The sequence below is a fragment of the Schistocerca americana genome, chromosome 11 (assembly GCF_021461395.2).
Source record: "Schistocerca americana isolate TAMUIC-IGC-003095 chromosome 11, iqSchAmer2.1, whole genome shotgun sequence".
NCBI classification, from domain to species: domain Eukaryota; kingdom Metazoa; phylum Arthropoda; class Insecta; order Orthoptera; family Acrididae; genus Schistocerca; species Schistocerca americana.
This window is the reverse complement of record NC_060129.1, coordinates 15,006,582-15,150,760: the sequence shown is the minus strand read 5'-3', so window position 1 is coordinate 15,150,760 and position 144,179 is coordinate 15,006,582. Positions and strand designations below refer to the sequence as shown.

General features: G+C 45.3%; 1 non-coding gene across 1 annotated transcript; it reads right to left on the bottom strand.

The window, feature by feature from the left end:
- Positions 1 to 36,602: 36,602 nt before the first annotated feature.
- Positions 36,603 to 36,676, bottom strand: Trnat-ugu. Its single transcript has one exon. It is a non-coding gene; the product is annotated as a tRNA-Thr (tRNA).
- Between the last annotated feature and the right edge of the window lie 107,503 nt (positions 36,677 to 144,179).

Sequence of the window (144,179 nt, the reverse complement as noted above, 5' to 3'; positions counted from 1 at the left end):
GGAGCAAGCAGTAAAGGAAACCAAAGAAAGGTTTGGAGTACGAATTAAAGTTCAGGGAGAACAAAAAAAATATTCGAGGTTTCTCGACGACATTGTAATCTGGCAGAGTAGGCATAAAATGTACGCTGGCAACGGCAAGAAAAACATTTATGAAGAGAAATTTGTTAACATGGAACGTAGCCTTAAGTGTTAGGCAGTCTTTTATGAAAGCGTTGATATGAAATGTAGCCACGTATGACAGTGAAAAATGGATGACAAACAGTTCAGACAAGAAGAAAACAGAAGGATGCTTAAGATAAGAGCAGTGGATCAGATAACTAATAAATAGGTACTGATTAGAATTGCGGAGAAGACAAATTTGTGGCACAATCTGACTAGAAGAAGGGATCGGTTGATAGGAGGTGTTCTGAGACATCAACGGATTCGGTATTGTATGGAACCGTGGGTGCTAAAAATCCTAGAGGGAGACAAAGAGATGAATACAGTAAGCAGATTAAGAAGCACGTAAGTTGCAGTAGTTATTCGGAGGTGAAGGGGCTTGCACAGGACAGAGTGGCACGGAGAGCCGCATCAGACCAGTCTCTGGACTCAAGACCACCACAGCAACAACCCACAGTCGGCAGCTCTCATCAGAGGGGCAAACTGGACGCACCACACACGTCTAGCTTCAGACGATTGCTGTGTGGTTTCCAGAATTGAAGGCTGTCTGGTGGCCCCCGCTGGAAAGCGTGATCACTGTCCCCCTCTCCAGAGCGCAGTTCCCGGAAAGACTCCAGGGAGGTCCAGGGGGTCGCGTCCGCCAAACCAGTCTGAGACGCTCCGTTAGTCCGTTCTCAGCTCCCACGGAACTCACAGCTCGCTGCCAGAAGGAAAAGTTACCACCACCAAGTTATTTGCGGTATTAACTGGAAACTGAAAATCGGTTTGATCAACCACTGTAATAAAAACAAATGTTTGTAATAGTTAATCTCATATCCGCGCCTATGTAATCTATGATTTCTGATCACATTATGCAACTGCATAATTACACTGAAGAGGCAAAGAAACTGTTACACTTTCCGAATATCGTGTAGGGCTCCTTGAGCTCGCAGGAGTGCCGCAACACGACGTGGCGCGCACTCGACTAATGTCTGAAGCAGTGCTGGAGGGAACTGACTCCATGAATCCCGCAGGGCTGTCCATAAATCCGTAAGAGGGGGTGGAGATCTCTTCTGAACGGCACGTTGTCAGACGTCCCAGATGTGCTCAATAATATCTGGGGAGTTTGATGGTCAGCGGAAGTGTTTAAACTCAGAAGAGTGTTCTCGGAGACACTCTGTAGCAATTCTGGACGTGTGCGGTGTCGCATTGTCCTGCTGGAATTGTACAAGTCCGGCAGAGTGCACAATGGACATGACAGGTTGCTTACGTACGTGTAACCGACAGAGTCGTATCTAGACGTATGATGGGTCACATATCACTCCACCTGCACACGACCCGCTCCATAACAGGGTCCCCTGCTGACATGCATGGTCCATGGATTCGTGAGGTTGTCTTCATACCCGTACACGTGCATCCGCTCGATACAATTTCAAACGAGACTCGTCCGACCAGGCAACATGTTTCCAGTCATCTACAGTACAATGTCGGTGTTGATGGGCCTTGGCGAAGCGTAAAGCTTTGTGTCGTGCAGTCGTCAAGGGTACACGAGTGGACCTTCGGCTCCGAAAGCCCACATCGATGATGTTTCGACGAATGGCTCGGACGCTGACATTTGTTCATGGCCCAGCACTGAAATCTGCAGCAATCTGTGGAAGCGATGCATTTCTGACACGTTGGACGATTCTGTCCAGTCGTTGGTTCCATCCTTGCAGGACCGCTTTCCGGCCGCATTGATGTCGGAGATTTGATATTTTACCGGATTCCCGATATTCACGGTACGTGAAATGGTCGTACAAGAGAATCCCCACTTCATCGCCACCCCGAGATGCTGTGTCCCATCTCTTGTGCGCCGGCTGTAACACCATTTTCAAACTCACATAAATCTTGATTACCTACCATTGTAGCAGCAGTAACCGATTTAATAAGTGGGCCAGACACTTGATTTCCTATATAGGCGTTGCCGACCGCAGCGCAATATTCTTCCCGTTTACATATCTCCGTATCTGAATACGCGTGCCTATACCACTTTCTTTTTCGCTTCAGTGTATAAAAAGTAAATAATTACGGAAAGAGACAGCTGAAGTGGCTTACCGCTTTCCTATGGCATGCATGAGTGGTGCTTTCTGAATCTCTTCTGCCGGCCGGAGTGGCCGAGCGGTTCTAGGCGCTACAGTCTGGAAACGCGCGACCGCTACGATCGCAGGTTCGAATCCTGCCTCGGGCATGGATGTGTGTGATGTCCTTAGGTTAGTTAGGTTTAAGTAGTTCTAAGTTCTAGGGGACTGATGACCTCAGCAGTTAAGTCCCATAGTGCTCAGAGCCATTTGAACCATTTGAATCTCTTCTAACATGTGGGCAGGCGCTTTTCTGCCTCAAGGAAGACGAATAGTCAGAAAAGTGAATGCTTCCTGCGAAACTGATAATTCGATATCGGTATGTTGGTAATTTTTATTTTCGGTCTGCCTAATTACAAGTGAATGAGGCACAGTTGTTTTACTGTATCCGTTTCGCCTTCATGCTTTCCAAGGTGCATCGTGATTTCATATTATCGATTGCCTGCAGAGTCTTGGAGCTTGTGGGTTCTTCTGTCTGGTGTAGTGTCTCTCTCTGTTTATCAGCAAGTGCGTGTTTAATGTTGTTCAGTGCTTTTTCAGATTTGGCTGAAACCGTGTGGTTGGGTCTGATTTCAGTGTTCGTGTGGTGTTGGGAGCATTTATTTATTCCTTGGTTGTTGTGGTGTGTTGTTCTTCTCCCTAAGTACTGTTTCATTTTCCTTCTTCGGTCTCGTTATTATAATGTTATCGGTTACAAACATTTGCTTGGACGTTTTGATACCAGATACAAAATATCTTTTTCCCATATGAACATAGACTGCATTGATCATTCAGCAAAAGCGTATGAAACGAACAACAGTGGATGGAAACATAAAATGACAGTTGTAGTGAGTAGATAAAAATTAGGTTATAAATCTGCTGTACCTGTATGTAAGAAATGAAGCCCCTTCTTTCCGCGTGTCTTGGTTAGTCAGAGAAACTACTGTAGAGATTTTGACACGGTGTTGGATTTCCGAGGACCGATGTCTTGACGGTATCTGTATCGATAACAGGCAGAAATTGATGAGATTATCGATTCCCTGGATGGATGTACACACAAATAGGTTTGCGCAGAACTCTTTAAGTGCGCGGGTCCTACTTGCATTTGACTATGTTTTAATCACCAGTTTCAATATTTTGTGTTCCTGTTTGTCCCTTATTCGTTTCAGTGCTGTGTAAACGCTGTGTTGAGTTTCTTTTCTATTGCTGGCACGACGATTGCGGGGTTTCCTATGTGCTGTTCTAACGTTAAATCAGTTTCGTTCATTATCACGTTTAGGTAGTGTTTTTTTTCGAATACAGCATGTTAATTTCATTTAGTAACCTATACCGTTCTGCATATAATTTCGACTCCTGTGCCTACGCAGAACTGATTCTAGCCTTTATACACTCCTGGAAATGGAAAAAAGAACACATTGATACCGGTGTGTCAGACCCACCATACTTGTTCCGGACACTGCGAGAGGGCTGTACAAGCAATGATCACACGCACGGCATAGCGGACACACCAGGAACCGCGGTGTTGGCCGTCGAATGGCGCTAGCTGCGCAGCATTTGTGCACCGCCGCCGTCAGTGGCAGCCAGTTTGCCGTGGCATACGGAGCTCCATCGCAGTCTTTAACACTGGTAGCATGCCGCGACAGCGTGGACGTGAACCGTATGTGCAGTTGACGGACTTTGAGCGAGGGCGTATAGTGGGCATGCGGGAGGCCGGATGGACGTACCGCCGAATTGCTCAACACGTGGGGCGTGAGGTCTCCACAGTACATCGATGTTGTCGCCAGTGCTCGGCGGAAGGTGCACGTGCCCGTCGACCTGGGACCGGACCGCAGCGACGCACGGATGCACGCCAAGACCGTAGGATCCTACGCAGTGCCGTAGGAGACCGCACCGCCACTTCCCAGCAAATTAGGGACACTGTTGCTCCTGGGGTATCGGCGAGGACCATTCGCAACCGTCTCCATGAAGCTGGGCTACGGTCCCGCACACCGCTAGGCCGTCTTCCGCTCACGCCCCAACATCGTGCAGCCCGCCTCCAGTGGTGTCGCGACAGGCGTGAATGGAGGGACGAATGGAGACGTGTCGTCTTCAGCGATGAGAGTCGCTTCTGCCTTGGTGCCAATGACGGTCGTATGCGTGTTTGGCGCCGTGCAGGTGAGCGCCACAATCAGGACTGCATACGACCGAGGCACACAGGGCCAACACCCGGCATCATGGTGTGGGGAGCGATCTCCTACACTGGCCGTACACCACTGGTGATCGTCGAGGGGACACTGAATAGTGCACGGTACATCCAAACCGTCATCGAACCCATCGTTCTACCATTCCTGGACCGGCAAGGGAACTTGCTGTTCCAACAGGACAATGCACGTCCGCATGTATCCCGTGCCACCCAACGTGCTCTAGAAGGTGTAAGTCAACTACCCTGGCCAGCAAGATCTCCGGATCTGTCCCCCATTGAGCATGTTTGGGACTGGATGAAGCGTCGTCTCACGCGGTCTGCACGTCCAGCACGAACGCTGGTCCAACTGAGGCGGCAGGTGGAAATGGCATGGCAAGCCGTTCCACAGGACTACATCCAGCATCTCTACGATCGTCTCCATGGGAGAATAGCAGCCTGCATTGCTGCGAAAGGTGGATATACACTGTACTAGTGCCGACATTGTGCATGCTCTGTTGCCTGTGTCTATGTGCCTGTGGTTCTGTCAGTGTGATCATGTGATGTATCTGACCCCAGGAATGTGTCAATAAAGTTTCCCCTTCCTGGGACAATGAATTCACGGTGTTGTTATATTTCCAGGAGTGTATTAAAGTGAATTGGGTTTTGGTCCTTCTTTTGGCTAGTTTTCTTGAATTTTGTGTGATGTATCTTGTTACGGAGTCACGGATGTATTTTTTTGAACTTGTGCCTGTTGACAGGGAAAACTTGACATCGCTGTAGTAACGTGTCCAGCTTTTGGATTCCTGTAGACTTCGTTTGTGTGGGACTGTCTAATTACAACTGAATGAAATACAGTTTTTACTGTCATACACGTTTCGCATTTATTCTTTTTGCAAGGGATCTTCAGCGGCATTTATATATGAACATATTTTTGTTTATGCTGCTATTTTGATTACATTTCAGACGTTGTATTTTGTCTTCTACTCCTGTACAAGCGGTGACACAAATGACTCGCGGTGCAACAAATACAGTAGATCTCTGAAGAAATGTAATTGTGTCGTTTGTGAAAAGAAAGAACTGCCAGTGCAATGTTTCAAACTGTTCGTTACCGTTTCACCTCGCCAAATGAAAAAAAAAACGATAAGCGGCATACTGATCTGCTAATTCTGGAGAAATCACGGTAACAGCATAAGTGTGTGTCTCATGCTAGTACAACAAGTCGTTCAGATGTTAAAATCAACGCTACGAACGAGAAAAACTGCAACTGTCGGATCCAGTTTGAATGGTGCATAATGGCGGAGACTGTTCTCGGCCCTCCGAGACGTCACAAAGACGTCGGTTTGAGACTTCAACACGACACAGAGGGACGCAAGCGCGGGCTGTGTGTGCGCCTCTATGGCCTACGTCCGAGGCGAACACTCGAGTAGTTGGGCAGACCGCTAAATGTGCAGTCGTTTTGAAATTCAGTCCTTCCGCGAGGCAAACGTTTTCCCATTTCTTCAGTCCGTTTCGTTTCGCGAAGTCCAGTGATATCCTCACCCCCGCTTCTTTAAAGAATCGCAACTTCAAACGCTTGATTACAAGTCTTACTTCAGGAAGGATTTAATGTGCTACGTATTTTACGTTATGCGTATGAGACAGAAAAAGTTTAGAAAAGTTTTTACGTTACGTTAAGCGTTAGTCCGAAGCCGCCAACTGCTGTCATTATCAAATGCTACATCAATGCACACTACTGGCCATTAAAATTGCTACACCAAGAAGAAATACACATGATAAGCGGGTATTCATTGGACAAATATATTATACTAGAACAGACATGTGATTACATTTTCACGCGGTTTGGGTGCATAGATCCTGAGAAATCAGTACCCAGAACACCCACCTCTGGCCGTAATAACGGCCTTGATACGCCTGGGCATTGAGTCAAACAGAGCTCGGATGGGGTGTACAGGTACAGCTGCCCATGCAGCTTCAACACGATACCACAGTTCATCAAGAGTAGTGACTGGCTTATTGTGACGAGCCAGTTGCTCGGCCTCCATTCACCGGACGTTTTCAATTGGTGAGAGATCTGGAGAATGTGCTGGCCAGGGCAGCAGTCGAACATTTTCTGTGTCCAGAAAGGCCCGTACAGGACCTGCAACATGCGGTCGTGCATTATCCTGCTGAAATGTAGGGTTTCGCAGGGATCGAATGAAGGCTAGAGCAACGGGTGGTAACACATCTGAAATGTAACGTCGACTGTTCAAAGTGCCGTCAGTGCGAACAGGTGACCGGGACGTGTAACCAGTGGCACCCCGTACCATCACGCCGGATGATACGCCAGTATGGCGATGACCAATACACGCTTCCAATGTGCGTTCACCGCGATGTCGCCAAACACGGATGCGACCACCACGGTGCTGTAAACAGAACCCGGATTCATCCGAAAAAATGAGGTTTTGGCATTGCTGCACCCAGGTTCGTCGTCGAGTACACCATCGAGACGGTCCTGTCTGTGATGCAGCTTCAAGGGTAACCGCAGCCATGCTCTCTGAGCTGATAGTCCATGCTGCTGCAAACGCCGTCGAATTGTTCGTGCAGATGGCTGTTGTCTTGCAAACGTCCCCATCTGTTGACGCAGGGATCGAGACGTGGCTGCACGATCCGTTACAGCCATGGTGATAAGATGCCCGTCATCTCGACTGCTAGTGACACGACGCCGTTGGTATCCAGCACGGCGTTCCGTATTACCCTCCTGAACCCACCGATTCCATATTCTGCTAACAGTCATGGGATCTCGACCAACGCGAGCAGCATTGTCGCGATACGATAAACCGCAATCGTGATAGGCTACAATCCGACCTTTATCAAAGTCGGAAACGTGATGGTACGCATTTCTCCTCCTTACACGAGACATCACAACAACGTTTCACCAGACAACGCTGGTCAACTGCTGTTTGTGTATGAGAAATCGGTTGGAAACTTTCCTCGTGTCAGCACGTTGTAGGTGTCGCCACCGGCGCCAACCTTGTGTGAATGCTCTGAAAAGCTAATCATTTCCATATCACAGCATGTTCTTCCTGTCGGTTAAATTTCGCGTCTGTAGCACGTCATCTTCGTGGTGTACATTAGTTACAGGTAACTGTAGGTACCATCATTCACACAATGAACGTATGATTCGTACTGTATCTTACAATACGCGCTGAAACTGCCAGCCGTCAACCTCAATGCAAGCATGACATTGGGGAACAAATTGTGACGTACCCTCAAAAATATCCCTGGCGTCTTTCGAATCACATCGCAGGCAGCTGCAGTTCTGGCGACTAGTTCCACCTCCGTATCCACTTTAGATATTCCCATAGGATATAATCGAGCGGATTCAGGTCAGGTGACCTCGCAGGCGATGGCATAGGACCTCTCCTTCGAGTCTAGGAAATACAGTACTGAGATGGTCGCAGACGTCCACACCGTCATGTTGTATCCACACCCTCTCACGAACAGCCGTTTTGCAACAGCTCGGGTGGAGCACTTTCCACGAACCTCAAATAGTGGTGGCCATTCAAACAGGTAGAAGATACGCCACAGCGAGATTGTCGCCTACAGTGCCGGTCCAGATATTCGCAGCAAGACGTACTTGATGGTGTGACTCTGCTACAGCGTCAGGGTTTCCCTCTCCCACACATGGCTGTTCCTGCTGTTCGAAATACAATCACGATGAAATGAGGCTTCTTCAGTACACAGCTCTACTCGGAGGGAATCTGGACGATGAATCCACTGTTGGAGCAACCACTGACACAGTGTGACCCTTGGTGCAAAGTCAGTCGCAAGCATCGCATGTACTCGCTGTCAGTGATACGGGTGTAACTGCTGTTCGAGTAGTACTCGCCACACGCCGGTACGTGCGGCGCCCCTTTCACGTACAGTACGACGAGTGCTTGCGGTGGGGTCCGCTGCAACACGTTGCAGCACCTTCAGAACCGGGTGTGGGAGTGGTCCTCACATTGCCGGGTCCCACGTGTCTCCCGCATTCGTCGGTCGAGAGAAATAGAGGCTCGTCGTGACGCATGATGCCTGTTAGGAAATCGTCCCCCGTACAGCCTTCAGGAGCTAGAGCACTACAACGGACTTCTCCATACAGGAGGCGCGTGTCACTGAGCTCTACGATACTGTCCCGGTACTGCTGCATCGTACTGCGCTGTACGTCTCCGAACAGCACTGAGTAATCAATGGGTCTGTCGTCGATTCACAGCACGTTCTGTCGAGGGACACTGTAAACACAGCACAAGAGCGCCACCTTATGGACAAGTAAAGTAAACAAAACCTGCATCATGACTCCCTACTGATCAGGCTCGTCCTCCGTGTCTCCTTGCAGTAAATAAAGAAAGCCCATGTAAATGAACAGCACAGTACGTGTATGCTTGTACACATGTTAATTGTAAATAAGCTGGAGAACAGTAATGCTAGAGAAAGCTGAGCGGACGATTTGGATGGGATTCGGTTAATGAAAAGGGGACATACAATTAAAGGGTTATTTCCCCAAAACAATTAATTAATTGTAATAAATTAGACTGTGGCTTGCAAATTACAGTGACACAAACAAATCAAGCTGCTTACAATATGAGGTAATGAAAATGTTATATAGCACAGGTAAACAGAAAAACTTCAAAACTGTTTAGAATTTGATACATTAAGAAATAATTATTGTGCATTAAACTACATACTTTCACCTAATACAGTTAAATTTTCAAATGTGAAGCGCAAATGTATAATTTACAATTAAATTTTCACTTCAAGTTACTCCTTGCTATACCTTCTTTAAAAGAGTGACAAAATTTTCAACAGGTATCTCAGTTAAAAATGCCCTAAAATCCTTAACACAACAACACGTACATGACTAAATATATGTACGGCAAGGCCAAACACCAACAGCGCAAAACACATTCAAACTTTCGCCAACATGGGCCGCTCTCCGGTCATAACATGTTACGACTACAGCAGCGGGCAAACTTACGTAGGTAATAACACAGGCCACCTACCAATCTTGCCAAAATCAGTTTACACGAAGAAGGAAGCAGGGGACACACACACACACACACACACACACACACACACACACACAATAAATTCCATACGCAAGTGCACTTGCCAAACCTACTACTAAAAATACAGTATAAAAGGGTCTCAATTAATGACAAATCTGGGATAGGCCCAACAATATTGCACCTGAGTGCTAGTAGCCAAAATAAGGTTGACAGATACCAACGTCTGACATCATCTTAGGGCTAACTGGCACATCAAATAAATAAGAGTGAAAGAACAAGCAAACGCTAATGTCCAAGAATTTATATAGGATTAAGTACACACGATGCTAAAATCAATTGCTAGCACCTCGGACATCGTGTTAGGCTTAATTGACACTACAAATAAATAAAGGTAAAAGAACAGACAAATGACAATGCCTAGCAATTTAAATAAAATTAAATAAGCACAAGGCTAAAAGCAATTGCTGGCAACTTAACAAGCACACATAAAAATATCAGACTGCTGCCACATCACAAAACGGAACAGGCGCGCGCGCAGTCCCCAGCAAGCCAGAAAACCAATAACACGCACTCCAGCAACCGAGCCAGCCTGACCACACTAATCTCAACTCAGAATCAGGGCGCGTGAGCACACCGGGTCCACGCAAAACGCACACTGCCAAGTAATTCCCACCAACAGATACGGCCGCCCCCCGGGCGGGAAAACGGGGGCGACGACCGGGTACACACCAGCAGAAAACTCGACACCTAGACTCCGGCCAAAACGGAATCACGCAGAAAATATAAACAACAGCTGAAGTAAGGTGAAACGAACCCCGCCACGCAGGCCGGACAGAGCAAACACGCAGAAAGCCTACCCTGTAGTCCTTACAACTCCCGGGTGCGGAAACCCTGGCGATATCGTGGCACCCTTTTCAGAGGCGGAGAACCTCGAGCGACCGCGTGCGGGGATCCGTCAGTTGTCCACTGCAGCACGTCACGCCCACACCGCCCAGCGGCCAAATCAGCGGGGCCCGCCATCAACGAGACCACACCTCCGTGAGGGGCGGAAGGCGAAGTCCCGCCAGCTCGGTGCGAATCCCGCTGCGGGGTCTAGCGCGCGCGGCCCCCCGCGATAAACGCTCCGGAGGGCAACAGCCGCCTCAGCGCCTGCGCAGGCCGAACCACACGGAAACAGAAATACAAGCCGCTATCGATAGTGCCAGATACGCAACGCGCCAGAGAAATGGCACAAAAGTTTACTTCCATATCTCCGTAAACTGGTTTCTCCGACCCCAGGTTTCCTACCTAAAATTGTTGAGTGGAGCATTCTCTATGACCTGTCACCTTTTTGCAGGCTCTTACGGAAACACCATTTATGTACAAACCTTTCATCGTGAAACACATATCTTTTACTGCAAGTTATTCAAAGCGCAATGGGAAATCCAGTACGTTCGTCAACTCGTCCCCCCGATCTTAAATCTTTCGATTTTTCTTTCTTTCCTTTTTCTTTTTTTTTTTTTTTTTACACTGCAAACCTTTGGTGTATACGAGCCCCATTAATGAGCTAAAAGTAGTAGAGTAACGCGTCATCGATGGCTGCCAGTGCATCCGTGATGAAACTGGAGTTTCTCAGAGAGAGCGTGGTTGCGTAATGCGTAAGCCGTTCGACAGAAGAAAGCATCACTATGGAACGACACCATACTGAGCCCTGCTTGTAAACTAACAGGGGATGATATGGTGCTCTTTCAAGTAGTTCGTAATTTAAATTTAAAGCACAGGAGCAGAGATAATATGTTGGGCAAAATAGACCGGAAAATACTTGCTTTGTGTTTTGATGGGAGTTGTAGTTCCGTTGCATAGTGTTTTGGTGTTCTTTTAATTGCAACGAATTATAAAATTGTGGTGATAAATGTGTAAAATTATATAACGTATTTAGATTTAAGTGTTTAAATCTTATAAAAAATTGTAAACCAATTGTGGTCATGTTTAGGGTTTATTTTGACTAATGTAGTGTCACGTGACCCGACTCAGGACTGTGGATATGGGGGGGAAAATCGGGTATTTGGTGGTTGTCCGTTGTGGTGGCAAGTCGGCAGCAGCAAAGTGCCGCTAGTGTAAGCATGGACGCCAGTGTGTGTGAAGGAACAACGTGGAAGTGTGTAGGTGCGAGACAATAAACAGTGTACGAATTGCACCGATTATTGTTTGTACAGATAGGATTTATTTGTGAACTTAAAAATGCATGGCCACAAAGTTAAAGCGTTTCTTTTGAATAAATAAGTTTCAATCTGAACGTGTATAACTCAATACACTGCTGCTCAAAAGCTAGCCAATTATGACTCAATAGTAGGGGCTCTAACAATACCACCACTTGCAAAGTAGGTTAGAAATCAGATTAATAATGCTGCTCACGCAGCTTTATCGCTTTGTCGGGCAACAACAAAGTTATTGACTGTGGATGGCATCGTCAGAATGGAAATAATTAAGTCACTCAAAAAAGTCATTAATTTTGGCACTTATCTTGAATGGATTCCCACGTAGATTTCGTCGAAGTTGTTATGGCTCATCTTGTTGATTCTAGGGTGGTTCCACTTTGACTGCTAGATGGTCCAGATTTGTATTTTAGCAATATTTGAAGACATAACCAATGCGTTTTTCAGGAAATTCTTAATGATCAAACAATCCGAGATCAGAACAATGGTATGGTAGAAATAATTTTTTACATGGTGTTCACGATCCACATCTTTATGAAACTTCTTTAATTGTCACATCATCAAGAAAACAGTATTGTATCAATCTTCATATATTTAATTTCCACTTTAACCAAACACAAGACTTGACTGTTCTTTTATAAAGCGAAATAACAACTTAACTTCTGCAAAGTCAAACAAAGACTGCCTGTGCACATTCGCGCCAAAACGGTTACAAGTAAGTCAAAGATTATGACAGTCTCACAGAAATGAATACACACAAGAACCATATTGGTGTGATATATCGATACATCGGAGTACATATACATTAATAAAACCAAGTGTGAATATTGTCACAGAAATATGTCCGTTACTTCGCACGAAAGTAGTACGATATTAGTGGTACCGAGAACTGGGGTTGGAGTGCCGCAGTGGTCTCGTAAATAAAGAACCATTACAGGGTGCAAATGCAACCGTTCACTACCCACCCCCTTCGCAGATGAGCCACGTGAAAAATAGGTAGTGAACCAGCCCGAGTACAGTTCCATGGTTCAGCGATGGCTCGCAAGGGCAGGTCGCATGTAACAGCAAGCACATTACATTTGGAGCTCATCTCTTTCACAGTGACAGAACTACGTGTTCTCATTGGTTCACTGCAGTCTGTAGGTCCTTCGTAATAGCAAAGAGCCTGCAGTAGAAGAAGATGAGTATTGCTCAACAGCGAAGATGAACAAGCGGTCGGAGATCTTAAGGTTACGTTTATTGCCCTTTTTTGCTGGCTTCAGTCCATACTAGCACCCCTCAAAATACAGAATTCTTCTTAACACACTCACAGTGACTTCTGGAGCTGTAATAATTCTCATAGCGGTCGCCACTGTTATATGTACAGTTTAGAGCAGTCGCAGACAATGATAGGTGAAAATTCGTGGGGAATTCTGGTGTGAGTAAAGAGGCTGTACCCAGATTCCTCCCCGCACCTTGTGGACGCCTATCCAAGTGCTCTGTATTTTGAATTATTTTTAAGACAAAGACTTCTTTCCTTTTTTTATTTAAAAAAAAGCTCTTGGCTTCACGACTAACGCTGTATCACACTATATACAATCCGTCTACTTGCACGTCGAATTGACGATTAGTATCGATGATATTTATTTTCGTTTTGTCAGTTGTAACTCTGGTAATTAATTGCGAAGACCATCAATTCGACTAACGATTACCGTACCACTCGTAATAAGCATCACTCAGAAACAAGAAGCACACGAGAGGTTAATTTCTTAATGAAAACAATAATCATATTTCAAGACATTAGTTCCCAGTGGTGTTGATTCGAATCAATGGAGAAATTTGAAAATCTGTGATGCACGGGGATTCGCTCACTGCGCCATCCACACACAGCGTTCATCGCAGACTCACCGACTACCCTACCCCTACGGCTGTTGATAAAATATCAATACGCTGATAATGACGTTTTTTGCAAAATATATCGAGATAAATTGGCGATGATTCCTTAACCGATATATCAGTATATCGATACTGAAATAGCAATGTCGAGTGTCGATATTTATATTTTATATTATATTTTTTAACAATTTCCTCTTTTTTGTTTTTCTGAAAACGTTGTAGACCGTAACTTTACTTTTTGGGCTTTCATCACGTCGAATCTTTCTCTCTGACTGTGTGAAGCAAGTGTGGAAGAAGTTTAATTGCACTGAGGAGTGCCGATGCGAACGACGAGAAATGGTTCACTTCTGAGGTCATCAGTCTCCCCTAGAACTTAGAACTGCTTAAACCTAACTAACCTGGCGACATCACACACATCCATGCCCGAGGCAGGATTCGAACCCGCGACCGTACCGATCGCGCGGTTCCAGACTGTAGCGCCTAGAACCGCTCGGCCACTAAGGCCGGCTTTTTTTAGAGAATATAGTTGTATCGAGATAAACAGCTATCAATTATACAAAATGACAGTTATCGCATATTTATTTTGCCGGTTGGTAACTATCAACCGTGCACAGGCAGGGTGACGACTCCAGCGAGCGACCAAAAGTAAATTGCCCTTAGAATGACCCCATCGCGGGTTGAAACCCGTTGGCGGCAAAATGAATAGTGCGACTGCGACTGTCATCATGAATAATTGGCGATGTGAACGGATCATAACATTTCCGATGTGAAGAGAGAGAACACCATTTGCGTTAAAAAAAGAATTTTGGAGTCAGCTAATGTGCTATTTCTGTACATCGACATGCCTCAAAAGCAGTTACAAAAATCTAAATGACAGGATTGGTCTTCGCGGTTGACGTGTGAGGGGGAAATGCTGACGCAATCCGGGCTCGACGCTGCCAACAGAAACTGCAACGTTTAGCATCACAACGCAACTTTGACACTATGGCTGCTAGGTCTACATCTACATCCATACTCCGGAAGTCACTTGACGGTGTGTGGCGGAGGGTATCCTGAGTACCTCTATCGGTTCTCCCTTCTATTCCAGTCTCGTATTGTTCGTGGAAAGAACGATTGTCGGTATGCTTCTGTGTGGGCTCTAATCTCTCTGATTTTATCCTCACGGTCTCTTCGCGAGATATACGTAGGAGGGAGCAATATACTGCATGACTCTTCGGTGAAGGTATGTTCTCGAAACTTCAACAAAAGCCCGTACCGAGCTACTGAGCGTCTCTCCTGCAGAGTCTTCCACTGGAGTTTATCTATCATCTCCGTAACGCTTTCGCGATTACTAAATGATCCTGTAACGAAGCGCGCTGCTCTTCCTTGGATCTTCTCTATCTCTTCTATCGACCCTGTCTGGTACGGATCCCACACTGCTGAGCAGTATTCGAGCAGTGGGCGAACAAGCGTACTGTAACCTACTTCCTTTGTTTTCGGATTTTTATTTCTTTAGGATTCTTCCAATGAATCTCAGTCTGGCATCTGCTTTACCGACGATCAACTTTATATGATCATTTCATTTTAAATCACTCCTAATGCGTATTCCCAGATAATTTATGGAATTAACTGCTTCCAGTTACTGGCCTGCTATGTTGTTTCTAAATGATAAGGGATCTTTCTTTCTATGTATTCGCAGCACATTACACTTGTCTACATTGAGATTCAATTGTCATTCCCTGCACCATGCGTCAATTCGCTGCAGATCCTCCTGCATTTCAGTACAATTTTCCATTGTTACAACCTCTCGATACACCACAGCATCATCTGCAAAAAGCCTCAGTGAACTTCCGATGTCATCGACAAGGTGATTTATGTGTATTGTGAATAGCAACGGTCCTATGACACTCCCATGCGGCACACCTGAAATCACTCTTACTTCGGAAGACTTCTCTCCATTGAGAATGACATGCTGCGTTCTGTCATCTAGGAATTCTTCAATCCAATCACACAATTAGTCTGATAGTCCATATGCTCTCACTTCGTTCATTAAACGACTGTGGGGAACTGTATCGAACGCCTTGCGGAAGTCGAGAAACACGGCATCTACCTGTGAACCCGTGTCTATGGCCATCTGAGTCTCGTGGACGAATAGAGCGAGCTGGGTTTCACACGATTGTCTTTTTCGAAACCCATGCTGATTCCTACAGGGTAGATTTCTAGTCTCCAGAAAAGTCACTATCCTCGAACATAATACGTGTTCCAAAATTCTGCAACTGATCGACGTTAGAGATATAGGTTCTGCACATCTGTTCGACGTCCCTTCTTGAAAACGGCGATGACCTGTGCCCTTTTCCAATCCTTTCCAGTTTACGGAAGTGAAGCAAGAGGGAAGTCGACATGAAGTGTTCCGGACACAACCGCAAGGCGGACCCATCGGACACCTTTTGTTGTGCCACTTGCTTGCCGTTACCATTGTTAGCAAAGTGGTTATCGCCAACCCGGAACGTGCATCTCTTGCCTTTCAGTTCTTCCTCTAATGGGGATAGACAAAAAAAAATGGTTCAAATGGCTCTGAGCACTATGGGACTTAACGTCTTAAGTCATCAGTCCCCTAGAACTTAGAACGACTCAAACCCAACCAACCCAAGGACATCACACACATCCATGCCCGAGGCAGGATTCGAACCTGCGAACGTAGCAGTCGCGCGGTTCCGGGGATGAACAGGGTGCTAGTTTCTTGATGTACACAATATATCATAACAAATCAATACCTAAATCCACAGCTCTGAAACTGGCAGTAAATTTGTAATTTGGAGCCGATATTTTGTACATCGCTTCTTTTTCCCTTGATATATCAATACTTCTTTCCGGTATATCGATGGCCGGTAACGATACTTTTTTAAATATCGATGTATCGGACTCCCGATATTTTTACAAATATCAACAGTCCTACCTAGAACGCCTCCGGTCAGAGCCAAATTCTGAGCTTACGGCACGCGGCACTGACGCAGTGCCCCTGGTCATCAGCCTCATTACTCGCCGCAAATCGCCGATTGGCGTAAGCGTTCGAGCCTGGTGCGCATCTACACCGAAGGCTTCACCGAGCGTCACCGCCTTAAGTGTACTGTACATTAGGGGCGTCTATTCTTTCGGATATATCCAAAACTTAAAATGGTTCAGTTGGCTCTGAGCACTATGTGACTTAACATCTGAGATCACCAGTCCCCTAGAACTGAGAACTACTTAAACCTAACTAACACACACATCCATGCCCGAGGCAGGATTCGAACAAGCGACCGTAGCGGTAGCGCGATTCCAGACTGAAGCGCCTAGAACCGCTCGGCCACAACGGCCGGCTCCAAAACTACAGACACCACAAATATAAATAATGACATTTGCTTAAATTCTGACCAATAAATGGTTTGTTGACTTCAGAGAATGAAATGAATAGCAACACCCGTGGTTACAATTGTTGTTGTGGTCTTCAGTCCTGAGACTTGTTTGATGCAGCGCTCCATGCTACTCTATCCTGAGCAAGTTTCTTCATCTCCCAGTACCTACTGCAGCCTACATCCTTCTGAATCTGCTTAGTGTATTCATCTCTTGCTCTCCCTCTGCGAGTTTTACCGCCCCCCTCACCCCTCCATGCTCCCTTCCAGTGCTAAATTGGTGATCTCTTGATGCTTCAGGCTTTGTCCTTTGGTCTAGTTGTGCCACAAATTCCTCTGGCCCCCCAAACCTATTGAGTACTTCCTCATTAGTTACGTGATCCACCCATTTAATCTTCAACACTCTTCTGTAGTGCCACATTTCGAAAGCTTCTTGTCTAGACCGTTTATCGTCCATGTATCACATGCATACATGTCTACACTCCACACAAATACTTTCAGAAAATACTTCCTAACACTTGAATCTATACTCGATGTTAACAAATCTCTCTTCTTCAGAAACTCTTTCCTCGCCAAGGCCACTCAGCATCTTATATCGTCTCTACTTCGACCGTCATCAGTTATTTTGCTCCCCAAATAGCAAAACTCATCTACTGTCTTAATCGTCTCATTCTCTAATCTAATTCCCTCAATATCACCTCACTTAATTCGACTACATTCCATTATCCTCATTTTGCTTCTGATGATATTCACGATGTTCATCTCATGTCTTCCTTTCAAGACACTGTCCATTCCGTTCAACCGCTGTTCCAGGTCCTTTGCTGTCTCTGATAGAATTACAATATCGTCGGCAAACCTCAAAGTTTTTATTTCTTCTCCCTGGATTTAATTTCTACTCCAAATTTTTCTTTTATTTCCTTTACTGCTTGCTCAGTATAGGGAATGAATAACGTCGGGATAGGCTACAACCCTGTCTCACTCCCTTCTCAACCACTGCTTCCCTTTCATACAACTCGACTCCTATAACTTAAAAAATCCTTCCATCTAAAATACGTAACAATAGATCGGCAAGAAAAGTAATAATGAGAATCTCTTCTGATGCGATAGGCAACGACAGTATCGGTATAACCGTGATTAAGAATGTTTCCAGTGTCTTAGTACCTGTCTTAACTGACATATTTAATTGTTCCCTCGTGAATGAAATGTACCCCACTGCATGGAAAAGACGCATAATTCGACCCATCCCTAAGATCGAAAACCCTCAACTGGCTAATGATTACTGACCAGCTAGCATACTGCCTGCTGTTTCCAAAGCGCTTGAATATATTGTTCATCATCAAATCACTCAACACTTGCATGAATTCAACCCATATGACAAATTTCAAAGCCGCACGTAGTGGCCGCGCGGTTTGAGGCGCCATGTCACGGACTGCTCGGGCCCCCCCCGCCGGAGGTTCGGGTACGCTCTCGGGCTTTGGTGTGTGTGTTGTTCTTAGCGCAAGTTCGTTTTAGTAGTGTGTAAGCCGAGGGACCGATGACGTCAACAGATTGGTCCCTCAGCAATTCACACACATTTGAACGTTTGAACAAATTTCAATCCGGTTTCCTTAAACACCACAGCACGAACACTGATGTAATTAAAGTTAATGATGACCTGAAATATTCCATCGACAGCCGGAAGGCAACAATATTGACGGTATTAGACTTCAGCAAAGCTTTTGACACTGCTAACTTTGACATATTACTCAGAAAAGTGCTACAGCTTAATTTCTCAGATAGTGTAATGAGGTGGTTTGAACGCTACTTAAAAACAGACAGCATTGTGTGTCGGTGTAAACGAAAAATCTTCCTGGAAACATGTCTCCCGAGGAGTACCACAAGGATCAGTCTTAGGGCCACTTTTGTTTTCCTTATATGCCAACGCCATGTCGTCCGTTCTGGCTTCCTGTAAATATCATTTCTATGCCGATGACCTCCAGCCTTACCTAAGCGTCAGACCTGAAGATATAAACACTGCAATCGTTGATATGAATTATAGTCTGTCTTCAGTAGTAATATGGGCGAAAAACCTGCGGCTTAAACTAAATGCAAGAAAGACACAAGTAATCTTAACAGCTCATCAGAAAGCTCAGATTTCCGCGAACGGCTGTCTCCTGTTCTGCTCGACGGCATTCCAATACCATATCAGAAAAAAGTTAAGAACATGAATGTAGCTTTGGATGAGCATCTCAGCTGGGCAGAGAATACAGTCGCAGTGTGCCGGAAGACTTCCGCTTGTCTCCACGCTCTCAAAAAGTTTAGGAACGTATTTCCATAGGACTTGAAACGCCAACTTGTGCAAGCACTCATTCTGCCGAACGTCCACAATTGTGATCTAGTTCAACACGGTATGAGTACTGAAAAGAAAAGACTGTCAGAACTAAACACGAATGCCTGTGTGCGTTTCGCCTGCAACATTCGCCGTTACGATCGTGTTAGTGAGTGCTTCATGCTCCCAGCTAGGGTGGCTGCGGCCGGACAAATTGCGTGACTACCGCACTCTGTGTCTACTTCACCGACTCCTCGTCGCGCAAGCACCCCAGGACCTTGCTTCAGAGATTAAACACATTTCATGCCATCATAATCGAAACACGAGGTCACTTTGATTTGGTGTTCTAACTATGCCCACTCACAAAACAAAAACATTTGCAAACTCCTTCTCAGTTGCCGCTGTGAGCTTCTGCAACAAACTGCCTCTTAGTTTCCGCAACATTAAATCCCTTGCACCTTTTAAGAAAAAGCTGAAGCATTTCCTGCTATCATCGTCTGACGTTTTCTACAAAATTAATGTATAAGGCCAATCATCCCCTCTGTCTAATAGCAAAGCTAGCGTCTCCTATCTTGCTCCTTTCTCTTCTTCCTCTTCATCTATCTCCATTAGCCACGCAATCTTGTTTTACTTCTTATTTCCTTAACTGTTTTTCGTCACTTCCCTGTTCTTCCCTTGCCTTCACCAAGTTTCGCTCATACCCACTGCCTGTACCTCTCCTATCTAAACCCTGTATGTATCATAATGTCTAATTATTGCATTAGTTATCGTGTATAAACTGTATAAAATGAATGTTTATGTATTTTCCCAAGTATTCCTTTGTAATTGTTTATTTCACTTTTTTTACAAGATGTAGTTTAATATGTCCAATAAAACATACACTACTGGCCATTAAGTCATTTGTATCACCGCTTCTACAGGAGTAGAAGATAAAATACAACGACTGCAAACTACACTACTGGCCATTAAAATTGGCTACACCAAGAAGAAATGCAAATGATAAACGGGTATCCATTGAACAAATATATTATACTAGAACTGACATGTGATTACGTTTTCACCCAATTTGGGTGCACAGATCCTGAGACATCAATACCCAGAACAACCACCTCTAGCCGTAATAACGGCCTTAATACGCCTGGGCATTGAGTCAAACAGAGCTCGGATGGCGTGTACAGGTACAGCTGCCCATGCAGCTTCAACACGATACCACAGTTCATCAAGAGTAGTGACTGGCGTATTGTGACGAGCCAGTTGCTCGGCCACCATTGACCAGACATTTTCAATTGGTGAGAGATCTGGAGAGTGTGCTGGCCAGGGCAGCAGTCGAACATTTTCTGTATCCAGAAAGGCCTGTACAGCACCTGCAACATGCGGTCGTGCATTATCCTGCTGAAATATAGGGTTTCGCAGGGATCGTATGAAGGGTAGAGCCACGGGTCGTAACACATCTGAAATGTAACGTCCACTGTTCAAAGTCCCGTCAATGCGAACAAGAGGTGACCGAGACGTGTAACCAATGGCACCCCACAGCATCACGCGGGGTGATACGCCAGTATGGCGATGACGATTACACGCTTCCATTGTGCGTTCACCACGATGTCGCCAAACGGATGCGACCATCTTGATGCTGTAAACAGAACCTGGATACATCCGGAAAAATGACGTTTTGCCATTCGTGCACCCAGGTTCGTCGTCGAGTACACCATCGCAGACCCTCCTGTCTGTGAAGCAGAGCCAAGGATTACCGCAGCCACGGTCTCCGAGCTGATAGTCCATGCTGCTGCAAACGTCGTGGAACTTTTCGTGCAGATGGTTGTCGTCTTGCAAACGTCCCCATCTGTTGACTCAGGGATCGAGACGTGGCTGCACGATCCGTTACAGCGGATAAGATGCCTGTCATCTCGACTGCTAGTGATACGAGGCCATTGGGATCCAGCACGGCGTTCCGTATTACCCTCCTGAACCCACCGATTCCGTATTCTGCTAACAGTCATTGGATCTCGCAGCAATGTCGCGATACGATAAACCGCATTCGCGATAGACTACAATTCGACGTTCATCAAAGTCGGAAACGTGATGGTACGCATTTGTCCTCCTTACACGAGGCATCACAACAACGTTTCACCAGGCAACGCCGGTCAACTGCTGTTTGTGTATGAGAAATCTGTTGGAAACTTTCCTCATGTCAGCACGTTGTAGGTGTCGTCACCGGCGCCAACCTTGTGTGAATGCTCTGAAAAGCTAATCATTTGCATATCACAGCATGTTCTTCCTGTCGGTTAAATTTCGCGTCTGTAGCACGTCATCTTCGTGGTGCAGTAATTGTAATGGCCACTAGTGTATAAAAGCAAAATATGTAGACCGCCTGGTTAGAGGTAAGAGAGGGCCAGATGGACGTAATCATGGCAGGTTAAATAAATAAACAACAAATAAAATATATATTTCCCCGTGCAAAACGCGTGCAGACGCACTTGGGACTAGGGTTCAGTGAGGAAGTACCCCCTGCCACCCACTCTACAGCAGTCCACAGGGCTCTTGCACAGAGGAGCGTACGGGGAAACACAGATGGGCCAGCAGGGTCGGCGGATGTACGGCAGGAGCCTCGTGAGGGAAGCGTCGGCCGGGGGCGGGAGGCTGTGTGCGTGTGTGTGTGTGTGTGTGTGCGTGGCGCCATCTTGTTGTGTGGGCTGGCGGCGGGGGCGGGGGTGGCAGGGGCGGCCCAAGGTCAGCCGGAGACGGGGGCCGCCGTTCCGACCGGGCCAAACCGGCCAAACAGACCGGCCACGGGCGTCCCAGGTCAGTACGCCACTCTACAGCGTGGAAGCTCAGCTTACTGCAGCCACATTATGCGGTAACGAGTCTCCGCAGTAGCGGTGCCTTCGGCGATGCGATGCTGCCGCTGGCAAAGACGGCAACACTGCTCTGTGTGTTCTTGACGGAGAGCTACAGTATCAAGTGTGGAGAATACTGCGTGTTGCCGGGCCACGCCTGCCCCTGACGCTGTTGTTGCTTCCCGTGTCTCTTGTCGACGGGGCTATTGTGCCACTCCTCGCAATCAGGGCACCGTTTCACTTCGGTTGGAATAATACTGCACATCTGGTTTGCTTGACACCCAGATGTCAGGCGTAGAGGCAGGCGAACGGGACAGCCACGTCCTTCATAAATGTGGTACGTACATCTAGGTCAGAGCCGTGGGGCACACAGAGTAACACAAGGGGCGATCAAAACGTCTCAGTTTGACGACATTGCTGCATCTTATATGCAACAGAAAATGCTATATTTGGTTTCAATGATCACATATTAAATGCTCTGAATAACAAAACACCACCCATTCCGAAATTTTGTGATCTTTCAAAGGCTTTTGATTGTGTGAATTATTAAATTCTTATTTATTTATGCCACGTTCCGTACGACCAAATGGAGGAGCAAGTCTCCAAGATCACGGAACACGTCAGTACATGAAATTACAACATAAAAGTAATAACAGATAAAAAATAAAATGTTTATGAACCCGAAAAAGTCAATCATAAGTTTAAGTAAACCCAATGAACAATAGAATAAGAATCAGCTTAATTTTTCAAGGAACTGCTCGGCAGAATAGAATGAGTGACCCATGGGGATATCTTCAGTTTCCGTTTGAAAGCGCGTGGATTACTGCTAAGAATTTTGAATTGTTGTGGTAGCTTATTGAAAATGAATGCAACAATTACAATGTCATCAGCAAACTTCATAGTTTTTATTTCTTCTCCTTGAATTTTAATTCTACTCCACATTTTTGTTTTGTTTTTTTTTGTTTCCTTTACTGCGTTCTCAACATACAGACTCAATAACATCGGGGATAGACTACAACACTGTCTCACTCCCTCCCCAACCAGTGATTCCCTTTCGTTCCCCTCGACTCTTATAAATGCCATCTGGTTTCTGTACAAAATGTAAACAACCTTTCGCTCCCTGTTCAAAAATGGTTCAAATGGCTCTGAGCACTATGGGACTTAACTTCTGAGGTCATCAGTCCCCTAGAACTTAGTACTTAAACCTAACTAACCTAAGGACATCATACACATCCATGCCCGAGGCAGGATTCAAACCTGCGACCGTAGCGGTCGGGCGGTTCCAGACTGTAGCGCCTAGAACCGCTCGGCCCCTCCGGCCGGCTCGCTCCCTATATTTGACTCCTGCCACCTCATCCAAAATATATTGAGAATAATACGGTCGTGGTGCACACGCTTCCCAATAGAACTGGACATCGATAAAGGGAAAGTTCACGAGAGGGACTGAAATTCAGGCCGGAGGGATACCAGCGATAAAATTCTCTAACGACACTGCGATTCATAATCCTCGTTAGGAAGCTGCTCTGTGTGTTCACGAGTTCACCGTGTCGGAGCTGCTAGATGGGTTCGAATGGTTGGAAATTGCTGGTGCGGGCGTGGGGGGTTCTTCTCGAAACTAGGTGGCCCGAGTGTGTGATGTTTCAAGTGGCACAGTGTCGAAATCTTTAGCTCACATAGGGAAAGCGGAGAAACATCATCCGCTAAGCCAGGAAGCAGAGGAATGTGACGACAAATAGGAGGACGACAGCTGCCCAAAACCTCTGCAGGGCTGAACGCCGCACTCGGGGCTCCTGCCACCACCATTAGCAGGAATCTGAAGGCCGAAGAGCAGCACCAGAACCAGCCGTCAGCGATGGAAATGCCCGTGGAGCCGGTGGGTTTCTGGCGCCGGGCGATATCGATTCTAACTTCCATTTTTGATCGTTCTCCCTGTGCGTTGTTCTCCTTGCGTCTTTGAGGCAGGCTATTTGTGTTGGCGCGCGTGCGCGAGCCCGGGAGAGCGGGTCCGCGCGTGAGGCGAGTCAGTCGGTGACGTGACATGCTTTCGGTGTGGTGGCTGTGGGGAGCTGGCGACGCCGTGTGCCGTGAGGACCAGCAGAGTGGGAGCAGCGGAGAAGCGTGGCCCGCTGCCGGGAGGTATTGCAGTTGCGTTGACACGGCTGGCCAGTGGCGGCCAGCATTTGCCAATACCTCGAGGGCTATGTGGAAGGACGGCGTGTGAGTTTCACACGAAGAAGAAAAAATCAACCGCCAAGCTTTCGTGGTGGGTTCCTCCTTCTATATACAGGGTGATTCATTGATCGTGACCGGGCTAAATATCTCACGAAATAAGCGTGAAACGAAAAAACTACAAAGAACAAAACTACTATAGCTTGAAGGGGGAAACCAGATGGCGCCATGGTTGGCCCGCTAGATGGCGCTGCCACAGGTCAAACGGATACCAACTGCGTTTTTTTTAAATAGGAACCACCATTTTTTATTACATATTCGTGTAGAACGTAAAGAAATATGAATGTTTTACTTGGACCAATTTTTCGCTTTGTGATAGATGGCGCTGTAATAGTCACAAACATATGGCTCACAATTTTAGACGAACAGCTGGTAACAGGTAGGTTTTTGATATTGAAATAAAGAACGTAAGTACGTTTGAACATTTTATTTCAGTTGCTCCATTGTGATACATGTACCTTTGAGAACGCATGCTGTTACACCGTGATTACCCGTAAATAGTACATTAATGCAAAAAGTGCTCAAAATGATGTCCGTCAACCTCAGTGCATTTGGCAATACGTGTAACTACATTCCTCTGAACAGGGATTAGTTCGCCTTCCGTAATGTTCACACATGCATTGAAAATGCGCTGACGCATGTTGTCGGTGGATCGCGATAGCAAATATCCTTCAACTTTCCGCACAGAAAGAAATCCGGGGACGTCACATTCGGTGACGTCGTGTAGTACTTCGACGACCAATCCACCTCTCAAGAAATATGCTATTCAGTACCGCTTCAGCCCCACGCGAGCTATGTGCCGGACATCCATCATTTTATTTACCTTAATATCATCATATATATATATATATATATATATATATACATATATATATATAGAGCAGTTCATGACAAATTTCAAAACTCCGCCATCTCTCTCCCCACATCCACCACTGCTGGCGGCTCACCTCCAACTGCGCAACGCTACGCGCTGTTCACATCCAGCTGCCCAACACTACAATGGCAGACAACAATGCAAACTAGCCACAGAATGCACACAGCACAGCCAGTGATTATCCTACAGAGCGCTACGTAACGTTGCCAATAAGAAAACATAAACAGCCTACTTACAGTGTATGACGCTTCGTCGCTAAATAGAACGCGTGCAAAAAATCTGTAACCGTCCAGTAGTTTCTCTTGTGCACAGTGGCAGAACTGTACACGATGTTCAAAGTCGTCGCCACGCAATTCCTGGTGCATAGAAATACGGTACGGGTGCAATCGATGTTGATGTAGCATTCTCAACACCGACGTTTTTGAGATTCCCGATTCTCGAGCAATTTGTCTGCTACTGATGTGCGGATTAGACTCGACAGCAGCTAAAACACCTACTTGGGCATCATCATTTGTTGCAGGTCGTGGTTGACGTTTCACATGTGGCAGAACACTTCCCGTTTCATTAAAAAACGTAACTATCCGGCGAACGGTCCGGACACTTGGATGATGTCGTCCAGGATACCGAGCAGCATACATAGCACACGTCCGTTGGGCATTTTGATCACAATAGCCATACATCAACACGATATCGACCTTTTCCACAATTGGTAAGCTGTCCATTTTAACACGGATAATGTAGCAGGAAGCAAATACAGTCCGCACTGGCGGAATGTTACGTTTTACCATGTACTTATAGGTTTGTGAGTATTACAGCGCCATCTGTCACAAAGCGGAAAAAGTGTTCCAACTAAAACATTCATATTTCTTTACGTACTACACGAATTAGTAATAAAAATGGGGGTTCCTGTTTAAAAAAACGCAGTTGATATCCGTTTGGCCTATGGCAGCGCAATCTAGCGGGCCAATCATAGCGCCATCTGGTTTCCCCCTTCAAGCTAGACGAGTTTCGTTCTTTGTAGTTTTTTCGTTTGATGCTTATTTCGTGAGATATTTGGCCCGGTCACGATCAGTGGACCATCCTGTATAGTGAATTTTGCGTACCAAAGGACTGTTGACTGTTGCAGTTGCTCGTGCTAGTGGGCAGCGAAACATTCACTACAGTGGTGGCGAGGCGAGTTATGTTCTGGAACGGCTATGAAATTATGTTACTGAAGTGGCTAGAAATAGCGTCTCGCATTTGTAAGTTTGGATTTGGTGTTTAGTGCGACGCTGGAGGTGGCTGGTTCACTTGAACGTTATTTCTTAATTTAGTTACAGATTTAGAATTTTCTGGTTTTACGAATTAGTGGTAGTTGTTGTTTCTTAATAATTTCTTGTGTGTATGGAAGGCAAGTGGCCATGATAGATATGGGTAACGTTGTTTTTTACGGTCGGATAGAGGCCGTGTGTATTTTGCTCTGTAGCCGTAGGGGCCGTGCTTATTGGTTGGTTGGGTTCGGTTGGTTTGGGGAAGGAGACCAGACAGCGTGGTCATCGGTCTCATCGGATTAGGGAAGGATGGGGAAGGAAGTCGGCCGTGCCCTTTCAGAGGAACCATCCCGGCATTTGCCTGGAGTGATTAAGGGAAATCACGGAAAACCTATATCAGATTGGCCGGACGCGGGACTGACACCCTCGTCCTCCCGAATGCGAGTCCAGTGTCTAACCACTGCGCCACCTCGCTTGGTCGTGCTTATTGCATTAGCGACCTATTGAAGTGACATTAGTTTTCTATTGCAATTTCAAATACCTATCTGAAGGCTGATTGTGTACGTTAGGTACTGCACGTTTGATTTATGTGGTATCGGCCATTCAGCAAAGACGGATTATCTTGTAACGTGGACCTTAAGTCATTGGGTGTGCACATCTTTCCACGTAGTAACCAAATTTTTTTTTTTTTTGGGTCAAAGGAAACTAAGCTCCTTTATTCTGTTCATTGGAGAACTTGTAATATGTTTATATTTAGGTATTGCTTTTCTGTATATATACAGGGTGAGTCACCTAACGTTACCGCTGGATATATTTCGTAAACCACATAAAATACTGACGAATCGATTCCACAGACCGAACGTGAGGAGAGGGGCTAGTGTAATTGGTTAATACAAACCATACAAAAATGCACAGAAGTATGTTTTTTAACACAAACCTACGTTTTTTTTAAATGGAACCACGTTAGTTTTGTTAGCACATCTGAACATATAAACAAATACGTAATCAGTGCCGTTTTTTGCATTGTAAAATGTTAATTACGTCCGGAGATATTGTAACCTAAAGTTGACACTTGAGTACCACTCCTCCGCTGTTCGATCGTGTGTATCGGAGAGCACCGAATTACGTAGGGATCCAAAGGGAACGGTGATGGACCGTAGGCCGGTATTACACTATCAAATTTCTTTGTCCAATATTTTTGTCCAATATCTTTGTCAAAGATATTTGATAGTGTAATAGGGACTTTGTCAAATGTCGTCCAATATTTGATCAAATCTAGGGCCTCGCTGTATATTTGATCAAAGAAATCGCTTGTCTTCTGTTCACTGCAATGTGACATGGTACCACATGGAGCGCTAGCATCGCTGCAGCGTTCTGTCGTCTGTAGTGTTTTTATAACCATTGCCGGCAAATACAATTGGTGTGTGCCGACAACTACAAAATTAATACAGATGTCTGAAGCTGATGAGGCGCTTTACAACGTGAGGCACCCTGAATACAAAAATAGATTACGAAGATTGGAGACCCGACCTAACCTAACCTAACCTAACATAACCCTCTCCTGTAGCAAGGAATCGGAGTGTTACAGTGAGCCTGTCTTCTGAAGATGTAGCAGTTCTTAAGTGAATATTGTGCTTTGTGATATGAGGATATACTTCATTGAGCACATACAGAAGTGTATGCTCATCCATTCTTAAGTAATTGATGTACGACTTGACGTCTTCCACTGTAAGCTCACGTAACAAGTTTTGTTTAATGCTTTTATCGTGTCGTCGTAAAACCCACGGCTTCACCGAGATTAGATTAGTTTTTCGTTCCATAGATCCGTGCGAGGAGATCCTCGTGGATGTGGAACATGTCGATTTTTCAAGCTGAAATAACAATACTAATAGTATGAATAAATACAATACATCATTTGTTTCTATTAAAAATTTCGCCAATGGAGTAGAAGGAGTTGGCCAGTAGTAAGTCTTTCAGGCTCCTTTTCAACTGATCTTTATTTCTAACTAAATTTTTTATGCTTCCTGGCAAATTATTGAAGATGAGTGTTCCTGAGTAGTGGACCCCTTTTTAAACTAAAGTAAGTGCTTTGAAGTCCTTGTGCAGATCATTTTTGTTCCTGGTATTGTATGTATGAACTGAGTTTGTTGGAAAAAGAGATATATTATTTACGACAAATTTCATTAAGAAGTAAATATACTGAGAGGCAGTAGTTTGTATTCCCAGTTCTTTGAAGAGGTTTCTGCAGGAGGTCCGTGAATTTACTCCACAAATAATACGTATTAGACGCTTTTGGACCTTGAAAACTTTTGTTTGACTTCAAGATTTACCCCAAAATATTATCCCATATGACATTATGGAATGAAAGTATGCAAGCTTTTTCATTTTTATGTTGCCTATGTTTGCTAACACTCGAATTGCAAATAGAGATTTGTTAAGGCCTTTCTGCAGTTCTGTGGTGTGCTCCTCCCAACTGAATTTATTATCAAGTTGTAATCCCAGGACTTTTAAGACTGTCAACCTCGTATGTATGGTTCCATTTTTTCCCCACTTCTTTTCCGCATGTGCACACAATGCAATTGGAGTACGTAGAACTGCTGTGGTTAATAACAAGTTGTTGTCAGCCATCTTGAACTTTGACGAAAAATTTGATGACAGTGTAATACCCCTTCTAGCGCTACGTCAAAGATCTTTGTCAAATATATTGGACGAAATATTGGATCATATCTTTGATCAAATCTTTGACAAAGAAATTTGATAGTGTAATACCAGCCTTAGGTACATAAGAGACTGGAACAGCACATTACGTCCACATGCTAACACCTTTTTATTGGTCTTTTTCACTGACGCACACGCCGCAGTACATCTGGTGTAATGTCGCCGCAGGCTGCCACAATACGTTGTTTCATATCCTCTGGGTATGTAGGCACATCACGGTACACATTCTCCTTTAACGTACCACACAGAAAGAAGTCCAGAGGTGTAAGATCAGGAGAACGGGCTGGCCAATTTATGCCTCCTCCACGTCCTATGAAACGCCCGTCGAACGTGTACCTCACCCCTCATGGTAATGAACATGTGCGTCAGTGAAAAAGACCATGAGGTGTGAGGTACACGTACACACGTGGTTTCCGTTTCGAATTACGAAGTGGAATAGAGTGTGTCCCGACATGTCAGGCCAATAGGTGTTCAATGTGGTGGCCATGATTTGCTGCACTCAATTGAAATCTCTGGCGTAATGAATGTCGTACACGCCGCAGTACATCTGGTGTAATGTCGCCGCAGGCTGCCACAATACGGTGTTTCATATCCTCTGGGGATGTAGGCACATCACGGTACACATTCTCCTTTAACGTACCACACAGAAAGAAGTCCAGAGGTGTAAGATCAGGAGAACGGGCTGGCCAATTTATGCCTCCTCCACGTCCTATAAACGCCCGTCGAACGTGTACCTCACCCCTCATGGTAATGAACATGTCCGTCAGTGAAAAAGACCAATAAAAAGGTGTTAGCATGTGGACGTAATGTGCTGTTCTAGTCTCTTCTGTACCTAAGGTCCATCACCGTTCCCTTTGGATCCCTACGTAATTCGGTGCTCTCCGATACGCACGATCGAACAGCGGAGGAGTGGTACTCAAGCGTCAACTTTAGGTTAGAATATCTCCGGATGTAATTAACATTTTACAATGCAACAAACGGCACTGATTACGTATTTGTTTATATGTTCCGATGTGCTAACAAAACTATCGGGGTTCCATTTTAAAAAACGTAGGTTTGTGTTAAAAAACATACTTCCGTGCATTTTTGTATGGTTTGTATTAACCAATTACACTAGCCCCTCCCCTCACGTTCGGTCTGTGGAATCGATTCGTCAGTAATTGATGTGGTTTACGAAGTATATCCAGCGGTAATGTTAGGTGACTCACCCTGTATATCTCCTTAGTAGGTCTGTTACATGTTCTGAGTGTCCTGCCAATAAAACGCAGTCTTTGATCAGCCTTCCCCACAACATTTTCTATGCGTTCTTTCCAATTTAAGTTGTTCGTAATTGTAATACCCAGGTATTTAGTTGAATTTACGGCTTTTAAATTAGACTGACTTATCGTGTAACCGAAATTTAACGAGTTCCTTTTAGTACTCATGTGGATGACCTCACACGTTTCATTATTTAGGGTCAACTTTCACTTTACGCACCACTCACATATTTTGTTCAAAATCGTTTTCAGTTTGTTTTGATCTTCTGATGACTTTACTAGTCGATAAACGACAGCGTCATCTGCAAGCAACTGAAGACGGCTGCTCAGATTGTCTCACATATCGTTCATATCGATAACGAGCAGCAAAGGGCCTATAACACTACCTTGGGGAACGCCTGAAATCACTTCTGTTTTACTCGACGACTTTCCGCCAATTACTACGAACTGTTTCGCAGCATGATTGCGTTAACCACATACAGGAGGGAATACGCCTGCAAGATCGCATACACTTAGTTTTGGCAGAAGGGCCAGGTTGTTGTTGTTGTTCTGGTCTTCAGTCCTGAGACTGGTTTGATGCAGCTCTCCATGCTACTGTACCCTGTGCAAGCTCCTTCATCTCCCAGTACCTACTGCAACCTACATCCTTCTGAATCTGCTTAGTGTATTCATCTCTTTGTCTCCCTCTACGATTTTTACCCTCCACGCTGTCCTCCAATGCTAAATTTGTGATCCCTTGATCCCTCAGGACATGTCCTACCAACCGATCCCTTCTTCTAGTCAAGTTGTGCCACAAACCTCTCCCCAATCATATTCAATACCTCCTCATTAGTTATGTGATCTACCCATCTAATCTTCAGCATTCTTCTGTAGCACCACAGTTCGTAAGCTTCTATTCTCTTCTTGTCCAAACTATTTATTGTCCATGTTTCACTTCCATACATGGCTACACTCCGTACAAACACTTTCAGAAACGACTTCCTGACACTTAAATCTATACCCGATGTTAACAAATTTCTTCAGAAACGCTTTCCTTGCCATTGCCAGTTTACATTTTATATCCTCTCTACTTCGACCATCATCAATTATTTTGCTCCCCAAATAGCAAAACTCCTTTACTACTTTAAGTGTCTCATTTTCTAATCTAATTCCCTCAGCATCACCCGACTTAATTCGACTACATTCCATTATCCTCCTTTTGCTTTTGTTGATCTTCATCTTATATCCTCCTTTCAAGACACTGTCCATTCCGTTCAACTGTTCTTCCAAATTCTTTGCTGTCTCTGACAGAATTACAATGTCCTCGGCGAACCTCCAAGTTTTTATTTCTTCTCCCTGGATTTTAATACCTACTCCGAATTTTTCTTTTGTTTCCTTCACTGCTTGCTCAATATACAGATTGAATAACATCGGGGAGAGGCTACAACCCTGTCTCACTCCTTTCCCAACCACTGCTTCCCTTTCATGCCCCTCGACTCTTATAACTGCCATCTGGTTTCTGTACAAATTGTAAATAGCCTTTCGCTCCCTGTATTTTACCCCTGCCACCTTTAGAATTTGAAGGAGAGAATTCCAGTCAACATTGTCAAAAGTTTTCTCTAAGTCTACAAATGCTAGAAACGTAGGTTTGCCTTTCCTTAATCTTTCTTCTAAGATAAGTTGTAAGGTCAGTATTGCCTCACGTGTTCCAACATTTCTACGGAATCCAAACTGATCTTCCCCGAGGTCGGCTTCTACCAGTTTTTCCATTCGTCTGTAAATAATTCGTGTTAGTATTTTGCAGCTGTGACTTATTAAACTGATAGTTCGGTAATTTTCACATCTGTCAACACCTGCTTTCTTTGGGATTGGAATTATTATATTTTTCCTGAAGACTGAGGGTATTTCGCCTGTCTCATACATCTTGCTCACCAGATGGTAGAGTTTTGTCAGGACTGGGTCTCCCAAGGCCGCCAGTAGTTCTAATGGAATGTTGTCTACTCCCGGGGCTTTGTTTCGACTCAGGTCTTTCAGTGCTCTGTCAAACTCTTCACGCAGTATCGTATCTCCCATTTCATCTTCTCCTACATCCACTTCCATTTCCATAATATTGTCCTCAAGTACATCGCCCTTGTATAGACCCTCTATATACTCCCTCCACCTTTCTGCTTTTTCCTCTTTGCTTAGGACTGGGTTTCCATCTGAGCTCTTGATATTCATACAAGTGGCTCTCTTTTGTCCAAAGGTCTCTTTAATTTTCCTGTAGGCTGTATCTATCTTACCCCTAGTGAGATAAGCCTCTACATCCTTACATTTGTCGTCTAGCCATGCCTGCTTACCAATTTTGCACTTCCTGTCGATATCATTTTTGAGACGTTTGTACTTCTTTTTGCCTGCTTCATTTACTGCATTTTTATATTTTCTCCTTTCATCAATTAAATTCAATATTTCTTCTGTTACCCAAGGATTTCTACTAGCCCTCGTCTTTTTACCTACTTGATCCTCTGCTGCCTTCACTACTTCATCGCTCAGAGCTACCCATTCTTCTTCTACAGTATTTCTTTCCCGCATTCCTGTCAATTGTTCCCTTATACTGTCCCTGAAACTTTGTACAACCTCTGGTTCTGTCAGTTTATCCAGGTCCCATCTCCTTAAATTCCGACCCTTTTGCAATTTCTTCAGTTGTAATCTACAGTTCATAAGCAACAGATTGTGGTCAGAGTTCACATCTCCCACTGGAAATGTTTTACAGTTTAAAACCCGGTTCCTAAATCTCTGTCTTACCATTATATAATCTATCTGACACCTTTCAGTATCTCCAGGATTCTTCCATGTATACTACCTTCATTTATGATTCTTGAACCAAGTGTTAGCTATGATTAAGTTATGATCTGTGCAAAATTCTACAAGGCGGCTTCCTTTTTCATTTCCTACCCCCAATCCATATTCACCTACTATGTTTCCTTCTCTCCCTTTTCCTACTGTCGAATTCCAGTCACCCATGACTATTAAATTTTCGTTTGCCTTCACTACCTGAATAATTTCTTTTATCTCATCATACATTTCTTCAATTTCTTTGTCATCTGCAGAGCTAGTTGGCATATAAACTTGTACTACTGTAGTAGGAGTGGGCTTCGTGTATATCTTGGCCACTATAATACGTTCGGTATGCTGTTTGTAGTAGCTTATCCGCACTTCTATTTTTTTATTCATTATGAAACCTACTCCGGCATTACCCCTATTTGATTTTGTATTTATAACCCTGTATTCACCTGACCAGAAGTCTTGTTCCTCCTGCCACCGAACTTCACTAATTCCCACTATATCCAACTTTAACCTATCCATTTCCCTTTTTAAATTTTCTAACCTACCTGCCCGATTAAGGGATCTGACATTCCACGCTCCGATCCGTAGAACGCCAGTTTTCTTTCTTTCTCCTGATAACGACGTCCTCTTGAGTAGTCCCCGCTCGGAGATCCGAATGGGGGACTATTTTACCTCCGGAATATTTTACCCAAGAAGACGCCATCATCATTTAACCATACAGTAAAGCTGCATGCCCTCGGAAAAAATTACGGCTGTACTTTCCCTTTGCGTTCAGCCGTTCGCAGTGCCACAACAGCAAGTCCGTTTTGGTTAGTGTTACAGGGCCAGATCAGTCAATCGTCCAGACTGTTGCCCCTGCACCTACTGAAAAGGCTGCTGCCCCTCTTCAGGAACCACACGTTTGTCTGGCCTCTCAACAGATACCCCTCCGTTGTGGTTGCACCTACAGTACGACCATCTGTATCGTTGAGGCACGCAAGCCTCCCCACCAACGGCAAGGTCCATGGTTCATGGGGGGAGGCCAGGTAGTTTCCAACAAGGTCTGATTATTACGGTGGATGCCTTAAGATTCGCCGATGAGCAGAGGCCAAACTTAGTCTCCGAAACGCGCTCCCCGCGAATCGCCGAGCCACAGGTGCCGACGAACCTTACGCAGAAGGTGTCTGACGCCCGACGCTGTTTCCGCTGTCAAGCTGCAGACCACCTCGTCCGACAGTGCCCGGTGCAGCGTCGTGAGCGTGCGTCCAAGTGACGCCAGAGTAGGGGAGGCGTGAGGCGGCGGCCGACTAGCCAAGGGCCGGGTGACGGCCAGTTCGTGGGTTAACGTCCGCTTCCCGCCTCCCCTACGTGCGTCTCTGGGAAGTGAGCCGGTCTGTGGCCTGCTCGATTCCGGGAGTTCCCGTCTTTGGTACATAAGCAGTGGTACCTGGAGTGTCGGCGTTTGTGCAGATTCTCTAACCTTCGTCCTGCCAAGTACAGATGTCGTGTGGTCACTTCGTTCTTCGTCGTCCACTCTTATTATTTCCTTTTGGTTCTTGTACATATAAAATATTACCCGTCTCTCCCTATAGCGTACCGCTACTTTTCTCACAATTTGGAACATCATGCACCATTTTACAATCCCAAACGCTGTTTCTAGGTGGAGAGAGCCTTTGAAAGTGTCTCGGTTCTTCTTCAGTTTTCCTTCCATTATCGACCGTAACGTTAGAATTCCCCCTCTGGTGCTTCTACCTTGCCTAAAGCCAAACTGATCGTGATCTGACACATCCTCAATTTTCTTTTCCATTCTTCTGTATATTATTCTTGTCAGCAACCTGGATGCATTAGCTGTCAAGCTGACAGTGCGATATTCTCGCACTCGTGAGCTCTTGCAGTCTTGGGAATTGTGTGGATGATATTTTTCCGAAAGTCAGACGGTATATTGCCAGAGTCATACATTGCACACATCAGCGTCAATAGTCGTTTTCTTGCCACTTCCCCTAATGTTTTTAGAAATTCTGATGGAATTTTTATCGATCCCTTATGCCTTATTTCATGTTAAGTCCTCCAAAGCTCTCTTAAATTTTGATTCTAATACTGGGTCTCCTATCTCTTCTAAAACGACTCCTGCTTCTTCCCCTGTAACATCAGACAAATCTTGCCCTCAGAAAGGTTTTCAATGTACTCTTTCCACCTATCTCCTATCTCCTCTGGGTTTAACAATAGAATTGCGGTTGCACTCTTAATGTTACCACTCTTCCTTTTAATTTCACCGAAGGTTAACTTGAATTTCTTACTATTATTTCTTTTTCGATTTCTTCATATTTTTCTTGCAACCGTTTCGTCTTAACTTCCCTGGACTTCCTATTTATTTCATTCCTCAGCGACTTGTGTTTCTGTGTTCCTGAGCTTCCCGGAACATTTTTTACTTCCTTCTTTCATCAATCAGCTGAAGTATTTCTTCTGTTACCCATGGTTTCTTTGCAGTTACTTTCTTTGTACCTATGTTTTTCCATCCAGCTTCCGTGATTCGCTTTTTAGTGAGTTACTGTTGCTACAAAGGCAGGTATAAAGATTTAAGTGGGTTGAACGTGGTGTTGTGAATGTCAGGAATTCGGTAAAACATCGAATGGCCGACATCGCTGCGGCCGGAAAGCGATCCTGCAAGAACGGGAGCAAGACTGGACAGAATCGTTGAATTGCTGTAGATTTCAATGCTGGGCCATCAACACGTGTCAGCGTCCGAACCGTTCAACGAAACATCGTCGGTATAGGGCTTGGAAGCCGGAGGCCCGTCATGATGACTGCATGACACAAAGCGTTACGAGTCGCCTGGGCCCGTGAACGAAATGGTTCAAATGGCTCTGAGCACTATGGGAGTTAACTTCTGAGGTCATCAGTCCCCTAGAACTTAGAACTACTTACACCTAACTAACCTAAGGACACCACACACATCCATGCCCGAGGGAGGATTCGAACCTGCGACCGTAGCGGTCGCGGGGTTCCAGACTGAAGCGCCTAGAACCGCTCGGTCACTCCGGCCGGCGGGACCGTAAACATCGACATTGGACTGTAGACTACGGGAAACATGTTACCTGGTCGGAAGTGTCTCGTTTAAAAGTGTATCGAGCGGGTGCGGAGACAACCTCATGAATCTGTGGACCCTACATGTGGGCAGGGGACTGTTCAAGCTGGTGGAGGCTCTGTAATGGTGTGGGGCGTCTGCAGTTGAAGTCATATGCGACTCCTGAGACGTCTAAATACGACTCTTAACAACTGATACGTTCGTAAGTATCCTCTCTGATGACCTGCATCCATTCATGTCCATTGCGGATTTCGAGTAATATACGAAGATAGTAAGTGTTCTCGAAAGAACAGTTACTATTGATGACCGTGCAGCTTTTTCCTGGAATAAATGTTGACTAACTGAAACCCTCAGCTGCCGACAGGTGTTGTTGGTATACCTCGATGTGGACAGCTGAAAATGTGTGCCCCGACCGGGACTCGAACCCGGGATCTCCTGCTTACATGGCAGACGCTCTATCCATCTGAGCCACCGAGGACACAGATGAATAGCGCGACTACAGGGACTTATCCCTTGCACGCTGCTCGTGAGATGCACATTCCGAACTGTCCGCAATTCTACATATGTATTGTACTTTATAGACATTTGCCCGGTCGGGGCACACATTTTCAGCTGTCCACATCGAGGTATATCAACAACACCTGTCGGCAGCTGAGGGTTTCAGTTAGTCAACACTGATTTCGAATAACTTGAGCAATATCAGCAGGACAGTGCGACAGTGCACACGTGCAGAATTGCTACAGACTGAAGCCAGGAACACCCTTTTGAGTTTAAACACTTCCGCTGGCCACCAAAGTCCCCAGACATGAACATTATCGAGCGTATCTGGAATGCCTTGCAACGTGAGTTCTTAAGAGATCTCCATCCCTCGTACTCTTGAGGATTTATGCACAGCCCGGCAGCAGGATCCGTGGTGTGACATTTCCCTCCAGCACCACTACAGACATTAGCCGAGTCCGTGTCACGTCGTGTTGCGACACTTCCGCGTGCTCGCGGGGAGCTGTACACGATATCAGGCAGGTGTAGCATGTTCTTTGGCTCTTCAGTGTATTTCATAATGTCATGTTGTCAGAGCCAGAACTAAACGGACTGTACAGGTTATGTAGACTATCACAGCACCTGAAGATGAGCCCCGAAGGGCTCGAAACGCACCGTGCATTTTAATAAAACCACGATTTGTTGGTGAAGGCGGTTGTTCTTTATTTTTTCGAAAGTAATACAGCCGCAGAAGAAACACTGCAGACAATGGATAAAATTAGGCGGCATACATTGTTCGGAGGTGTACGGGCTCGGTTGGCAAAGCCGTGCGATTTTGCCAGACACGTAGAGATGGGCAAACTGAAACATGTAACTGTTTCGAAACAAATGAAACAGTACAGTGTAATGTTCCGATACGCTGTTTCGAAACAGTGAAACAGTTTGTGTTTTGTAATCTAATAAACCTACACATTTTATCATCTTGAATGTCTACTGTATAAGTATGTCCATATAAACACAAATGAGGTGCGAGAGCGCTAATCATGTCGCAGAAAGTGTGAAACTATCACTTAGGCGTCTTGGCAGTTTCGTATTTCCTGCAGCAAATGCGCTGCTTTCGTGTCGTGTGACTTTCATACTTTTTCAATTGGCTGAGGACAGCCATAGCTGAAGACAGAAGAACGACCACGGACGGAACTGGAGGTGGGAGCAAACTGCATTCCGTTAATATGGGTAATATACCCATCCTGCTAATTTCCATCTACACATAGGGAATCATTGTGGATAATAGGCACAGTGACTATAGACTCACAAATAACGCGAAATAATTCGAATAAATAACAAAATATAACAGAAAAAATTTTTGTCTTTCAAGGTGTTTCGAATCGCTACTATAAATTCGCCATGCTTCCCAGCCCTTCCCATTCACCATTACACTACCAGTCATATGTCAAACAGATTACTTGGAATTATACCTACATCAGATTTATGTATATTTTTTATTCAAAATATTGTAGGCTTACTTGCGTTTCTTAATGTGATTACTGTACATGAACACAGAAGCGTATGTTATAAAAAAGTGTAACTTAACTGAATGATTTTCACATATTTATTATTTTGAATGTGAATAGTATGCGTTGTTTTATTGTTTGGTTAGTGTTTATAAAGCAGATGTTGCGCCATTTCGGAATAGGACAGTCAGCTAGAAACGAAGCTTTATTTTCGGATATCTTAAGCTTCATGCTATTGCTTGTCAAAAAGATTTCGACACTCTTGAAAGAGTTTCACGAAGTGGTATGTTGTGTTTCAGTACCTGTGCCGAGCCCGAATCTCGTCCGACACAGAGCGGAATGAAACATCACTGTTTCGATACAATTAGTCCGTTCCGAGCACAGGTGGACTGAAACAGCCTTATTTTGAAACAACGATACAGTTTTTGTGTCTGGCTCGAGATCGAATCTGGTCCGGTTATCCGAGACAGGGGTGGAATGAAACACCACTGTTTCGAAACAGTGAACCACAGCCGTTCCGGAACACTGAAACAGTTGCACGTATCGATACACTGTATCGAAACATAGAAACAGTGGCCAAGTCTACAGAGACGTTTGATCGTGTACGTGGACGTTTGCCGCGTGCCGTGTCCCGCACCCAGGCGGCGGCCCGCCTTCCTCGCTGTGCGCCGTCCCTGACCTGGGGCAAGCGGCGTCCGCTTGCGGTGCGCTGCGCTGTGCTGTGCTGGGGACGGGCTGGGCTTTCACTGCGCGCGGCCGGCGCGCCGGTGCGGCTTTTTTTGTCGCGGCGCGCGCACCACTGGGTCAGCCAGCGGCCGCTTATAACGCGACCGGCTCTCAGGGGTAGCAAAAGCGAGGGCGCAGGAGGCGGCGGCGGCGCGTAATTGGGACGGCCACCCCGAGAGAGGCTATTTTTAGTCGGCGGCGGCAGCGAGCAGCGAGTGAGCAGTCGCGGCGGCGGGGCGAGAGCAGAGAGAGGGAGGGGTGGGCAGGGAAAGAAGAAAAAGAAGAAGGAAGGGCGAGGCGAGTAGGGGCGGCGGAGGCGGAGAAGAGCGCGCTGGGAAGGCGCCTCCAACTCCGCAGAGAAGAGGCGCCTGCCTGCAGCGTCGCAGGGACCCGGACACCCCTGGCTGACCACTGGGCGTCAAGGGACGCGGAAATGCCAGCATGAAAGGACCAGCAGGGTACCTCGTGACACAGACAGGATGGTTCAAATGGCTCGGAGCACTATGCGACTTAAAATCTGAGGTCATCAGTCCCCTGGAACTTACAAGGGAACCTCCCCATCATACCCCCCTCAGATTTAGTTATAAGTTGGTACAGTGGATAGGCCTTGAAAAACTGATCAATCGACAAAACAGGAAGAAGTTGTGTGGAACTATGAAAAAAATAAGCAAAATATACAAACTGAGTAGTCCATGTGCAACATAGGCAACATCAAGGACAGCGTCAGCCCAGGAGCGCCGTGGTCCCGTGGTTATCGTGAGCAGCTGCGAATCGAGAGGTCCTTGGTTCAAGTCTTAACTGCGCCATAGTATCGGGCAACGTAGAAGAATCTTTTTACCCATTCGCCAAGTGTACAAGTTAGGTGGGTCGACAACATATTCCTGTCATGTGATGCATATGCCGTCACCAGTGTCGTATAGAATATATCAGACGTGTTTTCTTGTGGAGGAATCGGTTGACCTATGACCTTGAGATCAAATGTTTTCGGTTCCCGTTGGAGAGGCACGTCCTTTCGTCTACTAATCGCACGGTTTTGCGCTGCGGTCGCAAAACACAGACACTAAACTTATTACAGTGAACAGAGACGCCAATGAACGAACGGACAGATCATAAATAAAAAAAATTAAACATTTCACTCGAGGGAAGACTTGAACCGCGGACCTCTCGTTCCGGAACTGCTCACGCTACCCACGGGACCACGGCGCCCCTACGCATTCACTATCCTAGATGTTGCATATCTTGCACATGGACAACTCAGTTTGTATATTTTGCTTATTTTTTTCATAGTTCCACACAACTTCTTCCTGTTTTCTCGATTGATCTGTGTTCAGCTTTTCAAGGCCTATCCATTCTGCCAACTTATAACTAAATCTGAAGGGGGTGCGAGGGGCAGGTTCCCTTGTTAGAACTACTTATATCTAACTAACCTAAGGACAGCACACACATCCATGCCCGAGGCAGGATTCGCACCTGCGACCGTAGCGGTCGCGCCGTTCCAGACTGAAGCGCCTAGAACCGCTCGGCCACACCGGCCGGCCACAGAGAGGAACTCAGAAGGATTCCACTCTCATCTCATTCATTAGTTGGGACCACATTAGCCCGACACTTCAAATAAGACGCCTCTACCCATACTGAACTGACAATTTATGCTCCAACAGATTGCAAGCAAAAGCCATAGGTCCACACAATCATTGAGATACGTAAACATCGCCATTTTTAGATTTCTCTCTAGGAATTTGAGTCTCACCTTCAGCTTCGAAGCTGAAGAAATGAATTAAAATTTTTGCCACAGCCACGACTTGAACCGAGGTCTACCTACTAAGCAGGTACGCCACCCACTACACCACACAGCAGAACAACTACCACAGTTGCGCGGACTAGTCTAGTGTAGAGCCCTACCTAACACAAACCAGTTCACATCATCTTATTTTCCCCCTTTTAGTTCGTTACTCGCTTAATTTGTTCACGAGACCCAGAAAATGTTAGCTACAGGCTCCCAGGTAGATGCCACTTTCCTTGACTTCCGGAAGGCGTTGGATACAGTTCCGCACTGTCGCCTGATAAACAAAGTAACAGCCTACGGAATATCAGACCAGCTGTGTGGCTGGATTGAAGAGTTTTTAGAAAACAGAACACAGCATGTTTTTCTCAATGGAGAGACGTCTACAGACGTTAAAGTAACCTCTGGCGTGCCACAGGGGAGTGTTATGGGACCATTGCTTTTCACAAAAATGGCTGTGAGAACTATGGGACTTAACATCTGAGGTCCTCAGTTCCCTAGTAGTTAGAACTACTTTAACCTAACTAACCTAAAGACATCACACACATCCATGCCCGAAGCAGGATTCGAACCTGCGACCGTAGCAGTCGCGCGGTTCCGGACTGAAGCGCCTAGAACCTCTCGGCCACAACGGCCGGCTTTGCTTTTCACAATATATATAAATGACCTAATAGATACTGTCGGAAGTTCCATGCGGCTTTTCGCCTATGATGCTGTAGTATATAGAGAAGTTGCAGCATTAGAAAATTGCAGCGAAATGCAGGAAGATCTGCAGCGGATAGGCACTTGGTGCAGGGAGTGCCAACTGACCCTTAATATTGATAAATTTAATGTATTGCGAATACATGGAAAGAAGGATCCTTTATTGTACGATTATTTGATAGCGGAAGAAACAATGGTAGCAGTTACTTCTGTAAAATATCTGGGAGTACGCGTACGGAACGATTTGAAGTGGAATGATCATATAAAATTAATTGTTGGTAAGGTGGGTGCCAGGTTGAGATTCATTGGGAGAGTCCTTAGAAAATGTTGTCCATCAACAAAGGAGGTGGCTTACAAAACACTCGTTCGACCTATACTCGAGTATTGCTCATCAGTGTGGGATCCGTACCAGATCTGTCTGACGGAGGAGATAGAGAAGATCCAAAGAAGAGCGCCGCGTTTCGTCACAGGGTTATTTGGTAGGCGTGATAGCGTCACGGAGATGTTTAGCAAACTCAAGGGACAGACTCTACAAGAGAGGCGCTATGCATCGTCGTGTAGCTTGCTGTCCAGGTTTCGAGAGGGTGCGTTTGTGGATCAGGTAACGAATATATTGCTTCCCCCTACTTATACCTTCCGAGGAGATCACGAATGTAAAATTAGAGAGGTTCGAACGCGCACGGAGGCTTTCCGGCAGTCGTTCTTCCCGCGAACCATACGCGACTGGAACAGGAAAGGGGGGTAACGACATTGGCACGTAAGGTGCCCTCCGCCACACACTGTTGGATGACTTGCGGAGTATAAATGTAAATGTACATGTACCACTGTCGTGGGTCTGCGGTACTGGAATAGCAGGACAGCGTCGGATCTACATCTGGGCCTCAGATATGGACAGGATTTGCCCGTTATGTCCGACACTGTGGTGCTGTTCCAGTACCGGAAAACCTTGGCAACAGTGACGATCTAATGAGGGGAAAATAAGGTGAAGATGCGAATTGAAGTCTGTCCTAGGAAGGGCATTGGACTAGGGTATTCCATGCAGCCATTTTAGCTGTAGTGCTATGTGGTGTAATGTCTAGTATAGCTACCTAGTGTAGCCAAGTATGGAAGTAAAACATGGACAGTAAACAGTTTAGACAAAACGGAATAGAAGCCTTTGAACTGTGGTGCTACAGAAGATTGGTCAAGATCAGATGGGTAGATCACGTAACTAATGAGTAGGTACTGAATAGAATTGGGAATTAAGAAATTTGTGGCACAGCCTGACTAGAAGAAGGGATAGGTTGGTAGGACATGTCCTGAAGCACCAAGGATCACCAATTTAGAGCTGTAGGGATGCATAGGGGGTCAAAACTGTAGAGGAACGTCAAGAGATGAATACAGTAACGAGATTCAGAAGGATGTCGGCTGCAGTAATTGTACAGAGGTGAAGAGGCTCGCTCAGGGTACAGTAGCGTGGAGAGCTGCATCAAACCAGTCTCTGGGCTGAACAAGAACAACAACAACAATAACAACCTGGCTAGTAAGCAAGCAGACCCAGGCCCAACTACCAGCAGCGGCACAGCGATTTTCAACTTTGTAGATAAACCTTCATTTTCTATTAATCAAGTCATACTGGAAATGAGAGGGGCACAGCCCTGTGGTTCTTCTGTGAGACAGACACCGAGACGTTCTGTTGTCACCGGAGAAGCAGTAACGCCACAGCGGCTGAGTCACGAGAGATGAGTGACTTTGCAGCTGGACTGCTCACTGGATGCCACACGACAAACAGATACATTGGGGTCATTTCAACTGTTCTAAAGCTCCCCAAGTCAGTAGTTGGTGATGTGACTGTTAAGCCGAAACGCTAGGAACGAGCACAGCTCAAACAAAACCAGCCAGGCCTCATGTAATGTCAGACACGAACCGTCGTGCATTAAGGGGAGGGGTTAAAAAAATCGCATCAAATCAGAGGACGGAATCACCCGGGAGTTCAAAAGTGACACCAGCACCTCACATAATACTCTGACTTCGCGTGGGCACTTCAAGAGAATGGCTACAGTGGAGTCATAAGCCACACAGTTTTGAGGTACTGGATGATGGGGTGTCTGACACGAGGGCATTAGTTTGTGCATAATACCTGTGTGGGTAGTTGTGCGAGACCGTGCCAGTACAAGATTGTATGCAGAAGAAGATGTCTGCTGTGGATGCCCAGGCTGTCAGGGACAGAGCATTTGATGTTGATGTGGTGATATCTTTTGAAGTGTAGGTGTTCTTACTTGTCATTCGGCTTTATGGGGAATAGATTTGGACATGGGCTTGAGTGAGATGGCGGCTGCGGGGATCTTCTGTTGTCACACGTCAAGGTATTTGCCATTCTTCGTAGAATCTGTTCATCAATTTATCGATCTGTTTGATCGGACACTGTGTGTTGTTGCCACCTCGCAAGTTATCGACTGGGGTGGTGTAGAGGGCGACACATCTGGACAATCGATGGCTGGAAATGAGTGATTCGGAGAAATGAATCCCGCTTTACGCTGTCCTAACCAAATGGAAGGGTGTGGGCTTGACGAACGCCCAGAGAACCTTACCTGGCATCGGCTGCAGCGTCACCATTGGAGTATCTGTCAGGTGTGGGGCTGTCAGTTAGGGTGTCCATCCCTTATCGTGCATAAGAAACCTCTCAATGGGGAAGGATGTCAACACATTTTATAGCATTGCGGACTCCATACAGTAGAGTAACAGTTGAGAGGCGACTGCATCACCATTACGATGTGCCCTGCCTTCGCGCAGCAATGGTTTGTGGAGCCCAATGGAAAACCTCTGCAATGATGTACACCGCCGACTTCCCTCTCGTCTAGACAGTGGTTTCGGCTCTTCAGGAGGAACGGGCTGCCATTCCCCCTCAGGTGTTCCCGTACATCTTTGAAAGTGTCTCACGAATGCGAAGGGTGGAACACACATCATATAAGTGTCCACTAAGACCACTAAGACAAAATTCGGAGTAAGTATTAAAATCCAGGGAGAAGAAATAAAAACGTTGAGGTTCGCCGATGACATTGTAATTCTGTCAGAGACAGCAAAGGACTTGGAAGAGCAGTTGAACGGAATGGACAGTGTCTTGAAAGGAGGATATAAGATGAACATCAACAAAAGCGAAACGAGGATAATGGAATGTAGTCGAATTAAGTCGGGTGATGCTGAGGGAATTAGATTAGGAAATGAGACACTTAAAGTAGTAAAGGAGTTTTGCTATTTGGGGAGCAACATAACTGATGATGGTCGAAGTGGAGAGGATATAAAATGTAGACTGGCAATGGCAAGGAAAGCGTTTCTGAAGAAGAGAAATTTGTTAACATCGAGCATAGATTTGTGTGAGGAAGTCGTTTCTGAAAGTATTTGTAAGGAGTGTAGCCATGTATGGAAGTGATACATGGGCGATAAATAGTTTGGACAAAAAGAGAATAGAAGCTTTCGAAATGTGGCGCTACAGAAGAATGCTGAAGATTAGATGGGTACATCACATAACTAATGAGGAGGCACTGAATAGAATTGTGGAGGAGTTTGTGGCACAACTTGACAAGAAGAAGGGACCGGTTGCTAGGAGATGTTCTGAGGCATCAAGGGATTACAAATTTAGCATTGGAGGACAGCGTGGAGGGTAAAAATCGTAGAGGGAGACCAAGAGATGAATACACTAAGCAGATTCAGAAGGATGTAGGTTGCAGTAAGTACTGGGAAATGAAGAAGCTTGCACAGGATAGAGTAGCATGGAGAGCTGCATAAAACCAGTCTCAGGACTGAAGACCACAACAACAACAAGACGTGTACGAATCCTTTTGGACCAGACGACGTATGTCGGCCCGAACAGCCAGTGCTGTAGTGACGGTAGGTGCAGTGCTGATATCAGCAAGGACTAGAGATTCGGGCGTGGCGATCTGGTTGGTCTCCACAGTTGTACACTCATCCTGTTTTCGTCCTACCGGCGGCTGCCTTACGAGTGAGTCGCTGTTGTTTCGACAGCAGTGACAGCCGCGACTGACGCGACTACCTGGTGCGCTCCACCCCCTCGAATCTTCTCTCCATGCTTCCTGTTTATCACATTCAGCAGAAACATTGTCCCATATAAAATCTGTCAACCTTCCTTATAAGTATATTCACAGGCTCACAATTTAATGGTCATTAAACAGAGAAGTTAACCACATTAGGACAATTTAACACTATGGTGCACGAACGCTCATTTTATGAGCGAGCTCCACTGACGGAAAAAAAAATCACAACAGCAACAAGGAGTTGTGCGGCATGAACCAAAGTTGGTAGGCGGCCTTCTGTATCTGGAACATGATGTCAATTCAGATTTCGCGCCAGCCGCATATGAGTGGTTCTAGTAGCGCATATCAGATTTGCTTCAACCACACGTCGTACCGGTGTGAGCGTTAGTTATCTTTGAAATTGCCTCTAAGGCGGCAAAGGTGCCACTATCACTGACTTGGAGCACGGTCGTGTGATAGCGACACGTGAAGCCGAATGTTCCTCCTGCGGTACTGCGGACAGACTTGGCAGGAATGTAGCCGGTGTACACGACTGCAGGTAGAGGTGGTCACCAGAATGTACGGCCGCAAGAAGACGGGGCTCTTGATGGCCACGTAGCACCAGCGAGAGCCGAGACCTTCGTGTTCGGCGTACGGCTCTGGCGCAACGTTCTGCATCTGCAGCGGCGACCCGAGCAGCAGTTGGCACCGCAGTGGCGCAACCAACTGCTGCAAATCGGTTACTTCCAGGATAGCTCGGGCACAGACGCGCTGTAGCACGCATTCCACTGACCCCAAAACCGACGCCATTTGTAGCTTCAGTGCCGTCAAGCGACTGCTCATTGGATGGCAGGGTGGAGGTGTGCTGTGGTTTCTGATCAGATCTGGTGCTGCCTCGGTGATATCCTTTGGTTAGAAGTAGAGCAGTTGAGAGCCTGCAACCAACCCGACAGCGTGCCAAACACACCTGGAGTCGTGGTCTGGAGTGCGGCTTCGTATGACGGCAGGAACACTCTCGCGGTTATCCCACGCTACCTGACTACAGATCTGTACGTCAGTCGGGCGATTCGGCTTGTTGTGCTGCCATTCATGAAGAGCATTCCAAGGGGTGTTTTCCAACAGGATAGCGCTCGCCCACATACCGCTGCTGTAGCCCCACGTGCTCTACAGAGTGTCGACATGTTGCCTTGGCCTGCTCGATCCCCAGATCTGGTTCAAAATGGTTCAAATGGCTCTGAGCACTATGGGACTTAACTTCTGAGGTCATCAGTCCCCTAAGAACTACTTAAGCCTGACTAACCTAAGCACATCACACACATCCATGCCAGAGGCAGGATTCGAACCTGCGACCGTAGCGGGCCCAGATGTGTCTCCAGTCGAGCACACAGGGGCCGTCACCTTGCGACAACTCGTGCGTCACCCACAGCCAGTGTTGCCGCCCCTGTATTGAGCGACCAAGGGCAACAGGCGTGGAACTGCCCCCCACAAACTGGCATCCGGTACCGCTGCAACACAATGCACGCATGATTCCTTGCTTGCATTCAACTTTCTGCCGATTACACTGCTCATTAGTGTTTCAGCAATTCACTTTTCCAATGGCCTACATTAATCTGTGATGTTCTAATGCTAATCACTTAAACATGTTACCTAGACAACTGCAATCTCGAAATTACTTTACATTACATTATTTTTTTGGTGTTGCGACTTTTTTTCCGTCAGTCTACATGGCTATATTTAACAGTATGCAAGATGTTACAAGAACTGGTAGCGAGTTTCCATGGGATTCCCAATATTATGGAAATATTTTGCAGAAAATTTCGCAGAATCCGTTTCACTAATTAAGACAGAAAGTTTTAACTTCAGGTAAGTGTAAAGAATAGGACAGGTTGTGTCTTATGAAAATGTGTCACGATAACTTTCTAACTTCGGACAGTCTATGGAATGTAAATTCAAGCGCCGACTTCAGCAGATGAAAATTCAGGCTAGGCGCCCTGGAGGTATTAATACGGTTCACAGTATTTTTAGGTCGTCGGATGCGCACAAAATACTTGCAGATAAATAACTTGCGGATGCCCTGTAGGGAGCGTTTCTCTTATTCGCACATACTTCCGCTTGGGGAATATGGAATTGAGACCTACATACATGCTCTGCAAAGCACTGTGAAGTGCATGGGAGAGGGTACTTCGCACTGCACCAGTTATTAGGGCTGTCGCAGTCACGCAGGGAGCGAGGGATTAACGACTCGTTAAACGCCTCTGTGTTGTGCTGTAATTAACTTAGTCTTACCTACGCAATCCCTACGGCACGAATACGTAGTGGATTGCAGAATGTTCTTAGATTCATCACTTAGAGTTCGTTTTGTTTCCTGCAACGCCTTTTTCTTGCCGCAGTACGTTTACGTTGTATCAAAACGTGTCTCTTTTCCGATTTGTTCTTGACATCAGAACATTAAAGGAAGTTCGTATGAACACGGGTCTAGAACTGCTTCATTAGCGAAGTGTGAAAGTGTAGTGCCTACTAGAAGTGCAGTTTACCAAAACGTCGGTTTTTACCTACTTTCTTGGTCATGACACTTTCTTTTTTTCTGATTGTCGTCTCTTTTGTTTTGGAGGAACTTCTGTCACCTCACAATGATGTATTCACTGTTTGTCATTTCCTGGGTCACATACCCCTAGACATAATCCAACAAATGCTTTTTACCCACGATGGAGCTCCGCACCTCACTTTATGTGGATAGTTTGGCAGTACCTGGATAAGAAGTTCCGAACAGGTGGATTAGTCGAGAGGCATCCGTTGCATGGCCTGCCCGATGACCAGATCTGAATCCAGTCTTTGCAGTATGAAACGTCCCCTTAGAAAAATTAAGAATGACAGTGCTGGTAAACCTCTTACGTTATTTGATTTTCAAACAGCTGACCAAAACTGAACATCCTCAGACATTTCTCTCTTTACTTATTCTGATCAACACTAAACTGACACACAATATTTTTAGCGCAACGCAATCTGACTTTCAATAATCCCTACAAAAGAATGGCCCTGACTAACAATAACCTATACCTTTTATGAATCACTTACCTCACAAAAATCTTCGTCATTCAAACTACTGCAATACAGCGAGCGCCAATATTGCCAGCTAAATAAAGGATTCTAACTACGGAAGGCACTAACTACTGATAGGCATAGTTAGCAAATGAAAGATTTTGATACAGAACAAATAATGTATCTACCTTAATAGTGTTCGAAAGTCATAATATATATATCAGTTCATGACATCCGGTCTTACAAATTTGGTTTTTCTGACGGACACACGTCCAGATCGTCCTCTCTCAAAACTCCGCCATGTCTCTCCCCACATCCACCACTGCTGGCGGCTCACCTCCAACTGCGCAACGCTACGCGCTGTTCACATCCGACTCCCCAACACTAGAATAGTGAGTATTCCAACAATGCAAACCAACCACAGACTGCACACAGCACAGCCAGTGATTTTGATACAGAGCGCTACGTGGCGTTACCAATATAAAAACCTAAACAGGCTACTTACAACTACTGAACACCCGTACCTGGTCGTTGAGACATTTGAGTCTCATCTTCATCTGCAATAATGATGAAAGTTGAAGAAAAGAATTACTGGACTGGAATGGCAGCCACTACACCACCACAGTATTCCAGCCAACAGTCCCGCACAGACCACCATTTCGCAATGCCCTCCCCAACACAAATTCAGTTCACATCTTCAGCTCTTGCAGCACTCTTTACTATACTACAATGATGGTGTAATAGCTAGCACCCCCCCCCCTCCCCCACCTTTCTAGTGAGGAAGAAGACTGGGTTCAAGTACTGGCCATAGCACGAATTTTAATTTATTTCTTCAGCTTCCCTCATTACCACAAATTTGTCAAGTATCTGACTCATGTTTTCATACACCCTGTATTTATTTACGTGGCAGACGCGTTTCACCTTTTACGTTAGTCCATCTGGAGTGGATATCATCTGTAATAATACAGTTCTGTGTTTATATGCGATACTTACATAAGGGGCAGTCAAATGAAAACGAGGCAGATAGAAAAGAATTGGCCAGGTTTGAGTAGGACTGAGGGTTCCGTAGTAACTTAATTATGTATTCACATTGTTTGTCGATCCAAGGAGTTGAGAATCTTGACGATTTTTGCCTGTTATCAATAGTAATATTGGCAAGACATTGGTTCAGGGAATTCCAAGACTTTCGAGAATGTTTTCAGTTTAAAGTCGGATAACAAATGGCAGAAGAAATATCTTTCTCGTCTTCTATAGTTACAAACTAACAATTTGTTGGTTATTTCCTTTAATTGTGCTATCAAAGCTTCCTTCTTGCCAAATTTCTTGACTCTACTTCAACGGAAAGTTCCGTGTACGTTTTAATGCGAGAGTTAACGGGTATCAAAATATGTGACACAAACCGTCATATATTAACATTGCAATGACTTAGAAGCTTAACGTATTTCAGCCACCAAGGGACCATGGACGTTGATGTGTGACATTAATCTGAACTTCGTAAGTCTGCTCGCTCCTGAGATAATGGGTCTTAACAGACGAACAGACAGACAGATGTATAACAAATGGCAGTAAGCGTTTTTCGTGTGATATAATTATAAATTCACAGTTTTCGGATTATTTTCTTCCGATCTACTGTAAAACCTTGATTTTTACCAGATTTCATGATTATAGACCAACGAGAGGTACCCTATAGGTTTTCATGAGTGACTTTGCGAGTATCAAAACACGTGACGTAAACGCCCGTATGTTTTGACTGCACCGACGTAGCAGCTAGCGTTTATTCCATCAGCGAGGGACCATAGATGTGTGACGTAAATTTCAACTTGATACATCTAGCCATTGTTGGGAAATGTAGTTCTTGATAGTCGGGTGGACAGAGAGACAGACCTGCGGATTGAGAAAGAGATTACGGAAGGTTCCGGTTTTGCCGACTGCACTACGGAACCCCAAAAAGTAAGTAAACTGTTTAGCATTACAAAAGCAATCTGCATAATAGTAAATACATACATCTCACTGTGAGAGAAGACGACCAGTGCAGTGCGGAAAAACGTTTGTAGTTGCCTACGCAACCCTGATAGTACCCAGGTGTGCATCTCCTCGTCTGAAGCAAAGGACGGTCACGAATGTCTCTCTTCAGGGCTCCTAAAATATGGAAAAAATACGGAAATCGTATGGAGGATGTGTAATTGCTACCCAGGGAAATTTCTGCAACGTAGTCGGAACAATCTTGGCGAGATGTGGGCCGGCACCCCATGACGGCTTTGACCGTCTTCCCTCGCAGTGGGATACACGTATTTAGAGTTACGATGATAATTTTTTGAAATAATGAACAGGTTACTTACTTCCTTTCCTGTCTCTTACAGACAGCACTCGATAAGAGCGTGTAGCACTCGATAAGTGCCTGTAAGGCCAAAACCAACCAATCGCACGAAAAGTAAAAGAGAAAATACAGGGTGTTTCTGTAAGAGTGTGTAAAAATGTAACAGAACGCAGAGAATGCTCCACTGAACAATTCGAGGTAGCGAGCCTGGTGCCGGAGAAGCCAGCTTAAGGAGATGTGGAAGTAAACTTGTCTACCTCTTTGGGTAGCACTACTGTTTTCCGGCGTATTTACGACTGAAAAGCGTACAAGTTTACACGTAGTGTGCTCTTTATTTACATGTACATCCTTTATTTCCTGCAAGGAAACATGGAGGACTAGCCTGATTACTAGTAAGTCATGGTGAATTAGGCCGTCTGAATGGCCACTTGTACTTAAGTTTCCTACAGAGAGCCCTACCTCAGTTGTTGACAGAACGTACCGTTGGCTGTACGTGAGAGGACGTGTCTGCAACACGACGTTGCACCGGCTCCCTTCACTATGGATGTCTGCTGGATTTCCTGCACTGGAAAGGGATGTATTATTGCACGGCCTGCGATGTCACCTGACCTGAATTCCCTTGATTATTTGCTGTGGGGATATCGAAGGTCACTTGTGTATGAGACCCCAGTGGATAAGGAGATGGAATTAGTTGCCAGAATTGTAGCTCCCTGTGATGCGATTCGAAATACACTGGGGTATTTGTCAGGGTGCGTCAGAATCCAATTCGCCGACGCCATGCTTGCATTGAGGTTGATGGCCGTCAGTTTCAGCACATTTTGTAAGACACTCTACAAATGGTACGTTCATTGTGTCAGTGATGTTATCTGCAGTTAACTGTAACTAATATACAACAGTGAATCAAATGAAAACCTTAAATATTTTTTTACATATTATTTATTGTGCAGAAGTGGTACAAAGCTGTATCACTTTTCAACATAATCTCCCACACGCTCAATGCAAGTCCTCCGGCGCTTAACAAAGTGCATAATTGCCTTTAGAAAAAAATTCTTTTGGTAGTCCGGGCAACCACTCATGCACCGCGTGGCGTACCTCTTCATCAGAACAGAACCTCTTTCCTCCCATTGCGTCTTTGATTGGTCCAAACATATGGAAATTGCTTGGGGCAAGGTCTGGTGAGTATAGTAGATGTGGAAGACACTCAAAATGCAAGTCTGTGATCGTTGCAAGTGTTGTACGGGCAGTGTGGGACCTTGCATTGCCATCTTGCAAAAGGACACCTGCTGACAACAATCCACGACACTTCGATTTGATTGCAGACCGCAGATGATTTTTTAGGAGATTTGTGTATGATGCCCTGGTGACAGTGGTTCCTGTAGGCATGTAATGCTCCAAAATGACGCCTTTTTCGTCCCAAAAGAGAGAGCATAACCTTCCCTGCTGATGGTTCTGTTCGAAACTTCTTCGGTTTTGGTGCTCAGGAATGGCGCCATTCTTGCTCGCTCCCTTCGTTTCCGGTTGGAGGAAGTGAACCCAGGTTTCGTCCCCAGTAACGATTCTTGCAAGGAAACCATCACCTTCTCGTTCAAAGCGCCGAAGAAGTTCTTCACAAGCATCAACACGTCGTTCTCTCATTTCAGGAGTCAGCTGCCGTGGCACCCATCTTGCAGACACTTTGCGAAACTGGAGCACATCATGCACAGTGTGGTGTGCTGACCCATGACCGATCTGTAAACATGCTGCAATGTCATTCAGTGTCACTCGGCGGTTTACCTTCACAATGACTTCAACTGCTGCAATGTTCTATGGAATCACAACTCGTTGTGCCTGACCTGCACGAGGAGCATCTTCCTACTCCATTCGTGGACTTGCTACTGTGACAAACATGCATCACCGTACTGAACCTTCATTCGGCGATGAATTTCAATACGTTTCACACCTTCACTACGCAAAAACCGAATAACAGAACGCTGTTCTTCCCTGGTGCCAGTCGCATTTGGGGCGGCCATCTTTATACTGATACTGCGACGGTATGTGTGCATCTGCACTATGCTGCCAGCTATAGGCCATTCTGCACGATGTTTGTAGCACGCTCACCGACTTACAGGATAACGGCGTGATATTTCCATTTGTTATTAGAAATTTAAGGTTTTCAATTGATTCACCCTCGTAAATAAAAAGTACAGAGTAATGCGGTTTTATTCCTATTATGTGGCTGGCTTCTCTGAACCCAGGTTCCCTACCTCAACTTGTCCACTGGAGCATCCTCTATGCCCTGTTAAATTTTAGCACGCTCTTACGGAAACACGAACTATTTTTTACAGGTTGATTCTTGCAGAGAAGTTAACGGCAGCCAGTCATTTTTTATAGAGCTGTTTATTTATATAAATAACGTCGTTGCCGGTTTCGAACAGACAGGTTCATAATCAGAGGACTGTTCAGGTTAAGATACATTTTTCTCGTACTTCTTGAGGGTATTTCTGTCCTGTCGTTGCAACTACGACAGAACAAAAATACCCTCAGAAATTATTAAGCAATTACGGACACTACGGCCACAAAAATTAAGAATATTTCTTGTAGTTTACGTTAGTTTTCAGTTTTCATTGCCCCATATGATGAAAATTCCTTGGGGTGGTGGTGCCCTACAACGAAAATGTAATGTGAGAAACTGTCTATTTAACTGAAACTGTGCCTCATACCGATTTCGAACGATGTAAACAAATTTGTTTACATCCTTCTAAATGGTAATGAGACACAATTGCAGTTTGTTTTGAGCAAGAATTAAAGTTAAATAGACAGTCTGGTGCCCTGAAACGGAAATATTATATGAGAAACTAGAATTGTGGGTTAAAAGCGACTTCGAACGGTGTAAACAAATTTGTTTACATCGTCAGAAATCGTTATGTGGCATAGTTAGGGTTAAATAGAGAGATTCTCACGTTACGATTTCGTCGTAGGGCAGCACCACCTCAAGGAGTTTTCATCATAAGGGGGAATGAATGGTCCCGGCAGAGGTTCGAGTCCTCCTTCGGGCACGGGTGTGTGTGTGTTTGTCCTTAGGATAATTTAGGTTAAGTAGGGTGTGAGCTTAGGGACTGATGACCTTAGCAGTTAAGTCCCATAAGATTTCACACACATTTGAACACACTTTTTTTTTCTTTGAACCTGTCCGTTGGAAAACGCTAACGGCGCAATCTATATAAATAAGCATCATTATAAAAATGGCTGCTTGCGGTTATCTTCTCTGCAAGAGTCAACACGTGTTTTGTACACAGTCACAGGCACAGGCACAAAATGTCTGTTTTCGGCAAAATAGGGAATACTTGTCAGGTAAGCAGCAGTTGATGTGGGACTATTGCAGTATCGAAACTTACTGGCAGATTAAAACTGTGTGCCGGGCCGTGACTCGAATTCGGGAAGGTAGGAGACGACGAGGTACTGGCGGAATTATAACTGTGAGGAGGGGTCGCGAGTCGTGCTTGGGTAGCTCAGTTGGTAGAGCACCTGCACGCGGAAGGCATAGCTCCCGAGTTCGAGTCTCGGTCCGGCACACAGTTTTAATGGGGTTGGGTTGTTTGTGGGAAGAGACCAAACTGCGAGGTCATCGGTCTTGTCGGATCAGGGAAGGACGGGCAAGGAAGTCGGCCGTGCCCTTTCAGAGGAACCATCCCGGCATTCGCCTGGAGCGATTTAGGGAAATCACGGAAAACCTAAATCAGGATGGCCGGACGCGGGATTGAACCGTCTTCCTCCAGAATGGGAGTACAGTGTGCTAACCACTGCGCCACCTCGCTCGGTACAGTTTTAATCTGCCAGGAAGTTTCGTGTCAGCGCACACTCCGCTGCAAAGTGAAAATCTCATTCTATTGCAGCATCCTTCGAAAAGGTACAACATATTCAGGGATACGAAATTAACTGCGGAGTGTGGCCTTGTGGAGGTAAATTTGCCTTCCTCTCCAGATGACTGTATTCTTCGGACAGGGCAAGGCGTGGTATGTCACGACCCCATCTCGTTCGAAGGAAGTCTCGGAGCGGAGGGAATAGCTCCGGACGAGGAGTTGAGTGGCTGTGGTGGGGGCGGGGGTGGGGGTGGTGCTGGGGGGGGGGGGTGGTGTGTTTCCGATGACAGCCGGCGGCGAGCGGACAGCAAACAGGCCGGCAGCGGCAGCGGCAGGGGTGTCCGAGCAGCGGGCGGCGCGCCGCGCGTGGCGCTCCGCTGGCCGGGTGCGCGGCGGTACGGTGCGTGTGCCAGCCGGAAGTTGCGTCCGCGTGGCCGGCCACTCCGTCTGCAGCCGCCACGGCGGGCGCGTCGTTTACTGACACCACTGGCGGCCGTTTACGGAGACTGGCAAAAGGAGTGAATGCATCCGGGGGACATCTACGAGGGTAACACCAAAAGTAAGGTCTCTTATATTTTTATAAGTACGTAAACCTGTTTATTTCTACAGTCGTTTACATCAGCTTACAGCCTGAACATTTAGCTATTTTTCGACACGATCACCATTTCTGTCGATGCATTTTTGTAGACGCTGAGGCAATTTGTGTATGCCCATGTCATACCAGCTCGCCGCCATGCTGTTCAGAAAGTTATGAACCTCTTCTTTGACCTCGTCGTCGGAGCTGACTCGCTGGGACCACAATTAACGCTGACACGTACTGTGAAACTGAAAAAAACTCAAACGGGCAATTGAGAACCAGAGAAGCGGAATGTTGAGCAAGGGCGAATACATTCTCCGTGACAACGCTCGCCCACACATCGCTCGGCAAACCGTTGCTCTCCTGCAACAGTGGAACATAATCACCCACCCAACCTATAGTCCTGACTTCGCGTCCAGCGACTATCACCTGTTCCCTAGGTTAAAAGAACATGGGGCCGGAAAGCGATTCAGCTCCGACGACGGGGTGAAAGAAGAGGTTCATAACTCTCTCAACAGCATGGCGGCGAGCTGGTATGACATGGCCATACAAAAACTGCCACAGCGTCTACAAAAATGCATCTGCAGAAATGGTGATCTGTCGAAAAATAGCTAAATGTGGAAGCTGTAAACTGATGTAAACCATTGTAGAAATAAACAGGTCTACGTAGTTATAAGAAAATAGGAGACCTTTCTTTTCGGATTACCCTCTTACATTTACAGATTACCCAACAATCCACGCTAAAGTACCTGGCAGGGGATTTTTCGAACCACCTTCAGACTATTTCTCTGCCGTGCCACTGTCTAACGGTACGAACTGCGATTTGTCTTATTTCATTACGATGATTGTTCCTCCCTATGTAGCTCGGCGGGAATAAAATGCTTTCATGTTTAGGCGCGAAGCTGTTGACTGAAGTTGCGTGAAGAGATTACGCCGTACCGAAAATCGCGTCTGTTTTAATGACTAGCACCGCAACTCGCATATCACATCCGCCGCACTCCTCCCCTATTTCGTGACAGTACAACACAAACTGCCCCTCTTTGCACCTTCTGGATGACCTCCGTCAGTCCTGTCTGCTAAGGAGCCGATACTGCACAGGCGGCACTGTGGCAGAGAACTGACAAGCGAGCTACATATCGAAAATGTTCAGACAAAGCAGTCTTTGTTTTTTAGTGTATCTTCCACACAACTTTATCTACGCGATCGTTACAATTTAAGTTGTTCGTAACAGTAATTGCTGCGTATTTAGTTGAACTGACAGCCGTCACTTGTGTGATCTATCGTGTAACCGAAATTTGACTTTTTTTCGTAGCTGTGAGTTCCTTATTGACAGACATTTGCCAGTTTTCGCACCATACAGATATCGTGTTTATTCTGCAGCTGTTTTTGATTTTCAGATGATTTTGCTGGACGCTGTATGACAGCGTTATCCGCAAACAATGTGGGAGGGCTGCGCAAGTTGTTTCCTAAGTCGTTTGTGCAGGTTAGGAGCAACACAGGGTCTGCATTAATTCCTTGGGGAACCGCAGACCAGTCTTATTCGTCTTCGACATGCACAACAAGGAACGGAATTAATTTCAGGAAAACACGCCAAAGGGTGGCCCAACTCGATCCATTATTTATCATTCCAAAACAAGTATTTTTATTTAATAGGAATTCTATCATAATCCAACTGACTCTTACCAAGATTCTTACCAAATACATACAAATCGTTGAGGTTTTTAAATTAATGCACATCACAATAAATAAGGATACATGCATTATACACTACTGGCCATTAAAATTGGTACACGACGAAGATGGCGTGTTACAGACGCGAAATTAAACCGACAGGAAGAAGATCCTGTGATATGCAAATGATTAGCTTTTCAGAGCATTCTCACAAGGTTGGCGCCGGTGGCGACACCTACAACGTGCTGACATGACGAAAGTTTCCAACCGATTTCTCATACACAAACAGCAGATGACCCACCCCCGTTGCCTTGTGAACCGTTGTTGTGATGCCTCGTGTAAGGAAGAGAAATGCGTACCATCACGTTTCCGACTTTGATAAAGGTCGGATTGTAGCCTATCGCGATTGCGGTTTATCGTATCACGACATTGCTGCTCGCGTTGGTCGAGATCCAATGACTGTTAGTAGAATATGGAATCGGTGGGTTCAGGAGGGTAATACGGAACGCCGTGCTGGATCCCAACGCTATCCTAGCTCTGTGACTCAATGCCCAGGCGTATCAAGGCCGTTATTACGGCCAGAGGTGGTTGTTCTGGGTACTGATTTCTCAGGATCTATGCATCCAAATTGCGTGAAAATGTAATCACATGTCAGTTCTAGTATGATATATTTGTCCAATGAATACGCGTTTATCATCTGCATTTCTTCTTGGTGTAGCAATTTTAATGGCTAGTAGTGCACATGAAATTAGAAATGGTACTCGAACGATATGTGAACTGTGCCATAAAATGGTGGCCCGATTACAAAGAGTTAACTGCATAAATAAATCCGTGGCGGCGACTAGCACCACAAACTGTGGGTTGATTCCATCACAGGACTTCAGTACAAGTTCGAATAAAAAACATGAAAATGCGCGTATCTCCACGGCGAGCGTAAGCTCCAGCCCTAGTCCAGGGCAAGAAATTAGGCAGAAGTACATAATAATGTTGGTATCCAGAGTCCATTAACCATCTCACCACTAGGAGAAAGACAATCGCGTCTAATATTCCTTTTACTAAGTATAACAGGGAGCGTAAGGAAAAATGACGATACTCTATCATACTGTCCCCACTTCGTCTTGCTTCGAATGGGCCTACTTTGGACCCCGCCTATTCAGCTGTTGGGCTTTGACGTTTGCCCAGTGCTGTGGCACCCTCTGCCGATGCAACGCCTTCCTTTCCTTTGTCCAGGCGGTGCCTTTCTTTCGGGGTTTTCCCTGGAATCCTCGGACTTCCTTCAGGGTGCGTCTCACAGACTGTCTGTTCTAGAGATCAGTTATTTCCAGTTCTTTCAGATTCTGTCCGCCAAGTGGTGCGAAGCTTCTTGTTTTGCCAGAAGGTGGACAGACGTTTGGTCAATCTCTTTGGAGGCAGTCTTCCAACATGGGTATAGAGAGCTACACTTCTTTTTCTTGCACAGTCAGAGAGCCTCTCGATATGATACGTGTAGCATCTTCCCGAGTATTCAATTCTCCCTGACTTCCAGTCCATGGGAAGAAAGTTTGGAAATTTGTAGTAAGTTCCTATGGGACGAAACTGCTGAGGTCATCGATCCCTAGGCTTACACACTACTTAATCGAACTTAAACTAACTTACGCTAAGGACAACACTCACACACATGCTCAAGGGAGGACTCGAACCACCGACGGGGTGAGCAGCGCGAACCGTGACAAGGCGCCTTAAACCGCTCGGGTACCCCGCGCGGCTCATGTGAAGACATTCCATGGTATACAGCGCTACTGGTCGTATGACTGATCTACAGTGCTTAAGTTAAAGGTTCCGTGACAGGCATTTCTTGCTGTTGCTGTTCATCCTACTGTCTTTTAATAATAAGTTTATCCTTAAAGTGTTAGTATTTTTTTGTCATTAACATGTTACGTTCTGCACGTCCCACTGATACTTCTCAATATATTTTTACTGAAACTGAAATAACTGAGAAGGTGGAACTTCTACATTTTTACTTAAATTGCTTAATGCAACTGAACCTTCTAAAACTGCTGAGTGAAACTGACGTACAGTCACTTAGCTTGTCTTTATCGTTAGAACACCGACCTACAGAATTTTCCGTCACAAGTATATCTCAGACTTATTCTATTCATTAATGAGCCACAATATACAAGGATAACGCAATCTGGCTATTAATTAACACAAAAGAATGGCCCTGAATTAGAAGAAAATCTAACAATAACCCATACAGTAAATCTTCATGACACGAACTACAGCAAATACAGCAAGTTTAGAGCCAGCTAAATAAAAAGATTCTAACTACTGCAGGCTCTAACTATTAATAGGCATGCGGTCAGCAAAGGAAAGATTTTGATGCAGAACGAACAATGTATTTAGCACATTTTTACCTTAATCATGTGACATTCAGTCCCAAAAATTATATAATCGCCAATAATTACATTACTTAAATTTTACAAAAAATGGCTCTGAGCACTATGGGACTTAACATCTGAGGTCATCAGTCCCCTAGACTTACAACTACTTAAACCTAACTAACCTAAGGACATTACACACATCCATGCCCGAGGCTGGATTCGAACCTGCGACAGTAGCAGCAGCGCGGTTCCCGACTGAAGCGCCTAGAACCGCTCGTCCACAACGGCCGGCTACATTTTACAATCCACGTCCAACCAATATTAAATCTCCATCACAGACACACGTCCAGACGAACCGTTCGCGCTAACACTGCTTCCAACCTCCATCCCTGCTAACTATTAAATTCTAACTGCATGTTTGACCACTCACTGAGTCTCTTACAAAGGACACACACCGCTGTCAGTAATATTAATGCAGTCTAAAGCGCTGCCAACATACAAACAAATAGACAGGCTACTGACACCATACATCATCTTCGTACTGTTTACAGTCTTGATCTATAGGATATTTTTGTATCTTTGCTTAATGATAATCTTTACATTGTAAAGAAAAACATCAGGTGTATATCACATGTGCCATGTTCAACATGCGTGTTGGGAATATGAACAGTGTGGAGCAGATCATATGCTGTTAACCAAAATATCTATGCAACGAAAAATATTAGCCACCTGATGATGGGCATGGTAGGTCGAAACCGGTTATGGCAGCAAAACAAAATATTCAAGAAGTATTTGTTGCTGGTTGCTACATTCTCCAACAAGGAGTGTTTAATGTTGTTACTAGGCCTGGTAGAGCATGTGAGGGGCATAAGGAGTGTCATACGTCGAGTGAGCACGGTCAAAGACGCGGAGATGCCGAGCACTCGCCTGAGATAGCGTTATCAGTACCTGAAAGTGACCTCATTGCGGGTCTCCGTGTGGCCGGCTGGTCGAGTCGCGCGATATCCTGATTTGTGGCGCATTCCGATCTGACAGCGATACGGTATTGGTCGGTTGGTTGGGTGGGGGTACGGAATCAAACAGCGAGGTCACCAGCTCCATCGGATTGGCGAAGGGAGGGGAAGGAAGTCGGACGCGACTTTACAAAAGAACCATCCCCGAATTTGCTTGAGGCGATTTAGAGAAATCGCGGGAAATCTAAATAAGGATGGCCAGATGCGGGTTGGAAACGCCGTCCTCCCGAATGCGAGACCAGTCTGCTAACCGCTGCGCCGCTTTGTTCCTTTCCGGCTGAGCCGTGGTAAAAATTGCTGTTTTGCAGAGCGCGCCGCAGCGCGTAGTGTGAAGCAGTCGCCCCCGTTTCTGGCGGTGGCGCCGCTGTGGCCGTCGCAGCTTTGGTGTCTCCCTCTGGTGGGAAAGGGGAAAGGTTGCCAGTTCACGTGCATTTAAGGGGCGCTATGAGGTCACCAGTAGAGCCGGCCCCACCCGCCTTATGCGCGTTTTTTCTGAGCACGCCCCCTCCATAGACCGTCTCCTGAAGGAGGGTGCCCTCCTTTCTCACCAGCGTTATAAAGTTGACCCCTCCCGTTCCCCTCCTCAATCTCTCCGCTGCCAAAGGTGCTTGCGATATAATGTGCACCCAACATCTGAGTGCCACGAGGCCCCCACCTGCCCGCACTGTAGGCAAGCCCACTTTTTACGGCAGTGCCCCAATCTCCAGTCCCCCCCCTCCTGTAATACCTGTAACCTCCCTCATCCCACCTACTCCCAGAAGTGTAAGGCCCGACCCCCTCCTACCACTCCTGAACTCACCGTTCCTTCCGCCCTCTGGACGCCCCCACCCCTCCCGGCAACTCCCTTCGCCCACCCCCTACCGGTGAGGTCATCATCCGATTCCTCACCATTGTCCTGCAGAATGTACATCCTTTTCAGCGCCCACACACCCTCCAACAGATCTCCCTCGCCGCCCGATCCGTTTTCCACCTCAAAATGTACGCCACCTACTCTAACAACCAGGCCCATTTCACCTTCTCCCGTCTTGACACCCTCGTTTAAATCCCTGTCATGGCGCGACAGCAACGTATCCTTTTCAACAACATCCGCTCCCTTCCCGCCAACAAGAACCTCTTTCTCCATACCCTTGCCACCCACCGCGTGGACGCCTTCCTCCTTAATGAAACCTTCCTCCAACCCCACCACACCGTCCACACTTTGCCCTACCTCCTCCACTGCTCCGATAATCCCCTCCCAATTGCGCGTGGCGGAGTTGCCATTGGGCACTGTCGCCAGATCCTCGTTCGGCTCCAACCTCTCCTTCCCGACCCCACCGAACACCTGATCCTTAGTCTCTTCTTCCCTGGCCTTACCGTTACCTGCGCCACCATCTATGTCCGCCCTAACGCCCCTATTCCCTTCGACTTCCTCTCCCACATTGACCGTACCTTCTCCTCCTACGTGATCGCCGCCAACCTCAACATCCATAGTCGTTCCGCCGCCCAGTTCCGGCAGTGGCATCGGTTCCTCTCCTCCCTCAAGGTGACCTCATTCCCATCCCCCAGCACACCCGTCCCGAATCCAACTCCACTCCTGATGTTATCCTCTCCTCCCCCAACCTCCTTGGCCGCATAACGGTGGATGTCCTGGAGCCTATTGGTAGCGACCATCTCCCTGTCCTCCTCACCGTTTCAGACGGTCGTCGCCCTCGCCCTGACCCTCGTACTGACCCTCCCCCTAAGTATGTCCACGACTATTCCCGAGCCGACTGGAATGCCTACCGGGATACCCTTTCCACCCAGGTCGATAGCCACCCTCTCACCTACCACCACCCTGACGATGTCACCCATGCCGCCTCCTTTCTCCAGCAGACCTTGTCCGGAGCCGTGGAGGCCTACTGTCGCCATCCACCCCCACCGTCCTACCTTACCCCCACAGGCCGTCCTCCTCCTCCGTGAATCCCGTCGTCTCTACCGTGCCTTCCTCCGCACGCGTGACCCGGACACACTACGACGCCACCGGCAACTCCAGCGACACATTCGTCTTTTGCTCGCGGCTAAGAAACGCTGGGACTGGCGACAGACATGCACCCGTTTAAATGCTACCCTACCAATCAACTCATCCAAGTTCTGGTCGGCCTTCCATCATCTTACCGGAACTAAACCCTCCCCCTATTATCCTCTTCTCCATGATGATCACCCTCTCCCTGACTCCCTTAGAAAGGCCAATCACTTTGCCTCCTACCTCTCCGATGTATTTTCCATCCCCGATGATCCCCAGTTCGAATACTCCCTCTTCCCGGATATCCGCGATCGAACTGACACCTCTTCCCCTCCCCTCGCTCCCGGTTTCCAGTACTTGGACAACATTGCACACACGGAACTCAATGCCCCTATCACTACACAGGATCTCATTGCTACGCTCTGCACAAAACGCAACACCGCTCCTGGTCACGATCATGTCATCTACCGTCACCTTTGTGAAGCTCCTGTCTCTTTCCTCTCCACCCTCGCCAGGCTCTACAATGTAGTCCTGTCCACCGGTTACTACCCCGACCTGTGGAAAACCTCCCGTATCCTCATGTTCCTTAAACCCGGCAAACCACCGTCCACCGTCTCCTCCTACCGCCCCATCAGCCTTACCTCGGTCTTCAGCAAGGTCCTGGAATCTATCCTCACCCACCGCATCCACCAGCATCTCCGCCAGCACCGCCTCCTTCCCGTCACCAAGTGTGGCTTTCGGCCGTCCTTCTCTTCCGACGACCTTCTCCTTCACCTCACTCATCTCCTTTCCGAACAGCTTAATTCCCGTCGCTCCACAATCTTCCTCTCCCTGGACCTCGAACGTGCCTATGACCGCGTATGGCATTCCGGTCTCCTTTTCAAGCTCCAAACCTTCGCCCTTCCCATTAACTATGTCCGTCTGATCGGCTCCTTTCTCTCCCGCCGTCCTTTCTATGTCACCGTCCATAACTCAGATTCCTACACCTTTTTCCCCTCTGCCGGTGTGCCCCAAGGCTCCGTCCTCTCCCCCCTTCTGTACCTTTTGTACATGGCGGACATGCCGGCCGCGGTCAGCCCCCGTCCACCTTCTCCAGTTTGCTGATGACACCGCCTTCCTTTCCCTTGCCCCCACCCTACAGCGCTCCCAACACCTTCTCCAATCCCATCTTGACCGGTTCACCGCTTGGTGCAACCAGTGGTTGCTCAAGGTCAATCCCTCCAAAACCCAGGCGATCATTGTAGGCAAAACCACCCCTTCCTTCCGCCTCCTTGATTTCTACATCACCATCTATGGCCGTCCTATCGCCCTCACTCCCACCCTTAAGTACCTTGGCGTCACCCTTGACCATCGCCTCTCCTGGACTCCCCACCTCTGGACAATCCAAGCCAAGGCACGCTACTGACTCAGTCTCCTCAAGCTCCTCTCCGGCCGTACGTGGGGTCTGGACCCCTCCACCATCCTCCACACCTATAAATCCCTCATCCGCCCTATCCGGCTTGGATCTCCGCCCCCCCTCCCTTTTATAAATCCCTCCAAATTCTTGAACGCCATGCTCTCCGCCTCGCCTATCGCATCCGTCTCCCCTCCCCCACGCGGATCCTGTATGATCTCATCCCCTTCCCCCACCTCCTCCTTTTCCTTGAAAGGATATGGATCCTGTACAACTCCCGTAAACTCGACCCTCCTCACCCGCTCGTCTCCCCGATCCTCACCCACCCCCGCCCGCTGCCGTGCCTGTATTCCCACGTCCCACCCAGTCTCCATCTCTCAACCCTCCTTACCCTCTCCCAAGGTGGCTTCCGCCAGCTCCCCCTCCCTGATGATGTCCTCCTCCCCTGCATCTACCCCTCCTATCAACTTTGATCCTCCCCCCCCACCTCCTGCGTCCTTTCCTTTAGGCACCCTCCCTCCCCCCCTTTCCCTTCCCTTCTCTTTCCTTTCCCCCCTCCCTCCTACCCTCTCCCCCGGGCTTCCCCTTCCTCCCTCCCCCTCTCTCCTTTGCCCATGGCATCTCTGCTTTCCCCTCTCCCATTTCCCCTTCCTCCTCCTCCACCTCCTCTCTTGGCAGGTCCCCGGACTCGTACACGCTCAGTGAACATTCGCGCGCCGGAGATCATCGCCATCAGTGTTTAGTGTGTGTGCATCGTTTTGTGTTTCGTGCAGTTACAACTCAACTGTTCACATGTGCCGTCGCCGTTCTCCGTGTTTTGTGCGCCATGTCTCCAAGTGTTAGTGTTTTTTTCGTCCAACGTGAACGGCTTCTTGTTTCTTGTTTTTTTGTATCTCCATTTTTTGCCCGCCGTTTTTTGTATTGTATATATCACCTCTCTGTCATGTTTATTGTTCCACTTAAGGCTGAAGAGCAGCGTACTATGCTGCTGACAGCCCGCCTGTATAGGTGTTTAAAATTACAATAAAGGAAAAAAAAAAAAGTCACCAGTAGATCGGTCTGGGCCAGTCTCTCGTCCACAGCATGCTAGTCTGTCTCTCGTCCGGAGTTGTTAGGCAGTTAGTGTCTGTCGTTCGGATCAACCTTTAAAGCCGGCAAAATGAGAGTCTTTCCACTCCGCCTGTAACAGAACTCAGCGAGTGGTCGCCCAGTCGGGGCTGAGTTCCTGCGTTTGAGTCTGCGCGTTAGGCCGCCAGTCTGCTCCAGTTGCTCAGGCAATGTTCATTGGCGGTTGGATCGATCGGTTGGTCGGTCGCTCACTGAGACACGAGACGTCCGCCTTGAGCGTCGGCTTATGCGAGGTCGCCACGTGAGTCCAGTGGGCCGCGCCGTATAGCGAGGGGTAGTGGCTTCGCGGCCGACACGAGAGCAACAGGAGTCAAACCACGACATCGGTCTGGCCGGTGCGAGCTGCGACGCCGTGAGTCGGGAGATCGGCGAGCCTTCCTGCGTCTGTTGGAGCGGCTGGCAGCGGACGGTTCGGGAGAGCGATTTGGGGGTGATGCACCAGGTCTTCTCGAGTTTATTAGAAGTTAAGTGATTGGTGATATGTTGTTTCATTTACTTGTTAAATTCTACTTGTTTTCTTGGTGAGGTCACCAGCCGTTTTGCTTTGGGGCCGTCGCACCATTCCTCTCCGTTTGCCCACCCGCGGGAAGGTGGCTGTTTTTAAATTGGGCGGTCCGTTTTTTCCTTGTGGAGTAGGGGCGGGTTGGAGCAACCTGCGGTTCTGGTTGTTCGGTAATCTCCTTATGAATCTACCGTACGTTAGTAGTTGCCTCTGTGATGTTTGTCGGATTTGGTGTCTAAACGAATTTATTACTTGGTGTATAACGGCCTAATATCTGAAATATGTTTTGATCTTTGGAAACTGATATTCTTGCCTAGGATCTTGAGAGGCGGTATCTGTGTAAGGCGGTACATGTGTACTGTAGAGCATCTTAACTATTGCTTGGCCAACCTTGTAGCATTTTATATAAGATTGAATTTCATGGGCTTTTATTTAAATGATCGTTTTAGTATATTAAGTTGACACCCTTTCACTGTAAGACTTTTCTTAGAACTTAAAATCAAGTTGCACATTCGGTGGCAAGGTTAAAATTTTAATTGTTAGTATTGTGTACCATTTCCATCCACCTAGGGGGAGGGGGGGTGTGCTTGTGTAAATTGTTAAAACGCTTAGTTTAAAGTGTAAGTAGGCTGTTTAGGTTCTTATATTGGTAACGCTAACGCCACGTAGCGCTCTGTATGAAAATCACTGGCTGTGCTGTGTGCAGTCTGTGGCTGGGTGGCATTGTTGTCTGCCATTGTAGTGTTGGGCAGCTGGATGTTAATAGCGCTTAGCGTTGCGCAGTTGGAGGTGAGCCGCCAGCAGTGGTGGATGTGGGGAGAGAGATGGCGGAGTTTTGAGAGCGGATGATCTGGACGTGTGTCTATCAGAGACAGTACATTTGTAAGAATGGATGTCATGACCTGCTATATATATATTATGACTTTAGAACCCTTTTCAGGTAAATAAATTGTTTGTTCTCTATCAAAACCGGTCATTTGCTGACTATGCCTATCAGTAGTTAGTGCCTTCAGTAGTTTGAATCTTTTATTTACTGGCAGTACGAGGTGCATTCAAGTTCTAAGGCCTCCGATTTTTTTTCTAATTAACTACTCACCCGAAATCGATGAAACTGGCGTTACTTCTCGACGTAATCGCCCTGCAGACGTACACATTTTTCACAACGCTGACGCCGACTGGAATTCGTCAGTAGGAAAAGGGAGAGAAGGAAACATAGTAGGTGAGTATGGATTGGAGGGAAGAAATGAAAGAAGAAGCCGCCTTGTAGAATTTTGCACAGAGCATAACTTAATCATAGCTAACACTTGGTTCAAGAATCATAAAAGAAGGTTGTATACGTGGAAGAATCCTGGAGATACTAAAAGGTATCAGATAGATTATATAATGGTAAGACAGAGATTTACGAACCAGGTTTTAAATTGTAAGACATTTCCAGGGGCAGATGTGGATTCTGACCACAATCTATTGGTTATGAACTGCAGATTGAAACTGAAGAAACTGCAAAAAGGTGGGAATTTAAGGAGATGAGACCTGGATAAACTGAAAGAACCAGAGTTTGTAGAGAGTTTCAGGAAGAGCATAAGGGAACAACTGACAGGAATGGGGGAAAGAAATACAGTAGAAGAAGAATGGGTAGCTCTGAGGGATGAAGTAGTGAAGGCAGCAGACGATCAAGTAGGTAAAAAGTCGAGGGCTAATAGAAATCCTTGGGTAACAGAAGAAATATTGAATTTAATTGATGAAAGGAGAAAATATAAAAATGTAGTTAATGAAGCAGGCAAAAAGGAATACAAACGTCTCAAAAATGAGAAGGAAGTGCAAAATGGCTAAGCAGGGATGGCTAGAGGACAAATGTAAGGATGTAGAGGCTTGTCTCACTAGGGGTAAGATAGATACTGCCTACAGGAAAATTAAGAGACCTTTGGGGAAAAGACAACCACTTGTATGAATATTAAGAGCTCAGATGGAAACCCAGTTCTTGCCAAAGAAGGTAAAGCAGAAAGGTGGAAGGAGTATATAGATGGTCTATACAAGGGCGATGTACTTGAGGACAATATTACAGAAATTGAAGAGAATGTGGATGAAGATGAAATGGGAGATATGATACTGCGTGAAGAGTTTGACAGAGCACTGAAAGACCTGAGTCGAAACAAGGCCCCCGAAGTAGACAACGTTCCATTAGAACTACTGATGGCCTTGGGAGAGCCAGTCATGACAAAACTCTACCATCTGGTGAGCAAGATGTATGAGACAGACGAAATACCCTCCGACTTCAAGTAGAATATAATAATTCCAATCCCAAAGAAAGCAGGTGTTGACAGATGTGAAAATTACCGAACTATCAGTTTAATAAGTCACAGCTGCAAAATACTAACACCAATTCTTTACAGACGAATGGAAAAACTAGTAGAAGCCAACCTCGGGGAAGATCAGTTTGGATTCCGTAGAAATGTTGGAACACGTGAGGCAATACTAACCTTACCACTTATCTTAGAAGAAAGATTAAGAAAAGGCAAACCTTCGTTTCTAGCATTTGTAGACTTAAAGAAACCAGATGGCAGTTATAAGAGTCGAGGGGCACGAAAGGTAAACATTGGTTGGGAAGGGAGTGAGACAGGGTTGTAGCGTATCCCCGATGTTATTCAATCTGTATATTGAGCAAGCAGTAAAAGAAACAAAAGAAAAATTCGGAGTAAGTATTAAAATCCATTGAGAAGAAGTAAAAACTTTGAGGTTCGCCGATAACATTGTAATTCTGTCAGAGACAACAAAGGACTTGGAAGAGCAGTTGAACGGAATTTACAGTCTTGAAAGGAGGATATAAGATGAACATCGACAAAAGCAAAACGAGGATAATGGAATGTAGTCAAATTAAATCGGGTGATGCTGAGAGAATTAGATTAGGAAATGAGACACTTAATGTAGTAAAGGAGTTTTGCTATTTAGGGAGTAAAATAACTGACGATGGTCGAGGTAGAGAGGATATAAAATGTAGACTGGCAACGGCAAGGAAATCGTTTCTGAAGAAGAGAAATTTGTTAACATCGAGTATGGATTTAAGTGTCAGGAAATCGTTTCTGAAAGTATTTGTATGGAGTGTAGCCATGTATGGAAGTGAAACATGGACGATAACTAGTTTGGACAAGAAGAGAATAGAAACTTTCGAAATGTGGTGCTACAGAAGAATGCTGAAGATAAGGTGGGTAGATCACATAACTAATGAGGAGGTATTGAATAGGATTGGGGAGAAGAGAAGTTTGTGGCACAACTTGACTAGAAGAAGGGATCGGTTGGTAGGACATGTTTTGAGGCATCAAGGGATCACAAATTTAGCATTGGAGGGCAGCGTGGAGGGTAAAAATCGTAGAGGGAGACCAAGAGATGAATACATTAAGGAGATTCAGAAGGATGTAAGTTGCAGTAGGTACTGGGAGATGAAGAAGATTGCACAGGATAGAGTAGCATGGATAGCTGCATCAAACCAGTCTCAGGACTGAAGACCACAACAACGACGCCATGATTCCATGGCAGCGACGAAGGCTTCTTTGGGAGTCTGTTTTGACCACTGGAAAATCGCTGAGGCAATAGCAGCACGGCTGGTGAATGTGCGGCCACGGAGAGTGTGTTTCATTGTTGGAAAAAGCCAAAAGTCACTAGGAGCCAGGTTAGGTGAGTAGGGAGCATGAGGAATCACTTCAAAGTTGTTATCACGAAGAAACTGTTGTGTAACGTTAGTTCGATGTGCGGGTGCGTTGTCTTGGTGAAACAGCACACCCGCAGCCCTTCCCGGACGTTTTTGTTGCAGTGCAGGAAGGAATTTGTTCTTCCAAACATTTTCGTAGGATGCACCTGTTACCGTAGTGCCCTTTGGAAAGCAATGGGTAAGGATTACGCCCTCGCTGTCTCAGAACATGGACACCATCATTTTTTCAGCACTGGCGGTTACCCGAAATTTTTTTGGTGGCGGTGAATCTGTGTGCTTCCATTGAGCTGACTGACGCTTTGTTTCTGGATTGAAAAATGGCATCCACGTCTCATCCATTGTCACAACCGACGAAAAGAAAGTCCCATTCGTGCTGTCGTTACACGTCAACATTGCTTGCCAACGTGCCACTCGGGCAGCTGTGTGGTCGTCCGTCAGCATTTGTGGCATCCACCTGGATGACACTTTTCGCAATTTCAGGTCGTCATGCAGGATTGTCTACACAGAACCCTCAGAAATGCCAACTCTGGAGGCGATCCGTTCAACAGTCATTCGGCGATCCCCCAAAACAATTCTCTCCACTTTCTCGATCTTGTCGTCAGACTGGCTTGTGCAAGCCCGAGGTTGTTTCGGTTTGTTGTCACATGATGTTCTGCCTTCATTAAACTGTCGCACCCATGAACGCACTTTCGACACATCCATAACTCCATCACCACATGTCTCCTTCAACTGTCGATGAATTTCAATTGGTTTCACACCACGCAAATTCAGAAAGCGAATGCTTGCACGCTGTTCAAGTAAGGAAAACGTCGCCATTTTAAGTATTTAAAACAGTTCTCATTCTCGCCGCTGGCGGTAAAATTCTATCTGCCGTATGGTGCTGCCATCTCTGGGACGTATTGACAATGAACGTGGCCTCATTTTAAAACAATGCGCATGTTTCTCTTTCCAGTCCGGAGAAAAAAAATCGGAGGCCTTAGAATTTGAATGCACCTCGTAGTGGCGCTCGCTGTATAGCAGTAGTACGAGTAACGAAGATTTTTGTGAGGTAAGTGATTCATGGAAGGTATAGGTAAATTTAGTCAGGGCCATTCATTTGTAGGGATTATTGAATGTCAGATTGCGTTGCGCTAAAAATATTGTTTGTCAGTTTAGAGTTGATCAGAATAAGTAAAGAAAGTGATGTCTGAGTACGTTCAGTTTTGCTCAGCTGTTTGAGAAGCAAATAATGTAAGAGGTTTATCAGGACAGTCATTTATAATTTTTCTAAGGGGACGTTTCAAAAGTAATCTGGTGTGTTGCAGATTTGCACCAGTGTAGTCTTTCAGAGGCTGTTGTGAGCGCTCGTAACTACGGCCGAGTCAAAAGGGAGCAGCAAGGTTCTCTGCCCGAAAGCTCGAACAGTCAAAACTTGTTTCTTTCTGCCTCTGAATAAACTGTAACTTTGATATTTAGAGGGTGCTTTCTGGTTGTAATTTTAAATCTGTTTCTTTTAAAAAAATGCTTTTAGGCACTATTAAAGTGAATAAAATTACCATTTGTTAAAAAGGAGTTTACTTATGATTTCATCAGTTACTCCTTGGCAACTACTTCCACGCTCACATAGTGTGATTAAATGTGTTAATGTTCTTGATGAATCGGTAGTAAATAAAATAAATTCTTAAGAACATTCTTTGAAAATAAATCCACGGTTCACCGGTGTCGGAGTGCGTGAGGACTTGAGGCAGGCGTAATCGTCGTGAAAGGTGCAGACCGACGACGCCTGAACCAGCACGGCGGAAGGGTGGGAGGACCGCTGTACTGAGCACAGAGCGCGCCGTAGCCTCTCCGTACCCGCGAGCGTCATCCGAGGACGTGCAGAGGACTCCCCTCCTGCAACACTCTGCGTTATCCCCCAACCAATTGCTGGGACACTAGCGACAACCGCACTGCCAAACTTACCGTCCGACGCCTAGGCTGCCATTGTCAGCACAACACAAACGGCCGCGTCTGGAGTGGTGTGGTGATCAGGAAGCACGCACTGTCAATTATTGGCATCGCACTGTGTTCAGCGATGAAGCGTAGTTCTGCTCCACTTCTGACAACCGTCGTCTGTGCGTACAGCGGTGACCTTGTCAGAGGTCCCACTCTTACAATGGTTTCTGGAGGCGTGACGGTGTTACTTCAGGCTAGAACTTGTGAGGTAACGTACGAGTTGTGGCGGCCTGGAAATGTTGTAAGTTCGGAGTTGGCAGCACGGGCCTCTCGGCGAGCTGGGACTAGTTAGCAATCGCGTGGTGCCGAGCATTAGCCGGAGCAAGGGGGACAGCCCCAGCCCGGGCTGCACGGGAATTCCGTGTTGGCGCTGTGTCGAGAAATGGGCTTTCTGTCGATGAAGGAGATTTCTATACCGGGAGTGCCAAAGGCGGCCGACTTTGTGAAACCATAACGGCAGATATTTCACAGTTCATGTAGAAATTAAAAACAGCCAGAGGAATCATGATACCTTAAAAAAGAAACATGTACATTACCATTATTTGCACGACAATTCTGATGCTGTAATCAGATTTTCAATATCTTTACTAGTTCAAATAATAGTACCTCACTGTAAGTTATACAAGTAACACCCAGCAACGAATTTCCAAAATCTAAACGGTTCATCCGATTTTGTCGATCGATGGGTCTTTAGAAAGCTATTAGTGTAAACCTGAATTGCTATGAATTACAGACATGTAACTTGAAAAGTACATGTGTTATTGGAGGTCAAAGTTGCCAGTTACCATTCATTGCGTCAGGCCATAAGCACTCCACAGTTACACGAAAAAATGGTAGCAGCATGCTTACAAACACATTTATTTGCCTATGTCTTTGTTTATATCCGATATATACTATTCATGAAGAAATTGGTTAAATATTTACTGTGTTTTAGAAAGCACAGAGACATTAGGCTACTGGCCTAGCTTTTGTTGCTATTCCTTTGATATACATTTATTTGATTTATTTGTGTATTGTTGTGTACATAGTTCTGCGTAGTCAGCACGTACACAACTTTCCCACTAGAGCGCGCCCTGCTAAGCACAACAGCGCAGGCGCAGCGCTCGTCCGTCTCCGCACTACGAGATGGCGCTGCCTTAGAGACGGACCAAATTCTGCTTACGCCGATCCGCGTATTAATATGTCACATAGAACCTTTTCTCCTCCCGGATCACACTCGCGCAGTGATACCTGAACGCTCGAGGTATTATAACGAGTGTACAGATCTCCGATTAGTCAGTCTGCATTAGTCTGTCCCAGACTGCATTAGTCTGCACCAGTCTGTATCAGTCTGCATTAGTCTGTACCAGTCTATACACAAGTCTCAGTCTGCACCTAATGAGATTATCATATTCCTGTACATAGCCATGAAGAGAAATGAATAGACACTTTGTCAAGTATCGGAGATATGTGAGAATAAGATTAACGTACCAAGACCAAAGGAACTTCAGATTGTCAATTTTGGTCACCGTCAATCTGCTACTCTAAGCGTGTAAGTGGCATTTCTATCGCCTGGCCTAACGGCAGAAGATAAACACGCCACGATAAGACCACGAGACATATTGCTGACACTCGCCTACTTCGTTAGAGCGACAAGTCAAATAATCTGACGGTGTGTGTACCGAAGGTCTTACAGTACGCACACCACATGTATTTAATAATTTGTGCTAGAAAGTGTTTATGGTCCAGCCGTAGGAATAGTTATTTAATTTCAAGTTATTCAAATGTAAATCGAGCATTTCGTATGTGTGTCAATATGTTTGTGAGTGCGCGTTGGCCGGCCGGGGTGACCGAGCGGTTCTAGGCGCTACAGTCTGGAGCCGCGCGACCGCAGCGTTCGCAGGTTCGAATCCTGCCTCGGGCATGGATGTGTGTGATGTCCTTAGGTTAGTTAGCTTTAAGTAGTTGTTTCTAGGGGACTGATGACCTGAGACGTTAAGTCCCGTAGTGCTCAGAGCCATTTTTAGTGTGCGTTGGCTTGGGGAAGTGGCGGATGCGCTCTACTCAATCAGAGCGCTCGTTAATGGGAGACTGGATGGAAGTGGGGGAGGGGTACTGAACACGATGGCGCGATACGATCGGCTCGCAGAGGACGGGGGAGAGCTGGATGGGGAAGCAGCGACGGTGGGTCGCTGGGAAGACTTGCAGAGTGTGGAGCAGTTTGCGCGTGGTCGCGGGAGACAGAAACACTTCGTAGTGCCGACTGCTGCACTTGTGAGATTTCCGTGGCTTCTGCAGTGAAGACGTAGTATGCGTTTAGAAGTGAATATCTCACAAGCTATGGTGTTGTTCATGACTAATCACGTGAAGTAGGAATGTGTTGTTTCCCTCTTATGCAACTTACATTTTATTTCATTGCTGCGCCATCGACACCAATAAGTGTTGTGCAGTAATAAACGGCATTCTTAAAGGTACTTCTGCTATCGTACTGATCATGTAAAGTCGTTAAAAATAGTCTCTGCAGATTTTATTTAATTGCAATCTTTCATTTATAAATTTCTATGTTACATTTTCGTCGACAATTCTATTCTTGTGTGTATTCTTATCGTGTACTGCAGACCCAGCAGTATTTGGCTTCTAATGCGGCAGCCCTTGGACAACGAAACCAGCCAAAACTTTTAATATTTCAATTCTAAGTCACAGAGTACGTAGCTGAGGGCCACAATCACATTTTTTTTGAAAGCCAACACACTGTTGATATTTCAAAAGTATCCGAAAAAAGTTATATCGATATTTTTTACAGCAATGCCGTTATAGTCTCTCGATATATGGAGAACGCAACGGATCAACAATAAATCGGCGTACCACAAATATCAACCTAGGATATCAGTCCCACATTTTAAATACACTGGCGGTTTTAGGGCTGTATATTGAAGTATTCATTTATTAATTCATATTCTGTTCATCCTATCCCCCCTCAGAGCAGGAAACGAAATTAAAAAGATGCACATTCATTCTTCATGTTAGCCACTTTACAAGAAATGGTAACTGCATGTGAGTGGCACGGTAAGAGGTGTCCGATGGGTCCCACGTTCGCATTCGCACACATCCAAGCTGTCCGCAACACACCTACATCTACATTTATACTCCGGTGTGTGGCGGAGGGCACTCTACGTGCCACTGTCATTACCTCCCTTTCCTGTTCCAGTCGCGAATGGTTCGCGGGAAGAACGACTGCCGGAAAACCTCCGTGCGTGCTCGAATGTCTATAATTTTATATTCCTGATCTCCTCGGGAGGTATAAGTAGGGGGAAGCAATATATTCGATACCTCATCCTGAAACGCACCCTCTCGAAACCTGGACAGCAAGCTACGCCGCGATGCAGAGCGCCTCTCTTGCAGAGTCTGCCACTTGAGTTTGCTAAACATCTCCGTAACGCTATCACGCTTACCAAATAACCCTGTGACAAAAAGCGCCGCTCTTCTTTGGATCTTCTCTATCTCGTCTGTCAACCCTGCCTGGTACGGATCCCACACTGATGAGCAATACTCAAGTGTAAGTCGAACAAGTGTTTTGTAAGCAACCTCCTTTGTTAATGGACTACATTTTCTGTGAACTCTCCCAATGAATCTCAACTTGGCACCCGCCTTACCAACGATTAGTTTTATATGGTCATTCCACTTCAGATCGTTCCGTACGCATACTCCCCGATATTTTGCAGAAGTAACTGCTACCAGTGTTCGTTCCGCTGTCATATAATCATACAATAAAGGATCCTTTCTTGTATGTATTCGCAATACATTACATTTGTCTACGTTAAGGGTCAGTTGCCACTCCCTGCACCAAGTGCGTATCCGCTGCAGATGTTCCTGCATTTCGCTGCAATTTTCTAATGCTGCATTTTCTGTGTGTACTTCATGTCGACTACCCTGTCTTTCTCATTCCTGCCAACACCAGCGACGTAGCATTTCTACTGTCAAATCTGCGTAGTGAGTTTAGACGTTGCAGTTTCTGCCGGTAGCGCCGAGCGCCGATTACGTCAGCACATCCCTTCAAACCTGTCCGCTGAACGCAGCGACCGACCTTACTGTTTAGATTTTTGTTCATTTTTTGAAGAATGCCGACGTCAACAAAGAGCACACTAGTTGTGTTAATTTCTTTTAACACAACTTGTGCTGTTTCTTCATATTGATCAGAAATCTTGTTATTCCATACCCTCCCCCCCCCCCCCCCCAGTGCAAACGTGCTTCTTCTTTTGTGCCACCTATACTTACTCCACACAGTCAAAAAGACTGGACGTGACGTAAGCTCAGAAAATACTAGGCCTACTTCACGCAATGAAAACAGGATCATGTTCTACTACAATTTTAAAACAACAATTTCAAAGATTTTGTAAGATGGCAAGAACTATGCCCCTTACATGATGTCATTAAAGATCACCTAACTCACGTTGAACGAGCAGTAGGGCTGAACAAAATGACTGACAAGGCACAATGCATCTTGTAGAGGGTATAGTATGGACCTAGTGAAATAACTAATGTCGGGTGATGGTTTTAAAGTAAGTCACACGACATGAAAACTTTGTGGAAACGAGTCGATTTACTGGACGCTAGTTTACCCCAGGGAAGTATATAGAATTGAGCATGGCCAGCCGGGGGAGCAGCTAAGGGAAGCGACAATAGGCGGCTTAGGGTGGCTCAAGCTCTGAGAAAGCGGTAACGAAACGCGGCCTCCAGCCGCCTTAACATGAGTGACAATGAGTGGGTGGTTGACCCCGACCCCAGGCTGGTGTACTGGGAAGCAGACGGAGAACTTTACGCCTGTTGATAAATGTCTGTCCTCCGGTTTTCTGTGAAACGTGCGACAAAGCCACGCAAAGCTATGGTGGAGCGGTCAACAGAGGCCAAAATATGCGTGTTCGTGACTATAGCAACTTGATGCTGAATTCATAGTCTGCAGAGCCTGAAGTAAATCAGGTGAAGAGCGACAGCATGAAATACGCCGGCCTCCGATGGGAACGTAGGACCGAGGAATTTGAAGTACTCTCCTGGGAGTCAGAATTCCGGAAAAATTGGTGTTTGTGCTGACGCTAACCTTGATGGGTGACCTGGGAGGAGCTAAATAGCAGAAATTGAGAAGAAGGGAAATTTTATGGGATTTTGTTCACTTTCCAGAGCAGGCATTGGCCGGCAGTGGGAAGCGACGCATAATTAACGCGACTTGCTCTGCAATTGGCGTAAGTGATTTTGCTGGAGGGGAAACCGAGGAGAAGAGCGGACTGGCAGAAGTCCCCGTGGCGGTCTTCCGTTCCCAGCTTGCCTAGAGTGCGGACGTGGCGTTCATTACTCAGCTTGCCTGAGAAAGAGTGAGCATCTCTGCAGTTTAGGACTTAGCAAATGGAACGATTGAGCTTGGAGATAGAAAGTTTTCGTTTAGCTACGTACTGAGCAAGATAGCTAGGAGTGAATAGACGAGCGCAGCCTTGTACCACCACGAGGTCGGCCGACGTCCACACAACGACGCCCCGCCACGCTGAATTCGGTGATATTGCGCCCGCTCCGGCCACTCATTAATTTGTTGGATCACGTCGGCAAAGTTTCCACGAGGGTTTCATGGGCCATGTAGTGTAGAATTCTTGTCGCACTTCGCATTATGCCTGGGTCAGTCGATAGGAATTACTTTTGAGCTATCGAGCTTTACTCCACGCAAACGCAATTTATTATCACTGCCTGTTAGGAGAGTCATGTAATGTGATGATTGAAGGTCGTGAGTTAAAATAAATCTGTGCTAATCGACTGCATCTGTTTTCAATCAAGTAGTTGAAATCCCAAGTCACTTTCTTAATTAATTTTATGTGCAACATTTGCATCTGGTGTTCGATAGCTGAATATAACATCAATGTGCACCCCTCTTTAATTAAAAGGGATCATTTCTGAATCAATTAATGTCAACACTGCCACCGCAGTTCAATCAGGAGTCACAGGGCCTTATTACTTTCTGTGCGTTATCCGATATTGCGGCAGTTTTGCTCTCTCTGTTGATCTGTTAGTCAATTAGCTGGGGTGAACACACGCCAAAACCAGATAACTGACGGGTGGGATGTTACAATTTATTGGAAAAATGTCATATAAAATAAAAATATCGGCCCTCGAAGAGGCCCTATTGATATCGATATATCGATGGTGGAAAATGTGTCGTCATTGTATATCGATTATGATGATGTTTGGTTTGTAGGGCGTTCAAATGCGCGGTTATCAGCACCCGTACAAAGTCCCAATGTTAGCTCAGTCCGACCTCACCACTTTGTTGAATGATGATGAAATCATGAGAACAACACAAACACCCAGTCCCCGAGCGGAGATAATCCAAAACCTGGGCGGGAATCGAATCCAGACCCTGTAATCCAGAGGCCACGAGCCGCGGAGATAGTACACTACTCGCCATTAAAATTTGCTACACCAAGATGAAACGCAGATGAGAAACGGGTATTCATTGGACAAATATATTATACTGGAACTGACATGTGATTACATTTTCACGCAATTGGGATGAATACATAATGAGAAATCAGTACCCAGAACAACCACCTCTGGCCGTAATAGCGCCCTTGATACGCCTGAGCATTGAGTCAAACAGAGCTTGGGTGGCGCGAACAGGTACAGCTGCCCATGCAGCTTCAAGACGATACCACAGTTCATCAAGAGTAGTGACTGGCGTATGGTGACGAGCCAGTTGCTCGGCCACCATTGACCAGACGTTTTCAGTTGCTGAGAGATCTGCAGAATGTGCTGGCCAGGGCAGCAGTCGAACATTTTCTGTATCCAGAAAGGCCCGTACAGGACGTGCAACATGCGGTTGTGCATTATCCTGCTGAAATGTAGGGTTTCCCAGGGATCGAATGAAGGGTAGAGCCACGGGTCGTAGCACATCTGAAATGTAACGTCCACTATTCAAAGTGCCGTCAGTGCGAACAAGAGGTGACAGAGACGTGTAACCGATGGCACCCCATACCATCGCGCCGGGCGATACGCCAGTGTGGCGATGACGAATACACGCTTCCAATGTGCGTTCACCGCGATTCCGCCAAACACGAATGCGACCACCTTGATGCTGTAAGCAGAACCTGGATTCATCCGAGAAAAGTAATGTTTTGCCATTCGTGCACCCACGTTCGTCGTCGAGTACACCATCGCAGGCGCTCCTGTCTGTGATGCAGAGTCAAGGGTTACCGCAGCCACGGTCTCCGAGCTGATAGTCCGTGCTGCTGCGAACGCCGTCAAACTGTTCGTGTAGATGGTTGCTGTCTTGCAAACGTCCCCATCTGTTGACTCACGGATTGAGACGTGGCTGCACGATCCGTTACAGCCATGCAGATAGGATGCCTGTCATCTCGACTGCTAGTGATACGAGGCCGTTGGGATCCAGCACGTCGTTCCGTATTACCCTCCTGAACCCATGAATTCCATATTCTGCTAACAGTCATTGGATCTCGACCAACGCGAGCAGCAATGTCGCAATACGATAAACCGCAATCGCGATAGGCTACAATCTGACCTTTATCAAAGTCGGAAACGTGATGGTGCGCATTTCTCCTCCTTACACGAGGCATCACAACAACGTTTCACCAGGCAACGCCGGTCAGCTGCTGTTTGTGTATGAGAAATTTGTTGGAAACTTTCCTCATGTCAGCACGTTGTAGGTGTCTCTACCGGCGCCAACCTTGTGTGAGTGCTCTGAAAAGCCAGTCATTTGCGTATCACAGCGTTTTCTTCCTGTCGGTTAAATTTTGCGTCGGTAGCACGTCATTTTCGTGGTGTAGCAGTTTAATGGCCAGTAGTGTATTTCGATGTCTATTGGAACAGCTGTGGTCATATCGATATTTCATCAACAGCTATAGTTTCTAGACACGCAGTTCCCAGGGGTCCATGGGAGACCAGCCGTGAAAAAAATAAAGGGGGGTTCGCAACTTGTAAGTGGGGTCCATGAAAATTTTTAAGCACCTTATTTTTTTTTTTTTTTTTTTTTTGAGTAGCTTGTGTATTTCAAGGTGGTCAGCGACTGCTGCTTGTAAAATCAAGCATATACGATATTCAGTACGACGCACGTAGAGACTCGCAGAGCGTCGCCCGCTCGCCCAGAGTGCTTGCTTAGACGTGCAGTGGGACGGAATACGGCTGGTGCTGTGCTTGCAGGCTTCACTAATGTAAATACGAATGCCGAGGACAAATCGTTACTCATTTGTTTCCAGAATTTTTAGAATAAAAGTGTGGGTGAATCGACGTCGGTGTTTGCCTGTGCCGAAAAAAGTAAGTACCTGCCCATTTGTTAGCGATGTATTAAATTTATAATAAAAAGCCTTTCTAACTTCTCAGTCTTATTGTTTGTATTAACAATAAGAACCTACACTAAACAATAAGGCGATGCTCTTATTGAGTGCAGTATATCTAAGTACTAATACAGTCCAGTAATAAAGAGACTCTATGCTTATGAAACGAAGCGCTGGTCTCGTGAATTAGGTATACATTTTCTTTAATCATGAATTAACAACCGGTTATTTAATCTCGTGGCTGCTAAAGCTTCGACGATTGAATAATAGTTCTTAGAAGTTTATTGGTTTTAACAATTAAAAACAGTGTTTCCTCTATGTTTTAGTTTCTTCATTGCAGTAAGTGATTCTATTCTGTTCTTTTAAATTAGCCATATCCCGTTAAAATCGCATCATTACTACTAAAAAAACACATTTTTTTCTTTGCAGATTACAACTGATACGGAAAATGGCTGAATCTAAGAAGAAATGTCGAGAATACAGTGTTGATTATTTGAAATTTGGTTTTCTTTCGTCAAAGACAGACAAACGATTGCCCTTACGTCTTTATGCAACAAGGTTTTGAGCAATGACTCTATGAAACCATCGAACCTCGAAGATTATCTAAGAAGGTGTCATCCTAATGAAATAGGTAAAGATTTGAAATAGTTTGAAACATAAAGGAAAAATATGAAAAGACACCCACCCTCCGTGGACTGTATGTTCACTTCAACATCTCAAAGTAATGATGATGGGTTGAGGGTATCTTACAGTATCTCGTTGCTTATTGCGAAATCTGGAAAACCGCATACCATCGGAGAAAGTTTTACCCGATATCGAAGAGGTTTTAAAAACTGTTATGCACAGACCTCCATTTGTCGTACTCAAAAGAATTCCTTTAAATAACAACACTGTACAAAGATGTATTAATGAAATGAGATCTGATATTAAAAGCTTCTTGTGTAATTACCTGCAAACCACTCAATTTTCTATTCAGCTGGACAAGTCGACTTTATATGATAATGAAGTATCATTGTTGGCATATGGTCGTTTTGTTAAGGACGAAGAAATCCATGAACAGCTGCTATTCGCGGAAACTATGAAAACATACATTAAAGGCGAAACAGTATTTAATGTCCTGAGCGACCTTTTTTAAAGGAAAAATCGATTCCATCTGCAGACATTATTTCGGTGGCAGCAGATGGAGCTCCGGCCACGTTCGGGCGATATCTTGGGTTTATAAGCCACCTTAAAAGAATGATATCAGGACTTACTGCAGTTCACTGTGTCATCCACCGACAACACCTATAGCAAAAAATTCGAGTTATAAATTGCACCAGTTGCTTCAGTTTGTGATTAACGCAGTTAGCAAAATAAGAAGTAATGCGTTGAATAATCGTTTATTTGTACTATTGTACGAAGAAAATGATGAAGATTTCCAACGATTGCTCTTGCATACTGAAGTACGCTGGTTGTCGAAAGGTGCATGTTTATCAAGATTTTACTGACTTTTCGAATCAGTTATAGAATTTCTGGAAACTAAAGATCCAGATTTAAAAGAAAATGTGATCAGATTTAAAGCAGACATTGCATAATTGACATGTTTGTTCAACAAATTTAATGACGTTAACTTGCAGTTACGAGGGGAGCCTAAATTTAATAAAAATAAAGGGTCTAATTCCGGCTTTTCTTGATAAATTGAAATTTATGAAGCAAAATATTAGTCGGCGTAAATGCTGCCAGTTTCCAAACTTGTCACAGGCAGAATGTCTTGATGAGGATATTCATACATATGCTCAACATATAATTACACAGCATGAAGACTTCAAAAATAGATTTGAAGATATTCTATGGAAATACCACCATGGATCATAAATCCATTTGATGAAACGGAAGTGGCGAATGTGGTATTACAAGAGGAACTACTTGAGCGTAGTACCATTGAGGAACTGAAGGTGAAATTTAAGAAGGGCTATCAAACATTTTGGCTGCAGGCAGAAATACCCGAAAAATATCCTGGGCTGTAGGAAATTGCGAGAAAATTTTTTGATAGCTTTCCCCTCGTCATATATTGTCGAAAAAAAAGGAGCAGGTTGAACATCACAGAACGGTGAGATTTGAGGTTATTCCTTACAATATTGAAGCCAAATATTGATAATTTACTGTCAATTCATGAAGTACATCCATCTCATTAAAATTATGACTATATTTTTAAATTGTTTACTTGCATTGTTGACTTAATTGTTAATGTTTTGTAGATTTCTGATTAGTACGTTATCAATGTTTATTTTTAATCTTATTAAGCATATAATCATAAGTACTATTTTAATAAATAGGACACAAGAAAATGTGCTATTTTTCTGTTTATTTTTGCCACTCCGAATTTAGGGTTGGGGCTCGACCGTGAATGTGTTTAGGAATTTTGGGAATATAGTAGAAACGTAGCACAAGGGGGTCTACCGAAAACAGTAAGATTTTGAAAGTGGTATAAGAGAAAGAAAAAATGTGGTGACCTCTGCTCTGGACACATAACGGTATCACTCGGGGCGCCATCGTGTGGCGAAACTATGACGCGTGGTTTGAGGCGACGGCCGGCTGTGGCTGAGGGCTCTGGTGCCTCATGCGACAGGACTGAGGTTCCACTCCTCAACAGGACAGTGCTGGCCCACACGTGGAGGGTGCCTCCATGATGCTTCTTTATTCCAGTCTCTGATCACAAATGAATTCTTTAGACGATGACCGGTTTCAGTCTGTAATGACCATCTTCAGATCTAAAATATATAAATATATACAACTAGTGAGCAGTGTGTCTTTTAACATAAAACAGCAATATGTATCACAATATACTGTCACACACCAGCGAAATGTACAGATAAAATATGGTATAACATACCTTTTTTAGACCATGTCCTAAAGTGATACGGCCATAATGGCATCGTCAAAACATATAAATATAATCAGCATAGCATCGTCACATAGATTTAAGATATGGTGTAGAATAGGCCACATCGTCCACATAGTGATTACTGCCAACTAGCTACTGAGGTACAGCAGCATCGAGAAACCTGTTTGCCTACACCCTCTCTTGATGTCGCTACTGTGGGCTTGCTTATATGTAGTCATCATTTACGCAAAAACATAATCTGATAAAAGCACATTAGATAAAAGTATAGAAAGTAATTGTGATACATTAAAATATGAGTGCAGGTACCCATGTAAAACTATTAAAAGAAAATGTATGAAGAGTGTAAGTCCGACCCTTTTTTATGGTGAATTTACGATCAAGAATTAATATAGCGAAATACATTGCCTGTGGTATCCTATAAGTTACTTATGAAAGATAAAATGTCTATATGACAGCTGAAACAGAGACGGATTAATGAACAGCGCGCTGTGTTGGGTCGGCTGCTAGGATCTCATGTAGGCGCGCACCGATCGTGAGAACTTCACCAATAGATGGCTTTACATACACCGTGACATGTCTCCCACAGAGAACGTTTGAACAACATATAAGCATTCAATAAATAAAATTATATAGTTTGGCTATACATTCCATGAGTAGGTAGGAGATAATCAGTTACAAGATTAGAGCGACTACTGTGCGGAAGTAAGGCAAATGCCTTCTAATCTCAACATAACTCATCAAGTAAGGCTACGTATAAATACGCGAGGTATTATTTAGTTATCGTAGTATGCTATCAAATAAAGCAAAGAAGGCGTTGTGTTCAAAATGCCTTTGTCCATTGAGTACTCTAGTGGTCTCATGTCTTTAGGCTTTGTAAGTTTCTAACTCTTCCGACAAGTCGAGAGCGCGAACTTCCTCTGCCCTGTGTAAAATACGCATACAACTCTCGATATTGTCTACAGTCTGACCGGTTTCTGCTAAATGCGTTCCTAATGAAGTTTTGTTATGTGCTTGCAAATGCTCCCTGAATCTAATTTTAAAAGAGCGGCCAGTTTGACCGATGTAAAATTTGCCACAACTACTACAAATGATTTTGTAAACCCCAGAACCGTCAAATTTATCAAAGTATTTACTCAAACTGCGTTTTAAACGGAGTTTCAGAGTGTTGTTAACTTGAAAACGACATCTAACCTTAGATTTGTTCAAACACTTTTCCATTTGTTGGGACATTTTTCCGTAAAATTTCATTGGAATAGTTTTCAGGTTTGCTTTATTCTTTCTTTTCTCTAGATGATTGTGGGTCGGCCTATTATTTACATTCTGTTTTTTTTATCCTATTGTATAGGCGCGTAACATCTTTAGCTGAAAAACCGTCGGCTACTGAAATTTGCTTTAATATACTAAGTTCTTGGTGTATTTCACTGTCGGCCAATGGTAATCTAAAACGTCGGTGGATCATAGAGGTGAAAAAAGCCCTTTCATATCGAGGCGGATGGCATGAACTGGCTCCAATTATAGTATCTACATCTACATGATTACTCTGCAATTCACATTTAAGTGCTTGGCAGAGGGTTCATCGAACCACAATCATACTATCTCTCTACCATTCCACTCCCGAACAGCGCGCGGGAAAAACGAACACCTAAACCTTTCTGTTCGAACACTGATTTCTCTTATTTTATTTTGATGATCATTCCTACCTATGTAGGTTGGGCTCAACGAAATATTTTCGCATTCGGAAGAGAAAGTTGGTGACTGAAATTTCGTAAATAGATCTCGCCTCGACGAAAAACGTCTTTGCCTTAATGACTTCCATCCCAACTCGCGTATCATATCTGCCACACTCTCTCCCCTGCGTATCTGTACATGTACACTTTCTGAAAATCGGAAATTTATGTCTGTTATCAACCTTCTTCATGGTAAGGTCTCTCTAAACAGTTAATTGAGCCCGCGATTGTGCCGCAGTTTGAACAGTGTCCCTGGTGGAACACGTGACCCACCAGCTGGCACTCGAGCCGTGTTGCAGCGGCCAGCCGCACTGTCCAGGGCACGGAGGGCCAGCTGCAACAGGTGTGGGCCAGGTCGCCCAGGAGACGGCTCAGCTGCTTCCGACCTCCCAACCGTACCACGGCCAGAGGGGGCACAACGCGGTGGCGGTAAAAGAGGGATCACCTACGTAAATATCACTCGATTTCGTCATCACTGAAATAACACCACATTGCCATCCAACTGGTACCTGGAAAGGTCTTGGTCACTGGCCATTAAAATTGATACACCACGAAGATGACGTGCTACAGACGCGAAATTTAACCGACAGGAAGAACATGCTGTGATATGCAAATGATTAGGTTTTCAGGGCATTCACACATGTTGGCGCCGGTGGCGACACCTACAACGTGCTGACATAAGGAAAATTTCCAACCGATTTCTCATACACAAACAGCAGTTGACCGGCGTTGCCTGGCGAAACGTTGTTGTGATGCCTCGTGTAAGGAGGAGAAATGCGTACCATCGCGTTTCCGACTTTGATAAAGGTCAGATTGTAGCCTATCGAAACTGCGGTTTATCCTATGGCGACATTTCTGCTCGCATTCGTCGAGATACAATGACTGTTAGCAGAATATGGAATCGGTGGGTTCAGGAGGGTAATACGGAACGCCGTGCTGGATCCCAACGGCCTCGTATCACTAGCGGTCGAGATGACAGCCATCTTATCGGCATGGCTGTAGCGGATCGTGCATCCACGTCTCGATCTCTGAGTCAACAGACGGGGACGTTTGCAAGACAATAACCATCTGCACGAACAGTTCGACGACGTTTGCAGCAGCATGGACAATCAAATCGGAGACCGTGCCTGCGGTTACCCTTGACGCTGCATCACAGACAGGAGCGCCTGCGATGGTTTACTGCACGACGAACCTGGGTGCACGAATGGCAAAACGTCATTTTTCGGGTGAATCCAGGTTCTGTATACAGCATCACGATGGTCGCATCCGTGTCTGGAGGAATCGCGGTGAAAGCCCATAGCAGGCGTGTATTCGTCATCGCCATACTGGCGTATCACCCGGCGTGATGGTATGGGGTGCCATTGGTTAGACGTCTCGGTCACGTTCGCATTGACGTCACTTTGAACAGTGGACGTTACATTTCAGATGTGTTACGACCCGTGGCTCTACCCTTCATTCGATCCCTTCGAAACCCTACATTTCAGCACGATAATGCACGACCGCATGTTGCAGATTCTGTACGGGCCTTTCTGGATACAGAAAATGTTCGACTGCTGCTCTGGCCAGCACATTCTCCAGATCTGTCACCAACTGAAGACATCTGGTGAATGGTGGCCGAGCAACTAGCTCGTCACAATACGCCAGTCACTACTCTTGATGAACTGTGGCATCGTGTTGAAGCTGCATGGGCAACTGTACCTGTACACGCCACCCAAGCTCTGTTTGACTCAATGCCCAGGCGTTGTGGTTGTTCTGGGTAGTGATTTCTCAGGATCTGTGCACCCACATTGCGTGAAAATGTAATCAATGTCATTTCCAGTATAATGTACTTGTCCAATGAATACCCGTTTATCACCTGCATTTCTTCTTGGTGTAGCAATTTTAATTGCCAGTAGTGTTCTTTGCTTATGATGAGTTTCGAGTGATCGTCACTGAGCCAATACGGCTCGCTACTTAAATATTTTTTGTTTTTGATCTCACACGGCTTCTCAGTAGTCGCCGCGATGTCAGTACCGATATCGGACTCTGGTCGCTGCATACCTTTGGCGGGTTGGCTTCCCGCGCATAGCGAGGCGGCAGAACGAGGAAGAAGGGCGAGTCAGCTTTGGGCAATGCGTGGGGAGCGACACCAGTGTCGGAGAGCGACGCCGGCTGTCGGTGCGCCCACCGGAGGCAGTCGCTGGGGGACAGAACGCCGTGGGCTCCAAAATCCTGGAGCGATCACCTCACAGTTTGGTCCCTCCAGCCCCCCCCCCCCCCCCCCCAAATTTCTTTTCAACCAACCAACCAATCGGAGATCCTTCTATGGAGGGCCGACGTCGTCCCGATGACCGTCATCGTGTGTTCATTCAAGGGCTGAGAAGTGATTTCTTGATTCTGCCCTTGGCTTCCGACGAAGAATTACGGCAAGTTTGGTGTATGATGTGAACATGAGAATTCTAAAAAGGTGCACGTTGGTGGCGCCTTTTTCAGAATTCTCTTGCTGACAGTACGGGTAGTGTAACTGATGATGACAAACAGAAGGCCGAAATTCTAAAACCAGCTTTCAAAAACTCGTTTACGATAGAGGACCGCAGCACCATTCCCCCTTTCAACTATCTCACAAACGAAAGGATGCCTGACGTAGTGTTTAGTCTGTCTGGGATTGTAAAACAGTTAAGATCCTTAGACGCCAGAAAGGCATCTGGCCCAGACGGCATCTCCGTAAGATTTTATTTTAACGCGAATTCTTTACAGACGAATGGAAAAACTGGTAGAAGCCGACCTCGGGGAAGATCAGTTTCGATTCCGTAGAAATGTTGGAACACGTGAGCCAATACTGACCTTACGACTTACCTTAGAAGAAAGATTAACGAAAGGTAAACCTACGTTTCTAGCATTTGTAGACTTAGAGAAAGCTTTTGACAATGTTGACTGGAATACTCTCTTTCACATTCTAAAGGTGGCAGGGGTAAAATACAGGGAGCGAAAGGCTATTTACAATTTGTACAGAAACCAGATGGCAGTTATAAGAGTCGAGGGGCACGAAAGGTAAACATTGGTTGGGAAGGGAGTGAGACAGGGTTGTAGCCTATCCCCGATGTTATTCAATCTGTATATTGAGCAAGCAATAAAGGAAACAAAAGAAAAATTTGGTGTAGGTATTAAAACCCATGGAGAAACTTCGAGGTTTGCCGATGACATTTTAATTCTTTCAGAGACAGCAAAGGACTTGGAAGAACAGTTGAACGGAATGGACAGTGTCTTGAAAGGAGGGTATAAGATGAGCATCAACAAAAGCAAAACGAGGATAATGGAATGTAGTCGAATTAAGTCGGGTGATGTTGAGGGAATTAGATTAGGAAATGAGACACTTAAAATACTAAATGACTTTTGCTACTTGGGGAGCAAAATAAATGATGATGGTCGAAGTAGAGAGGATAGAAAATGTAGACTGGCAATGGCAAGGAAAGCGTTTCTGAAGAAGAGAAATTTGTTAACGTCGAGTATTGATTTAAGTGTCAGGAAGTCGTTTCTGAAAGTATTTATATGGAGTGTAGCCATGTATAGAAGCGAAACGTGGACGATATATAGTTCGGACAAGAAGAGAATAGAAGCTTTCGAAATGTGGTACTACAGAAGAATGCTGAAGATTAGGTGGGTAGATCACATAACTAATGAGGAGGTATTGAATAGGATTGGGGAGAAGAGGAGCTTGTGGCACAACTTGACAAGGAGAAGGGACCGGCTGGTCGGATATGTCCCGAGGCATCAAGAGATCACAAATTTAGCATTGGAGGGCAGTGTGGTGGGTAAAAATCGTAGAGGGAGACCAAGAGATGAATACACTAAGCAGATCCAGAAGGATGTAGGTTGCAGTAGGTACTGTGACATGAAGAAGCTTGCACAGGATAGAGTAGCATGGAGAGCTGCATCAAACCAGTCTCAGGACTGAAGACCACAACAACAACAACAACAACAACATGCTACAAATATAGCACAATTCTTATCCGTCATCTATCAGAGATCATCGGAACGGCGGTAAGTTCCACGGGACTGGAAGAAGGCCCAGGTCATAGCAATCTATAAAAAAGGTAGAAAATCGGATGCTCATAATTACCGGCCAATTTCACTGACATCAATTTCTTGTAGAATCATGGAACATATTTTGTGTTCAGACATAATGACCTTTGTAGACTCTGAGTAGGTCATCTGCAGAAACCAGCACAGTTCTAGGAAACAGCGGTCATGCGAGACACCGCTGGCCTCTTTGTGCGAGTTTGTAGATACCGGCTCCCAGGTTGATGCCATATTTCTCGACTTTCGAAAGGCGTTCGACTCAGTTCCGCACTGTCACTTGCTACAAAAAGTGCGAGCTTACGGTCTGTCCAGTGACATATGCGGTTGGATAGAAGGTTTTCTAACAGACAGGGAGCAGTATGTCGTCCTGAACGGGGAGACTTCAACAGAAACAAGAGTGACTTCAGGTGTGCCTCAGGGCAGCGTAATAGGTCCTCTCCTTTCTACGATTTCCATAAACGATCTGGTTGATGGTATTGACAGCGGCCTTAGGCTGTTTGCCGATGATGCTGTAGTCTACAGGAAAGTAGTATCACACGAAAGTTGTGAACAAATCAGTGAGGATTTGCAGAAAATAAATGCGTGGTGTAATGACTGGCAGTTATCTCTCAATATCAGTAAGTGTGATCTACTGCGTATAACAAGGCGAAAATCCCCTTTAATGTACGAGTACAAAGTAAATGATCAGTCTTTGGAAGCGGTGACATCAGTCAAGTATCAGGGTGTGACTATTCGAAATGATCTCAACTGGAATGATCAGATTACACAAGTAACGGGTAAGGCGAACTCTAGATTGCGGTTTATTGGTAGAATCCTGAAGCGATGCAGTCCTTCAACAAAGGAAATAGCTTACAATACGTTATTTCGTACAGTCTTTGAGTAATGTTCGTCTGTATGGGACCCTTACCAGTTTGGTCTGATTCAAGAGATTGAGAAGGTCCAAAGAAGAGCGGCAAGATTCGTGACTGGAACATTTAACCATCGCGAGAACGTTACAAATCTCATAGAAAGTTTGAAGTGGGACACACTTGGAGACAGACGACGCGCTAAGCAGAAGGTGCTGATCACTAAATTCCGAAATCCAATCTTCGCCGAGGATGTAAAGCATGTATTATTACCACCAACTTTCAAATCGCGTAATGATGATCATTCAAAGATAAGGGAAATAATAGCTCGTACTGACGCCTTCAGACAGTCGTTTTTCCCTCGCGCGATCCGCGAGTGGAACAGAAAGGGGGGGGGGGGGGATGAATATGACTTTGGCGCGAGTTGTGCCCTCCGCCACACACCGCTTGGTGGCTAGCGGAGTATATATGTAGATGCAGATGTAGGTGTAGACTTGTGTGTGATGTAAGCTTTCCTGTCTCCAGTTAGAGTGCCGCCTGGGAGGAGAGCGTTGATGTCGACACTGTCATCTATTTAGCTGCTTTAAAGTAAATGACTGTTTTCGATCGAAGGTGCCTCCAAGTGAGGGACCGAATCACTGCTTGCCTTATTAAGAAACCTAAGTCGGCCCCCAGCGTGTTAAATTCTATTATCTACAGTTATAACATCTACGTACTTTTACATCTACGTGATTACTTTGCTATTCACAATAAAGTGCTTGGCAGAGGATTCAATGAACCACCTTCATGCTATCTCTGTACCGTTCCCTCGAATGGCGGGCGGGAAAAACGAGCACTTAAATTTTTCTGTGCTAGCCCTGATTTCTCATATTTTATCGTGATGATCATTTCTCCCTATGTACGTGGGTGCCAACAGAATGTTTTCGCAATCGGAGGAGAAAACTGGTGATTGAAATTTCATTAGAAGATCCCGTCGCAACGAAAAACGCCTTTGTTTTAATGACTGCCATTCCAATTCGGGTATCATGTCTGTGGCTCTCTTCCCTTCTTTGTACTTTTTCGATGTCTTCCGTCAGTCCCACCTGATGCGGATCCCACACCACACAGCAATACTACAGAATAGGGCGGACAAGCGTGGTGTAAGCAGTAGACCTGTTGGACCTTCTAAATCTTCTGCCAATGAATCGCAGTCTTTGGTTTGTTCTACCCACAACATTGTCTATGTGATCGTTCCAATTTAGGTTATTTGTAATTGTAATCCCTAAGTATTTACTTGAATTTACAGCCTTCAGATTCGTGTGACTTATCGCGTAAACGAAATTTAGCGGATTTCTTTTAGTACTGATGTAAATAACTTCACACATTTCTTTATTCAGGGTCGCACCACACAGATACCTTACCTAAATCGTTTTGCAATTCGTTTTGTTCATCTGATGACTTTACAAGACGGTAAATGGCAGCTTCAAGTGCAAATAATCTAAGAGGGCTACTCAGATTGTTTCGTATTCGTTAATATAGATCAGGAACATTAGAGGGCCTATAACACTTCCTTGGGGAACGCCGGATATTACTTCTGTTTTACTCGACGACTTTCCGTCTATTACTACGAACTGTGACCTTTCTGACAGGAAAACGAGGATATTGAGTAATTTGACACTCTGGTAGTGTCCACGAGTGAGCTTTGGAGGCACTGTTAAGTGTTTGTAGCAATGGAAAGATTGACTGTGCAGCTTTACAGTGGGACGCTTATGAATCGTCTTAATTGCAGTTCACTACTTATGGTATTTCACGGTTCTACTTTTCGTGGCGAAATCGCCGATAGTATTTCCATAATTTAGATTGGGACGTCATTCTGTGGTGTGGCCCTCCCGAGAGTTTAAAGCCCCAAATATTTTCTTACTGCCTTTGCTGAGGCTGCCTTGCAACAGTTGTTGGTTTGTCTCTTGTCTACCCCATGGTACTGCTGTTCAGTGCGGTGCGGTACAGTCGAAGTGTTCAGTAGTACCGCATCTACTCCCTCACCCATTTTAAGATTGGTATCACGGGGATGTCAACCTCGTCCCGTCTGTCCTCAGATCGGTCTGCCGCTGTGGTTGCCCCGGTTGCTGCCCGCAGTGGGGCTGAGCCCTCGCCTGTGGTTGATTGGGAGGTCGTCCCAGGGCGTGGCAGGCAGCGAAAGACGTCCCCAGAGGCTGATCGGAAAGCCTCCCCGGTGCGTCTGACAAACAGGTTTCAGGCACTGTCTCTGGCTGAGCCAGATGCAGCTGCCTGCCCTGTTTCAGAGGATGATTCTCAGACTGCAAGGTCCGGGCAATCGCAGAGGGTGGGCTTATTGGTAGTTGTGAGCTCCAATGTTAGGCGCATAATGGGGACCCTTAATGATATGGCGGCTAAGGAGGGGAAGAAATCCAGTGTGCACTCCGTGTGCATTCCGGGTGGAGTCATTCCTGATGTGGAAAGGGTCCTTCCGGATGCCATGAAGAGCACAGGGTGCAGCCAGCTGCAGGTGGTGGCACATGTCGGCACTAATGACGTGCGTCGCTTTGGATCTGAGGAAATTCTCTCTGGATTCCAGCGGCTATCTGATTTGGTGAAGGCTGCCGGTCTTGTTTACGAGATGAAGGCAGAGCTCACCATCTGCAGCATCGTTGACAGAACCGACTGCGGACCTTTGGTGCAGAGCCGGGAGGAGGGTCTGGCTGCAGATTCCTTGACTTGCGCCATAGGGTGGTGGGGTTTCGGGTTCCGCTGCATAGATCAGGAGTTCACTACACTCAGCTGGCGGCTACACGGGTAGCGGAGGCTGTGTGGCATGGACTGGGCGGTTTTTTAGGTTAGAAGGCCTCGGGAAAGTACGGGGTGGGCTGCAATCTCAAAGGGTGCATGGCAAATACAGGACGTGCTTGGATAAAGGAACAGTCGGAATTGTAGTTGTAAATTGTTGTAGTTGTGCTGGGAAAGCCCCTGAGCTACAATCGCTAATAGAAAGCACAGAAGCTGAAATCGTTATAGGTACAGAAAGCTGGCTAAAGCCTGAAATAAGTTCTGCAGAAATTTTTCCGAAGTCTCAGACAGTGTTCAGGAAAGATAGATTAGGCAGAATTGGTGGCGGAGTGTTTGTGTCTATCAGTAGTGGTTTATCTTGTAGTGAAGTCGAAGTAGATACTTCGTGCGAATTGGTATGGGTGGAGGTTATACTTAACAGCCGAACTGTTGTACGTAGGCTGTTTATGTTTTCTTATTGGTAACGCCACGTAGCGCTCTGTATGAAAATCACTGGCTGTGCTGTGTGCAGTCTGTGGCTAGTTTGCATTGTTGTCTGCCATTGTAGTGTTGGACAGTTGGATGCGAACAGCGCGTAGCGTTGCGCAGTTGGAGGTGAACCGCCAGCTGTGGTGGATGTGGAGAGAGAGATGGCGGAGTTTTGAAATTTGTTAGACTGGATGTCATGAATCGCTATATATATTATGACTATTAAGGTAAATACATTGTTTGTTCTCTATCAAAATCTTTCATTTGCTAACTATGCCTATCAGTTTTTAGTGCCTTCAGTAGTTTGAATCTTTTATTTAGCTGGCAGTAGTGGCGCTCGCTGTATTGTAGTAGCTTGAGTAACGAAGATTTTTGTGAGGTAAGTGATTTGTGAAAGGCATAGGTTAATGTTAGTCAGATTCTGAAGTCAGATTGCGTTGCGCTAAAAAAAAAAAAAAAAAGAAAAAAAAAAGATATTGTGCGTCAGTTTAAGCACAGTCCTTTATAATTGTCCAAAGGTGACGTTCACTGTGATTAAACGACGGGACGGAACGTTGGGTCATAAGGTGCATAGAAAGCCCACACATACTGATCGTCATCTACACAAACATTCAAACCACCACCCTAGACAAAAAAGAGGTGTAATGAAAACTTTGGTAGACAGGGCGCACAAACTTTGTGAACCTGTTTATTTAAAAGATGAGATTGAACACCTACGGTCAACTTTCGTGAAGAATGGCTATTCTAGCAAGGATATAGATCGAGCACTTCGCTCTAGGCAGAGAATCCGGAGTAACGACGAACAACAGTCGTCCATGGGCAAAGTTTTTCTTCCGTTCATTAGTACGGTCACATTGGGAAAGTTTTAAGCAAGTATGGGGTGGAAACTATTTTCAGACCTACTAGGAAAATAAAAGAATTTTTAAGGTCGGCAAAAGATGCACGGCACCCTTTGGCTACACCGGGGTATATAAAATTCCTTGTAGTTGTGGACAGGTTTACATCGATACCACAAAGAGAAGTGTGAACACCCGTCTTGTCGAACATATGAGGAACTGCCGCCTGGGTCACACGGATCGGCCGTAGCGGAACATGTTTACCAGGAAGGTGATCATGAAATAAAATACAGCGAGACGAGCGTCATATCAAAAACTTCGCATTATTATGCACGCTTGTATAGAGAGCCTATCGAGATTGATAAACATCGTAATAATTTTAACAGGAAAGACGAAGGTGTTAAACGATAAAATTTGGGTGTCAGCGTTGCACCGAAAGCGTGACGATCGATTACTTTCAATCGAGAATGTTGGCGTTCCCAGAGACAATCTGATAGCCGACGCCACGTGATCAACTGTGGCGCCCTCTGCACTGCCTATATAACCAGCGCTTCCTCGAGTTCTCTTCGCAGTTCGCCGCTTTACCTCCGAGGATGTCTCCCGGAGTCGGAGACGAAACGTCAGGAGAGAGTTTTATACTTCGACCACGGCCTATCATCCCGGAAGTTTTAAGTGAAGACAATACCGGCCGTGAAAGTTTACATTGTATGAGCCGAACTAAGTTAATAATTGGCTCCCTCTACCGACTGCCAGACTCCGATGATATAGTTGCTGAACAGTTCAGAGAAAATTTGAGTCTCGTAACAAATAAATACCCCACTCATACGGTTATAGTTGGTGGGGACTTCAACCATCCCTCTATATGTTAGCAAAAATACTTGTTCAAAACCGGTGGTAGACAGAAAACATCTTCCGAGATTGTTCTAAATGCTTTCTCCGAAAATTATTTCGAACAGTTAGTCCACGAACCCACGCGAATTGTAAATGGTTGCGAAAACACGCTTGACCTCTTAGCCACAAACGCCGGCCGCTGGTGGCCGAGCGGTTCTGGCGCTACAGTCTGGAACCGCGCGACCGCTACGATGTGTGTGTTGTCCTTAGGTTAGTTAGGTTTAAGTAGTTCTAAGTTCTAGGGGACTTATGACCTCAGCAGTTGAGTCCCATAGTGCTCAGAGCCATTTGAACCATTTTTTCTTAGCCACAAACAATCCAGAGCTAATAGAGAGCATCGTGACTGATACAGGGATTAGTGATCACAAGGTCGTTGTAGCTAGCTAGGCTCAATACCGTTTCTTCCAAATCCACCAAAAACAAACGCAAAATAATTTTATTTAAAAAAGCGGATAAAGTGTCACTAGAAGCCTTCCTAAGAGACAATCTCCATTCCTTCCGAACTGACTATGCAAATGTAGACGAGATGTGGCTCAAACTCAAAGATATAGTAGCAACAGCAATTGAGAGATTCATACCTCACAAATTGGTAAGAGATGGAACTGATCCCCCATGGTACACAAAACAGGTCCGAACTCTGTTGCAGAGGCAACGGAAAAATCATGCGAAGTTCAGTAGAACGCGAAATCCCGAAGATTGGCTGAAATTTACAGACGCGCGAAATTTGGCACGGACTTCAATGCGAGATGCCTTTAATAGGTTCCACAACGAAACATTGTCTCGAAATTTGGTAGAAAATCCGAAAAAATTCTGGTCGTATGTAAAGTACACAAGCGGCAAGACGCAGTCAATACCTTCGGTGCGCAGTGCCGATGGTACTGTTACCGACGACTGTGCCGCTAAAGCGGAGTTATTGAACGCAGTTTTCAGAAATTCCTTCACCAGGGAAGGCGTATGGAATATTCCAGAATTTGAAACACGAACAGCTGCTAGCATGAGTTTCTTAGGGGTTGCGAAGCAACTCAAATCGCTTGATACGGGCAAGTCTTCAGGTCCAGATTGTATACCGATTAGGTTCCTTTCAGATTACGCTGATACAATAGCTCCCTACTTATCAATCATATACAACCGCTCGCTCACCGATAGATCTGTACCTACAGATTGGAAAATTGCGCAGGTCGCGCCAGTGTTTAAGAAGGGTAGTAGGAGTAATCCATCGAACTACAGACCTATATCATTGACGTCGGTTTGCAGTAGGGTTTTGGAGCATATACTGTATTCGAACATTATGAATCACCTCGAAGGGAACGATCTATTGATACGTAATCAGCAGGGTTCCAGAAAACATCGTTCTTGTGCAACGCAGCTACCTCTTTATTCGCACGAAGTAATGACCGCTATCGACAGGGGATCTCAAGTTGATTCCGTATTTTTAGGTTTCCGGAAAGCTTTTGACACCGTTCCTCACAAGCGACTTCTAATCAAGTTGTGGGCCTATGGGGTATCGTCTCAGTTGTGCGACTGGATTCGTGATTTCCTGTCAGGAAGGTCGCAGTTCGTAGTAATAGACGGCAAATCGTCGAGTAAAACTGAAGTGATGTCAGGTGTTCCCCTGGGAAGCGTCCTGGGACCTCTGCTGTTCCTGATCTATATAAATGACCTGGTTGACAATCTGAGCAGTTCTCTTAGGTTGTTCGCAGATAATGCTGTAATTTACCGTCTAGTAAGGTCAACCGAAGACCAGTATCAGTTGCAAAGCGATTTAGAAAAGATTGCTGTATGGTGTGGCAGGTGGCAGTTGACGCTAAATAACGAAAAGTGTGAGGTGATCCACATGAGTTCCAAAAGGAATCCGTTGGAATTCGATTACTCGATAAATAGTACAATTCTCAAGGCTGTCAATTCAGCTAAGTACCTGGGTGTTAAAATTACGAACAACTTCAGTTGGAAAGACCACATATTGTGGGGAAGGCGAGCCAAAGGTTGCGTTTCATTGGCAGGACACTTAGAAGATGCAACAAGTCCACTAAAGAGACAGCTTACACTACACTCGTTCGTCCTCTGTTAGAATATTGCTGCGCGGTGTGGGATCTTTACCAGGTGGGATTGACGGAGGACATCTAAAGGGTGCAAAAAGGGCAGCTCGTTTTGTATTATCACGTAATAGGGGAGAGAGTGTTGCAGATATGGTACGCGAGTTGGGATGGAAGTCATTAAAGCAAAGACGTTTTTCGTCGCGGCGAGATCTATTTACGAAATTTCAGTCACCAACTTTCTCTTCCGAATGCGAAAATATTTTGTCGAGCCCAACCTACATAGGTAGGAATGATCATCAGAATAAAATAAGAGAAATCAGAGCTTGAACAGAAAGGTTTAGGTGTTAGTTTTTCCCGCGCACTGTTCGGGAGTGGAATGGTAGAGAGATAGTATGATTGTGGTTCGATGAACCCTCTGCCAAGCACTTAAATGTGAATTGCAGAGTAGTCATGTGGATGTAGATGTAGATGTAGAACTTTCGGCCAAGCACTTAAATGTGAATTGCAGAGTAGTCATGTAGATGTAGATGTAGATGTAGAACTTTCGGCCAAGCACTCCTTGGCCATTGTCAAGTGTTATGACTGCCAGTGGGCTGTTGGTGCGCCCTTATATACGCTAGCTGCCGGCTGTGACGTCACTGGCGCACGTGACATTGCCACATATGGGCATGTTTTGAGTCGGCGTTCGATGTGCCCTCTTGTATGTTACAATGTTCTTTACAGGTGTTAAAATAAAATGTGTCGAATATTATCGGGGGTGGATACGAACCGACAGAAAAACAAAAACAAAGTCTGTTAAAAATGTTCGCTAAAATGCATATCTTAAGAGCTATAAACACTTTTTCAGTGGGAAAGATGTGTTTGACAGTAGGTTGATACTATCACCACTCTATACATGGAAAGCAAAGACCTTTCAGTACAACAGATGTGTTTCACAGTATCAAAGATGAACAAGTACTCCTACCTCCTAAGGTTTACTAGACTTTTTTTCTTTTTTTAGTGGGTACTACAACCTCAAAAAATAATAGACATTTTTAACACCCTGCGTAGATGTCATATCCAAAAGAATTATTTGTGCAAATATGAGATCTGACTTTATGATTGAAACGGATGCAAATAATAATTTGTCTAGGGAAAAAGCAAACTTTTGAAAATGCTGACAAAACTGTCGTTTTTGAACTCGGTTTGACCATGTAGTATGTTTTCAGAAAATTTTTCTCTGTGTAAAAGTGCTGATAACTGTTCCAGCAGACCAACTTTCCTACCATTATTTTCTGAGTGCAGTGCAATTACGCGGTTGTTGATGCGATTTAGCGAATTGCAACACTAACAGAGACACGAGTATGTTTTAGTAGCTTTGGGCTTGGTACTAAAGTATACTATGTGATCAAAAGTATCCGGACACCCGGCTGAAAATGACTTACAAGTTCGTGGTGCCCTCAATCGGTAATGATAGAATTCAATATGGTGTTGGCCCACCCTTAGCCTTGATGATAGCTTCCACTCTCGCAGCATACGTTCAGTCAGGTGCTGGAAGGTTTCTTGGGGAATGGCAGCCCATTCTTCACGGAGTGCTGCACTGACGAGAGGTATCGATGTCGGTCGGTGAGGCCTGGCACGAAGTCGGGGTTCCAAAATATCTCAAAGGTGTTCTGTAGGATTCAGGTCAGGACTCTGTACAGGCCAGTCCGTTACGGGTATGTCATTGTCGTGTAACCACTCCGGCACAGACCGTGCATTATGAACAGTTGCTCGATCCTGTTGAAATATGCATTCGCCGTCCCCGAACTGCTCTTCAACAGTGGAAAGCAAGAAGTTGCTTTAAACGTCAATGTAGGCCTGCGCTGTGATAGTGTCACGCTAAACAACAAGGGGTGCGAGTCCCCTTTATGAAAAACACGACCACACCATAACACCACCGCCTCCGAATTTTACTGTTGGCACTACACACGCAGGCAGATGACGGTCACAGGGCATTCACCAAAGCCCCACCCTACGATCGGATCGCCACATTGTGTACCGTAATTCGTCTCTCCACACACACGTTTTTCCACTGTTCAATCGTTCAATGTTTACGCACCTTACACCAAGCGAGGCGGCGTTTGGCATTTACCGCCATGATTTGTGTTTCATGAAATCCAAATTTTCTCACCTCCTGCCTAACTGTCATAGTACTTGTAGTGGATCCTCATGCAGTTTGGAAATCCTGTGTGATGGTCTGGATAGCTGCCTGCCTATTACACATTACGACCCTCATCAACTGCCGGTGGTCTCTGTCAGTCAAAAAAATGTTCAAATGTGTGTGAAATCTTATGGGACTTAACTGCTAGGGTCATCAGTCCATAAGCTTACACACTACTTAACCTAAATTATTCCAAGGACAAACACACAGACCTATGCCCGAGGGAGGACTCGAACCTCCGCCGGGACCAGCCGCACAGTCCATGACTGCAGCGCCTTCACGGCTCGTCTCTGTCAATCAACAGACAAGGTCGGCCTGTACGCTTTTGTGCTGTACGTGTCCCTTCACGTTTCCACTTCACTATCACATCGGAAACAGTGAACCTAGGGATGGAAATCTCGCGTACAGACGAATGACACAAGTGACACCCAATCACCTGGCCACATTCGAAGTCCGTGAGTTCCGCAGAGCGACCCATCCTGCTCTCTCGCGATGTCTAATGACTACTGAGGTCGCTGATATGGAGTACCTGCCAGTAGGCGGCAGCACAATGGACCTAATATGAAAAGCGTATGTTTTTGGGGTCGTCCGGATACTTTTGATCACATAGTATAGCTTTCTTTGTTCTCCTGCGGTAAAACAGTGTCAAATGTCAGAAAAAAGTCGTTCGGACAGTACTCCGGTGCCTGATTAATGACCCAAGACCGTACAATGACGGAGGGGTAATTTTAAGAGTTGTTGTTGTTGTGGTCTTCAGTCCTGCGACTGGTTTGATGCAGCTCGCCATGTTACTCTATCCTGTGCAAGCTTCTTCATCTCCCAGTACCTACAGCAACCTACATTCTTCTGAATCTGCTTAGTGTATTCATCTCTACGATATTTACCCTCCACACTGCCCTCCAATACTAAATTGGTGATCCCTTGATGCCTCAGAACATGTCCTACCAACCGATCCCTTCTTCTGGTCAAGTTGTGCCACAAACTTCTTTTGTCCCCAATTCTATTCAATACCTCCTCAGCAGTTATGTGACCTACCCATGTAATCCTCAGCAGTCTTCTGACGCACCACATTTCGAAAGCTTCTATTCTCTCCTTGTTTAACTATTTATCGTCCATGTTTCACTTCCATACAAGGCTACACTCCATACAAATACTTTCAGAAACGACTTCCTGACACTCAAATCTATACTCGATGTTAACAAATGTCTCTTCTTCAGAAACGCTTTCCTTGCCATTGGCGGTCTACATTTTATACCTTCTCTACTTCGACCGTCATCATTTATTTTGCTGTCCAATTAGCAAAACTCATCTACTACTTTAAGTGTCTCATTTCGTAAGCTGATTCCCTCAGCGTAACCGGACTTAATGCGACTACATTCCATTATCCTCGTTTTGCTTTTGTTGATGTTCATATCCTCGTTTGAAGACACTGTCCATTCCGTTCAACTGCTCTTCCAAGTCCTTTGCTGTCTCTGACAGATTTACAATTTCATCGGCGAACTTCAAAATTTTTATTTCTTCTCCATTGATTTTAATACCTACTCCGATTTTTTCTTTTGTTTCCTTTACTACTTGCTCAAAAGTACTGGAAGTAATAACGAACGAGAGGTGTACAGATTCTCCTTCGAGACTGGCTGCCCCTGTGTGGGCCGCAACCGGTACAGCACATCTACCTGCCGCAGCGGACGCAGGAGCGTGCACGTGTACCGAACCACGTGGTTTAAGCGTGACTGTACGACAGTCAGCTGTGTGTTTGCTTAGGCAGCTTCACTGCAGCTGAGTTACAGTAATGGTGGGAGCAGCAAAATGAACAAACCAAACTTTAAAGCACACCGAAGAGAAACTGAGAATTAGGGAAAAGTTTTCGTGTGTTTATGAGGCAGCTTCAGATAAATCAGCAGTTGTCTCGGAATGCACTTCGTGCAAAAATTTTCTACAAGCTTACACTCATTCGGAAACCTCGAGTGTATTCCAATATGTTTGTAAATTTGGCTAGCAGTTTCCGCACTCCGTAGTACATTTTAAAACAGGACATACATTTAGTAACTAGCAAGTGTGTGCAAATGGGTGCTAAGGACTTGAGGAAGTTAGCAGAACATAGACTTTCTAAATTAAGAGCAAACATGCAAATAGGAAAAAAAATATGCATCGGTTGATATTAAAAACACATTCGGGTGGTATGCAACGCAGTGCAAAGTAAGCTTAGTACGAAAGAAAAGCTTCTTCTTTCAGACACTTACTTTTTAGTTTAACATAATATAAAAACGAACATCGTGTTTGCTAAAATGGTTTTGGGGCATTTTGAACGAACTATTTTGGCCATTTAGGACGAATTCAGTTCGGAATACTCATCCTGGACAAGTAATTAAAATTGGCGTGATTGGGGTCATATTTGGCTGAAACACACTAGGATTACAGGAAGTAGACTTTCCAAACATTACGTTAGTTGGCGTCGCATTTGCAAAAGTTGTCCACTCTCGGAGACATACTGTAGAAACACGTGTTAGATGTGGCCTGATGGCAGTTGGAAGTGAGGATAGCCGGTACTGGTCGAAAGACGATGAAGCTGTGGAGACAACTGTCCATATAGAAAAAAATGAGCCCTACTTAAGGCGAAAAGGACAAATAAAATGCACCATTTTGTGGCCTACAATGAGCCAAAATGAATATATATATATTTCGTGATATATATAGCCCTGTCACGATCAATGGAGCATCATTATATATATATATATATATATATATATATATATATATATATATATATTATCCGTGTTAAAATGGACCGTTTACCAATTGCGGAAAAGGTCGATATCGTGTTCATGAATAGCTATTGTGATCAAAATGCCCAGCGGGCGTGTGCTATGTATGCTGCTCGATATCCTGGACGACATCCAAGTGTCCGGACCGTTCGCCAGATAATTGCGTTATTTAAGGAAAAAGGAAGTGTTCAGCCACATGTGAAACATCAACCAAGACCTACAACAAATGATGATGCCCAAGTAGGCGTTTTAGCTGCTGTCGCGGCTAATCCGCACATCAGTAGCAGAGAAATTGCGCGAGAATCGGGAATCTCAAAAACGTCGGTGTTGAGAATGCTACAGCAACATCGATTGCACCCGTACCATAGTTCTATGCACCAAGAATTGCATGGCGACGACTTTGAACGTCGTGTACAGTTCTGCCACTGGGCACAAGAGAAATTACGGGACGGTGAGAGATGTCGGCAGATAGCTCGCGTGCGGTTGAAGCGGTATTGAATAGCATATTTCATGACAGGTGGATTGGTCTTCGAAGCACCATACCATGGCCCGCACGTTCACCGGATCTGACGTCCCCGGATTTCTTTCTGTGGGGAAAGTTGAAGGATATTTGCTATCGTGATCCACCGACAACGACTGACAACATGGGTCAGCGCAATGTCAGTGAATGTGCGACCATTACGGAAGGCGAACTATTCACTGTTGAGAGGAATGTCGTTACACGTATTGCCAAATGCATTGAGGTTAACGGACATCATTTTGAGCACTTATTGCATTAATGTGATATTTACAGGTAATCACGCTGTAACAGCATGCGTTCTCAGAAATGATAAGTTCACAAAGGTACATGTAACACATGTGAACAACCGAAATAAAATGTTCAAACGTACATACTTTCTGTATTTTAATTTAAATAACCTACCTGCTACCAACTGTTCGTCTAAAATTGTGGGCCATATGTTTGTTACTATTACAGCGCCACCTGTCACGAAGCGAAAAAAGTGGTCCAACTAAAACATTAATATTTATTTACGTACTACACGGATATGCAATAAGAAATGGGGGTTCCTATTTTAAAAAACGCAGTTGATATCCATTTGACGTATGGCAGCGCCATCTAGCGGGCCAACCATAGCGCCATCTGGTTTCCCCCTTCAAGCTAGATGAGTTTCGTTCTTTCTACTTTTTTAGTTTGATGCGTATTTGGTGAGATATTTGGCCCGGTCACTATCGATGGACCACCCTGTATATATATTTTGAGAATTGGGTAAAAGAAAGCTTTTCCATCAACTTCCGAAACATGCTCATAATACTACAATGGAACCGTACCGGAGAAGCTGCTACATAGCGTAGCACGGCGGGAATACGGACGGGCGAGAGCAGGTTTCCTGTAGCCTGCTTGGCCTGGGCACAGCTTGGCCCGCCCGTTCTGCTTACTACGCGCCGCAGCTTGCCTGCCCGGCTAACAGGGAAGGGCAGGCTAATAGCGGGATGCGTACACGAACGTGACTGATTACAGCAATTTGTGTTTTCAGTTGTTGGACTATGTTTTTGTTACTCTTGTGACGTCAATGTTCGCCTTTCGGCGGCGAGATCCACGGACCCTCCACTCCCGCCCCTCTTGCGCTGGAAAGTTCCACCCACAGTGCTAACAGCAGGCATCGAACCCTGCCACCACAACCTCGAGTCCCCGGCGGACCGGACACCCCTGTAGCGTCGCCGCCTCTTTCTGCGCCTTATTTTCCTCGAGCGGAGCCAGCGCTTTTTTTTTCTCGCGGCACGCCACCCACCCCTGCGGCACCCCCTCTCTTCCTCTATTGCCACCCCCTCAGCCGGTCCCCCTTCAGACAGCGCGCTGCTATCCCGCCGCCGACGCTGTTAGCTTGATGGCTCCGGGACGATGGTTGGGGAGGGGGTAGCAAAATTGCCAGAATTACAATTTAAAATTACCGCCGCCGCCACCCCTAACTGTCCGACAGGGGTGATTGGAGCCGGACCGCCACCGGATGCTCCCGCCTCACACACACTTATCCTGTCTCGGCTTTTCCTTTTGTACCATTTCTTTTTATTCTCTCTCTCTCTCTCTCTCTCGTCATTCTCGCGACATTATAGCGAGCGCTGGTAGAAAACAGAGGTCGCTATATATCCCTCCCTCCAATCTCTCCCCCAGTAGCCTATCTCTCTCTCTCTCTCTCTCTCTCTCTCTCTCTCTCACACACACACACACACACACACACAGACATCAGTATTCAGTGCATATCTCATTGCTTCTCTCTACGTACCGTTTGGAATTATTCCCTCCACTAAATCCATTACTGTCCATTGAACCACACATAGAGTAGACGAACTAAAAGACAATCATCCAGTGCTGGCATTCCTTAAACAAACTGTGTTCTTCATTCCCCTACATATCGCCGATGTAGCGAATATCACAGAATTAGTGCCTTTACAAACAACTGGTTTCAATCATCTCTGTTACTTAATGGCTAAACGAGCTCACGAGCAACCACCTTCAGTTGCAGACTGCCTATCTACCGGCCTGCAGGCGCAACAAAAATTTGATTTTCAATATCTATATAAATAAAAATCACTTGTCACCTGTACGACAGATCATCCCTGAGAACGGCTTGACCGATTTAGTTGATATTTTATTTTTGTGTTCATTATTGTCGGGACACTGTTTGTACGAAGGAAAACTTTTGGTAAATCTTTGAACATAGCTGCCAAGGTTCAGTGACCGTGTCAGAATTATATTAGAACAAATAAGCCCTCGGTCACAAATATTAAGTCAGAATTGACCTGGTTTCGACGCTACTATGAGCGTCGTCTTCAGAATTAGACTAACTGGTCTAAAACATATTATTTATATAATACATTAATAAAATTAAAGTTTGTACTGACCTGAAAAGATGCAGTACTTACAAGTCACATATTAAAAATGATCTAAGCCGGAGAGGCGACGTCCTGAATAGTTGTGAGATGGCGAGCCGCTAAGGGCTGCCCGTACTGTGAACAAGGGTTGCAACAGTCATGCAGGGTTCATGCATTCGTGACAGTGTCTTCATATCCATAGACGTCCATGCGCTCGATGCAATTTGAAACGAGACTCTTCGGACCAGGCAACATATTTCCAGTCATCAACAGTGCAATGTCGGAGTTGACGGGCCCAGAGGAGCTGTAAAGCTTTGCGTCGTGTACTCATCAACGGTACGTGAGTGTGTTTTCGGCTCCGAAAGTCCATACCGGTAATGTTTCGTTTGGTTCACAAGCTGATTCTTGTTGATGGCCCAGCATTGAAACCTGCAGCAATTTGCGGAATGGTTGCACTGCCGTTACATTGGACGATTCTCTTCAGTCGTCGTTGGTCCCGTTCTTGCAGGATCTTTTCCCGGCAGCAGCGATGTCGGAGATTTGATATTTCACCGGATTCCTGATATTCACGGTACACTGTTGAAATGGTCGTACGGGAAAATCCCCACTTCATCGCCATCTCGGAGATGCTGTGTCCCATAGCTCGTGTGCCGACTGTGACACCAAGTTCAAACTCACTTACAGCTTGAAAACCTACCATTGTAACAGCAGTAACTGATCTAATTGCTGCGCCAGACACTTGTTGTCTTACACAGGTGTTGCCGCCAACAGCGCCGTATTCTGCATGTTTACATATCTCAGTATTTGAATACGCATGCCTATACCAGTTTCTTTGCCGCTTAAGTGTATTTCATCAATGTAACCGAGTGCTGTAATTAGAACTTCCTATAACGAACACAAATAATAATCTACTGTGGACGAGAAAGTGCTTGTTACAAATTTGGTTTTTTGTAAATAACTTGAAAACTAATGGAGGTAGCGTATTGGTGTCACAGATACAATGTTGTTAGATCAAACTGAGGCTACATACGAATTTTCTTGTTCGAGAATCTAATATTTAGTGCCTTCAATTTTTCTAAAAACACCAGTGTTGACCAAAATATTCCTCTGATCAAGTTGAGACTTGTCACTTTTTATTGTGACATAGATTTGCATATTCTGAATAGTTTCTTTAGCTTTCAAGCTTCATATTTAGCGTTACTGTTTTTTTCTTAATATAATATATTTATCAAAACATTTTCATAAGATCGTTCTGGGACTTCACAATGCAATCATTAATATGCTGAGGTGTACACTGAAGAACTTTGGAAAAGTTACTGTAATTTTTAACTTTACTCATAGATTATGCTGTAATCCTCTGTACGCTACGCATAGGCGCGTCACGATGACGGGGCGCTAGTAGTAGCAGTGAACTGGGGTGAGCTGGGGCGCACGTGTTCGCCACTGTGCCACAGCGCTCGTTTCCCTTCAACATGGGGCCGGCAGACCTGAAGGCGAGCTGCAAAATATTGTCGCGTCGAACGGTACACTGGAATAGGGCGTGTGGGTCGTGAGGTCCTTTCTCGTAGCCTGTTCCTCACAGTCTGACCGGACACAGCGGCTCCAGCGGCCATTCTGAGACCGTCTTCCAGCGCCCTGGCGTATCCGTGGGACGCCGGAACGAAGAGCTGGACAGATGTCGGTCTTTACGTGGTGTTGCAATGCGTCGGCAGCCGTGTTAAACTGGTCTCTCTCTCTCTGTGGCGCGTCCACAATCGTGTGACCCGAAATTCAGGTACCTAACTCAGGTAAAAGCAGGAAGCGATTATCTGCAAACTGGACTCAACCTGTCACCCGACGAAAACTGCTATAATTAGAAGTCGCTGAGCGGTGGAGCGAAGTTAAGACGCTACAGCGCAGTTTCCATACTAGAAGGATTACATGCTTCGGGGACTGTGAGTAGGCGGGGACTGTTAGTCAAACGATAAATCAGGATATTAAGGAAGATTTAGGCAACAGATGAATGAATCAGCAGATACTTTTGATATCAAATGCGCTACTTTGCAGAAAGACAGTGCCATTAACATTTTCGGTTAAAGAGATAAGATTGTTGCCCCATACATATGACTTCTCTCGGAGGGGATTTACAGAAGCTCATTTAGACCATCTCTGGACCGATCCACCCTCCAAAGCACGTGGGAAATGCGGACGTCTAAGTCTTTCCGCGTGAGCTCTGATTTCTCTTATTTTATTGCAATGGTCATTTATTCGTACGTAGGTGGGAGTCAAGACAACATTCCCGCATTCGTAGGAGAAAGTCGGTGACTGAAAGTTTGGAAAACATCAGAAACGCCTTTGTTTCAATCATTACCACCCCATCGAACGTATCACATCCGTCACTCTCCCTCCTATCTCGAGACAATAAAAACGATCTGCCCTTCACTGAACTCTTTCGATGTTCTCCGGCAATATTACCTGGTAACCATGCCACCAGCAAAGGACAGACAAGCCTAACGCAGGCGATGGCTTTAGCGGTTCTGTTGCGTCTTGCAAATGTTCTGCCAAACAAACGCAAACTTTGGTTCATCTTCCGCATAACATTTTGCAGGTGATTGTTCCAATTTAAGCTGGTTCACAGTTGTAATCCGAATGGATTAAACTGAATCGCCAACATTCAGATTTGTGTGATTTCTCGTGTATCCGAAATTTAGCGGATTCTTTTTAGTACCCACCTGGACGACTTTACACTTTTCATTTATTGTTCAGGACCGATTGCATATTTTCGCACATTTTTGTAATTTAAGTTCTGAAGACTTTACTAGTCGCCAAACGCCACCATTATCCACAAACAGTCTAAGAGGACTGGTGACAGTGTATAGGGACTAGAAACGGCAGGGGGCCTACAGCCTTCGCGAATACCAGATGTCACTTCTGTTTCACTCTATGAGTCGCCGTCAGTTACTAAGAACTTTGGTGTTTCTGGTGGGAAATCATGAACACAGCAGAATGAGAAAATGTGGTATTGGTTTCAAACCAGTTAGGTTTCCCAGAGGTCAAAACCGTGGACAGGAATGAATTTAGGAAAATGGTAGAAAACTGTCGGGGTTTCAAGCTACGTGTGGCCTCGTCAGAAAACGGGAAGCACGCAGCGAGTGAGGTACGGGTGGCACATTAAATCTGACAGCCGAACAACAGCTGAAAATGGAAAAATGACCGTCAGTTCGTAGTCCACAGTGCCTCAGTTGGAATGCAGCAGGTTAAATAAGTGATATTTCCCACAGTGACAGCTCCAGCTGCTTGCTGTAATTAAGCCGTCGAAATGTTCGAAACTGTCCGCGAGACATAAAATCGCTTGGAGATGAAGCAGACAGCGCTGGGGTGGCGCCTACAACCTGCCGTGTATGTGACCCGCGAAGCTTAACGCCGCGCGCCCACAGCGCGCACAGGCGAAGAAGCGCCGCAACTCACAACTATGTCCTACGCACCACGCGTTCAGGAGAAAAACGAAAAAATAATCATGCTAGGACGGCTGTTTGAGAACTACATACAATTCTACAAGGATGAAATGAAATACAACGTGCCAATGTCCTCGAGTTGTTAAGTCTTCCATAAGGCTAATTTTATACATTCGAACACTGGTTCCTAAACCTTGTTAGACTATTACCCCTGAGTGCAATTAGAAACTAGCTAACACCTCCCCCCCCTATCCCCCCTGCTGTATGTGCCACACTCACATATTATTACTAACCTTAGCACCTAACTAAACTGTAAAATGAAACACTTTTCTTGGAACACCTTTATCTTTAAAATGATGAAAGATCAATGTTATTCAGCTTGTTTGTGTGTTTGTTTGTTTGTGGTGTGTGTGTGTATGTGTGAGTGAGTGAATGTGTGTGTTTGTGTGTGTGTGTGTGTGTGTGTGTGTGTGTGTATTTGTCTATTAAAATGAATGTCGAAGCAATTACCCGCAACTTGTTCTCAGATAAGAAAGCTAACTATCCACAGTGAGGGGCTCACTTACTACAAAACATGCTTCCCCTGCGTTACACCTCTCCAGTGTGGCAGTTGGTTGATCTGCACACTGCAACCCCATTTAAAATCAAACCAGGTGAATTGTGTGCACTGCACTTACTGTTGGTAAACAGCTTGATTGCTACACTTCTTACTTCTGAGCTGGTAAAAACTGAAAGGCTTCACGCTGTTAATACTTTGTCTCTGACCACAGCCACTAATATAATAGTAATAATAATGATAATAATAATAATATATTGTACATCACTATAGTATATCTTATACAGGGCGTCCCATATTGATCTATACCGGCCGATGTCTCTGTAGCGGCACTATTCTGCAAAAAAGTCTCTAGTAAAAGTTGTAAGGTTTGAAGGGGGTCGTGGAGTGGTTACCTCGAAATGACCTTGACCTTCAAGGTCAAACAAAGGCCAAGTTCATTTTTGTAAATGGTGACCACCATCTTTTATTCCATACTGGTATTCTACGTGAAAAATACGAATTGTTTGTAGGGAACATTTTTTCTCAAAACCAATAGTTCTCCTCCAGGGGACGCTTTATTGTAACTTTGCCAGGTTACCAGTATCTCGAGAAAGAATTTCAAGGCCATTTCAAGTTCACGAAAATTTCACCAGTGGACAGAGTTCAGAAACCATACAAGATTTTCACTGCAAATTTTTCGCGATCTCGCTTCGTTATCGAGATAAAGTAATTTCAAGGCCATTTCAAGATCACGAAAATTTCACCTGTGGACGGAGTTCAGAAACCATACGAGATTTGCACTGAAAATTTTTCCCGATCTTGCTTCGTTCTTGAGATACTGGTAACCTGGGAAAGTTACAATGAAGTGCCCTCTGGCGGTAAACGACTGATTTTTTGAAAAAAAAATGTACCCTACAAACAGTACGTTTTTTCACGTAGAATACGAATATGGATAAAAAATAGAGGTTACCATTTTCAAGAATTAACTTGACATTGATTTGACCTTGAAAACAGGGTTCAAGGCCGTTTCGAGGTAATCATACCATGACCCCCTTCAAACCTTACAACTTCTACTAAGAGACTTTTTTTGGAGAATTGTCCCGCTCTAGAGATATTGGCAGGTATAGATTAAAGTGGGAGACGCTGTGTAGTTGCTGCTGTGTCGTGCTGTCAATTAATTCATTTGTCCGTTTCTAAGCGAGTAATGAAACAATTTCTGGACTACTGCAGATGCTACCTACAACTTGGAGAAGACATTTTCTTTAGATATTTAGTATTTGTTACGCATATGTCTCACTTTTATCATCAGCGATGTACGAGACAAAGCACAACATACATACTGCGATATTCCTGGCACTGGCCGCCAGAATTTTATCTTGCTAGAAGCTCGCCTTAATACAGCTTGTTATACGTGAAGTAGCACATGGTACAAAAATGGAGTGAGGTACCAGCAGCAGATGGTACAGTATGTATGTACCAGTCCCCTGGGAGAGTCCGCCAATTGCACTGAACTTCCTTCTGATCGGTCGCCACAGTCGGGTGTTGGGCGCCAAAACACCTAACTTCTGTTATTAATTGTTTAGATACTCTTCATTGTATTTAAACCAGTTTTCAGTATGACAGTCTCTCATGGTTACCCTATGAGTCTACCGTTTTTGTTTACAATGTTTCACTAGTTTTGAGAAACATAAGAATAATGATACCACAACCGAAGTGCTTCGGACACTTTTAGGACGCTTCGGCGCGCCGGGGAGACGAAGTCTGTTCCGTGTGTTCTTCAGAGACGATCGTCTATGTCTGTTTCGGACGGACAGGTCGTACTCTGTATCGGAAGTTGTCAGAAAAGTTACCGTACTATTAAGAAAGCTATGTCGAGTGTTGTATAAAACAGTGTAAAAAGTGGTATTTTAACATATAAACGAGGTGTCGCCCACCATCACTGCGAGTGCTACAGATCTTGCCCTCTGTGGAGACAGAGACTAAGCTGGGCAAGTGGCATCCCAAACACAGGTTCACTTCGAGATGACAGCATAGGAGCCTCCGCCGAAGAAGATCCCACGACCGACGAACTGTCTTCTGCGCTTCGGAACAGCTTTAGATGTCGACAGATTCGTGGAAACAACAGTTAGGGACTCTCATTCCACCTCTCCAGATCTCTCCAAATTCCAGATCTGACTTCCAACGTGACCACGTATAATTTTATAATGCGTAGTAGGTGGGCTATGTCAAGACCCTGTAACCTCCGTCGCATTAATGCCACTAATTGAGAAAAGTGATTATTGATAACTTGTGTAATGACTAGAGTCTTGCTAAATTGTGACAATCATGATCTGTTGAAAATAATTTAGTTTCGTGATTCAAACAGACTCGAAACATTCAGTTATTACCCGTCAGCAAATTTCATGTTGTCCCTCAGGGCGTGACTACCCTCAGATTGGGAACCGCAGCACTACAAAGTCACATTCACGTGACGTATCACTGCCAGTTGACGTACCTCGCTGAGACCTGGACCGTACATGGAAAGAACAGCAGCGGCGTAGTACACAAGGTAACCGAAACAAATGCGCAGCGAGACGAACAGAAATGACACTTTTATTCAAAGACAGTAGTTATACAGAGGTCACCACGATTTATGATGGTCCCCGGGCATTACAACAGGTGGGACATTTTCATACAGCGCGCCGATGGTAACAGCATGTTTGTGGGCATGCTGGGAACCTGCAGCCCATTCCATACGCCGAATATCCTCAGCTCGACGAGGTCGCGCGTTGTCATCCTGAAAAGCCGCACACGGGGAGCAACCTGTGAGTGTGCCGTGTCCAAAGATATAGAAGTCAGTGTTCCAGTTCTACTTAACGGCCGGCAGCTGTCGCCGAGCAGTTCTAGGCGCTTCAGTCCGGAACCGCGCTGCTTCTACGATCTTAAGCTCGAATGCTGCGTCGGGCATGGATGTGTGTGATGTCCTTTGGTTAGTTAGGTTATTGGTAAGCATGATAGCGTTACGGAGATGTTTAGCAAACTCGAGTGCCAGACTCTGCAAGAGAGGCGCTCTGCATCGCGGTGTAGCTTGCTGTCCAGGTTTCGAGAGGGTGCGTTTCTGGATGAGGTATCGAGTATACTGCTTCCCCCTACTTATACCTCCCGAGGAGATCACGAATGTAAAATTAGAGAGATTCGAGCGCGCACGGAGGCTTTCAGACAGTCGTTCTTCCCGCGAACCATACGCGACTGGAACAGGAAAGGGAGGTAATGACAGTGGCACGTAAAGTGCCCTCCGCCACACACCGTTGGGTGGCTTGCGGAATATAAATGTTGATGTACATGTAGATGTCATCGGCGAACCTCCAAGTTTTTACTTCTTCTCCATGAATTTTAATACCTACTCCGCATTTTTCTTTTGTTTCCTTTACTGCTTGCTCAATATACAGATTGAATAGCATCGGGGAGAGGCTGCAACCCTGTCTCACTCCTTTCCCAACCACTGCTTCCCTTTCATGCCCCTCGACTCTTATAACTGCCATCTGGTTTCTGTACAAATTGTAAATAGCCTTTCGCTCCCTGTATTTTACCCCTGCCACCTTCAGAATTTGAAAGAGAGTATTCCAGTTAACGTTGTCAAAAGCTTTCTCTAAGTCTACAAATGCTAGAAACGTAGGTTTGCCTTTTCTTAATCTTTCTTCTAAGATAAGTCGTAAGGTTAGTATTGCCTCACGTGTTCCAACATTTCTATGGAATCCAAACTGATCTTCTCCGAGGTCCGCTTCTACCAGTTTTTCCATTCGTCTGTAAAGAATTCGCGTTAGTATTTTGCAGCTGTGACTTATTAAACGGATAGTTCGGTAATTTTCACATCTGTCAACACCTGCTTTCTTTGGGATTGGAATTATTATATTCTTCTTGAAGTCTGTGGGTATTTCGCCCGTCTCATACATCTTGCTCACCAGATGGTAGAGTTTTGTCAGGACTGGCTCTCCCAAGGCCATCAGTAGTTCTAATGGATTGTTGTCTACTCCCGGGGCCTTGTTTCGACTCAGGTCTTTCAGTGCTCTGTCAAACTCTTCACGCAGTATCGTATCTCCCATTTCATCTTCATCTACACCCTCTTCCATTTCCATAATATTGTCCTCAAGTACATCGCCCTTGTATAAACCCTCTATATACTCCTTCCACCTTTCTGCCTTCCCTTCTTTGCTTAGAACTGGGTTGCCATCTGAGCTCTTGATATTCATACAAGTGGTTTTCTTCTCTCCAAAGGTCTCTTTAATTTTCCTGTAGGCAATATCTATCTTACCCCTAGTGAGACAAGCCTCTACATTCTTACATTTGTCCTCTAGCTTAGCCATTTTGCACTTCCTGTCGATCTCATTTTTGAGACGTTTGTATTCCTTTTTGCCTGCTTCATTTACTGCATTTTTATATTTTCTCCTTTCATCAATTAAATTCAATATTTCTTCTGTTACCCAAGGATTTCTATTAGCCCTCGTCTTTTTACCTACTTGATCGTCTGCTTCCTTCACTACTTCATCCCTCAGAGCTACCCATTCTTCTACTACTGTATTTCTTTCCCCCATTCCTGTCAATTGCTCCCTTATGCTCTCCCTGAAACTCTCTACAACCTCTGGTTCTTTCAGTTTATCCAGGTCCCATCTCCTTAAATTCCCACCTTTTTGCAGTTTCTTCAGTTTCAATCTGCAGTTCATAACCAACAGATTGTGGTCAGAATCCACAGCTGCCCCTGGAAATGTCTTGCTTCTTGTACATACTGTAAATTAGCCGCTTTTCTCCATAGCTATACCTACGTTTCTCAGAATTTAAAAGATCTTGTGGCCTTGTGTACTGTTGAACGCTTTTTCTAGCTAAACATATGTAACGAATGAGTCGTGGTTTATCTTCGCCCTCGCCTCTGTTACGAAGCGCAACGTCCCAACTGCCTCCCTGGTGCCTTCACACATCCTAAAGCCAAACTGATTGTCATCTATCATATACTCAGTTTCATATTCCACTGTTTTGTATATTCTTCTTGTCAACGAGTTGGTGCATGAACAGTTGATCCTATTGTGCAGTAGTTCTCACAGGTACCTATCATTGTTATCTTCGAGATTGTGGAATAGTATTCCGTAAATTGTTTGTGGTGTACGGCAACGAGCCACAAATTGGTTTTAGGTTACTTTATTCAATAATTACTGTTACCGGTGGTTTCGACTTTTTTTTTCCTTTTTTTTGCAGTTCGTCACCAGACAGTTTTTTCATGTTTCCGTCAGTAGCGATTACACATTGGTTTCCTGTGAGTTGCCCTAGGATAAACAATAATTTACAAATATTTACAAATTACAAACGTGTTGCGCTACATATTTGCGTTGGAATGCACCTTACGTGAAAGTCCATCTGGCGCATTTGTATCAGCAGTTTTCTTGCAATGAAATACGTTCTCAAGGATGTTCGTATTTGCACATTCACAAACGTTGCACTGCGCTGTAAACTGCTTTCGTTCGGTCACAAAACGAATTTTCAATGTGCAGCACATGTTTTGATTTATAGCACACGAAAACAAATACACAATTTGCAAAGTACGTGAGTGTCGAAGATGTTACAATGTAATGACAAAAATATACGGCATATTTCTCTGGATGGGGGGACGGGGGAGGGGGGAAGGAGGAAACAAAAATTACTGCGATGTTACATTTAAATAGTGTTGAACATTAAATGTAGGACATTTAATGGAGACAGAAACGATAAATACATTGGATTATGTGAATTATAACATTACAAACTAAGTTTATACAACGATAGAGATACAAGTGTGGGGAAGATGTCTGCGAATTCTTAAGTTGTGTTTGAACATCGGTAATGGAAATACATTGGCATTTATTCAGTGCCCTAAATAATACGGACTATTGTAGGTACATCAAATATTATAAGATATGTTACTTGTTCTGCATATACGTGTACAAATAATTATTTATATTGGATCAGATAGTATCTTTTAGAAATTTTTCAGGAAAGCAGTGTTTTTCAATTCAGTCTTCTCATTAAGAATACTAACACGGTCTCCAGCCATATCTGTGTATGACAAAATTCTTCCGACAGTCCGACAGTACGTCGTCTCTTTCTTGCATTTCACGTAACAACTTGAACTTTCGTTTTGTTGCCACTCCCATTAATGATTTAGGAAATTCCGATGGAATGATATCTATCCCTTCTGCCGTATTTGATCTTAAGTCTTGCAAAGCTCTCTTCAAGTCTATTGGTGGTTTCCCTACTCCTTCCAAATCCGCACTCGTCTCTTCGCCTGCCACATCAGACAGGTCCTGCCCTTCCTCTGTACTCTTTGCACCTGTCCGCTCCTTCCGCGGCGTTTAACAGTGGAATTCCCACCGCAATGGTAATGTTGGCGCCCTTGCTTTGAATTTGACCGAAATTAAACGGTTACGTAGAAAAAAACCCTGTCTCACTGTTCTCATTCCTAACTGGAAACACAAACTGATCGCTAGCTTATCACCTCAGATACGCCGAAATATCTGAAATTACTGTACAGATAACTAAAAGTAGAGGAAGTCTACTTGAAACACGCGGTGTTTTTTGGTCGATGCTTCAATTTAATGAATTATTTTTGAATGACATGAGGGAATGCGCACTGGAGACTGCCGTAAGCAGAGTCCGGCATGTTCTTCAGTTATTGTTGTCGTTAGACGTAAGGCTGACTTTTGTGCAGCGTTTGTAAATACCTGTAAAGTGTTAAAACTATTTCAAATGTATTGTTAATTATTTAGTTACAGGTCGTTAGCTACACATCTACATCTACATTTATACTCCGCAAGCCACCCAACGGTGTGTGACGGAGGGCACTTTACCTGCCACTGTCATTACCTCCCTTTCCTGTTCCAGTCGCGTATGGTTCGCGGGAAGAACGACTGCCGGAAAACCTCCGTGCGCGCTCGAATCTCTGTAATTTTACATTCGTGATCTCCTCGGGAGGTATAAGTAGGGGGAAGCAATATATTCGACACCTCATCCAGAAACGCACCCTCTCGGAACCTGGACAGCAAGCAACACCGCGATGCAGAGCGCCTCTCTTGCAGAGTCTGCCGCTTGAGTTTGCTAAATATCTCCGTAAAGCTATCACGCTTACCAAATAACCCTGTGACGAAAAGCGCCGCTCTTCATTGGATCTTCTCTATCTCCTCTGTCAACCCGATCTGGTACGGATCCCACACTGATGAGCAATGCTCAAGTGTAGGTCAAACGAGTGTTTTATAAGCCACCTCCTTTGTTGATGGACTACATTTTCTATGGACTCTCCCAATGAATCTCAACCTGGCACCCGCCTTACCAACAATTAATTTTATATGATCATTCCACTTCAAATACACCCAGACATGTTACAGAAGTAACTGCTACCAGTGTTTGTTCCGCTATCATATAATCATACAATAAAGGATCCTTCTTTCTATGTATTCGCAATACATTACATTTGCCTATGTTACGGGTCAGTTGCCACTCCCTGCACCAAGTGCCTATCCGCTGCAGATCTTCCTGCATTTCGCTGCAGTTTTCTAATGCTGCAACTTCTCTGTATCTGCGAAAAGTCACATGGATCTTCCGACACTATCTACTAGGTCATTCATATGTAATGTGAAAAGCAATGGTCCCATAACGCTCCCCTGTGGCACGCCAGAGGTTACTTTAACGTCTGTAGACGTCTCTCTATTGATAACAACATGTGGTGTTCTGTTTGCTAAAAACTCTTCAATCCAGCCACACAGCTGGTCTGATATTCCGTAGGCTCTTACTTTGTTTATCAGGCGACAGTGCGGAACTGTATCGAACGCCTTCCGGAAGTCAAGGAAAATGGCATCTACCTGGGAGCCTGTATCTAATAGTTTTTGGGTCTCATGAACAAATAAAGCGAGTTGGGTCTCACACGATCGCTGTTTCCGGAATCCATGTTGATTCCTACAGAGCAGATTCTGGGTTTCCACAAATGACTTGACACGCGAGCAAAAAACAAGTTGTAAAATTCTACAACAGATCGATGTCAGAGACATAGGTCTATAGTTTTGTGGATCTGCTCGACGACCCTTCTTGAAAACTGGAACTACCTGTGCTCTTTTCCCATCACTTGGAGACTTGCGGTACACGGCTGTTAGAAGGGGGGCAAGTTCTTTCGCGTACTCTGTGTAGAATCGCATTGGTATCTCGTCAGGTCCAGTGGACTTTCCTCTGTTGAGTGATTCCAGTTGCTTTTCTATTCCTTGGACACTTATTTCGATGTCAGCCATTTTTTTCGTTCGTGCGAGGATTTAGAGAAGAAACTGCAGTGCGGTCTTTCTCTGTTAAACAGCTTTGGAAAAAGGTGTTTAGTATTTCAGCTTTACACGTGTCATCCTCTGTTTCAGTGCCATTATCATCCCAGAGTGTCTGGATATGCTGTTTCGATCCACTTACTGATTTAATGTAAGAGCAGAACTTCCTAGGATTTTCTGTCAAGTCGGTACATAGAATTTTAGTTTCGAATTCACTGAACGCTTCACGCATAGCCCTCCTTACGCTAACTTTGAAATCGTTTGGCTTCTGTTTGTCTGAGAGGTTTTGGCTGCGTTTAAACTTGGAGTGAAGCTCTTTGCTTTCGCAGTAGTTTCCTAACTTTGTTGTTGAACCACGGTGGGTTTTTCCCATCGCTCACAGTTTTACTCGGCACGTACCTGTCTAAAACGCATTTTACGATTGCCTTGAACTTTTTCCATAAACACTCAACATTGTCAATGTCGGAACAGAAATTTTAGTTTAGATAGCCTGAAATCTGCCTCTTATTACTCTTGCTAAACAGATAAACCTTCCTCCCTTTTTTTATATTCCTATTTACTTCCATATTCAGCGATGCTGCAATGGCCTTATGATCACTGATTCCCTGTTCTGCGCTTACAGAGTCGAAAAGTTCGGGTCTGTTTGTCTGTTATCGGTAGCAAAATTCTGTACATGCTTTAAAACTAGTTATGTAAGGATACCGTATGGCGATTAAGCCCTACTTCGTCGATCGTGCACCGTCTTGTAGCTTCAAACAGAAGAACGTCTCTTACTATGGAACTGTGACATTTGCAAACTGTCTGAGTTTCGTTACTATCTAAACAATTTTACCTACTTTGAATATGGAAATTTGTATTATTTTGCAGTATCTTCAGTTTCAAAACGTATTTCACTTCTAACTGGTTTTTGATAGTACTCCTGTTTAATTTGATTTCACTGACTGATTAATGCTAGTAATAACGGAACCGACGTTTAAACAGAACATTAACAACACTTGCTCCATTTACAACGCTTCTACATTTCAGTACAATGTTTCTTCCTAGGTACATGACCATGTTGTATGTTGGAATTCATTGTCACACGTAGACAAATCTTAATTTCCCGAAGGATTCTTTTAATTTCAGAAAGAGATTTCAGCATATAAAAAGTGAATGCTATCCTTCAGAAATGGAATTAAAAAATTAAAGTTCTATTACACGACTGGCTGGGGGAGAAAGTCTGAGAAGTGTTCCAAGATACAACACTCTGTCCTACTTCAGAATTCTTTTTTAGTCCTACTTTTATTTTTTGATCCATTCAGCCATGTGCAACCCATATAATGGTTTCATTTCGCCGATGTTGATTTGTACTGCTTTGTTTTCGACATCGCGATTATATATTGTTTTCGCTGTATTGTAATTCCATTTGGTCTTCAAGCTCTACTTGCACTATAGAAAAACAATAGAATGCTGTTAGTCCACCGAAAACGAACGCCGACTAAACTGAAGGAGCGCCACAAAATAATTGATATAGTGTAATGAAACTTGGGAATATATTTGCCTAGCTAACATATTTAAGTGATTCACACTGCAAGATCACAAGTTAATGTAAGCAGAAAAGCCACTGAAAATGTGCAGTGCTTACACATTTATATCCACTGTAGCTGCCAGAATGTTGAATGCCGTTCGTAGCTTGGCACTTTGTTATAGTGATAGTGGCGTCTCTTTTTCGTAGTGTGTTCACCGGCGCCACACCGGCGCCACTACATCTGCTCGCCTTGTCTACCCGTGAGTGGCAGCACCAGCGCGTATCGTTAGCGCCTACTGTGGTACCATCTTTGGAGCGGCCTCTAGTATTTCCGGGTCGTCGTGTGTCGAGGTAGAGGAGTTGGGACGGTGCAGCAGTGAGCTCCGGACAGCCAGTACTCGCCCGACCGCTGGCGACACACATGCGCTGTCCGACGGAAGGATGTGGTCGCCAGAGTGCACGACCACGTCAAGGACCGGATTCAGCGAGTGTTAGTTGTATGGACCGTGATATTCGAGTTGCGCAACTGTCACCTGTGTGTGTGTGTGTGTGTGTCTGTGTGTGTGTGTGTGTGTCCGCCAGTCGAAGTGACCTCATGACAATAAGTTGTCAGTCGACGATTTATACTGGGACCTTTCCCGTGTTTGAATTGAGTGGGGACGACCGCTGGTTGGTCGTTCGGTCGGTCGTCCCAGCGGACGACGTGCATTTGGTCTTCCGACCGCTTCTGGCTTCTCTGTGTTTGTGCCGACTTACAATTGGTCCATGTTGTTTTAAAGTGACTGCTTTTAGTATTGACAGTTGTTGGTGAAATTGTTTTCCCGGATCCGTGTGTTTCGTGTGGTTTTGAATGTGCAGTTGTTTTAATGCTGTCTACGTACTGGATTTGGAGGAGAGTTGCGAAAGCACATCAGTTCGGCTTCAGACGGAGCAGCGAGGAGGACCGCAGTGCAAAGGCAGGCCGCGACCGCTGGCGGCGTGCAGCCACTGTCGAACCGAGGGGCTGTAGCCCAGGACGTCTGGAGTTGAGTGAACCGTGTCCTGTACTGAAACCTCCACTGCTTGAGGTCTCTCTGTTGTTTGCGTGTTGCTGCTCCCAGGGTCGGTGAAATGGTTCAAGTGGCTCTGGTCATCAGTCGCCTAGAACTTAGAACTAAGTAAACCTAACTAACCTATGGTCATCACACACACCCATGCCCGCAGCAGGATTCGAACCTGCGACTGTAGCGGTCGCGCGGTTCCAGACTGTAGCGCCTAGAACCGCTCGGCCACTAAGGTCATCGAGTGGTAGTAAAAACTGTTACTTGAAATAGAAATGTACGTTTGTAAATGTTGGACACTGTACTGTGAGAGAAGAGGTTCTCATTGTGTGCATCGAGGGGTGCTTTAATTGTCACAGAAAGTTGTAAATATTCGAGTGCTCCTGTGGCAAACGACTTCATCAACTTAAGTCAATCTTTTTATTCATTCATGTCTTTCTTTCTTTCCTTCACTTGTGCCTTGTCCCACAGTTAAAAAATGGTTGAAATGGCTCTGAGCACTATGGGACTTAACATCTTAGGTCACCAGTTCCCTAGAACTTAGAACTATTTAAACCTAACTAACCTAAGGACATCACACACATCCATGCCCGAGGCAGGATTCGAACCTGCGACCGTAGCAGTCCCGCGGTTCCGGACTGCAGCGCCTAGAACCGCACGGCCACCGCGGCCAGCTGTCCCACAGTTAGGCAGGATCGGCATGCTTAATCGGATTTGGCAATGTTAGTTTAAGGGGTGGCTGGATGCCCTTCCTGCCACCACCCTGTACCCTCTGGGACGGAATTAGTGTACCCCAACTGTCTGCGACTACTGTAATCCATGAAATAGTGCGAAAATGTTCAAATGTCTGCGAGCCGAGTAGCTGAGGCGGAATGTGGGGACCAGCCCGGTATTCACGTAGTAGGATGTGGAAAACCGCCTAAAAAACACATCCAGGCTGGCCGGCACACCGGCCGTCGTCGTTAATTCGATCCGGAGCCGGCGAGCCTACCCGAGTCCAGGAGGCAGCGCGTCAGCGCTCTCGGCTAACCTGGCGGGTAATCTTTTTGTTCATTCATGTAATAAAGTGTAATAATACTCCATATGCTGTATTTCCAATGAGCCATCTCACAAGGCAATCAAAGAACCTACAGCCATGGCTGGACGATTCTAGTTTCGTCTGGTCGCAACACTTCTTTTCCAAATAACAACCTACAACCATCTGAGCCTGCCTACTGTATTCGAGTCTTCTTTCCACACTTTTACTCCCACTCCTCTTCCCCACATACACACAGTTCCCTCGATAACCGAAGATCGCTTAATGATCAGAACGTCTACTGTCAACTGATTCCCTTCTGAAATTGTCCCACAGTTTTGTTTTTTCCCTAGTTCTATTCAGTATCCCCTCATTTTTATTCCGCCTACTACCTACAGGATAAATCTGTAGCAATACATTTCAAAAGTTTCTATTCCTCTCTTGTTTGAACTGCTTTTCTTCTTCATCTCACGCCAGTACAAGGCTTCATTCGACACAAATACCTTCAAAAAAGACTTGTTAAGACTTAAATTTACTCTCAATATTAATAAATTGCTCTTTTCCAGAAATAATTTTCTTGCCGAGCCAGTTTTCATTTTACTTTCTATCTACTTCGGCCACCAGCACTTACTGTACTGCCCAAACAGCAACACTCATTATACTAGCCACATACCAAAAGTTTTCTTCTACCACTACAGTCTCTTTTGCTAATCTAATTGCACTTGTATGTGATGGAGACACTTAATATTTATAATGTCATCTCTCTTGGACGCCTATGTGCTACTTAAGACAATTTTATAAGGCCTGCGTGTTATAGGCAACAATTAATATCACCATTGTTTGCGTTGATGTTGTAACCTGTATGTATCCTAAGATCCGATGAAGGAAGCTTTAGTTTCGGCGAAACCGGTAAATATGGAATAAAAATAATTCCTGCGATCTTGGCTATCAGTTTGTTGTTTTACAACCATCTACATTACTGGCCATTAAAATTGCTCAACACCACGAAGACGACGTGCAACAGAGGCGAAATTTAACCGACAGGAAGAAGATGCTGTGATATGCAAATGATTAGCTTTTCAGAGCATTGACACAAGGCTGGCGCCGGTGGCGACACCTACAACGTGCTGACACGAGGAAAGTGTCCAACCGATTTCTCATACACAAACAGCAGTTGACCGGCGTTGCCTGGCAAAACGTTGTTGTGATGCGTCGTGTAAGGAGGAGAAATCCGTTCCATCACGTTTCCGACTTTGATAAAGGTCGGATTGTAGCCTATCGCGATTGCGGTTTATCGTATCGCGACACTGCTGCTCGCGTTGGTCGAGATCCAATGAGTGTTAGCAGAATATGGAATCTGTGGGTTCAGGAGGGTAATACGGAACGCCGTGCTGGATCCCAACGGTCTCGTATCACTAGCAGTCGAGATGACAGGCGTCTTATCCGCATAGCTGTAACGGATCGTGCAGCCACGTCTCGATCCCTGAGTGAACAGATGGGGACGTTTGCAAGACAACAATCATCTGCACGAACAGTTCGACGACGTTTGCAGCAGCACGGACTATCAGCTCGGAGACCATGGCTGCGGTTACCCGTGACGCTGCATCACAGACAGGAGCGCCTGCGATTGTGTACTCCACGACGAAACTGGGTGCACGAATGGCAAAACGTCATTTTTTCGGATGAATCCAGTTTCTGTTTACAGCATCGTGATGGTCGCATCCGTGTTTGGCGACATCGCGGTGAACGCACATTGGAAGCGTGTATTCCTCATCGCCATACTGGCGTATCACGCGGCGTGATAGTATGGGGTGCCATTGGTTACACGTCTCGGTCACCTCTTATTCGCATTGACGGCACTTTGAACAGTGGACGTTACATTTCAGATGTGTTACGACCCATGGCTCTACCCTTCATTCGATGACTGCGAAACCCTACATTTCGGCAGGATAATGCACAACCGCATGTTGGAGGTCCTCTACGGGCCTTTCTGGATGCAGAAAATGTTCGACTGCTGCCCTGGCCAGCACATTCTCTAGATCTCTCCCCAATTGAAAACGTCTGGTCAATGGTGGACGAGCAACTGACTCACCACAATACGCCGGTCACTACTCTTGACGAACTGTGGTATCGTGTTGAAGCTGCATGGGCAGCTGTACCTGTACACGCCATCCGAGCTGTGTTTGACTCAATGCCCGGGCGTATCAAGGCCGTTATTGCGGCCAGAGGTGGTTGCTCTGGGTACTGATTTCTCAGGATCTATGCACCCAAATTGCGTGAAAATGTAATCACATGTCAGTTCTAGTATAATATATTTGTCCTATGAATACACGTTTATCATCTGCATTTTTTCTTGGTGTAGCAATTTTAATGACCAGTAGTGTAGACCGCTCCCACGTGAGCACAATGTGTTCCCTACTAAATCGCCTGCTTCAATTCGAGTACATTCGGTTAACCTTGTTTTCCTGTCTTTGACTATCTTCTTGTTTCTACACTGAGATGAAACAACTCACGGGATTCTGCCTTAATACCGTGTCGGAGCTGCTGTTGCCCGGCGTAGCACAGCAACTCGGCGTGCCGTGGACTCGGCAAGTGGACAGAAGTCCCCTGCAGGAATACTGAGCCGTGCTGCCTGTGTAGTGCTCCATACTCGCGAAAGTGTTCTCGGTGCAGGATTTTGTACACGAAACATCGTGTCCCATAAACGTTCGATGAGATTCATGTCGGGCGAACTGGGTGGCGACGCCATTTCCTCGAATGTTCTTCATAGCAATCGCGAACGAGCCTTTCCCAGTGCCATGACGCACTGTCATCCACCAAAATTCCGTCGTTGTTTGGGAACATGACATCCACGAATGGCTGCGGAAGGTCTCCAAGTTGCCAAACATAGCCATTTCCATTCAATTTTCCGTTCAGTTGGAGCAAAGGACCCAGTCCAGTCCATGTAAACACATCCCACGAGTTTGCACAGTATCTTTTTGACAAGTTGGCCGTGGGGTCTGCGCGACATTTTAACCCTACTGCCAGCCCTTGGGAAATGAAATCGGGGCTCACCTGGAAAGGCCACGGTTTTCCAGTCGTCTAGGCTCCAGACGATGTGGTCACTTGCCCAGGAAAGGCGCTGGAGGCGACTCGCGCCGGTCGTCATGTGCCGTAGACCGTGAACGGCCAATTTCGCCGCGCTGCCCTAACGGATACGTTCGTCGTGCGTCCCACATTGATTCCTGCGGTTATGTCACGCAGCGTTGCTTTTCTGTTAGCACTGACAACTGTACGCAAACGGCGCCGCTCTCTGTTTTTGTGTGCAGGCCGTCGGTCACTGCGTTTTCCGTGGTGAGAGGTTGTTGTTGTTGTTGTTGTTGTGGTCTTCAGGCCAGAGACTGGTATGATGCAGGTCTCCATGCTACTCTAACCTGTGCAAGCTACTTCATCTCCCTGTACTTACTGCAACCTACATCCTTCTGAATCTGCTTAGTGTATTCATCTCTTGGTCTCCCTCTACGATCCCTTGATGCCTCAGAACATGTCCTACCGAGGGATCCCTTCTTCTAGTCCAGTTGTGCCACAAACTTCTCTTCTCTCCAATCGTATTCAATACCTCCTCATTAGTTATGTGATCTACCCATCTAATCTTCAGCATTGTTCTCTAGCACCACATTTCGAAAGCTTCTATTCTGTTCTTGTCTAAACTATTTATCGTCCACGTTTCACTTCCAGTTCTAGGCGCTACAGTCCGGAATCGCGCGACCGCTACAGCCGCGGGTTCGAATCCTGCCTCGAGCATGGATGTGTGTGATGTCCTTTGGTTAGTTAGGTTTAAGTAGTTCTAAGTTCTAGGGAACTTATGACGTCAGCAGTTGAGTCCCATGCTGCTCAGAGCCATTTGAACCATTTCACTTCCATACATGGCTACACTCCATACAAATACTTTCAGAAACGACTTCCTGACACTTAAATCTATACTCGATGTTAACAAATTTCTCTTCTTCAGAAACGCTTTCCTTGCCATTGCCAGTCTACATTTTATATCCTCTCTATTTAGACCATCATCAGTTATTTTGCTCCCCAAATGGCAAAACGCATTTACTGCTTTAAGCGTCTCATTTCCTAATCTAATTCCCTCAGCATCACCCGATTTAATTCCACTACATTCCATTATCCTTCTTTTGTTTTTGTTGATGTTCATGTTATATCGTCCTTTCAAGACACTGTCCATTCCGTTCATCTGTTCTTCCAAGTCCTTTGCTGTCTCTGACAGAATTACAATGTCATCGGCGAACCTCAAAGTTTTATTTCATTCTCCATGGATTTTAATTCCAACTGCGAATTTTTCTTTTGTTTCCTATTTTCTAAGGTAAGTCGTAGGGTCAGTATTGCCTCACGTGTTCCAACATTTCTACGGAATCCAAACTGATCTTCCCCGAGGTCGGCGTCTACCAGTTTTTCCATTCGTCTGTAAAGAATTCGCGTTAGTATTTTGCAGCTGTGACTTATTAAATTTGGTAATTTTCACATCTGTCAACACCTGCTTTCTTTGGGATTGCAATTATTATATTCTTCTTGAAGTCTGAGGGTATTTCGCCTGTCTCATGCATCTTGCTGTCCAGATGGTGGAGTTTTGTTAGGCCTGGATCTCCCAATGCGTGGACTTCGGTGTTCTCGGCACACTCATTACACTTTGGATCTCAGAATACTGAATTCCCTAACTATTTCTGAAATGGAATGTCCCATGTGTCTACATTCAACAACAAGTCTGCGTTCAAAGCGTGTTACTTCGCATGGTGCGGCCATGATAACGTCGGGCACGTCCTCACATCAACCACCTGAGTGCAGACGACACCTCCGCCTGTGCTCTGTTATGTGACACATTGTGTACGCAATTCTGTATGCGTGCTAGTCCCGGATCTACGTTTCCAAACCTGGACAAAAACTTGATAGTGGGGCCCCGAACCCCCTTACTCTCCCTCTATAGCCTTTGACATAAGACGTCAAAAATTTTAAAAAATTCGATCTTTCAGAAATATGTTCATTTTGTAGCGCACATCTTTCTGAAGAGTTTGATATTTAAGCAATATATTTTCGAGGCAACGTAAGAGGTGCTATTAAGTGTGCCAAAGTGCAGTGCCACGCCTCTTCGGGCAGTATTCTTCTATGCACGTCACTGTATTTCGCTCTGTGTAATCCAAAAGTGTATATTTTGTAATGGAAGCAATCAAAGCCATATTCATGTCAGTGGAAATTAAAATGTCCTGTGGTGGCTCTCCAAGTCGGACGGTCTGACATCCCAACCCCGTTAAAAAAACACCCCACACTTACTACTGGGTGGGATTATTTGTGACCGGGAGAATGAGAACTCTTCGGAAAATTTGCACCCTTTATTGCCTACTAGTTAATAATTTTCTTTATTGTGTGACGTAAAATTAAGACAAGAGACAAGCTAGACAGTACATATTTATTCGATCCTTAGGTCCCAAACATTTTTTTGTCTCTAATATTGCTATAGCATTGCAGGGTGCGTCATCCTTTCTGCGAAAGCATCTGATATCCCATCAAAGTTGGTGTCCGCCCCTATAGGTGAGTGGTCAGCGCGACGTACTGTTATGCCAAGGGGCGCGGGTTCGATTCCCGGCCGGATCGGAGATTTTCTCCGCTCAGGGACTGGGTGTTGTGTTGTCATCATCTCATCCTCATCGACGCTCAAGTCGCTGAAGTGGCGTCAAGTGAAAAGACTGGCACCACGCCACTCATCTATCCGACGGGGGGCCCTAGCCACACGGCATTTCATTCCATCGAAGTTTGTCAAACGTTTTGCCACATGAAAAATCAAAATTTCGTTGTCTAATACTGAAAAACCTGTCAATACGAATAGTATCCAAAACTGGTGTGGTTTCTCGATTTCGATACGTATATTTTCTGACTGTCTCCTAGATAAAACGAAATAGGTCTTTCTAGTATTGCCGCAAATGTAACACACATCAAATAACCGTGACTGTTTTCGCTCAAATGGTCATTTTCATAACAGGACAGAATATAATTCACGAAGTACCAATATCAAATGCCTATTAAGCCTATTACAAGCAAAAAGCTTTATGTTAGAAAATAGTTTGACATTCCATTCTTATGCTCCACTTTCTCACGAATGGGATGGAAAAGTATTAGTTGTACAAAATTTTCATATAAATTTGGAATGCTCGTGTTCTTCCATACAATTTGTGTGACGTCCCTGTTTCGTCTCCTTCCTCATTTTAACAAACAATCTTGTCATCACTAATTGTGTAAGTATTGCTAACTCTGTAACTATTGCTGCCATTGTCAAAACTTACTCTCCAGTTAACTTCGCTAGGCAACGGCGTTGCAGCAGTGGCTACACCGGTTCCCGTGAGATCACCGAAGGTAAGCGCTGTCGGGCGTCGCCGGCACTTGGATGGGTGACCATCCAGCCGCCATGCGCTGTTGCCATTTTTCGGGGTGCACTCAGCCTCGTGATGCCAATTGAGGAGCTACTCGACCGAATAGTAGCGGCTTCGGTCAAATAAAACCATCATAACGACCGGGAGAGCGGTGTGCTGGCCCCACGCCCCTCCTGTCCGCATCCTCCACGGAGGATGACACGGCGGTCGGATGGTCCCGATGGGCCACTTGTGGCCTGAACACGGAGTGCTTTTGTAACCGGTGTTGCCTTCAGTTGAAACTTTAGGGCTGAGAGGCCGTGATCGATGTATAGAATTTCCACCTAACGTTTCGTCTCCATCTGCGGGAGACATCTTCTGAGGTATTAGCAGTACGAAATTTTCATATAAATTTGGAATGGTCGTGTTCTTCCAACTCAGCCGGGAAGTTTCAACTATTTGTCGTTTATTTTCACACTGGTAGTCTCAATCAATGGATTTCGCTAGTAATTACACCAACGGTGTGATCATTCGCTCACCCACTCAACCATTTAAGGAAACAGCGACTCCCATTCACCCGTTCGGGTTTATTCAGCGCAGCTCGTATAGCCTCGTCTGGTTTTGTCTGCGGGAAAGTTTCTTTTATTTCCAGATACGACGGGGATTCCCCTGGCAGAGACATCAAGTACACTATCAACGCTTTCAAAAATAAACTTATGATTCCCTGAGAATGTGTTGAAAATGTCCAAAAACCAACGGGAATGCGTTTCAAAATTATATGAACAATCTATAGACGAACGTGCCCTGGATGCTAGGCGCTTTGTGAAACAAGACTTTTTTCTTGAAGAATATGAATTTGGCGCGCCCTGAGATACCCCAATTCGCCCTCCCCCCCCCCCCCCCCCCCCCTAGATCCGGGCGTGGTAGCTGGATGTCGCTACCCCACGTATCTTTCACTATCTCTGTGTGTGCACGTGAAGCGATTACCGTTGCGTTAAAATTCGTTCACTTCTTCTAGGGCATCTTGTCTAAGCATAACGCTTACACACGGCCAGATTGCCCTGTACTACCCTTAGTACCTCTTCAAAATGCACATTAAATGGCAGCGGTGACGTTGATCAAATGTGACTTGCGTCCATACCGATACCGTGCAAACGCGTGTTATGTGAGTGGCAGAGGGTACTTGTCATGGTAGCCAATATAAGCGCTTTTTCCTGTTGTAATTGCTTATGGAGCGCAAGGAGAGTAACTGCTTAAATGTCTCTGCTGGCTGTAGATGATAGCAGTATTTTCCTAATTTCTTGAGATATTGCAAGTATGTTTGTAAGCTGTCGTTAATACAGATCCTAGTAGGAAAAGTTAACAGTACCTCGTTATTATATTATGTGGTCAAAATAGGTTGTAGTGGGGTAGACACGGGGAAGAGTTGGAGCTCGTTTAAATGAACATCAAAATTGATTGTTTCAGTGCCTCTGCATTCCTCACCACATCAGCTTGTTGGCCTCTTGCTTTGTTGATTAGTATGAGTAATGAAATTGCAACTCAGATCTACTCTAAGACAAGGAAACGACGCACTACGAAGGAATTATCCGAATGGGACGCTAATCGGTAGTTGTGATGTATATCTACAAACAAACAAGTGACTACAATTTGAGAAAATTTGAATGGTTTATTCAAGAGAAAGAGCTTCACAGACTGAGCATGTCAATAACGCCTTGGTCCACCTCTTACCCTTAAGCAACAAGTTATTGGGCTTGTCATTGGCTGATAAGAGTTGTTAGATGACCTCCTGACCGATATCATGTCAAATGGTGTCCAACTGGCACGTTAGGTCGTACAAATGTGAGCTGCTTCGTGGGCTCTGCCCGTAATGTTCCAGACGTTACCAGTTGGGCAGAGATCGGGTAACATCGCTGGCCGAGATTGATTTTGGCAAGGACGAAGACAAGCGCTAGAAAATCTCGTCGTTTGCAGCGGGGGAGCGCCTTGCTGAAGTGTAAGTCCGGGATGGCTTGTCGCGAAGGGCGGTGGCGAGAATGACAAGCAAAGGGGTGCTGCTATGAAAATAAATGGCATTGCAGACCATCACTCCTGGTTCTCGCACCTTATGGTGCTACAGTCCGGAACCGCGCGACCGCTACAGTCGCAGGTTCGAATTCTGCCTTGGGCATGGATGTGTGTGATGTCGTTAGGTTAGTTAGGTTTAAGTAGTTCCAAGTTCTAGACCCGTGGTGTAGGGGTAGCGTCTTTGATTCATAATCAAAACGTTTTCGGTCTCGGGTTAGATCCCCGCCACTGCCTAAATTTTGATAAAATAATCAGCATTGGCGGCCGAAGACTTCCGGCATAAGAAGTCAGCCTCATTCTGCCAACGGCCTTGTCAAAGAGGACGGAGGAGCGGATAGAGGTTCAGGGCACTCTCTTGTCCTAGGGGTGGGAAATTGCCCCTAAAGGCGGAAGAATCAGCAATGATCAACGACATGAGGATGCAGAAGGCAATGGAAACCACTGCTTTAAAGACACGTAACGTGTATCCACAGGACATGTGGCCTGTAATTGAGAAGTGTCATGATGATATCTCCATTGGCAAAAGATTCTGGAATAGTCCCCCATTCGGATCTCCGGGAGGGGACTGCCAAGGGGGAGGTTACCATGAGAAAAAGATTTAATAATCAACGAAAGGATAACGTTCTACGAGTCGGGGCGTGGAATGTCATAAGCTTGAACGTGGTAGGGAAACTAGAAAATCTGAAAAGGGAAATGCAAAGGCTCAGTCTAGATATAGTAGGGGTCAGTGAAGTGAAGTGGAAAGAAGACAAGGATTTCTGGTCAGATGAGTATCGGGTAATATCAACAGCAGCAGAAAATGGTACAACAGGTGTAGGATTCGTTATGAATAGGAATGTAGGGCAGAGGGTGTGTTACTGTGAACAGTTCAGCGACTTTGTTGTTCTAATCAGAATCGACAACAGACCAACACCGACAACGATAGTTCAGGTATACATGCCGACGTCGCAAGCTGAAGATGAACAGATAGAGAAAGTGTATGAGGATATTGAAAGGGTGATGCAGTATGTAAAGGGGGACGAAAATCTAATAGTCATGGGCGACTGGAATGCAGTTGTAGGGAAAGGAGTAGAAGAAAAGGTTACAGGAGAATATGGGCTTGGGACGAGGAATGAAAGAGGACAAAGACTAATTGAGTTCTGTAACAAGTTTCAGCTAGTAATAGCGAATACCCTGTTCAAGAATCACAAGAGGAGGAGGTATACCTGGAAAAGGCAGGCAGATACGGGAAGATTTCAATTAGATTACATCATGGTCAGACAGAGATTCCGAAACCAGATACTGGATTGTAAGGTGTACCCAGGAGCAGATATAGACTCAGATCACAATATAGTAGTGATGAAGAGTAGGCTGAAGTTCAAGACATTAGTCAGGAAGAATCAACACGCAAAGAAGTGGGATACGGAAGTACTGAGGAATGACGAGACACGTTTGAAGTTCTCTAACGCTATAGATACAGCAATAAGGAATAGCGCAGTAGGCAGTACAGTTGAAGAGGAATGGACATCTATAAAAAGGGCCATCACAGAAGTTGGGAAGGAAAACAGGTACAAAGAAGGTAGCTGCGAAGAAACCATGGGTAACAGAAGAAATACTTCAGATGATTGATGAAAGGAGGAAGTACAAACATGTTCCGGGAAAATCAGGAATACAGAAATACAAGTCGCTGAGGAATGAAATAAATAGGAAGTGAAGGGAAGCTAAGACGAAATGGCTGCAGGAAAAATGTGAAGACATCGAAAAAGATATGATTGTCGGAAGGACAGACTCAGCATACAGGAAAGTCAAAACAACCTTTGGTGACATTAAAAGCAACGGTGGTAACATTAAGAGTGCAACGGGAATTCCACTGTTAAATGCAGAGGAGAGAGCAGATAGATGGAAAGAATACATTGAAAGCCTCTATGAGGGTGAAGATTTGTCTGATGTGATAGAAGAAGAAACAGGAGTCGATTTAGAAGAGATAGGGGATCCAGTATTAGAATCGGAATTTAAAAGAGCTTTGGAGGACTTACGGTCAAATAAGGCAGAAGGGATAGATAACATTCCATCAGAATTTCTAAAATCATTAGGGGAAGTGGCAACAAAACGACTATTCACGTTGGTGTGTAGAATATATGAGTCTGGCGACATACCATCTGACTTTCGGAAAAGCATCATCCACACAATTCCGAAGACGGCAAGAGCTGACAAGTGCGAGAATTATCGCACAATCAGCTTAACAGCTCATGCATCGAAGCTGCTTACAAGAATAATATACAGAAGAATGGAAAAGAAAATTGAGAATGCGCTAGGTAACGATCAGTTTGGCTTTAGGAAAAGTAAAGGGACGAGAGAGGCAATTCTGACGTTACGGCTAATAATGGAAGCAAAAAAATGGTTCAAATGGCTCTGAGCACTATGGGACTTAACATCTGTGGTCATCAGTCCGCTAGAACTTAGAACTACTTAAACCTAACTTACCTAAGGACAGCACACAACACCCAGTCATCACGAGGCAGAGAAAATCCCTGACCCCGCCGGGAATCGAACCCGGGAACCCGGGCGCGGTAAGCGAGAACGCTACCGCACGACCACGAGCTGTGGACCAATGGAAGCAAGGCTGAAGAAAAATCAAGACACTTTCATAGGATTTGTCGACCTGGAAAAAGCGTTCGACAATATAAAATGGTGCAAGCTGATCGAGATTCTGAAAAAAGTAGGGGTAAGCTATAGGGAGAGACGGGTCATATACAATATGTACAACAACCAAGAGGGAATAATAAGAGTGGACGATCAAGAACGAAGTACTCGTATTAAGAAGGGTGTAAGACAAGGCTGTAACCTTTCGCCCCTACTCTTCAATCTGTACATCGAGGAAGCAATGATGGAACTAAAAGAAAGGTTCAGGAGTGGTATTAAAATACAAGGTGAAAGGATATCAATGATACGATTCGCTAATGACATTGCTGAGTGAAAGTGAAGAAGAATTAAACGATCTGCTGAACGGAATGAACAGTCTAATGAGTACACAGTATGGTTTTAGAGTAAATCGGAGAAAGACGAAGGTAATGAGAAGTAGTAGAAATGAGAACAGCGAGAAACTTAACATCAGGATTGATGGTCACGAAGTCAATGAAGTTAAGGAATTCTGCTATCTAGGCAGTAAAATAACCAATGACGGACGGAGCAAGGAGGACATCAAAAGCAGACTCGCTATGGCAAAAAAGGCATTTCTGGCCAAGAGAAGTCTGCTAATATCAAATACCGGCCTTAATTTGAGGAAGAAATTTCTGAGGATGTACGTCTGGAGTACAGCTTTGTATGGTAGTGAAACATGGACTGTGGGAAAACCGGAGCAGAAGAGAATCGAAGCATTTGAGATGTGGTGCTATAGACGAATGTTGAAAATTAGGTGGACTGATAAGGTAAGGAATGAAGAGGTTTTGCTCAGAATCGGAGAGGAAAGGAATTTGTGGAAAACACTGATAAGGAGTAGTGACAGGATGATAGGACAACTGCTAAGACATGAGGGATTGACTTCCATGGTACTAGAGGGAGCTGCAGAGGGCAAAAACTGTAGAGGAAGACAGAGATTGGAATACGTCAAGCAAGTAATTGAGGACGTAGGTTGCAAGTGCTACTCTGAGATGAAGAGGTTAGCACAGGAAAGGAATTCGTGGCGGGCCGCATCAAACCAGTCAGTAGACTGATGAGAAAAAAAAAAAAAATAGTTCTAGGGGACTGATGACCTTAGAAGTTAAGTCCCATAGTGCTCAGAGCCATTTGAACCTCATGGAGGGTGACAGACAAGTTGGTATCCCAATCGTGTCAGGAGCATCTGTATGCTGGTTTCTGCTGGTCATCAGAGCTCAGTTCGAAGCGGGACTCACCACTGAAGACAATTCTACTCTGGTCACTGAGATTCCAGGCCGAAGACGTGGCTGGAGACGCTCCAGGACAAGCGTCTGCCGCACGCCGTACGGCCCGACAGTCTGGAGTGATTCCTTTTCATAGCAAGACTCCTCTGGTTGTCATCCGCTGGACCCTGACAGCACAGCAGTACGTCGGAGGTATTCTGCGCCCAGTTTTGTTGCCCTTCATGGCAAGCCATCCCAGGCTTGCATTTCAGAAAGATGATGCCCTCCCACGGGTATAATTTCTGTTACTTGCCTCGTGATTGGCAAACCCTACCCTGGGTAGCAGGCTAGCTGTATCTCTTCCCAGTTGACAATATTTGGACCAATATGGGCTTCATCCTCGAACCAGCTCGGTATTTTGACGACCGATCGCACCAATTGGACAGAATCTGGCACGATATCCCTCAGGAGGACATTCAACAACTTGGTCAATCAATGCGAAGCCGAATAATTTCTTCCATAAGGGCTACACGTCGACCATTGCACAATTTGTGAAGATTTTTCTCTTAAACAAAATATGCCCTTTTTCCGAAATTCCAGCCATTTGTTTGTCTGTACATCTACATCACATCTACCGATTTTCGTCCTATTCCGCTAATTGCACCGTTGTGCACCGTTCTTTGTATCTTGGTGCGTATTAATAATATAATGTAACGAAGTGAAACCGTTTCTAGCCAGCGTGTGGCTATTGGTGACCTGAATGGAGAGTTGATGATGATTATGTTTTTATTTTGAGGCGCTCAACCGCGCGTTCACCAGCGCCCGCACAAAGAACCAATTTTTTCACAGTCCAATTTTTTTCACAGTCCAATCTAGCCACTCTCACGAATGATGATGATGAAATGATGAGGACAACACAAACACCCAATCTCCGGGCAGAGAAAATCGCCGACCCAGCTGGGAATCGAACCCAGGACCCTGTGGTCGTGAGTGATAGATCGCTTTTGCATCAGTTGTGAGAGATTTGTGCCAATCGCAAATGATATTTACTTAAGATATCATTAAATAGCTTAACACACTTTTGATCTAGCAAGACTTGATTGTGTTGATCACAAAATATTGCTCCAGAAGTTGGACCATTACGCAATATGGGGAGTAGCTCACAATTGGTTCACCTCTTACTTTAGCAACAGGCAGCAAAAGGTCATTAATCACAATGTTGATAACGGCTGCGATGTGGGGTCTGAGTGGGGTACTGTCAAGTGGGGGGTGCCCCAGGGGTCAATGTTGGGGCCACTCCTGTTCCTTATTTATATAAGTGATATGCCCTCTAGTATTACAGGTAACTATAAAACATTTCTGTTTGCTTGTGAAACGTCCCCTTTTGAAGAATTATATACGAGACTGTGCTTAAACTGACACACAATATTTTTAGCGCAACGCAATCTGACTTTCAAAAATCCCTACAAGAAAATGGCCCTGACTAACATTAACCTTTACCTTTCACAAATCACTTACCTCACAAAAATCTTCGTTACTCTAACTACTGTAATACAGCAAGCGCCACTACTGCCAGCTAAATAAAAGATTCAAACTACGGAAGGCACTAACTACTGATAGGCATAGTTAGCAAATGAAAGATTTTAATAGAGAACAAACAATGTATTTACCTTAATAGTCATAATATATATAGCAGTTCATAACAAATTTCAAAACTCCGCCATCTCTCTCCCCACATCCACCACTGCTGGCGGCTCACCTCCAACTGCGCAACGCTACGCGCTGTTCACATCCAGCTGCCGCTGCCCAACACTACAATGGCAGACAACAATGCAAACTAGCCACAGACTGCACACAGCACAGCCAGTGATTTTCATACAGTGCGCTACGTAACGTTGCCAATAAGATAACATAAACAGCCTACTTACACTTGGTAGTAAAGGATGTTGTGTGCAACATTGGCTCGGTTTCAAAAATTGCAGTACATGACTTCAGTTCGTGGCTTGTAGAAAATAAACTAATGCTAAATCACAGTAAGATTCAGTTTTTACAGTTTCTGACACGCAGTTTAACAAAACCTGACGTTTTCATTTCACAGAATGGGCATATGATTAGTGAAACTGAACAGTTCAAATTTCTAGGTGTTCAGGTAGATAGTATCAAGCTGTCGTGGAAAGCCCACGTTCAGGATCTTGTTCAGAGGCTTAATACTGCCATTTTTACTATTCGAACGGTATCAGAAGTGAGTGATCGGTCGACACGAAAATTATACTTTGCTTATTTTCATTCGCTGTTGCCGTATGGTATTATATTTTGGGGTAACTCTTCTCATTCTAAAACGATATTTTTGGCTCAGAAACGGGCGGTTCGGGCAATAAGTGGTGTGAGTTCACGAACCTCTTGTCGACCTCTGTTCACGAGTCTGGGTATTCTGACATTGGCCTCTCAATACGTATATTCCTTATTGTCGTTTCTTGTTACCAATATTAGTTTATTCCCTAGAATAAGCAGCCTTCACCCGGTTAATACTCGGTAGAAATGAAACCTGCATTTGAATCGGACTTCCTTAACTCTTTTGCAAAAAGGTGTGCAGTAAACTGCTGCATCCATTTTCAATAAGCTGCCACTCGAATTCAAAAATCTTAGCAGTAATCCACGCGGTTTCAAATCAAAACTGAAGAGTTTCCTAGTGGGTCACTCCTTCTATTCTGTCAAGGAGTTTCTTGATAAGTTAAGCTGATTTTTATTGTATTGCTGATAGCGTTTACTTAAACTTATGGAGTGACTTTTTTAAGGTTCATTAACATGTATTTTTATCTGTTATTACGTTTATGTTTTAATTTCATGTACTGACCCGTCCCATGACCTTCGAGATTTGCTCTTCAATTTGGTCCTACGGAACTTGACGAGTGCTGATAAATAAAAAAAAAAAATAAATAATGAATGACTGCGAAAACGTTACACGGCACGGATGATGTTCCCCCCCCCCCCCTCCTCCCCCCACGCCCTGAACGCAGTAAGTCCGTAAATACATGGGAAATACACTGACGAGGAGACGAAAACAAGTAAATCATTTTGTACAAGACAGGAAAAGGGGCTATCAAATATTATAGTTCGATGGCTGTACAGTTTAGAATTTGTACGTCAATCAGACAAATAATCGTGAGCATTGAGGCAATCATCACACCGACGCACGAGGTCGAAGGTATCCGTTTGATGAAACAGTCCACGACTGCCTACGGTGCCTTTTCTGAGAGACCGTGGGCGTGGTAGAGGCGTGTTGAGAAATGGGGTTTGTAGGGCATTACCAGCTGCCTGCTTGCTGCTGACCGTAACGAATCAGACTGGCCTGCCGGATCGACCGGCCTCTTCTGGTGAATCGCGACCAACACTGAACTCGGGGCACCATTCCACAACGGTGGTTTTCCACAAACGTGCTGCCCATTACACATTGTTCATTCTCTGAGGAATGCCTACCGGTGTTCGTCTTTCAACAGGCAAGGAATGAATAACAGAACGACGATCCTGTTTGGACGCATTTGGTAGTAACGTCGCCATAGTTCAAGGTTGCGGATCTGCCGCACGCACGTCGGAAATACTGTAACGACAGTCCCTTCACTACAGGTCGGTGCTTATACACCTGCATCGGAGTGGCGCTATGTTGCATATACACTGCCATGGCGAAAGTGCCGGGGTAGCGGTACGCACATTTGCAGATGGCGTTAGTATCAAGTGCACGAGGTATAAAAGGTCAGTGATTGACGGAGCTGTCATTTCTTCTAAGGTGAATCACGTGGAAAGGTTCCCTACGTGACGGCCGCCACACGAAGGGCATTAACAGACTCTGTACGCGGAATGGTAGTTGGAGCTAGAGACACACAGCAGGTTACAGGCATTAGGGGAGAGTGAACCACGGGGCACAATGAATCAGGTAGCATATCTTCAGTATAACGTGGTAAATTATTTTTTCCTCTGGGCATATGTCGTCAGTACTGCTCTACCGACTGCCATTTGTTTTCTGCAGGATCGAGTTCCCGCCATTAGTGTTGTACTGGTGATCTGTTAGTTTTGTAAGAGCGAAGTAATTTTTGGAGACATAGATAGACTGAATTTTGTTCAATCCTTTGTCACCAAATTTTAGAGAAAGTAAGTCATTGTAACAATATCAATACTGTATTTTAATTATATAGATTTCCAAATATTAACAATGTTCATACATAACCTCACATGAGGTTTGTTTCAAACATGTACCGTTGGGGCACATCGAACCAATCTCTCCCGGGGCACAATGAGCCATGGTCCATTGTGCCCCCAGGGTGGTCCATTGTGCCCCAGGACTCTTTTAATTGTCCAATACAAGCACTCTGTACTTTATTTCCTGAGCAAGGGTAAAAATACATGTGTCTGTGTTTAAGGCATGTGAATGTGTCTGGTGAAACTGAATACAACTTTGAAGACTTGGACAAATTAACAGAAACAGATGATTTTGTTTTGACCAAATTTGAACTGGAAAACGAAACACCGGTTTACTATGAGGGGAAGATTTTGAAACCGAAGGATGACGCAGGAGAATATCAGGTATCATTTTTGAGAAAAAGTGAAAAAATGGGAGGGAAGTTTTATTTTCCTCAGGTAAAGGGTGAAGCTTTTGTTCCAGCTAGCAACATACTTTACATGCTCCTATGACCTGCTACTGATGGTGTGAGTAAGAGACAAAAATCATATTTATAATCTGGAATCAGCTTCGAGTCCATTGATGTTCGGTAATTCCAAAATAATTTACATGATGTGTGCCTACAGATTTAATTATATGATTCACACGTGGAATATATGTAAACATTATGTTTAAAGTACATTTACGCTTACTTTGTATGCTAAATAGGTTCTTTCAATGAACCTGTTTAAAGTGGTTCATTGTACCCCACATGTGGGGCACAATGAACCATTTACCAAATTTTCTTCAAAGGCGTGCAGCTAAAAAGCAATTAATGACAATGCAATCGTATAAGGTCATTTGATGGTTGAGGGATTAAACTGTAAAATCTGTAAATCACTACTCTGTAATAAAATTATTGGATGGGTAACACGGGGAAATATTTTTTATGGTTTAATGTGCCCCACTCTCCCCTACGTCTCACCTCGGACAACGCAGTGGCCGAAGGACATCGCTTAACGTCCGAGAGCAGTGCCGTTTGTGTAGACTTGTGAGTCCTAATAGACAACCAACACAGCGTGAAATACACTACTGGCCATTAAAGTTGTTGCACCAAGAAGATATGTAGATGATAAACGGGTATTCATTGGACAAATATATTATACTAGAACTGACATGTGATTACATTTTCACGCAATTTGGGTGCATAGGTCCTGAGAACAACCACCTCTGGCCGTAATAACGGCCTCGATACGCCTGGGCCTTGAGTCAGACAGACATTGGATGGCGTGTACAGGTACAGCTGCCCATGCAGCTTCAACACGATACCACAGTTCATCAAGAGTAATGACTGGCGTATTGTGACGAGCCACTTTAGGCCACCATTGACCAGACGTTTTCAGTTGGTGAGACATCTGGAGAATGTGCTGGCCAGGGCAGCAGTCGAACATTTTCTGTATCCAGAAAGGACCGTACAGGACCTGCAACATGCGGTCGTGCATTATCCTGCTGAAATGTAGGGTTTCGCAGGGATCGAATGAAGGGTAGAGCCACGGGTCGTAACACATCTGAAATGTAACGCCCACTGTTCAAAGTGCCGTCAATGAGAACAAGAGGTGACCGAGAAGTGTAACCAATGGCACCCCATACCGTCACGCAGGGTGATACCCCATTATGGCGACGACAAATACGCGCTTCCAATGTGCGTTCACCGCAATGTCGCCAAACACGGATGCGACCATCGTGATGCTCTAAACACAACCTGGATTCGTCCGAAAAAATGACGTTTTGCCATTCGTGCACCCAGGTTCGTCGTTGAGTACACTATAGCACGCGCTCCTGTCTGTAATGCAGCGTCAAGGGTAACCGCAGCCATACTCTACGAGCTGATAGTCCATGCTGCTGCAAACGTCATCGAACTGTTCGTGCAGATGGTTGTCGTCTTGCAAACGTCCCCATCTGTTGACTCAGGGATCGAGACGTGGCTGCACGATCCGTTACAGCCATGCGGATTAGATTGCCTATTTCTACTGCTAGTGATACGAGGCCGTTGGGATCCAGCACGGAGTTCCGTATTACCCTCCTGAACCCATCGATTCCATATTCTGCTAACAGTCATTGGATCTCGACCAACGCGAGCACCAATGTCGCGATACGATAAACCGCAATCGCGATAGGCTAGAATCCGACCTTTATCAAAGTCGGAAACGTGACGGTACGCATTTCTCCTCCTTAGACGAGGCATCACGACAACGTTTCAGCAGGCAACGCCGGTCAACTGCTGTTTGTGTATGCGAAAACGGTTGGAAACTTTCGTCATGTCAGCACGTTGTAGGTGTCGCCACCGGCGCCAACCTTATGTGAATGATCTGAAAAGCTAATCATTTGCATATCACAGCACCTTCTTCCTGTCGGTTAAATTTCGCATCTGTATCACGTCATCTTTGTGGTGTAAGAATTTTAGTGGCCAGTAGTGTAACTGCAGAAATCAATGTGGGACATACAACAAACGTATCCGTTAGGTCAGTACGGTGACATTTGGTGCTAATGGGCTACTGCAGCAGACAACCGACGTGAGTGCCTTTACTGACAGTGGGACATCGCCTGGGCTCGTGACCATATTGATCGGACCCTAGAAGAGTCGAAAAGTGTGGCCTGGTCGCATGAGTCCTGATTTGAGCTGGTAAGAGCTGATGGTAGGGTTCGACTGTGGCCCAGATCCCACAAGGGTACGGACCCAAGTTGTGCAAGTTAGTGGTGGGCCCATAATGGTGTGTTTACAGAGAACGGACATGGTCCTCTGGTCCAACTGGACGAAAAATTTATTGGAAATTGTTATGTTTGCCTACATCATGCTGATGTCATGTTCTCAAACAACAATGGAATTTTTATGACAGCAGTGACTTATTCTGCATTGACACATAGTATCGTAACTGCCTGACAAGATAGTGAATCATCTAGTGGGGAAGACAAACCATCTGAGACTTGACAGGTTCAAAGAGTGTGTGATTTTATTTCAGTGACTATAAAGTCGACTGAAATTTACGAAGAAAACTTTGTAGTAAGATCTCACTTGTCAGTATGACTTTGCATTCGATCTCACCTGGATAAGTGGGCCGATTCAGTCGGGAAGGGGTTTCACGAGGCCCATCATATGTCTCCCGAGGTGAGCTGCCCCAGAGCTCTCGCATATGGCCCCCGATATTGTGGATACTGGCGCTGGGACGGAACTGACATTCAAGCTGGTCCCAAATACGTCCTATCGGGGGCAGACCTGGGGATCCTGCCGACTACGAAAGTGTGCTGCCGTAAGCTGGCGCCAGCACACCGTGTGGCACAGAGGTTGTGCGGATATCGACAGAGGCCAACGACAGACTGGCAGGAAACGCGCCGCCAACACGCTCTCGGCCGCCAGTATTTAAATGGCCGCCGCGGACCGGAGGGCCAGTTAGCTGTAGTCTGTTCGAGTCTGCCGCACTGAGTGAGTTACAGGGTGTGACCGAGTAGGAGCTCCGATGACAGCCTCTAGCTCGGAACCGGGCAGCACACAGCAACCGTAAAAGTGTTCATAGTGGACTTTCTACCTCACCAGCAATAAGGCTAACGTGGACTGTACAGAAGAGCTTGTACCACAACGAAGATCTCGAGGTAAGTAAATTTCCATTCTTATGAATAAAGATTGCAGACAATCTTGCGTGCAGTTTGTGTTATAGAAAGAGCATACTGGTCACCAAACAACATCCTTTCCTTGCTGCCATGGTACAGTTCTACAGAGGCAAGGAGACGACATAAAAAGGTACCTCTGCACCACCACACAGACTGTTCACGGAGACCCGTGCCATGTGCACGGTCATCGTGCTGTTGGAAAATGGCACCGCGATGCAGTGGTGCCGGTCGTTGTGGCCGAGCGGTTCGAGTCGCTACAGTCTGGAACCGCACGACCGCTACGGTCGCAGGTTCGAATCCTGCCTTGGGCATGGATGTGTGTGATGTCCATAGGTTAGTTAAGTAGTTATAAGTTCTAGGGGACTGATGACCTCAGAAGTTAAGTCTCATAGTGCTCAGAGCCATTTGAACCATTTGATGCAGTCCTATAAGAGTTAACACGCGGTTCTGCAGGGTGTCCGTGACGAACAGGTGTGCCATCAGAGTACAGTCACTGCCAGTTGTAACCTGAAGCTGTACCCGATGACTCTGAGGACGCGAGGGCTAAGACCGCTGCACCTCTCGAGAAACGTTGGAAGACTGGGACACATTCCAAGGTCACCCTGCAGTGGGTCAGAACTACGGTGAACATAATCCGACGCCACCAGTAATTAGTATGTCATGTTGAGAGAGTTACTTGTTCTCGGAGACAGATAACCATGTTGGTCCTCCGATTACTCTCTAAGAGACTATGACAGGTGGATGTCAAGGTGACTGGGCAGTAGTTTTGTGCATCACTTCTGCTTGTTGTAGACGGGTGTAGCCTCCCCTTATTTCCACTCACTGAGGACTGTATTCTTGTATTAAAATGGGATCTAACTCACCTGAAAATTGTGCGTAGCATCTCGATATTTTTTGAAAATATCGCTAGTCCGATATATCGATATTTAGAAGATAACATTATGACTCGCGACGTATCGAAAACATATCGATGTACACTCCTGGAAATGGAAAAAAGAACACATTGACACCGGTGTGTCAGACCCACCATACTTGCTCCGGACACTGCGAGAGGGCTGTACAAGCAATGATCACACGCACGGCACAGCGGACACACCAGGAACCGCGGTGTTGGCCGTCGAATGGCGCTAGCTGCGCAGCATTTGTGCACCGCCGCCGTCAGTGTCAGCCAGTTTGCCGTGGCATACGCAGCTCCATCGCAGTCTTTAACACTGGTAGCATGCCGCGACAGCGTGGACGTGAACCGTATGTGCAGTTGACGGACTTTGAGCGAGGGCGTATAGTGGGCATGCGGGAGGCCGGGTGGACGTACCGCCGAATTGCTCAACACGTGGGGCGTGAGGTCTCCACAGTACATCGATGTCGTCGCCAGTGGTCGGCGGAAGGTGCACGTGCCCGTCGACCTGGGACAGGACCGCAGCGACGAACGGATGCACGCCAAGACCGTAGGATCCTACGCAGTGCCGTAGGGGACCGCACCGCCACTTCCCAGCAAATTAGGGACACTGTTGCTCCTGGGGTATCGGCGAGGACCATTCGCAACCGTCTCCATGAAGCTGGGCTACGGTCCCGCACACCGTTAGGCCGTCTTCCGCTCACGCCCCGACATCGTGCAGCCCGCCTCCAGTGGTGTCGCGACAGGCGTGAATGGAGGGACGAATGGAGACGTGTCGTCTTCAGCGATGAGAGTCGCTTCTGCCTTGGTGCCAATGATGGTCGTATGCGCGTTTGGCACCGTGCAGGTGAGCGCCACAATCAGGACTGCATACGACTGAGGCACACAGGGCCAACACCCGGCATCATGATGCGGGGAGCGATGTCCTACACTGGCCGTACAGCACTGGTGATCGTCGAGGGGACACTGAATAGTGCACGGTACATCCAAACCGTCATCGAACCCATCGTTCTACCATTACTAGACCGGCAAGGGAACTTGCTGTTCCAACAGGACAATGCACGTCCGCATGTATCCCGTGCCACCCAACGTGCTCTAGAAGGTGTAAGTCAACTACCCTGGCCAGCAAGATCTCCGGATCTGTCCCCCATTGAGCATGTTTGGGACTGGATGAAGCGTCGTCTCACGCGGTCTGCACGTCCAGCACGAACGCTGGTCCAACTGAGGCGCCAGGTGGAAATGGCATGGCAAGCCGTTCCACAGGACTACATCCAGCATCTCTACGATCGTCTCCATGGGAGAATAGCAGCCTGCATTGCTGCGAAAGGTGGATATATACTGTACTAGTGCCGACATTGTGCATGCTCTGTTGCCTGTGTCTATGTGCCCATGGTTCTGTCAGTGTGATCATGTGATGTATCTGACCCCAGGAATGTGTCAATAAAGTTTCCCCTTCCTGGGACAATGAATTCACGGTGTTCTTATTTCAATTTCCAGGAGTGTATATACGGAGAGATATCGACGTGCCGGCTTATAAAAATATCGGCTGCCCACTGTAAATACACTGCCAGTTTTACAGCTGTATATTTAAGTACTCATTTAGTATTAGATATTCTGTACATCAATATGCTAGCAGCCTGCCTTTCCCCCTTAGAGCAGGAATTGAAAGGACAACGATCCACGTTCACGCTTGGCAATAATCGCTTTGCTAACTTTGGTAAGTGTATGTAAGTGGCAACATAAAAGGTGACTGATGGGTGCAACGTTCGGTTTCGCCGCATGTCGGATTTGTGCGGAACACTTCACGTCGACTTATGCGTTTTTTTTTTTTTTTTTTTTTTTTTTTCTTTTCTTTCATGCTGCGTGGTGAAGCTAAACGTTGCAGTCTGTGTTGGTACCGCCGAGCGTCGACTGCGTCACCATTTCCGCTCACTCGTCTCCGCCCACCGCAGAGAGCAATCTTGTCGTTTTGACTTTAGTTCACCATTTCCAGAAACTGTTTTGAGTAATGCTGACGTGAAGAAATAGCACACTAGAGCCGTTTAAAAATTATTTTCTAACGCAACTGGTGTCCTATTTCATCACCTTGGAAATCTTGTTGTTCCATTCACACCGCCAACACCCACTGCAATCCAACTTCTTCTTTGCGCCAACTGTAGAACCAAACCTGTTCTACGGACCGTAGTATGGTATGTCAGATCCGTTTGAAACGTCCCCTTTGAACAATTCTACAAGACTGTGCTTAACCTGACACACAATATTTTGTTAGCGCAACGCAATCTGACTTTCAAAAATCTCTACAAAAGAATGGCCCTGACTAACATTAAACTATACCTTTCACAAATCACTAAATCACTTACCTCACAATAATCTTCGTTTCTCCCACTACTGCAATACAGCAAGCGCCACTACTGCCAGCTAAATAAAAAATTCAAACTATGGAAGGCACTAACTACTGATAGGGATAGTTAGCAAATGAAAGATATTAATAGAGAACAAACAATGTATTTACCTTGATATCATCATATATAAATATAGCAGTTCATGACAAATTACAAATCTCAGCCATCTCTCTCCCCACATCCACCACTGCTGGCGGCTCACCTCCAACTGCGCAACGCTACGCGCTGTTAACATCCAGCTGCCCCTCTACAATGGCAGACAACAATGCAAACTAGCCACAGACTGCACACAGCACAGCCAGTGATTTTCATATTGAGCGCTACGTAACTTTGCCAATAAGAAAACATAAACAGCCTACTTACATAGAGAAAACATAAACAGCCTACTTACATAGAGAAAACATAAACAGCCTACTTACAAAGAGAAAACATAAACAGCCTACTTACATAGAGAAAACATAAACAGCCTACTTACATAGAGAAAACATAAACAGCCTACTTACATAGAGAAAACATAAACAGCCTACTTACATAGCCCCCATGCTCCCCACAAAAAATTTTACAAATTTTTTTTTTGGGCAGTGGCCAATAATGATTTGATAAAATTTTTCATAATTACAATAACAAAGAAATCAAATGCACACACTTATTGATACAATGTTGGTCAGAAGCTAAAATTTTCTCACAGTCCATAAAGATAGTCCAGATCATCCATCATAATAGTAATTACAGGTTTTTTTTCACAAAGTCTCATTAGTAAAAGAAATTGCACACAGAAGTAGTGGATTTCCATGCAGTCTTGAAGAAGTAGTGTTGTCCTTCCAACGGAAAGACAGTGCTGACTCGACATGCAGACAGGTAATGGGCCACAATGGAGCAAACCCACAGCAGAGTCAGTCGAAATTTTGAAGAGTATTGGTAGGTAGGTCATCACAGAGCAGACCCACTGTAGTCCTGGTAGAGATTACGGTATTGGTGGGCCACCAGAGGTGCAGACCCACTGCAGTCCTCGTAGAAATAATGGCATGGTGGGTCATCATAGATGCAGACCCACTGTAGTCCTTATAGAGATAATGGTATTGGTGGGCCACCAGAGGTGCAGACCCACTGTAGTCCTTGTAGAGATGGCCAGCAGCCATCTGTTGCGATTGTGCAGGTGCACATTCACCATTGAAGAGTCTTGCGGAGAATATAGCAAGTCCATAAACCACCACTTGTGCACTCACAAAGTTTTTGGAATTGTCCTTAGAACCAGCAATGCTGTTATCCAGTCCCTTGCTGAATTATTAACACACGTGCAAACACTAACAGTCCCTACTTCTCACATATTGTCCATATACTATGACCAACAGAAACGTGTGCAGTGAAATGTAACTTAC